The 139045-nt window shown below is 50.7% G+C and overlaps 8 protein-coding genes and 1 long non-coding RNA gene across 14 annotated transcripts; 1 reads left to right on the forward strand and 8 right to left on the reverse strand.

The window, feature by feature from the left end:
- Positions 1–314: 314 nt before the first annotated feature.
- On the reverse strand, positions 315–4180 carry LOC119938672 (twinkle protein, mitochondrial-like). Its single transcript, XM_038758588.1, has 5 exons — positions 4094–4180; positions 2808–2986; positions 2242–2349; positions 1967–2108; positions 315–1407 (listed from the first exon to the last, which is right to left on the reverse strand). Exons 2-5 carry the CDS (start codon positions 2927–2929, stop codon positions 1141–1143), a joined length of 639 nt encoding a protein of 212 aa, XP_038614516.1. The 5' UTR covers positions 2930–2986; positions 4094–4180; the 3' UTR covers positions 315–1140.
- Positions 4181–8936: 4756 nt separating this feature from the next.
- On the reverse strand, positions 8937–12290 carry LOC119938778 (twinkle protein, mitochondrial-like). 2 transcript variants are annotated; one of them, XM_038758682.1, is made up of 5 exons: positions 12208–12290; positions 10676–10854; positions 10154–10264; positions 9561–9702; positions 8937–9199 (listed from the first exon to the last, which is right to left on the reverse strand). In XM_038758682.1, the coding sequence occupies exons 2-5, from the start codon at positions 10795–10797 to the stop codon at positions 9026–9028; spliced, it is 549 nt and encodes a 182-aa protein (XP_038614610.1). In that variant the 5' UTR covers positions 10798–10854; positions 12208–12290; the 3' UTR covers positions 8937–9025. The 2 variants fall into 2 exon arrangements, with proteins under 2 accessions (XP_038614610.1, XP_038614609.1); XM_038758681.1 differs by lacking the exon at positions 12208–12290 and having other exon boundaries at positions 10676–11486.
- Positions 12291–16055: 3765 nt separating this feature from the next.
- Positions 16056–21847, reverse strand: LOC119938585 (twinkle protein, mitochondrial-like). Of its 3 annotated transcripts, XM_038758460.1 has the most exons (6): positions 20553–21847; positions 18338–18578; positions 17785–17892; positions 17289–17430; positions 16313–16442; positions 16056–16217 (listed from the first exon to the last, which is right to left on the reverse strand). In XM_038758460.1, coding segments are annotated over exons 1-6 (1839 nt in total). In that variant the 5' UTR covers positions 21769–21847; the 3' UTR covers positions 16056–16215. The 3 variants fall into 3 exon arrangements, with proteins under 3 accessions (XP_038614388.1, XP_038614387.1, XP_038614389.1); XM_038758459.1 differs by having other exon boundaries at positions 16056–16442; XM_038758461.1 differs by having other exon boundaries at positions 16056–16442; positions 18338–18462; positions 20553–20630.
- Positions 21848–25086: 3239 nt separating this feature from the next.
- LOC119938148 (twinkle protein, mitochondrial-like) lies at positions 25087–30387 on the reverse strand. Of its 2 annotated transcripts, XM_038757854.1 has the most exons (6): positions 29422–29511; positions 29182–29308; positions 28361–28601; positions 27827–27934; positions 27264–27405; positions 25087–26287 (listed from the first exon to the last, which is right to left on the reverse strand). In XM_038757854.1, exons 2-6 carry the CDS (start codon positions 29288–29290, stop codon positions 26033–26035), a joined length of 855 nt encoding a protein of 284 aa, XP_038613782.1. In that variant the 5' UTR covers positions 29291–29308; positions 29422–29511; the 3' UTR covers positions 25087–26032. The 2 variants fall into 2 exon arrangements, with proteins under 2 accessions (XP_038613782.1, XP_038613781.1); XM_038757853.1 differs by having other exon boundaries at positions 29182–30387.
- Positions 30388–30514: 127 nt separating this feature from the next.
- On the forward strand, positions 30515–33704 carry MRPL43 (mitochondrial ribosomal protein L43). The gene is made up of 3 exons (XM_038757751.1): positions 30515–30665; positions 32616–32722; positions 33344–33704. Exons 1-3 carry the CDS (start codon positions 30535–30537, stop codon positions 33574–33576), a joined length of 471 nt encoding a protein of 156 aa, XP_038613679.1. The 5' UTR covers positions 30515–30534; the 3' UTR covers positions 33577–33704.
- Positions 33705–34092: 388 nt separating this feature from the next.
- Positions 34093–36284, reverse strand: LOC119938721. The gene is made up of 3 exons (XM_038758626.1): positions 36095–36284; positions 34974–35435; positions 34093–34367 (listed from the first exon to the last, which is right to left on the reverse strand). Exons 1-3 carry the CDS (start codon positions 36282–36284, stop codon positions 34174–34176), a joined length of 846 nt encoding a protein of 281 aa, XP_038614554.1. The 3' UTR covers positions 34093–34173.
- Positions 36285–36439: 155 nt separating this feature from the next.
- LOC119938071 lies at positions 36440–38604 on the reverse strand. Its single transcript, XR_005454338.1, has 2 exons — positions 38275–38604; positions 36440–37551 (listed from the first exon to the last, which is right to left on the reverse strand). It is a non-coding gene; the product is annotated as an uncharacterized LOC119938071 (long non-coding RNA).
- Positions 38605–38700: 96 nt separating this feature from the next.
- On the reverse strand, positions 38701–64874 carry SEMA4G (semaphorin 4G). 2 transcript variants are annotated; one of them, XM_038757749.1, is made up of 15 exons: positions 64806–64874; positions 49292–49635; positions 48919–49067; positions 47634–47696; positions 47123–47221; positions 46399–46492; positions 45973–46086; positions 45270–45436; positions 44410–44579; positions 42770–42914; positions 42160–42382; positions 41850–41965; positions 41357–41511; positions 40398–40456; positions 38701–39595 (listed from the first exon to the last, which is right to left on the reverse strand). In XM_038757749.1, the coding sequence occupies exons 2-15, from the start codon at positions 49410–49412 to the stop codon at positions 38718–38720; spliced, it is 2553 nt and encodes an 850-aa protein (XP_038613677.1). In that variant the 5' UTR covers positions 49413–49635; positions 64806–64874; the 3' UTR covers positions 38701–38717. The 2 variants fall into 2 exon arrangements, with proteins under 2 accessions (XP_038613677.1, XP_038613678.1); XM_038757750.1 differs by lacking the exon at positions 64806–64874 and adding an exon at positions 58466–58515.
- Positions 64875–76335: 11461 nt separating this feature from the next.
- Positions 76336–124063, reverse strand: SLF2 (SMC5-SMC6 complex localization factor 2). The gene is made up of 20 exons (XM_038757752.1): positions 123829–124063; positions 116605–116648; positions 114324–115015; positions 112093–112150; positions 109032–110116; positions 107562–107632; positions 105459–105581; positions 104064–104231; positions 102391–102493; positions 99932–100007; positions 97630–97771; positions 96610–96712; positions 93835–94011; positions 93152–93249; positions 91043–91130; positions 90493–90624; positions 89656–89733; positions 88486–88572; positions 84658–84726; positions 76336–78304 (listed from the first exon to the last, which is right to left on the reverse strand). The coding sequence occupies exons 1-20, from the start codon at positions 123963–123965 to the stop codon at positions 78269–78271; spliced, it is 3567 nt and encodes a 1188-aa protein (XP_038613680.1). The 5' UTR covers positions 123966–124063; the 3' UTR covers positions 76336–78268.
- Between the last annotated feature and the right edge of the window lie 14982 nt (positions 124064–139045).

Below are 139045 nucleotides of genomic sequence, written 5' to 3' on the forward strand. Positions count from 1 at the left end.
CATCCCTGTAGGCCTCCGTAATTTCATTTTTTTTACTACCTCTAGACTGTAAACTCCTTGAGGCCTGAGAACACATGTACCAACTCTGTTATACTGCACTCTCCCAGGCACTTAGTTCAGTGCTCTGCACACAGTAAGCACTCAAATACGACTGACTGATTCATCTGCCACCACCTCACAACTAACAAAGTCTAACCCTAGGGGTCTTTGGGAGGGGTGGGCAAGCCCACTACCCTACCCTTGCGGGGGGGGGAGGGAAAAACCGCGTAGGATGGCGACCCCTGGTGGACAAAAAAAGAGAACAGACACATGGAGGCTAAAAAATCCAACTCTTTCAACAAAAAGATGACACCGCAAGGGGACAAATCTGGGCTCTTCTTTGGAAACTCCTCAAGACTCGGCACCATTTTCGGTCCTTTAGGAAGGGCTGGGTCGCCCAGCCTGACTTCACAGGAACAGAGGCCTGTCCCCTACCAGAGTGCTTGACCTCTCCCATTTCCACAAGGCATCCAAGAGACTGGATCTTTTTGTTCTGCTATAAAAAGCCTGAAAATTCCACCAAGTTTCTGCCAGCAGAAGGCGGAGGTCCCTGCCCTGTCCCCCTTCCCCTAAGTGGCTGCAACCCTGACAGCCCCCACTCCATGTGTGTGTACCTCAACCCAGGGCCCCCACGCCTCTCACTTCCACCACCTATCCTGCCTGTGGTCCTGGGTCTCCTGTCCCACCGCTTCCATACTCTAAGGAGCTGCAAATCTTCCCCCAGCTCCAGCCCTGAGCGCCCTTGTGATGGGGCCAAACTGACGGAGATCAGAGCCCCGAACCCCACAGCTGGGCCAACGTCATGCCTGAAGGTCCACTGACCGCTGTCCAAGAGGACAGATATGCTATGCCTGACCTCAAGGCCCAGGGTCATACTGGTGCTCCAGAACACCCAAGGCCAGAGGACCCAGAGACTGTCAGTGGGGTGAGGGTCAGGACTACCCCCGGGTAGCGAAGGGTGCCAAGGGTGTCGTTCTTCAGGGGGCAAGTAGACACAAGCACCCTCCCAGCACCCAAGGCCCACTGCTTCCCATCCCAGAGCTCCAGCTCTAAGCGAGAGGTGGTAGCAACGTGGCCGGTGGGATTCGGGAGCAGCTGACCTCATAGCTTGCCCGGGGTCTCCTCCTTACTATCCCCCTGGGCCTTGGGGGAAGCCAAATTTTTGCCATCTTTCATCTTCTTGAGCCGAGTCTTGCCCTTGGGCTTAGCCGGGGGCGAGAAGGTCAACGAGGTCTTACAGAACTCCAGTGGGAAGGTGCCCACAGCCCCATCAAAGCGGTTCTTGGTGACCTGCAGGTAGCGCTTGCCTGGTCCCATTACCAACTTCCTGTCCTGGAGGGTGAGGACGTTGTCTGCCTCCAGGCTGGCCTGAGGTTGTGGGGGACAAGAAGCCAGAGAGGGTTATGACGTAGGTGGTGGGCGTGTGTGCGTACACACGTGTAAGGGATAAAACATTTGGCTTGTGTCTCAGAGGAGATCAGGAGAAGGACATGTGAATGATGAGAAGCCCGGCTGGGGAAGCTAGGGTCGATACTCAGTGCTTGAGGGTAGAGGAGACCCCCTGCAGCAGCCTGCAGACCCTCCCTTGGTGGCCAGTACTGAGGTCTAGGCCCCTCCCACAGAATCGTTGGGCCTCACAGTTAGAAAAAGCTCAAACGTCAGGATCTCACCCCACAGAATAATTGTACTCAGGCCACTGGAAAGTGACTTTTATCACTTTCCTAGTGTGGGCCAATCTGAAGGAGTCCGTCCTGAGCTGGTGTTGGTCCTCAGCCCAGGCTATCCAAGTGCCTTCCCATCGGTGTAGATGGAGACAGACCGAGGAAAAGCCAGGCCTGGAAGCCCCAAGTCCCTCATTCTGGGGCTCCCTGCCCAGACTGGGTGGAGCGGGGCAGGGAGGGAGGGGGATTTCAACCCGGCTCCTCACCTTGGACGATCCGGAGAGGGACGCTGCCTGCAGCTCTTTGTTGTCATCCTCTTCGCGGGGGTGGATGACCAGGGTCACATGGCAGCCGCTGTCGGTGGCGAACCTTCGGAATGCCCCGAGGATGGTGTCCTGGGCCGTGAGCCTAGCAGGGCGACCCAGTCGGGAGAGGGGGAGAAGGATGGGTGACATGGCCATGACACCTGCCATGGCGAGGAGGGTGGGGTCCAGGCTCTCCAGCCCCGGGGGACCCAGGGGGAACAACGTAAGGGGATTACCCGTCTGCCGACCGCCGCCCTTGGCCCTTCACCAACTGCAGGTTGTCGATGACAACGTGGCGGATGTCGTACATATAGACGGCATGGCGCATGGTGTCCAGCGTGGTCCTGAGGGTGGGAAGGGGGGCAAGAGGGAGCTGGATAAACTCTTGCCTCTTCCTCCCAACCGGCACCAACCCAGCCAAAAGTGCCTGAGGAACACAGGGGATGGTGGGTGGGGTCATTACTTAGTACCCTAACCAGTCCCCCCAACCAGAATGCTTCCCACAGTTTCAACTCGTCCGTCAGGAGTTTCGTTGAAGTAAAAGCAGTAATAATAACATTCATTCTTAACTACATACTATTTACTTACTGCTTACACAGCACTAGGAGCGACTATACCATTGGCTATTCAACACAGTCTAAGAATGCCCTGCTGTCCCAAAAAGGTTTGGGGGGAAGGGAACGTCTAGAGATAGGGAATCCTGTGCCTCCAAGAGTGGAGTTCCCCTTGACTGACTGGGCAGACGGAGGGTGTTCTGTGGGTCTCAGGTGGGAGGCCTGGGGGAGGTGACGAGCACACGTACTTGATGTTCTGCTGCCCGTGGAAGGTCATGAAGTAGAGCGGCAGGTCCTCGAACCGGTCAACCCACGCGTCATATTGGTCCGGCTCCTCTTCCAGCCGCCCCCAGGAGAACTGGGTGAACATGATTTTGGCCAGTCGTGCAATGCTGATCTCGAAGCTGCCCCACAGCGTGTTCACGCCCTGCGTGCACAGGTCCAGGGAGTACTCGCCAGCGAACGTTGTCTTACCGCTGCCCATACTCCCTGACCGGGGAGAGGGAGGGCGCATCACTTGGGTGAGGGGTGGACCGGGAGCGGGGCCTCTTGCCCAGTCCCACAAATCCGACTCACAACCAAGAACACAAGGTTATGGGCCCCACCTAGCAGGAAGGTAGGCTGTGGGTCTTCCCTAATTCCAACTTCCTGTTTTTGGCTCCTTCAGCCCACCGGGGATGAGCTGGCTACTTCTGGGATGATCCTGGCCAGTTGCGGCTTCCACTCTAAAGGCGTGGGGAGGCTGTTCTGTCCAGGACCCTCCTGGCTGGGGCAATGGTGACCCAAAATGCTTAGCAGGAGAGGGATGGGGAAAGGAAAAAAAGCTCGAAACTAAGCTCAACCTAACCCTGAGTTCCCAGGCCGGCAGGGCACACAGCATGCATTTCTGCTGAATCTCCTCTGAGCTTTGTACCGAGTAATACCTTTAGGAGCAGCTCAGTAAAAACCACTACTTGCCGTCCACCACTGGAAGTCAGGGTGGGCCCGGGCCAAGGCTAAGCCCCTGAGAATGGAGAAGACCAGCACCAAGCTAGACCCCACCATGTCAGGTTGGGAGAACGTGTGAGGCAGGATGGCTGAGGTCCAAACGTGCCCCTGCAGACATTCCAGCTCTGACCAGTTGCCCCTGTGCGGCTGAAACTTTAATCGCCAGGACCCCCAGGGGCTGGCCAGTGGGAGGGATCTCTGGCTGTCAGCCAAAACCACTTTTCCATCTGCCACGGTCTCACCTCTGGGACTGAGTCTGTGGATGGGCAGGATGAAATCAGGACTGGAGGCAGACTGGTTAGATAGGGTTGGGCTTCAGACTTCCAGCCCAGCCTGGGCGCTACCCACTGCCCATCCTGCAATTCTCACTCTTTGTTACAGTCTGTCAGCCCAGGCTTTTTCTGGCCCCAAAACCCATTAAATTTTTGAGGGCGAATATTACCGAGCCCCCAGCAAGGCTCAATAGGGCCCAGGGAAGGGGACCTCAGTAGACTGAAGCCTTAAGTGTTGACAATAGAAAGCCAGTTCCCACTCGGCACCACCTTACCTACGAGGGCTGTGATCTCTCCCTTGCGATGCCCCTTCAGGAGGCGGTTCAGGTCCGGGAAGCGGCTCCACCGGACGCCGGCCACCTGCTCGGCATTGACCGGGTTCCCCAGCAGCTGATTATGAATCTGGTGTAAGGAGTCGATGCCCTTGGGGCTGCCGGCCGGCTGGGCCGTGCCCAGGATGTGGGGCAGGCTCAGGCCCCGGGACAGGGCGTCCAGGGGGCGAGGCCGCTGCTCGCCGGGCACCACCAGCCAGCAGCGCTTTGGGTTCAGCTTGCGGGCGAAGAGCTTGGCGGCCTCCCAGGAGCGCAGATCGTCCCCGAGCCACAGCACGATGCGCTTGAAGGGCTCCAGGTAAGGAAGCAGGGCGGGGGCCAGGCAGGCCGTGCCGCGGGGCAGGGCCAGCGTGGGCTTCCCCGTGGCCTGGTGCAGGGCGAGACAGTCCAGCTCCCGCCCGGTGAGCACCACCTCGGTGTCCGTCCGGCCGAGGAGCGGCAGGCCGAACAGGTTGAGGTAGGCGGCCGGCCGCGGCAGGGTGGTCTCCCCGCGGCCGTCGCCGTCCGGGCCCAGCAGCTTGAGGCCGCGCAGCCCGCTCCCGCCGCGCGGGCAGAACCAGGGGAACACGAGGCTCCGGGCCCCGCGCAGGTAGCGCACGGAGAAGCGGCTCAGCGTGGAGCCCGACAGCGGGGACAGGCCGAAGGCGGCCCGGGCGGCCTCCCGCTCCTCGGCCGCCAGCTCCCAAAGCTGCACGGCCCGGGCCCACAGCCGCCGCGCCGCCTCGGCGTCGGGCGAGCCCGGGGCCGGCTCCCCCGGACGCTCCGGGGGCCCTCCCCCCGACACCTCCACGCGGGCCTGGAAGTCCCTCCAGCTGCCCTCCGCCTGGGTGGCCCTGCACCAGAAGCGGCCCGTCGTCTTGTCGATGTAGAGGCTGCCGTCCTCCCCCTCCCCGTCCCTTTCCCCGTGTCCGGCGAAGGGGCTGGGGAGGTGGAGGCAGCAGTGGCCGTCGCGGAAGGGGATGCCTCGGGCCCGCAGGTAGCGGCGGAGCTCGGTGACGGGGAGGGCGGCGGGGAGCGGCACCTCGCTCAGCTTCGGGGGCGGGGGCGGGGGCTCCCTCCGGAAGGCGCGGGTCTGGGGGCCCCGGGCCGCCCCCCGCGGGACCAGCAGCGCCCGCACCGCGCCCCGCATGGCGAAGGCCCCAACGGCCCCACCACAGCCGGAGAAATCGGGCCGCACTTCACCCCTCACCCGGAAGTGACGCCTTCTGCTGGGCCCCCCCTCCCGCGCGCGCCCGGCACCGGAAGTCCCGCCCCCTCCCCCCCGTTCCCGCCTTTCGGCCTGAGGCGATGGCTTCCCGCCATGGCGCGCGACGGACCGTTGGGCGGCCCCTCAGCGGGGACGCCAATACCCCGCCCCCGCCCCCGCCCCCCATAATAATAATGACTACATTTGTTAAGCGCTCACCATGTGTCAAGTCCTGCTTTGAACACTGGGGTAGATGCGAGGTTATCGGGTGGTCCCACGTGGGGGCTCAGTCTCCACCCCCATTTTACAGAGGAGGAAACTGAGGGCTAGAGAAGTGACACACAGCTGATTAGCCCCTTAATATGGCATTTACTAAGCGCTTACTACGTGCAAAGCACTGTTCTAAGCGCTGGAGGGAATACAAGGTGATGAGGTTGTCCTGCATGGGGCTCACAGTCTTCACCCCCATTTTACAGATGAGGACACTGAGATCTAGAGAAGTGACTTGCCCTAAGTCACACAGCCGATAAGCCCCTTAATAATAATGGCATTTATTAAGCGCTTACTACGCGCAAAGCACTGTTCTAAGCGCTGGGGGGAATACAAGGTGATGAGGTTGTCCTACATGGGGCTCAGTCTCCATCCCCATTTTACAGAGGAGGAAACTGAGGTCTAGAGAAGTGACTTGCCCGAAGCCACACAGTTGATTAGCCCCTTAATAATAATAGCATTTATTAAGCGCTTACTATGCACAAAGCACTGTTCTAAGCGCTGGGGGGAATACAAGGTGATGAGGTTGTCCTGCATGGGGCTCACAGTCTCCATCGCCATTTTACAGAGGAGGAAACGGAGGTCTGGAGAAGTGACTTGCCCAAAGCCACACAGCTGATTAGCCCCTTGATAATAATGGCATTTATTAAGCGCTTACTACATGCAAAGCACTGTTCTAAGTGCTGGGGGGAATACAAGGTGATGAGGTTGTCCTGCATGGGGCTCACAGTCTTCACCCCCATTTTACAGATGAGGTAACAGGCACGGAGAAGTGAAGCGACTTGCCCAAAGTCACACAGCTGACAAGTGGTGGAGCAGGGATTCAAACCCATGGCCTCCGACTCCAAAGCCCGGGCTCTTTCCATTGAGCCACGCTGCTTCCTTCCTCTCCCCCGGTCCCCCTCTCCATCCCCCCATCTTACCTCCTTCCCTTCCCCACAGCACCTGTATATATGTATGTACATAAAAATAATAATAATGGCATTTATTAAGCACTTACTATGTGCGCAGCACTATTCTAAGTGCTGGCAGGGGGGGGAGAAATACAAGATGATCAGGTTGTCCCACGTGGGCTCAGTCTTCATCCCCATTTTACAGATGAGGGAACTGAGGCCCAGAGAAGTGAAGTGACCTGCCCAAAGTCACACAGCGGACAAGTGGCAGAGCTGGAATTCAAACCCATGACCTCTGACTCCAAAGCCCGGACTCTTTCCACTGAGCCACGCTGCTTCTCTGCTTCTACATATTTATTACTCTATCTCGTACACATCTATTCTACTTATTTTGTTAGTATGTTTGGTTTTGTTCTCTGTCACCCTCTTCTAGACTGTGAGCCCACTGTTGGGTAGGGACAGTCTCTGTGTTGCCAACTTGTACTTCCCAAGCACTTAGTACAGTGCTCTGCACACAGTAAGCACTCAAATACGATTGATTGATTGGTGGAGTCGGGATTAGAACCCATGACCTCTGACTCCCAAGCCTATGCTCTTGCCACTGAAGGCATGCGTTTGCCCCTTCCCCCTCACCCGGGGTATGCAACTAATAGCAGTAGAGCCCATGGCATTTATGAAGCAATGACTGAGCGGCGCACTGCACTAAGCGTTGAGCAGGAATACACAGGTGGGAATTGTCCCTCGTGGGGCTCACCATCTGAGATGGAAGAAAAATCCCCCAGCAGTGCGAGCCTCTGACAGTCAATGCAAATCACTGGGAAAAATTTAGTGGGCATGTGGAAGAAATTCAGGGGAGAAGAGTCCTTGAGATCCTCTTCTCTGTCATGTTCAAAAACAGCTATGGAGAGAGAAGGCAGCTTCTGCTGGTAAATTTAGGTGGGTCGAGGAGGGGAGAGAAGGAATTGGATCCCATAGAGCTGGAATGTGGGCCGGCCCTTGGGTCGCTTTCCTTTCCCCTCAGTGATCTTCCATCCCTCATCTGTGATTGTTTAGAAAATATTCTACTTGTCGTTTGCTTGATTTTCTGTTCAGTCGCTTCTCTAATTTAAGTCTCCTGGACTTATATTATTATTGCAATTGAATAAATAAGGATAGAGGATAGAGAATAGAGGAAACAAGAGTTCTTTTTATCTGATTTTTTTTTTAATGGTATTTAAAGTGCTTACTGTGTGCCAGGTACTAAGTGCTGGCATATAGTGATTGCTGAACGAACAACAACAAAAAAGCTAATCAGGTCGGACACAGCCAAGATCCCACTTGGGGCTCAGTCTTAACCCCCCATTTTACAAATGAGGTAACAGACACAAGGTCACACAGCAGGCAAGTGGCAGAGCCGAGATTAGAACCCAAGTCCTCTGACTCAGAGGCCCATGCTTTATCCACTAGGCCCCACTCTTAAGTTTCTTAAATTTAAGAAATTAAGCTTTTAATCAGGTGAGGCAATAAATGACACCTGGGGGACAAAACCGAGACCAGATGAATGCAGGCTGAAAACCCAACTATTCCGACACAAAAATACCAAGGAGTACAGTGCTCTGCACACAGTAGGCGCTCAATACGATTGATTGATCAATGTGGCCGCCTCTCTGGAAGCCCCCTGAGCCTCGGCGCTGTTCAGCCCCATGGGGAGGACTGAAGGGGCAGGGCCAGTTGGCCCAGGCTAACTTCACGGGAACAAGGTCCTGCCCCATACCCACAGGGCCCTGACCTTTCCCGTTACGACTGAGCATACAAGAGACCGGGTCTCCTCTATTCATTTTTCTAAAAACGGCCTGAAAAGCCTTGTGCATTTGTGCCAGCGGGAGTGAATGGAGGCCCCTGGGCTGACTTGGTGGGGTTGGGGGGGCTTCCGGCTCAGCCCCGGGGCTGCTGGCCACCAGTCACACCCTCCTCCGCCTCACCCGCTTACAGCCCTGCCAGACCCCCGTTCCAGCTTAAAGGGGGATGGGGAACCACAGGGCCTCAGCCCAGAGTGCCCTCCACACACCCGCCCATCACTTCCACCTGCTGTCCTCGTCGCCGGCTCTCCTGTTCCTTGCTTCCTTGCTCTAAGGAGCTGCAAACCTTCCCCCGGCTCCAGCGCTCGGCGTCCCTGTGGTGGGGCCAGCCGGGTGGATATCACGGCCCCGAGCCCCCACAGTTGGGCCAACCTCATGGCCGAAGGTTCACTGACTGCTGTCCAACCAGTCAGATTCCCTGTGCCTGCCAAGGCCCAGGGTCCCACCTACACCCAAGGCCTGAGGACCCAGAGTGTCAGTAGAGGGCAAGGGTCAGACCTGCCCCCAAAGAGAACTGGGTAGACAAAATAAACCCCTCCCACCCAAGGCCTGCTGCCCCCTCCCCAGGACTCCAGCTCTGAGCAAGGAGGCTGGTGGAATACAGGAACAGTTGACCTCATGGCTTTTCAAGGTCTCCTCCTTACTGTTCGCCGGGGACCTTGGGGAGGCCAGATGGTCGCTGTCCTTCTTATGCCAAAGCCTCATTCTGGGTTGAGGGCGAGAAGGTCAGCGTGGTCTTACTGAACTCCAACGGGAAGGTGCCCACATCCCCATCAAAGCGATTCTTGGCCACTTGCAGGAAGCGTTTGCTCGGTCCAGTCACCAGCTTCCTGTCCTGGAGGATGAGGACGTTATCTGCCACCTAGGGTGACAAGGGACAAGAAGGTGTGGTGGTAGTGAAAGGCATGGGGGAAGGGGGGTGGTTACAGATTCTCTGGGCCCCACAGCTTGAAAAGCACAAACTGAGGATTCTCATCCCACAGAATAACTCCACTCGAGTAATAGGAAAGTGACTTTGGGAACGCTCCCAGTGTTGGCCAATCTGGAGAAGCCTGTCCTGAGCCAGGGGTGTGGCTCAGCCTGGGATGGCCAAGCTCCTCCCACCGGGCTAGGTGTAGACACAACGGGAAAAAGGAGGGCCCAGAAGCCCCCAGTCTCCTGTGCTGGGCTCTCTATCCAGGCTGAGCAGAGACGGCCAACCCTGGGCCCAGGCTGGCGCTCACCTGGGCCGCCCCAAAGATGGACGCTGTCTGCAGCTCTCTGTCGTCGTCCTCATCATCAGGGGGGATGACCACAGTCACATGGCAGCCGCTGTCGGTGGCGAATCTTCGGAATGCCCAAATGATGGCGTCCTGAGCTGTGAGCCTATGAGGCCGGCCAGGCCGGGAAGGGAGTTTGGAAGAGGAGGCGGTGAGGTGAGGCCATGCTGGAGGACAGGGGTGTCGGAGAGAAGGCCGGTGGGTAGAGGAGCAGGGAATCAGGGTTCTCTTGGGGTGGCCGACTAGACGCCACATCTTTCTGTCATGGCCTAACTCATCCAGGCCTAGCAGTGGCTCCTGCCTGTCTCCCTCCCTGGCTCTGAGGCTTGGGGATAAGCAGGGAGGTCCCTCCTCTCTGGAAGGTCTCTAAGCACCATGGATAAGAGAGGTAGGGGTGGCCAGCTCATCTGCCCTAGGGAGGAAGGGTCTGGGCTTTCCATCCCTGAGGGGTAGCAAGGGAGAGGGACAGCTGGCTCCTCACTCCGGCAGTGGCAGTATCGGGGTGGGGAAGCCTCCTGCCAAGGTCTCTCTATCCCAGGGGACGTGGGAACCATTACCTGTCTGTTGACCGCTGCCCTTGTCCCATCACCATCTCCCTTGTCCCATCAATGACGACGTGGCAGATGTCATACGTGTAGACGGCGTAGAGCATTGTGTCTATTACAGTCCTAGGGGTGGGATGAGAGGAAGCAGGAAGAACTCTCGCTAACATATACACACATACACACCACATGTGTATGTGTGTATATATATGTATCTCGTGCCTGAGGACTCCCCTTCTTCCCCACCTGTATCACCTTGGCCTATTTTCCTGAGAAATACCGGAGACAAGGCTCCCATTCCAATTCTTTGGGGCCCTAGCCACCCCCCCAAAAAGTTTTTCAAGGTTTCAGGTCACCAGCCTGAAGTGCTTTAAGATGCCATCAATATCCCAAGGAGGGTCGGGAAACCAGCAGAATCCTAGGACTGGAGATTCCACAGCCCCTAAGAATGGGGATGCCTCAGTGCCTGAACCGACTGTGGAGATGGTGCTCAGCGAGGCAGCCGGTGGGGTGGGGTGGGGTGACGAGCACACGTACTTGATGTTCTGCTGTCCGTGTAAGGTCGTGAAGTAGAGAGGCAGGTCCTCAAACCGGTCAGCCCACGCGATGTCCCGCTCCGGCTCCTCCTCCAGCCGCCCGTGGGAGAACTGGGTGAGCATGACCTGGGCCAGCCGCTCGCTGCCGATCTCGAAGCTGCCCCACAGTGTGCTCACGCCCTGCATGCACAGGTCCAAGGAGTACTCGCTGATGAACGTCGTCTTCCCGCTGCCCGTCCGCCCTGGGCGGGGAGAGGGAGGGCGAATCGTGCGGGGAAGGGGTGGACTGGGGGCGGGACCTCTTGCCCGGTCACCAAACCCCATCTCCCAGCCAAGGGCACAAGAGTCTCTGTCCCACTTGGGCCCAGTTGGCAGGAAGGTGGGCTGGGCCAAGGTGGGATACCTCCCTTAACTCCAACCCTCCCGTTCCCAGCCTATTCAGCCTCCCAGGGACAAGTTCGCTTGTCTGGGACAATCCTGGTCGGTCATGGCTTCTGCTGGTCGGCAGAGAATTTGGAGGAGGAGGATCTGGGGAGGCCGTTCCCTGCAGGACCCTCGCGGCCAAGGCAACAGTGACCCAACACGCTGGCCGGGGGAGGATCCAAGAAGGGAGGTGGAGACACGGGGGCCTGAAATTAACCTTCCTTCCCAGGGTTCTCAGGCCAGCATGGCACCTGTCCCATCCTTCTACTACCCCCTTTTTTTTTCTGATGGGGTCTGTTAAGCGCTTCCTATGTGCCAAGCAGTGCAATAGGTTCAGGATAGATAGAAACCAATCAGATTGGACACAGTCCATGTCTCACATGAGGCTCAGGCAATCTCCATTTTACAGGTGAGGAAAAAAGTACTGATGAGCAAAGTGACTTTTAGACTGTAAGCTCTTTGTGAGCAATGAACATGATTACCAACTCTGATAATTCGTAATCTCCCAAATGCTTAGGACAGTCACAGTAACTGCTCAATAAATGCAGCTGATTGAATGACTGTTCAAGACCATACAGGATACAAGTGGAGGATCCAGGACCGGGCTTCTGATTCCCAGGCCTGTGCGCTAACCACTTGGCCACGATGCTTCTGTACTTCCCCAACGCTCAGTACAGGCCATCACCCTCAAGATAGACCCAACAGGGCCTGAAGCTGGAACAGACCGGCACCAAGCCAAAACGCACGGGGCAGGATGGCTGAGGCTCAAACGTGCCCCTGTGGACACTGCAGCCCCGAACAGTCACCTCTGGGCTGCTGAGACTTGAACTACTGGGCCCTCTTAATGGAGAGTCTCTGGCAAACAACCAAAACCAACCGTCCTCCCGCCACGGTCTCATTTTAGGTCTGGCCTGACCCGGGCTGTGGCTTCTCAGTCCAGCCTGGGCCCTGCCCCCAGCCCACCCTGCGGACCCCTGCTCTTGGGTGCAGGGTCTGGCGGGAAGCTTTGGGAAAGGCTGGTTCCAGCCCAGGCCTCTTCTGGGACACAAACCCAGAAAACACATAGCCCGACTGGGCTATTTAGCTCGGGGAGGAGCTGGACACACTGACCTGTGACGATGGTGAGCTCCCCCTTCCGATGCCCCTTCAGGAGGCGGTTCAGGTCCGGGAAGCGGCTCCACCGCACACCGGCCACCTGCTCGGAGCTGGCCAACTGCATCAACACCTCCGCCCGCACCTGGCGGAAGGAGATGATGCCCTTGGGGCGGCGGGCCGGCTGGGCCGTGCCCAGGATGTGGGGCAGGCTCAGGCCCCGGGACAGGGCGTCCAGGGGGCGAGGCCGCTGCTCGCCGGGCACCACCAGCCAGCAGCGCTTTAGGTTCAGCTTGCGGGAGAAGAGCTTGGCGGCCTCCCAGGAGCGCAGATCGTCCCCGAGCCACAGCACGATGCGCTTGAAGGGCTCCAGGTAAGGAAGCAGGGCGGGGGCCAGGCCAGCCGTGCCGCGGGGCAGGGCCAGCGCGGGCTTCCCCGTGGCCTGGTGCAGGGCCAGGCTGTCCAGCTCCCGCCCGGTGAGCACCACCTCGGTGTCCGTCCGGCCGACGAGCGGCAGGCCGAACAGGTTGAGGTAGGCGGCCGGCCGCGGCAGGGTGGTCTCCCCGCGGCCGTCGCCCCCCGGCCCCAGCAGCTTGAGGCCGCGCAGCCCGCTCCCGCCGCGCGGGCAGAACCAGGGGAACACGAGGCTCCGGGCCCCGCGCAGGTAGCGCACGGAGAAGCGGCTCAGCGTGGAGCCCGACAGCGGGGACAGGCCGAAGGCGGCCCGGGCGGCCTCCCGCTCCTCGGCCGCCAGCTCCCAAAGCGGCACGGCCCGGGCCCACAGCCGCCGCGCCGCCTCGGCGTCGGGCGAGTCCGAGGCCGGCTCCCCCGGACCCTCCGGGGGCCCTCCCCTCGACACCTCCACACGGGCCTGGAAGTCCCTCCAGCTGCCCTCCGCCTGGGTGGCCCTGCACCAGAAGCGGCCCGTCGTCTTGTCGATGTAGAGGCTGTGGCGGGCGCTCCCCTCCCCTTCCTCTCCGTGTCCGGCGAAGGGGCTGGGGAGGAGGAGGCAGCAGTGGCCGTCGCGGAAGGGGATGCCTCGGGCCCGCAGGTAGCGGCGGAGCTCGGTGACGGGGAGGGCGGCGGTGAGCGGCACCTCGCTCAGCTTCGGCGGCGGGGCCTCCCTCCGGAAGGCGCGGGTCTGGGGGTCCCGGGACCCCCCCCCGCGGGACCAGCAGCGCCCGCACCGAGCCCCACATGGCGAAGGCCCCAACGCCCCCACGACGGCCAGAGAAATAAGGCCGCACTTCACCCCTCACCCGGAAGTGAAACCTCCTCCCTGGCCCCCCCTTGCGCGCCCGGCACCGGAAGTCCCGCCCCCTCTCCCCAGTTCCCGCCTTTCGGCCTGAGGCGATGGTTTCCCGCCATGGCGCGCGGCCCCGCCCAACGGCTGCCTCTCCCTCAGCGGGGACGCGCAGACCCGCTTCTTAAATAGCAATTTTAAAGCGCTTATTATGTGCCAGTCACTGTATTTAGCTCCGGGGAGGATATAAGCAAATCGGGTTGGACCCAGTCCCTGTCCTTTTCTTCCTCCTTAACCACCTTCCCTTCCCCACAGCACCTGTATATATGTTTGTACATATTTATCACTCTATTTATTTTACTTGTACATACCTACATGTCTGCTGGGTGACCTTGGGCGAGTCACTTCACTTCTCTGGGCCTCAGTTCCCTCATCTGTAAAATGGGGATTAAGACTGTGAGCCCCACACGGGACAACCTCATCTCCTTGTATTCCCCCCAGCGCTTAGAACATAGTAAGCGCTTAACAAATACCAACATCATCATCATTTAGCGCCGAGGAGGATATAAACAAATAGGGTGGGACCCAGTCCCTGTCCCTTTCTTCCTCTCCCCCTCATCTTACCTCCTTCCCTTCCCCACAGCACCTGTATATATGTATATATGTTTGTGCATATTTATTACTCTATTTTACTTGTACATATCTACATGTCTGCTGGGTGACCCTGGGCGAGTCACTTCACTTCTCTGGGCCTCAGTTCCCTCATCTGTAAAATGGGGATTAAGGCTGTGAGCCCCACATGGGACAACCTCATCTCCTTGTATTCCCCCCCAGCGCTTAGAACAGTGCTTTGCACATAGTAAGCGCTTAACAAATACCAACATCATCGTCATTTATGTGTGACCCTGGGCGAGTCACTTCACTTCTCTGGGCCTCAGTTCCCTCATCTGTAAAATGGGGATTAAGACTGTGAGCCCCACATGGGACAACCTCATCTCCTTGTGTTCCCCCCCAGCGCTTAGAACAGTGCTTTGCACATAGTAAGTGCTTAACAAATACCAACATCATCATCACCTATTTATTTTATTTTGTTAGTGTGTTTGGTTTCGTTCTCTGTCTCCCCCTTTTAGACTGTGAGCCCACTGTTGGGTAGGGACTGTCTCTATATGTTGCCAGCTTGTACTTCCCAAGCGCTTAGTACAGTGCTCTGCACACAGTAAGCGCTCAATAAATACAATTGATTGATTGCTTGAAGTAGGGGTCACAGTCTCCATCTCCATTTTACAGGTGAGGTAACAGGCACAGCAAGTGACTGGCCCAAGTCACAGCAAACGAGTGGCGGAGTGGACGTCCCTTCTCCTTCCACAGTCAGGCCCAATGCTCTCCTGCCTCTCAGTGAATGACCTATGCCTCTTTCACTCATTCAGTCGTATTTATTGAGCGCTTACTGTACTGTACTAAGCACTTGGGAAGTACAAATCGGCAGTCCCAACCCAGTGCAGGCAGGGCACCAGAGCAGAGGCGCTGTGTCGTTTTGGGGTTCAGGCTTCTGCTGCAGGGTCATCTGCAGGCCAGGGTCACCTGATTCCTTGTAGCCCATGGCGTCTGGTCCAAGCAGGGGCTCTTGGATTAAGGTCAGTGCTTTCTAGTAGCAGTAGTTGCAGGAGTACGACTAATATTTACCAAACACTTCAAATGCGCAGAACACACAGTAAGCGCTCAATAAATACAATCGATTGGTGAATGCAATTTTGAGAACTGGACAGTCACTTGGCCCCAAGGGGCTCGTACTCTTAACAGGCCTTAGCCCAGTGTCCAGCCCCACAGTGAGCATTAAGTAACGAAAACAGCCCTTTCCAGATAGGTTTAGGTGGCCCCTGTAAGCCCACCCCTCCCTGTTTAAGTCTAAGGGACTGGCACACCCATGTGCCAGGCTCTGCACCTCAGCTCTGGACGGACAGGATGGGTGACCCGTGCGGGGCTCAACAGAAAACAGGGCCGAGATCACTCCTGGGAGTGACTTCATGGGTGGCAGGAGCTCCTGGCAGACTGTCTCCACCCAGACACTGCTTGTGGGTGACTCGAGCCAGCAATTTTGGAGGGCTGGGGCACAGTGACCCCCACCCCCCAGCCTCTGGCCTTTCCAAAGGGTCAGCTCCCTAGACTCCACTGAGAAGGCTGGGCTCAGAGTGTTTGCCCGGTGAGAGAAGGACCCGGGGGACACAGTGGAGTGAGAGCCTGTGCGGTGAGGTGCTGCTCCAGCTGCAGGGCCTCCCACAGGGGCCCAGAAGTGGAGGACAGTTGGGATGTGACAAAATAAAGCTATTCTCATAATAAACACATTCAGCCTCGGGGCCAGAGAGAGTAAACCACTCCGAGAGAGGAGGAGCTGGGGACCAGAGCCAGCCAACTGTTCCGCCTCACTGGGGAAACGCGGATGAGGAAAGTGCAAGTAAAATGTTCAGTTCCCCTATCCTCTCTGCAAAAAGGAAGAATCTCAGTCCTGGGCCCCAAGGGGAAGCCCCTCCGAGGGAGGAGACAAGCTCGTGATCTGACTGTCCATCACCTGTTGGCATCACAGCCAAGACCAGGAGGGAGAGAGAATGAGGAGGAGCCTGATCAGGACCGTCTAGCACAACTTTATTCATGACACAAGATGCCGTCCCCACCTTCACTTGTCCCTCAGCTCTCTGCGGAATTCCCCTTAGGGGATGTCGGCTCCAGGATCCAGGAACAGCTGACCTCACAGCTGGCCCAGGGCCTCCTCCTGACCGTCCTCTTGGTCCTTGGGAGAGACCAGATTATTGTTGTCCTTCACTTTCTTGAGCCGAGCCTTGCCCCTGGCCTTAGCCGGAGTCGAGAAAGTCAACGAGGTCTTACAGAACTCCAGCGGGAAGGTGCCCACAGCCCCGTCAAAGCGGTTCTTGGCCACCTGCAGGTAGCGCTTGCCCCGTCCCGTTACCAGCTTCCTGTCCTGGAGGATGAGGACGTTGTCTGCCTCCTGGCTGGCCTGGGGTGGCGGGAGACATGAAGGTAGAGAGGTGGTTACCATGCCGGAGGCCCGCTCAGACACACATGTGAGGGGAAACCGGGCGCTGGGCAGCAGCAGAGGTTATCACTTCGTGAAGTGCCTCGCCCATCGCCACCCAGATGGAAGAGGCAGGAGCCAGGCACAAGAGACTCAGAACAGCTGGGAAGTCCACGACCCTGATGCCACTCTTTGGAGGACTGCCGACATGACCGAAAGGGCTCAATGTGGAGAAGGGAGAGATGCTCGAGTCTTCACAGCCTGGCGGACCAGAAGAGGAAAAGATGGAAGAGGGAGGAGCAAAAGGGAGAGACAGGAGGAGGAGAAAGGAAGATGGAAGAAGAGGGGAGAAGGAAAAGAGAAACAGGAGAGAGGCTGGGAATACTGCAGTGGGGGAGTCAGGAGAGGCACATATGAGTGATCAGAAAGAAGACTGGCTGCGGAGCTAGGGATGAAACCTGGTGCTTGAGGGTGGGGAGAGTCCACCTGCAGATCTGGGGGACCCTGTGTGGCCCTCAGCCCCGAGGCTAAGCCCCACCCCTGCCCGCCCCAAATTCTCTGGGCCCCACATCATGAAAAGCTCACATGCCTCAAATAAAATCTACTCAAGTAATTGGAAATCGACTTTCTCTACTATTCCTGGTGTCGGCCAATCGGGAGGAGTCTGCCTTTGCCAGTGGTTTTGTTCAGTCCAGGATATCTAGAAGCCTCCCGCAACACGGGTGAAGAAGGATGGGGGAAAACCCCGAATTCCCTGCTCTGGGCTGGGATGAGCAGGGCGGCCCCAGGCCCTTATCAATGCCGGAGGGCCTGGCCCCGGCCCCTCACCTTGGACGATCCGGAGATGGACGCTATCTGCAGCTCTCTGTCATCGTCCTCTTTGCGGGGGTGGACGACCAAGGTCACGTGGCAGCCGCTGTCAGTGGCGAACCTTCGGAACGCCCCGATGATGTTGTCCTGGGCCGTGAGCCTGTTAGGGCGACCCGATCGGGAGAGGGAGAGAGGACGGGTGACACAGGGCCACGGGTAGGGGGTTGGTCGAAGTTATCACTAATGGGGAGGGGAGAGGGACCCCAGGTGACCAGACTCCAGGTTCCTGCCTCAACCAAGTGACCTGGACATCACTACCCCCTCAGGGCCCCTCTTGGCCAGGTACGGCAGCAGCCCCCGTCTCCCTCTCTCCCTCCCTCTCCGGTTCGGGTGATAAAAAGCAAGCAGGTCCCCGGCTGAGAAACATTAACGCTGAGGTGCCTCTGATGGGGGAGGTTCCCGTTTCTGCAGAGATCAGATCCCCACCATAATGTGGGGATGAGAGAGGGATCACCTGTCTGCCGACCGCTGCCCCTGGCCCATCATGAACTGCAAGTTGTCGACGACGACGTGGGAGACGCCACGCATGCAGACGGCGTGGTGCATGGTGTCCACTACGGTCCTGGGAGAAGGTGGGATAAATACCTCCGGTCACACACGCAGTTCTGGTGCCCAGACATTTCTCTTCTTCACCACCTCCATCGCCCCGGCCTAGGGTTTCCGAAGAACCCAGGAGACCAGGGCTCCTCTCAAGGCTTTTGGGGCCCTAGCCAGGCCCAGGGACCTCTGCCCCCAACCAGAAATGGTTTCAACTAGATCTAAGGTGCTGGCCTGAAGGGTTCTCAGTAGTAACAATAGAATTTATTAAGCGCTTAGTGAGCGCAGATCATGGTACCGAGCGGTAGGGGAGAATACTTATGTGGTGATCGGACATAGTCTAAGACTGGTCAAAGACGGGCTGGTGAAAAGGAAGCATCCCAGGGATGGAGAATTCAGTGCCCCCAAGAGCGGGGTACCCCCCGACTGCCTCGGGTGAAGTTCCAGGGATGGGGATGGGACTCACATACTTGATGTTCTGTTGCCCGTGGAAAGTCATGAAGTGGAGCGGCAAGTCCTTGAATCGGTCAGTCCACGCCTCGTACATGTCCGGATCCTCCTCCAGCCGCCCCCAGGAGAACTGGGTGAGCATGACCTGGAACAGCCGATCGACGCTGATCTCGAAGCTGCCCCACAGCGTGCACACGCCCTGCATACACAGGTCCAGCGAGTACTCGCCGATGAACGTCGTCTTCCCGCTGCCCGTCCGCCCTGGCCGGGGAGAGGGAGGGCGCGACGCGAGGGTGAGGGGCGCAAAATCCAGCTCACGACTATACGGGCAGGGAACGTGTCTGCTGACTCCGTCGTGTTGTACTCTCCTGAGCGCTTAGAGGCCGTTCCGTGCAGGACCCTCCTGGCCGGGGCAATCGTGAGCCAAATGGCTTGGCGGGGGATGATGGGTGACAGGAAGCGGCGATGCAGGAGCCTGAAACTCACCCCAAATAAGTGGGTCCTAATCCCAGGTCTGCCACTTTTCTGCTCCGTGACCTTAGGCAAGTCAGTTCTACGTGCCTCAGTTTCCTCATATGTAAAATGAGGATTAAATCCTCCACCCTCCGATTTAGACTGTGTCCAACCTAACTTACATCTACCCCAGCATTCAGTACAGTGCCTGGCACGTAGTAAGCACTTAACGGGTACCACAAAAAGGCAAAACAACACTGTGAAAAAAGCAAGCAAAAAAGACACTATCTCCAGGGGTCTCGTGGCAGCGGGGTGGCCGTCTTGTGCTTCCCCTGGCCCTCCCTTGTGCTTAGTACAAGGTATCACATCGAGGAGCAGCTCGGTAGAAACGACCACTTGCTGGGACCGTCCGCCTCGGAGTCGGGAATGGGCCCAGGTGACACGCTAAGCCTCTGAGGATGGGACAGTCTTGCACTGGGCTGGCTGAGGCCTGACCGGGCACCTGTGGACGTTTCAGTGCCAGCTAGTTGCTCCTGGGCTGCTGACACTTTGCCAGGACCCCCAGGGGGCCGTTCCAATGGGCAAGGGCCCAGGTTGGCCAATGTGGTCTCCCCTATCTGGCCCAGCCCGGCCCTCTGGGACAGCTCTAGCAGTCGGGCATGGGGGCCGGCTGGAACTGAGGCAGGGTGGGTAGGTAAGATTGGGTTTTGGATGTCCAGTGCAGCCCGGGTTCTTCACATGGCTCATCCTGAAATCCTCGGCCTTTTGTTCAACCTGCTGGCCTCTGTATTTTTCCAGCCCTCAAGCCCAGGAAGTATAGAATGGCTGAATAGTATCGAGCTCTAGGGACTGGAAGCCCACTGTGGGTAGGGAAGGTGTCTACCAATTCTGTTGTACTGTTTCCTCCCAAGCGCTTCGGGCAATGCCTTCTTTGCACACGGTAATAACAATAATGATGGCATTTATTAAGCGCTTACTATGTGCAGGGCACTGTTCTAAGCGTTGGGGAGGTTACAAGGCCATCAGGTTGTCCCACAGGGGGCTCACAGTCTTAATCCGCATTTTACAGATGAGGAAACTGAGGTCCAGAGAAGTTAAGTGACTTGCCCAAAGTCACACAGCAGCAGCGTGGCTCAGTGGAAAGAGCCCGGGCTTTGGAGTCAGAGGTCATGGGTTCGAACCCCGGCTCTGCCACATGTCTGCTGTGTGACCTTGGGCAAGTCACTTAACTTCTCTGAGCCTCAGTTACCTCGTCTGTAAAATAGGGATTAAGACTGTGAGCCCCACGTGGGACAACTTGATCACCTTGTACCCCCCCCAGCGCTTAGAACAGTGCTCTGAACACAGTAAGCGCTTAACAAATGCCATCGTTATTATTATTATTAGGTTACCTCGTCTGTAAAACGGGGATTAAGACTGTGAGCCCCACGTGGGACAACTTGATCACCTTGTATCCCCCCAGTGCTTAGAACAGTGCTCTGAACATAGTAAGCGCTTAACAGATGCCATCATTATTACTAATTGGTGGAGGTGGGATTTGAGCCCGTGACCTCTGCCTCCAAAGCCTGTGCTCTTTCCACTGGGCCACGCTGCTTCTCTAAGCGCCCAATACGTGCAGAACACTGTACTGAACATTTGGGGGGGTACAAGAGAATTAACAGACACATTCCCTGCTCATATAAATATCGTCGAGTGATTGAGTTCCCAGCAAGACCCAGGGGAGAGGACTCGACCTGACGGAAATCCGGGGCAGCAGAAATAAGGCCCCCAGCACCAACTCACCCGTGAAGACGGTGAGTTCCCCCTTGCGATGCCCCTTCAGGAGGCGGTTCAGGTCGGGGAAACGGCTCCACTGGACACCGACCAACTGGTCGGCGTTGGCCAGGTTCTCCAGCACCCGTTTGTGTACCTGGGCTAATGAGACGATGGCCTTGTGCCCGACCGGCTGGGCCCTGCCCAGGATGTGGGGCAGGTTCAGGCCCCGGGACAGGGCGTCCAGGGGGCGAGGCCGCTGCTCGCCGGGCACCACCAGCCAGCAGCGCTCCGGGTTCAGTTTGTCGGCGAAGAGCTTGGCGGCCTCCCAGGAGCCCGGCTCATCCCCGAGCCACAGCACGATGCGCTCGAAGGGCTCCAGGAAAGGAAGCAGGGCGGGGGCCAAGCAAGCCGTGCCGCGGGGCAGGGCCAGCGTGGGCTTCCCCGTGGCCTGGTGCAGGGCCAGGCTGTCCAGCTCCCGCCCGGTGAGCACCACCTCGGTGTCCGTCCGGTCGAGGAGCGGCAGGCCGAACAGGTTGAGGTAGGCGGCCGGCCGCGGCAGGGTGGTCTCCCCGCGGCCGTCGCCCCCCGGCCCCAGCAGCTTGAGGCCGCGCAGCCCGCTCCCGCCGCGCGGGCAGAACCAGGGGAACACGAGGCTCCGGGCCCCGCGCAGGTAGCGCACGGAGAAGCGGCTCAGCGTGGAGCCCGACAGCGGGGACAGGCCGAAGGCGGCCCGGGCGGCCTCCCGCTCCTCGGCCGGCAGCTCCCAAAGCGGCACGGCCCGGGCCCACAGCCGCCGCGCCGCTTCGGCGTCGGGCGAGTCCGAGGCCGGCTCCCCCGGACCCTCCGGGGGCCCTCCCCCCGACAGCTCCACGCGGGCCTGGAAGTCCCTCCAGCTGCCCTCCGCCTGGGTGGCCCTGCACCAGAACCGCCCCGTCGTCTTCTCGATGTACAGGCTGCGCCCCTTCCTGCCTCCTTTCCCGGCCTTGGTCCCGGGCGCCCCTTCCTCCCCGTCCTGCCCGTGTCCGGCGAAGGGGCTGGGGATGTGGAAGCAGCAGTGCCCGTCGTGGAAGGGGATGCCTCGGGCCCGCAGGTAGCGGCGGATCTCGGTGACGGGGAGGGGCAGCTCGGCGGGGTCGTGGTCCGGCGGGGCGGGCTGGGGCTCCCTCTGGAAGGCCCGGGCCCCGCGGAGGGCGAAGGCAGCCCGAACGGGGGCCCAGGAGGACTCCCACGAGCGACACCACATCGTCGAGGCGCGGCCTAAACCACCTCCTTCTCCCCGCCCTCGGCGGCCAACCACGCCATGGCCCCTCACCCTGGAAACAGGCCTTTCTCCTTGCCAAAGTGCGGCCCCCCGGCGCCGCCGGAAGTCCCGCCCCCCGCCACTTCCGGTGATGGCCGCAAGCTGACAATTGGGCGGCCATGTTGGCCCCTCAGGGGGGACGCCCACACCCTCCCCCCCTTTCTACCCCCTTTTGCCCCCCACGGTATTTACTCACTCATTTAATCGCCTTCATTGACTGCTCACCACTGTAATACTAATAATGATGGCATTGATTGGGATCAAGGTCCTAGTTAGCTGTGTGACTTTGGGCAAGTCACTTCTTCTCTGGGCCTCAGTTCCCTCGTCTGTAAAATGGGAATGAAGACTGTGAGCCCCCCGCACCGTGGGACAACCTGATCATCTTGTAACCTCTCCAGCGCTTAGAACAGTGCTCTGCACATAGTAATTTGTACTTCCCAAGCGCTTAGTACAGTGCTCTGCACATAGTAAGCGCTCAATACGATTGATGATAGTAAGCGCTTAATAAATGCCATTATTATTATTATTACTGAGAGCTCATCTCCTCCAGGAGGCCTTCCCAGACTGAGCCCCTTCGTTCATTCATTCAATAGCATTTATTGAGCGCGTACTGTGTGCAGAGTACTGTACTAAGCGCTTGGGAAGTACAAGTTGACAACATACAGAGACGGTCCCTACCCAACCCTCATCCCCCCATCTTACCTCCTTCCCTTCCCCACAGCACCTATGTATGTTTGTACATATTTATTACTCCATTTATTTATTTTACTTGTACCTATCTATTCTATTTATTTTATTTTGTTAGTATGTTTGGTTTTGTTCTCTGTCTCCCCCTTCTAGACTGTGAGCCCGCTGTTGAGTAGGGACTGTCTCTATGTGTTGCCGACTTGTACTTCCCAAGCGCTTAGTACAGTGCTCTGCACACAGTAAGCACTCAATAAATGATTGATTGATTGTCTCCCCCTTCTAGATTGTGAGCCCACTGTTGGGTAGGGACTGTCTCTATGTTGCCAGCTTGTACTTCCCAAGCGCTTAGTACAGTGCTCTGCACACAGTAAGTGCTCAATATATACAATTGATTGATTGATTGTCTCCCCCTTCTAGACTGTGAGCCCACTGTTGGGTAGGGACTGTCTCTATATGTTGCCAGCTTGTACTTCCCAAGCGCTTAGTACAGTGCTCTGCACACAGTAAGCACTCAATAAATACGATTGATTGATTGATTAAGCCCTTACTATGTGCAAAGCACTGTTCTAAGCGCAGGGGAGGTTACAAGGTGATCAGGTTGTCCCTCGGGGGGCTCACAGTCTTCATCCCCATTTGACAGATGAGGTAACTGAGGCCCAGAGAAGTGAAGTGACTTGCCCTAAGTCACACAGCTAACTGGCAGAGCTGGGATTTGAACCCATGACCTCTGACTCCAAAACCCGGGCTCTTTTCCACTGAGCCACGCTGCTTCTCTGTTGAGTGCTCACTGGGTGCAAACCACTGTAATAATAATAATAATAATAATCATGGCATTTATTAAGCGCTTACTATGTGCAAAGCACTGTTCTAAGCACTGGGGAGGTTACAAGGTGATCAGGTTGTCCCACGGGGGGGCTCACAGTCTTCATCCCCATTTTACAGATGAGGGAACTGAGGCACAGAGAAGTGACTTGCCCAAAGTCACACAGCTGACAATTGGCGGAGCCAGAATTTGAACCCATGACCTCTGACTCCAAAGCCGGGGCTCTTTCCAAAGCTTGGGAGAGTTAGCTATAAACAAATTCCTGCCCACAACCAGATCACGGTCTAAAGGGGTAGACATTAACATAAATAAATGAATTACAGATATATACATATGTGCTGTGGAATACATATTAAACAGTTAATAATGATGGTATTTGTTAAGCACTTACTATGTGCAAAACACTGTTCTAAGCGCTGGAGAGGATACAAGGTGATCAGGTTGTCCCCCATGGGGCTCACAGTCAATCCCCATTTTACAGATGAGGTAACAGGCACAGAGAAGTTAAGTGACTTGCCCAAAGCCACACAGCTGCCAAGCGACAGAGTCAGTATCTGAACCCATGACCTCTGCCCTGGCTCTTTCCACTGATGTGTGCTGTGGAATATATGAAACAGTTAATATGTGTGGAGCACTAGACTAAGCACCAGGAGGGAATATACAGGTGGGAATTAGACACGGTCCCTGACTCTCATGGGGCTCACAATCTATTTAATACTGATAATAACAATAATGGCATTAGTTGAGTGCTTACTATGTGCAAAGCACTGTTCTAAGCCCTGCGGAGTATACAAAGGGATCAGGCTGTCCCACGTAGGGCTCACAGTCTTAATCCCTATTTTACAGGCAAGGTAACTAAGGCACAGAGAAGTTAAGTGACTTGCCCAAAGTCACACAGCAGACAAGTGGAGGAGCCGGATTTAGAACCCATGACCTCTGACTCCCAAGCCCAGGTTCTTTCCACTGAGCCATGCTGCTTCTCATTATTAATATTAATGAGTAATAATAATGATATTGATAATGGTATCTCAAGCACTTACTGTGTGTCAAGCACTTTTCTGAGCACTGGGGAAGGTACAAGGTAATCAGGTTGGATGCAATTCTTGTCCCTAATGGGGCTCACAATACTGAACCCCATTTTGTAGATGAAGAAACTGAGGCACAGAGAAGTTAAATGACTTGCCTAAGGTCACAAAGCTGACTCGTGGCAGAGCAGGGATTAGAATCCATGACCCCTGACTCCCAGGACCATGCTCCTTCCACTCGACCACGATGCTTCTCCGGAAGAAAAATTCCCCAGCAGCACGTGGCTTGGACACTGAGTTCAATTCACCAGAAAACGTTAAGGGGGTGGCCGGAGGAAGTATGGGAAAGAAGAGTTATTTCTAATGTTTGAAAACGGCCACGGACAATTCCCCTTCTGCTTGTAATTTAGGTGGGGCAGGGGGAGAGAAAAATTTGGATCCCACTAAATGCTGGCATATAAGCGCTTAGTACAGTGCTCTGCACACAGTAAGCGCTCAATAAATACAATTGATGATGATATAGTGAATGCTTAACAAATAACCAAAAAAAAAGGCTAATCAGGTTGGACACAGTCCATGTCCCATTTAGGGTTCAGTCTTAATCCCCATTTTACAGATGAAGTAATGAGGCACAAGGTCACACAGCAGACAAGTGGCAGAGCTGGGACTAGAACCCAAGTCCTCTGCCACCCAGGCCCATGCCTTATCCACTGGACCTGACTCAAGTTTAAAGTTTTAAGCTTTTAATCAATTCAGGCAATAAATGACTCCTGGGGACCAAACCCGAGCACAGATAAATGGAAGCTAAAAACCCAACTCTTTCAACACAAAAAATGCCAAAGAGATCAATGTGGGCTCCTCCCTGGAAGCCCCTTAGGCCTCGGAGTCGTATTCGGCCCTGCGGAGAGGACTGGAGGGACAGTGGCAGGGAAGGACCGGTAGCCCAGGCTGAATTCATGGGCACAAGGTCCTGCCCCATACCCCCAGTGCCCTGACCTTCTCCGTTTCCACTGGTCATTCAAGAGCCCAGGTCTCTATTCATTTTTCAAAAACGGCGTTTTTGTGCGTTTGTGCCAGCAGGAGCGGATGGATGCCCCTGGCCTGACTTGCTGGGGGGTGGGGTGGCTTCTGGCTCAGCCCTAAGGCTGCCGCCCACCAGTCACACTCTCCTCCTCCCCCTCACCGGCTGTACCCCTGCCAGCCTCCATTCCAGCTTACCTGGTTATGGGGGACCACAGACCCTTAGCCCACAGTGCCCCCCACCCCGCCGGTCCCTTCCACCTGCTGTCCTCCCCGCCTGCTCTCTTCCTCTAAGGAGCTGCAAACCTTCCCCGTCATGGGGCCAGCCTGGTGGAGATCATGGCCCCGAGCCCCCACAGCTGGGTCAACCTCATGGCCTGCTGTCCAGACAGACAGACAGATATGCTATGTCTGCCCTCAAGGCCCAGGGTCATACTGGCGCCCCAGGACACCCAAGGCCAGAGGACCCAGGGACGGTCAATAGGACGAGGGTGACACCTGGCCCTCTGGTAGCGAAGGGTGCCATGGAGCTGCTCTTTGCGGGGGCAGGTAGACACCAACCCCTCCATCCCACAGCCTGCTGCTCCCTGTCCTCACGCCCCAGCTCTGAGCTGGGGTGGTAGTGGGGTGGCCGATCTGGGAACAGCTGACCTCACAGCTCCCCTGGGGCCTCCTCCTCCTTACTGGCCCCCGGGGCCTTGGGGGAGGCCAGATGGTTGCCTTCCTTTCCCTTCTTGGGCCGAGCTTTGCCCTTGACTGGGGGGGAGAAGGTCAACGAGGTCTTGCAGAACTCCAGCGGAAAGGTGCCCAAATCCCCGTCAAAGCGGTTCTTGGCCACCTGCAGGTAGCGCTTGGCCGGAGCTGTTACCAGCTTCCTGTCCTGGAGGATGAGGACGTTGTCTGCCACCTGGAGTGACGGGACAAAAAAGTGTGTGTTCATTAATTAAATCATATTTACTAAGCTCTTACTGTGTGCAAAGCACTATACTAAGCACTTGGGAGAGGACAACATAACAACAGACATGTTCCCTGCCCACAACGGGCTCACGGTCTGGAGGTGGAGACAGACGTTAATATACATAAATAAATAAAAAATATGTGGGTGTTGGCGGGGCTGGGGGTTACTATGAAAGTGGGCTGCTCAGATAAATGTGTGTGAACCTATACATGAAAGGGATTTAATAGCCAGCACTTGTCTCATGAAGCGGGTAAGAGCACGGTTTTTCCCTTATTACTGAAGAGTCTCTAGGGGAGGAGCCAGGAAGAGGAGGTCTGGAATGGCTGGGAGGTCATGACGTTCATGTCTTCGGCAGGAGACTGACAGAAAGGATACAGTGTTGAGAAGAGAGATGCTCGAGTCTTGAGACCAGCAGATGAGGAAAGAAAGGAAGACAGAAGAAAAGGAGAGGAGGAAGCGGGCTGGGGCTACTGTAGGGGGACTTGTTCATGGCGAGGAAGGCCAGAGAACCACATGGGAGTAATAAGAAAGAAGGCCAGCTGGGGAGGTAGGGGTGAGACCCGGCACCTGCCTGCCTGCCACCCTGGGGGCTCCTACAGCCCCGGGGACCCTCCCTTGGAGGAGAGCACTGAGGCTGAGCCCCCTCTCTCAGATTCCCTGGGAACAAGAGCTTGAAAAGCAAAAACCCAGGGTTCTCACCTCACAGAATAACTCCACTCAAGTAATTGAAAAGTGACTTTGTGCACGCTCCAACTGTTGGTCAATCTGGATGAGGCCACCCTGAGCCGGCGGCGCTGCCTAGCCCAGGGAACAGCCGGGCCCAGAACCCTTGAGTCCCCCACGCTGGGCTCCCTGTCCAGCCTCTGCTGAGCGGGGCAGCCCTGGACCTGGGCTCACGCTTGCAGGGCCCACCTGGCTCACTCACCTCAGCCGATCGAGAAATGGACTCTGTCTGCAGCTCTCTTTTGTCATCCTCTTTATGGGGGTGGACGACCAGGGTCACGTGGCAGCCGCTGTCGGTGGCGAACTTCCTCAATGCCCCAATGACGTTGTCCTGGGCCGTGAGCCTGTCAGGCCGAGCCGGCCGCGGAGGGAGATTGGGAGAGGAGGTGGTGATGTGGGGCTACGGAGAAGGCGGGAGGGGAGAGGGGGATTCCAGTTCTATCGGGGCGGCTGACCAGACTACAAATTCTCTCCTCAACTAAGGGTCCCGGAAGCCGCTCCCCGCCCTCATGGCCCCACTTGTCCAGACCACGTCACCTATCTCCCTTTCTCCCTCCATCCCTCCCTTCCTGTCTCTGAGGCTTGGGAGAGAAGCAGGCAGGCGGGACCCTCCTTTGTGGGAGGTCTCTAAGCCCCTATGGGGAAAGGAGGTAGGGGTGGGTGTCCAGGCCATAGCGAGGAAGGAACCAGGCTCTCCAGCCAAGGGAGAGGACAACTGGCAACCTACTTTGCAGGCGGCAGGGCTGGGGTGGGAGGGAAGAGTACCTGTCTGCCGACCGCTGCCCTTGTCCCATCACCAACTGCAGGTTGTCGATGATGACGTGGCAGACGTCATGCACGTGGACTGCAAGGTGCATGGTGTCCAACACGGTACTGGGGGAAGAGACAGCAGGATGAGTTTTCGCTTGTGCGCGCACACGTGCACACACAGACACGGATCAAATGCCTAGAGACTCCTCTTCCTCTCCAACTGCATCACCCCAGCCTAAACTTTGAGGAACACAGGAGACGAGTGCCCTGCTTAAATCCTTTGGGGTCCTAGCCAGTCCCCTATGCCCCTACCCAAAATGTTTTCAGAGGGTTCCAAGTCACCCGCCTGAATAGTTTTTAGTAGTAGTAGAAGCAGTATTTACTAAGCGCTTAGTGTGTACAGAACAGTACTTAGTGCTAGGCGAGAATACACGTGTGGTTACTGCACATAGTCTAAGCCCCCACACTGACCGAAGGGCTGGCCCCCAACTCTCCCCAAATGACTGTGATCTGTGGGTCTCGCTGGTGAGGGGTGACGGGTTCACGCACTTGATGTTCTGCTGCCCATGCAAGGTCATGAAGTAGAGCGGCAGGTCCTCAAATCTGTCGGCCCACGCGTCATCCTGGTTCGGCTCCTCCTCCAGCCGCCCCCGGGAGAACTGGGTGAGCATGACCTGGACCAGCCGCTCGTTGCCGATCTCAAAGCTGCCCCACAGCGTGCTCACCCCCTGTGTCCACAGGTCTAGCGAGTACTCGCTGATGAACGTTGTCTTCCCGCTGCCCGTCCGCCCTGGCCGGGGAGAGGGAGGGCGCATCACGTGGGTGAGGGACGGGACGGGGGCGGGACCCCTTGCCCGGTCCCCAAACCCCATCTCCCAGACAAGGGCCTCGGTCCCTCCTGGATCCAGTTGGCAGGAAGATGGGCAAGGCAAGGGTGGGAGTGCCTCCCCTAAATCCAACCTGCCTATTACAGGCCTCTTCAGCCCCCCAGGGCCAAGCTCGCTTGTTGTGGGACAATCCTGGCTGGTTTTAGCTTCTACGGTGGGGGGAAATATTCTGTGTGGGATCCTCATGGTCAGGGCAATAGTGACCCAACGTGCTTGAAGGTGCGGGATCCAAGAAGGGAGACGGAGACATGGGGGCCTGAAACAAACCCTTCTCCCCAGGATTCCCAGGCCAGCATGACTTGAAACCTGTCCTGTCCTTCTGCGGTACTTCTCCTACGCTTAGTGTGTTGCATTCAGGAACCTTGAGTGCAGGATCCGGCAGGAAGCGGTGGGAAAGGCTGGTTCCAGCCCAGGCCTTTTCGGAGACCCAAACCCGGGAAGCGCAAAGCAGGGCACCAGGGGAGAGGAACTGGACACACTGACCTGTGACGATGGTGAGCTCCCCCTTACGATGCCCCTTCAGGAGACGGTTCAGGTCCGGGAAGCGGCTCCACCGGACACCGGCCACCTGCTCGGCGTTGGCCAGTTCCATCAGCACTTCGTCACAGACCTGGCGGAAGGAGACGATGCCCTTGGGGTGGTGGGCCGGCTGGGCCGTGCCCAGGATGTGGGGCAAGCTCAGGCCCCGGGACAGGGCGTCCAGGGGGCGAGGCCGCTGCTCACTGGGCACCACCAGCCAGCAGCGCTCCGGGTTCAGTTTGCGGGAGAAGAGCTTGGCGGCCTCCCAGGAGCGCAGATCGTCCCCGAGCCACAGCACGATGCGCTCGAAGGGCTCCAGGTAAGGAAGCAGGGCGGGGGCCAGGCAGGCCGTGCTGCGGGGCAGGGCCAGCGTGGGCTTCCCCGTGGCCTGGTGCAGGGCGAGACAGTCCAGCTCCCGCCCGGTGAGCACCACCTCGGTGTCCATCCTGCCGACGAGCGGCAGGCCGAACAGGTTGAGGTAGGCGGCCGGCCGCGGCAGGGTGGTCTCCACGTGGCCGTCGCCCTCCGCCCCCAGCAGCTTGAGGCCGCGCAGCCCGCTCCCACCGCGTGGGCAGAACCAGGGGAACACGAGGCTCCGGGCCCCGCGCAAGTAGCGCACGGAGAAGCGGCTCAGTGTGGAGGCCGACAGCGGGGACAGGCCGAAGGCGGCCCGGGCGGCCTCCCGCTCCTCGGCTGGCAGCTCCCAAAGCGGCACAGCTCGGGCCCACAGCCGCCGTGCCGCCTCGGCGTCGGACGAGCCCAGGACCGGCTCCCCCGGACGCTCCGGGGGCCCTCCCCCCGACACCTCCACGCGGGCCTGAAAGTCCTGCCAGCTGCCCTCCGCCTGGGTGGCCCTGCACAGGAACCGGCCCGTCGTCTTGTCGATGTAGAGGCCGCCGTCCTCCCCGTCCCTTTCCCCGTGTCCGGCGAAGGGGCTGGGGAGGTGGAGGCAGCAGTGCCCGTCGCGGAAGGGGATGCCTCGGGCCCGCAGGTACTGGCAGATTTCGGTCAGAGTCACGGGCACCTCCCTCAACTTGAGGAGGGGCAGGGGCTTCTTCCTCAGCGAACGACGGGCGGGCAGGGGGTCCAGGGAGAGGCCCCGGGGGTGACGGAAGGCGAGCAGGGGCCGGGCGCAAGGGCGGATCCACATCGCAAGGAAAGGGGTTAAAACAGGCCAACCTTCCCTTCCCTTCCCAGACGCCTCCGCGCCCAGGAGGTCACCGTTTGGCCCCCCCCCCCGCCCCGCCCCGCCCCGCCCCTGACCCTGGAAGTACTACCTTCTCCCGGGGCCCGGGAAGTCCCCCCTCCCCGCCGGCCATGACGGGGCGCGGCACCGCCAGCCGGTTCCTCGGCAGCGTTTTGCACAACGGGCTGGGCCGCTACGTGCAGCAGCTGCAGCGGCTCAGCCTCACCTTCAGCAGGGACGCGCAGACCTCCCGCGGCGTCAGGTGCGGCCGACCCCCACCGGGCTTGGGGGGCAGAGGGCAGAGGTCAGGGGTTCCAACCCCGGCCCTGCCCATTGCCACCTGTGCGGGACCTCGGGCAAGTCACTGCGCTTCTCTGGGCCTCCCCTTTCCCACAGCACCTGTATATATGTATATATGTTTGTACGGATTTATTACTCTATTTTACTTGTACGTATCTACTCTATTTTATTTTAATATGTTTTGTTCTCTGTCTCCCTCGTCCTCCCCCTCTCCATCCCCCCGCCTTACCTCCTTCCTTTCCCCACATCACCTGTATATATGTCTATATGTTTGTACGGATTTATTACTCTATTTATTTTTTGTACATATCTACTCTATTTTGTTAATATGTTTTGTTCTCTGTCTCCCTCGTCCTCCCCCCTCCATCCCCCCCGCCTTACCTCCTTCCTTTCCCCACATCACCTGTATATATGTTTGTACGGATTTATTACTCTATTTTACTTGTACATATCTACTTTGTATATTTTATTTTGTTAATATGTTTTGTTCTCTGCCTCCCTCGTCCTCCTCCTCTCCATCCCCCCCGCCTTACCTCCTTCCCTTCCCCACAGCACCTGTGTATATGTTTGTACATATTTATTACTCTGTTTATTTTACTTGTACATATCTATTCTATTTATTTTATTTTGTTAATATGTTTTGTTCTCTGTCTCCCTCGTCCTCCCCCTCTCCATCCCCCCCGCCGTACCTCCTTCCTTTCCCCACAGCACCTGTATATATGGATATATGTTTGTACGGGTTTATTACTCTATTTATTTTACTTGTACATATCTACTCTATTTTATTAATATGTCTTGTTCTCTGTCCCCCTCGTCCTCCCCCTCTCCATCCCCCCCGCCTTACCTCCTTCCCTTCCCCACAGCACCTGTATATATGTTTGTACGTATTTATTACTCTATTTATTTATTTTACTTGTACATATCTATCCTATTTATTTTATTTTGTTCATACGTTTTATTTTGTTCTCTGTCTCCCTCCCCCTCCCCCTCTCCATCCCCCCCCGCCTTACCTCCTTCCCTTCCCCACAGCACCTATATATGTTTGTACGTATTTATTACTCTATTTATTTTACTTGTACATATCTATTCTATGTATTTTATTTTGTTAATGTTTTGTTTTGTTCTCTGTCTCCCTCGTCCTCCCCCTCTCCATCCCCCCCGCCTTACCTCCTTCCCTTCCCCACAGCACCTGTATATATGTTTGTACGGATTTATTACTCTATTTATTTTACTTGTACATATCTACTCTATTTTATTTTGTTAATATGTTTTGTTCTCTGTCTCCCTCATCCTCCCCCTCTCCATCCCCCCCGCCTTACCTCCTTCCCTTCCCCACAGCACCTATATATATGTATATATGTTTGTACGGATTTATTACTGTATTTATTTTACTTGTACATATCTATTCTATTTACTTTATTTTGTTAATATGTTTTGTTTTGTTCTGTCTCCCTCGTCTTCCCCCCTCCATCCCCCCGCCTTACCTCCTTCCCTTCCCCACAGCACCTGTACGTATGTATATGTTTGTACGTATTTATTACTCTATTTTACTTGTATATACGTATTCTATTTATTTTATTTTGTTAATATGTTTTGTTGTCTGTCTCCCCCTTCTAGACTGTGAGCCCGCTGTTGGGTAGGGACCGTCTCTATATGTTGCCAACTTGGACTTCCCAAGCGCTTAGTACAGTGCTCTGCACACAGTAAGCGCTCAATAAATCCGATTGATTGATTGATGGGGACTAAGACTGTGAGCCCCCCTTGGGACAACCTGATCACCTTGTAACCTCCCCAGCGCTTAGAACAGTGCTTTGCACAAAGTAAGTGCTTAGCAAATACCATTATTATTACCCCAGCGAGGGTGGGAGGGGGAGGAGGGTCCATGCCCCAGGTGACTGGACTTCCCCCGCAGGGACTACATAGAGACGCGGATCCTGGACTTTGCCAAGAAGAACCCCGGGGTCGTGGTGTACCTGAACCCCAAGCCCTGCCGCGTGCCCAAGCTGGTGACCGAGTACCGTGAGTCGGGGCCGGGGGTTCGGATGGGGCTTCTGGGGTGGCTGGGGATGAGAACCGTCCTCCTCGTAGGGATTTTCTTTCTAAAAGTAGCCTGCGCAGCCGGGCCCACATTCCCCTCCAAATCCCTCAACAGCCAACTCCTGTCTCTTGGGTTTTGGGACCGACGGGCAAAGGTGGAGCTGCCGACTTCCCCCTCCACTTCTCCCTCCATCCCAAATGCCCTTTAAGATCGTTGTGGGCAGGAAAAGTGTCTGTTTATGGATGAATTGTACTTTCCCAAGCACCTAGAACAGCACTCTGCATGCAGTAAGCGCTCAGTAAATACGATCGACTGAAATTCCAGTAGCTGTACACTGGTAAAGGAGAACAGCCCATTCTGCAGAGGAAAAAGTGACCTGCCTTTCCTGCTGTCCTTCTTTCTCCCCGCCCCTCCCCAGTCCCAAATACACAGGACTGGCAGGGGGTGCTTGGGGTCTAAAATTAAACCTTGTGGTCCCCTAGACTAGGACCAGGGCCAGCAAGGGCAAAGATTTGGGACTAGTTGGCCAGCTGATCAGCTCTGGGTAGTCGGTGTGGCTTATTCGCTCCCTAACACTGATGCCCTCTCGACAATCTCCACAGTGAACGGTGCAGTGAGAGAGGAGCCCGTCACCAATAAGAACGTGGATCAGATTGCCGAACTGATCCAGACCCGGGCTAACCAATCCGGGCTGGAGATCATCCGTATCCGGAAGCCTTACCACACAGACACGCCGAGCATTCAGGGTCAGTGGCATCCATTCACCAACAAGCCTCCGACGCTGACAGTAAAGGACCTCCAGAGAAACAACACGGCAAGGGCGCTGCAGGAATGAGAGGACCGAGGGGAAAGTGATTGAGTGATGCGCTCGAACCTTTGCTCTCTTTCCCTAGCCTTTTTATTGGTATTACTCTGTGAATAAAGCTACTGGCAGTGGGGAGTCTCTCCAGTGCAATCAAGTCACTCCAGCTTCGTGATCTCCATCTTGTGACTTTTCTTTCCCCTTTTTAACGAAGAGAAAAAGTTCCCTAATCCTTAGCGTCCCTCAGGGACTCACACACAATCCAGAAAGATCTCCTGGGGTGTAGAAGCTAGCCACGGATGTGTTTGTGGGTCAGTAACAATAATAATGGTACTTACTATGTGCCAAGCACTGGAGTAGATAAAAGTTAATCAGGTTGGGCACAGTTCCTGTCCCACATAGGGTTCATATTCTTAATCCCCATTTTACCAGTGAGGTAACTGAGACTTAGAGAAGTTACTTGCCTAAGGTCACACAGCAGACATGGTGGGGCCGGGATTAGGACCTGGGTTCTAACACAGTAAGTGCTCAATAAATACGATTGATTGATTGATTGCCAGGCCCCAGGCTCTATCCAGTAAGCCAAGCTGCTGCTTCAGTATTTCCCCTGGAGCTCTGGGCTGAGTCCTGTCAGGGTGGGATTTCCAAGTTTGACTCCTCTGCATCTGGGTCCAGGTCTGGTCCAGCAGTCCCCTGGGGTGGGTGCGGTGGGAGCGTGGATGGGGGCATGGCCCTCCTCTCACCACCTGTTGTGCTAGGAGATGGGACTGACCGGAGAGCAGCCTCTGGGTGCCCAGCCTCAGTCAGCGCTGCCCCGTCCGCTTCTGTGCGGCAAAGAGATAACGCTGGTTGGGGGATTGGGAGCCCATGCAGGATCCGCTGCCACAGCCGAGCTCAATGCAATGGCACCCTGGGGAATGGCAGACCATATGACTGGTGCTTGCTGGGACTTGTAGACCCAACAGGCCTCTGTGAACAGGTGTGAAATATTGTACCTTGGGGTGGGGGACCTCAGAACCCAACTGCTTCCTGAGATAACGGCATGAATGCCAGGGAGGGGAGGGGGTTGCTGGCCCAAGCCCAGCCCCTCAAGCCTCTGCTGGAATCTTGCCAGGTATAAATGGTCTCTTGCCTCCCAAAAGGCAGAGGCCTGAAGGTGTTATGTGGATGAGGGTCGTGCCTGATTGGATTATCTTTATATCCTGCTCTGGTGCTTAGCACGTAGCAAGTGATTAATAAATACTATTATAGTCATCAAGCCCCCCCTCTGCCTCTTCTGGACCCCCAGAGCTGCCCATGACCTGTTGCTTTAGTTCAGCCCCCACAAAAGATGGAGAAGTTCCACCTTGGGTTCCCATATCACCCTGGAGCAGGGTAGCCTTAGGAAAAGTAGCAATCCAACCTGAAAGACCAGCTTCACTGGGACCAACCTGCAGCGTGTAGGGCTGAGCAGTGATGCCGGTACCGCTCGCTGCCTCTCAAGGAGGAACCTTGAATGGGGGAGCGCAAACAAGTGGAGGGGAAAGAGCGGCTTGCGGCATTTCGGAACCTCCCTGGGGCTTCCCAGGATGCTGGGGGAGGCAAATGATGGTGGGAGAAATGGGGGAAGGTGGTGAGAATCTGCTCAGCAGCAGGGCCCCTGCAGGGCTTCCGGCTACTGATGCGTGACTGCCGGAACAACTGGGCTTGTGGGGGCAGGCCCAAGGCAAGGAGCACAGTGTGGGACCCACTGGAGAGCCCAGCTCTCACCTCCCAGAAAAGGGCGAGGGTTTGCCCTGGGTTTGTGCAGCCCGTTCTGAGCTCAGCAGCAGTAATAGTATTTACCAAGTGCCCACAGGGTGCTAAGCACTGGGGGGAAAATACAAGTTTGAGAGTTAGACACCATCCCTGGTCTCCAGGGGATGCACACTCTACAAGGACTTAGCAAAGTGGCTGGTCCAGAAGCACTCAATAAATGTAACAATCCCCTCACCTCTCTAGATGCTTAGTGGGGGCAGAGAACTGCAATAAGTGCTTGCGGTACTACAATACAGAGTTGGTAGACTTCTTCCCCACCCACAAGGAGCTTAGAGTCTCCAGCCAGACTGCGGTGCCTTGGGTACCCCCAGCCCAACCCTCTCTGTTTAAGCCAGTAAGGGACTGGCAGCCCTATCTGCCAGGCCTGGCTCAAGGCCTGTACGGAGCTCAGTGGGCTACAGGGCTCACTAATGGGAGTAACTGTACAGGTAAAGAAGGGTAGATGCAGTTCCCAGCAAGTTGTCTCCCCTAGAACTCCCTGCAGGAATAATTGTAGTATTTAAGTGCTATGTGCCACCCACTGTTCCAACACCAGGGAGGATACAAGATAATCAGGTCCCACATAGGGCTCACAGTCTAAATAGGAGGGAGAATGGGTATTATCCCCACTTTGCAGAGAAGAGAGCTGAGGCACAGACAAGTGACTTGCCCGAGCCCAGCCTCTGGTCACTAGGTGGTCAGAGCTGGTTTGAGTGGGGCTAGAGCTCAGCCACCCATTCCTCTCCAACTGCTCAGAGCCACCCTGACCCCCGACCTTTCCAAGGGTAGGTGGGGACCAACTCCACAGACCACACGGGGATGCCTGGGTTTTGGGCGTTTACTGACGGCTGGTGGGGGGAGGAGGGCGCAGGGGACAGAATGGACTCACAGAGCCTGTGCGGTGCTGCTTCGGCCCCTGTGCCTCGTGGGAGGGGGACAGATGGGAGGTAATAAAATAAAGCCATTCTCATAATAAATACATTCAACCTGGGGGCCAGAGGAAAGACCCAACCCCCAACTTGGAGGGGCAGGGGGGCTAGAGACAGGCTCAGGAGAGACTGTTCCCCCTCCCTCACTGTGGGGGGGTGGCAGATGAGTAAAATGTCAGTACAATGTTCAGTTTTCACATCCTCTTTACAAAATGGACAAAGACTGTCTGTTCTCCCACCCCAGGCCGGGGTCCAGTGCCCTAGGAGGCTGGGGACCTGAAGGGCCGACCATCTGAGGGAGGAGACAAGTCCACCATGTGATTGTCCATCGCCTCGCTGGAACCACAGTCTAGCCCAGGAGCCGGAGAATGAGGAAGTGTTGACCCCCAGCCTGGCACGACTGTTTGCTCCAGAATTTGCCCACCTCAGCCCTTCCCCTGCTCTTGGCATTGTTCTAAGCAGAGGGTGCCTGCTCTTTCCCAAACTACCTTATGGAGCATTACCCCTCCCCCATCTGTCAGCTCCCCACCCCACCGGGAAGGGCAGGGGAGACTCGGGCCAGGAGCATGGAATATGGGTACCTTCCCTCAGCCCCTAGTCGTGACTGGGGGTGGGCTGTGGGGAGGAAGACAGTGGTTGTCTAGTGCTGGAGGGTGGAACTGGGGAAAGGGTTGGGAGTGTGGGAAAGGCAAAAGGTGTGGTAAAGATGGAGCTTGGAGGCCAGAGCTGGTAGAGACCCAGCTCAAGGGACTGACCTCCCTGTCCCCTCCTCCCTCATCTTCAGGGTTGGCCAGGGGAGGGTCTCTGAGGATGCAGCTGAGGTGAAGAGCCCTAATTTGGGGGTGGAGAGATTAGGGTGCACGGCTGCTAGGACCACCCCACCTCCTCAACACACACACACACACACCAATCCTCATCCTTTGTCCCACAGTGGATTCCTGGACAGAGGCAAACTCAGCCTCGGAGTCCCCTCCCAGGGCAGGATGGCGGGGTGAAAAATTGAACAGGACAGCAGAAAGGGGAGAACACTGCTCCCACATGCACGGACCCACTCCTGTCCACCCCGGGGGTTGGGGGGCGGTGGACAAGGAGACGGAGCAGGCTCTGGACCCTGCTCCCATCCTTCCCAAGAACTGGCAGAGGAGGCTGCGAGGGTCACAGAGTTCCTGCTGGCAGCATCCAGGACCCGATGAAAATCGTCACAGCCTCAGTGAGAGTCCTTGCGAGTGGCAGCCCTGCTCCGGTCCTGGGTTTCCGTGGCAAATAGGTCCCTGGCCTCGGTGCCCAACGGGGCCGTCAGGTCCTGGGGGAAAAGAGAGGGCAAGGAGTTACCAGCGGGGGCCGGGGGAGGACTGCGGAGGAGTTGGGGGGGGGGGGGGGTAGGAGGGAAGCCAAGTTCAGCCTTTAAATCTCTCCCTGCTCCTCCAATGGGCACAGTGCCAGCCCAGGGCTCTCCTGGAGACCCACCCCCTCCCTGTCTCTCCAGGTAATCTGAGTCCGAGCTGCTGGGGCCTCTGGTGCCCTGCTCACCCCACTGACCCGATATCAACTCTCGGGGGAAGAGAACCCCCGGGGCCCAGTTCCCAGTGGGGAGGTGGCGATGCCAGTTTCTCTGTTCCACCCAGCATGCGGGCCACTGGTAACCATGTGCCTTCCCTGGCGAGAGGGGCTCTGTGGAGCAGCTGGCACCCAGGGCAGCATGGGCACCCCCATCCCCGCCCTCCCAAACCAATGTGGTACTAGAGGTCCCACTCCCTGGGGCCCCTGGGGTCAACCTGAAACTAGCAGGGGTGTGGTGGGAGCAGGCCATCAGGGCTACCACCAGCTTCCCCGGATGTACGTGGGCGGTCACCGTGCTGCCCTGCCCGCCTCCCTGACGGATGGGATGGGAGCAGAACCCAGATGCACGGATGCCGTGCGAAATCTGGGCTCTAGCCCAGGGCATTCCCCCCTCCCTTGCTCCTGGGGGAATGGGGGTGGGAGGAGGGCAGGATGGGGGTGACCCTAGATTCTTCACTGCACTTACCTCTTGGGATTTCAGCAAAGGAGGCGGGTCCTGTGAGCAGCGAGAGGAGAGGACAGGAGGGCAGATGGGGCCCTGGGGTCAGCAGCAGCAGCAGCAATCCCCACCACTGGCTCCCACCCCATGGTCTGAGGGGCCAAACTCCCCAGTGGTGTTCAGGGTAAGATTCCTCTCATGTTTATAAATAACGTTCAACATAGAATCATGAGAACCGGCGCGGCCTGACGGTGGCACGGGGCTGGAGAGGAGGCCGGGGTGGAGGGGGCTGGTTGTGGCCCCGGGGGACTTGGGGGAGGACCCCTCGGGCAGTGAGGCCACTGGGAGGTGTGGCCCCAGCCCCCCCCCCGCCCCACCCCAACCTGCAGAGGGAGGGAAGACCTCGGGTGAGGGGAGGTGGGAGGCGGCCGAGGGAGGGACGGGGGTGGGGTGGGGGAGGAGGGGGGGTCTCAGACGGAGCTTTCGTCCAGTTTGTCCACCAGCTGCGTGTGCTTGCGCTTCTCCAGGAACCTGTTGAGCTCCTCGGTTAAGGAGCTGAAGTGGGGCGGGGGCCCGTCCTCGCTCTGCCGCAGCAGCACGTAGCTGTTGCCGTTCATCTTGCGCAGCATGCTGGGCAGCGCCCCCAGCCCATTGGGCAACTCCGAGGGCGGCGGGGGCGGCGGCGGTGGGGGCGGGGACGGCTGGCGGGCTGGGGAGGGGGCCGGGGCCTCGCCGGGGATGATCTGCAGGCGGGCGGCGGGGTGGTCCGGGCCCAGCTCCCCCCCCGCCCCGGCCCCATCGCCGTCCGGCCCTGGGCTCTGGCCCGAGACCGTGTGCAGCTCCACGGGCAGGTGGCCCCCGGCCCAGGCCCGAGCTTGCCCCAGAACGGGCCTGAACTTGCCCCGGCGGCGGCGGCTCCGGCAGGCCACGTGCAACAGCACGGTGCCCAGCACCAGACACAGGGCCCCCAACGCCGCGATCGCCAGGATGTACGCCAACTTCACGTCGGCCGTCACACGGCCCGGGGAGACCGGGGCCGGGGCCGGCTCCTTGGGCAGGGGCCGGCGGCCGGGGGGTTCGGGGCGGACGGTCAGGGCGTAGGCCGCCAGCGGGGTGCGCAGCCCGTTCTCCTGGGCGTAGCAGCGGTACAGGCCGCTCTGCTCCGGCCGGCTGTCGGTCACCAGGAGCCCGTCCACCCCGACGCGGTAGCCCTCCTGCCCATCTGCCAGCGTCCGGCTCCCGTTGAGCTGCCACAGGGCCCAGGCCAGGTTGGACGGCTGGTCGCAGGCCAGCAGGACATCGTCGCCCCGGACCACGGTCCGGTTTTTCGGGGGCGGCCAGAGCGGGGCTGTGGGAGGAACGGTTGGTCCATCATGGACGTTCTCACGGTTGGGGCAGGGGAGGACCGAGGGGGAGGAGCTGTCAATCCCTCGTGGCCACGTGGTCCTGGGCAGGGGCTGGTGGACTCTAGGGTTGGGGCGGGGGGGTTCAGGGGGAGGCGGGGTGGGACATCCTGTCACTAGGCAGACTCCCTCGGCCTCTTCCCCGTCCGAGTGGAGAAGGGAACCCAGGATGATTTCGTGGTGACCCACCCATTCAATGTCAGACCACCTCACGCTGGTGTTGGAAGATGAGCGTGGTCTAAGTGGAAAGAGCCCATGGCTGGGAGCCGGAAGACTCATGTTCTAGTCCTGGCTCTGCCGGGTTTTTTTAATGGTATTCGTTAAGCACTTACTATGTGCTAGGCACTGTTCAAAGCACTGGGGTACACACAAGGTAATCAGGTGGGACACAGTCCGTGTCCCAAATGGGGCTCGCCATCTCAAAACCCCTTTTACAGATGAGGTAACAGGCACAGTGAAGTGAAGTGACTTGCCCAAGGTCACACAGCAGACAAGTGACAGGGCCGGGATAAGAAGCCAGGTCCTTCTTGATTCTCCGGCTCTTGCTCTATCCACTTGCCTGCTGGGTGACCTTGGGCAATTGCCTGAACTTCTCTGTGCCTCGGTTTCCTCATCCGTTCTCCCACCTAAACTGCGAGCCCCAAGTGGGAGTAGGCAGACACTGATACAGCGGGCCCCGCTTCCCATGGGGTGGGATGGGTTCCCCGCACACCCCTCCAGGGCAAGGCAGAAAGAGAGGAGCATTACCCATCTTGGCGCTCACACAGCCACGATTCCCGCGCTCCACATCTTGGGTCAGCCCCGCCCTGTGACGTTCAAACAGAGACGAGGTTGTGAGCAGATGGGGGCAAAAAAGGTGAACTGAGACCCGAACACAGGTGAACTGAGGCTTAAACACAGCCCCTGGGGTCCTTCTCCCCAGCCTGCAGTTGGGAACACTGAGCCCCGGAGCACAGGCTTGGCCTTTTCCCATGGAGTTGGATTTGAGAGGGCTGCCTTTGACTGATCTCCCCTCTCCCATCCCCACTGCCTACTCCAGACCCTCCTCGAGAGAGAGAGGAGAGAGAGACTCTCTCTCCTCTCTAATGCCCCAGAGCCCGCTCTGATATACACACACGCACGCATGCACACACTCCCCGGAACAGGGCTGACATACTGACTGAGGTTTCCTTCTCCACCTCCTCCCTCACCCCGATTTAGCATGAGGGAATCCCTGGCAATCGCTGGTGAGGCAGATGGACACTTTCAGTTGTGTAGGAAAGAGGAACAGTGGCCAACACTGACGACATACAGATCCAGTACACCTTTCCATCCCGTGTACAGGGTGTGTATGCACGCCTTGACTTGCCAGCTCCACCCTGAGCCCAGAGACCTCCCTGCGGACCCTCGTGGATGTGGGCCCCGCTCCCCAGCCCCCGACCCGTTATTGCTCTGGTTGACTTTGACCCTCGTGGTGTGGTGGGGAGGGAAGCAGACGGGCCGGGAGCTTGGTGGGCTGGAGAGGCTAAGCCACGCTGGCCTTCAAACCCCGAAGTCCTGAGGGTGGGCAGGAGCTGGGCAGGTTAACCAAACTCCAAAGAGGATAAGGCAGCACAGTAGTGGCGGAAACGGGAGATGTGAGCAGATATAGGTGTCCGGGTCGTCCAGACCCCTCACCCGCTTCAAGCCCCTGATGCCGACTGGCCATGCCCCATCTCTGCCGTTACCTGTCGGTCACGTTGGCCACATGGCGACACCGCTGCCCGTCCCAGGCGCAGTAGGGGTCACGGGCAAGGACGCAAGCGTAGCAGGAGTCGTAGCGGAAGCAGCTGGACAGGGGCAGCTGGAGGACCCCACTGGGCGCTCCCACGTACAGGCTGTGCTGTGGAGCCAGAGGGCCAGGGGGGCTGCTGGTCAGCCTGGGGGATGCCCACCTTCCACCCCGACAGCCCCCCAGCCTCCTCTCCTGCCCTGAACAACAAGCCAAATCCGACGTGTGAGGCCGGGCTCACCCGTGGGGTGGGAACTACTTCCCAGGAGCGCGATGGCTGCTGAACTGCTTTGTTGGGCAGACCACGGGGTAAGGTTCCACCAACAAGGGAGGGGCCCAGGAATGGGCTGGGGCGGGTGGGGGGGGGGTGCAGCGCCAAGAGGAAGAGAAGAGAGCACCAGGGCCCCTCCTGACTGACCACAGTCCCCGGGGCCCAAGCAGAGACTGACCTGGGCCAGGGAGATGACCAGGCCCTCCACAGGCTGGGGCTCCGGGAACGCCTGGATCTCCTCGATGATGTGCACCCCGGAACCCAGCACCACGGCCTTGTGGATCCAGCCGTCCCCTGGTCAAGGAAGGAGCGGGGGGGGTCAAGGTACCCCCCAGTCCCCAGGCTACCTCTCTGACCCCTCAGCTCCCACCCTTTAACCCCTGCAAGACGGCAGCCAGTGAAGGAGGCAGGGCCAAAGGGGGGTGGAGGGGAGGCTGGGGAGGGATGAAGGGAAGGAGAGAGGGGGGCGGGGAGGAGGTCGTGCCCACCTGTCCCCATAAAGAGCAGGTCGTAAGGCCAGCCATCCAACGCGTCCACCCGGGCCACGGCCAGCTGGGTGTAGAGCACGTTCCTCTTGAGAAGCAGCGGGCGCCCCCCGGCCGGCCCCACCTCTTGGGCCATCAGCGGGTGCAGCTTCACAAAGTCCAGCACGCTGTTGGGGAGGTCCTGCGACGAGTTGAAGCCACGACGCCGCAATCCATCTGTGATGCACTGTGGAGTTTGGCGGGGGTGTGGGAGGGAGAGAAATTTAACGCCACTGGGTTGGGTGGGTGGGGAGATTCCCGCCTTCCGCGAGCTCTCGGGTCTGTCCCACAGTCCCACCAGCCCAGGAGGTGGTTGCCACTGGGGCCCCAAGACACTCGGAGGAGCCAGGTGCGGGTCGCACTCCCAGAACTTGTCCCCTCTGTACCCCTATCACCCCTCTGGTCCTCCATTCTGGACTCCCATTCCCCTTGACCCTGAACCCCCTCCACCTCCTCGGGAATGAACCCTCCACCCCGTCGCCGGGGACCCCAAGCAGGTGCCCAGGGTAGACGGCCCCGCCCCACCCCTGCGGCCCAGGGCCCCAGCGCCTGGCTCCAGCAGCCCCGCACTCACAGATCCAGGCCGGGGCTCGGGCACCTTGCCATCGTAACGCCCCCATTTCCGGGAGGAGTCCTGGTACTCCATGTAGGGGCCAGCGAAGGCGGCCTGCACCTCCGTCAGGTTGTAGCGGCACACGGCTGAGGCCTCCACGCTTCTCCTGGGGAAATGGGACAGTGACTCACAGGGCGAGACAGGAAGGGCGGGTAGCAGGTGGGGCTCTAGTCACCTTAGGGTCACTCAGACCATGAACCCTTAATAATAATAATAATGGCATTTATTAAGCACTTACTATGTGCAATGCACTGTTCTAAGCGCTGGGGAGCTTACAAGGTGATCAGGTTGTCCCACCGGGGCCTCACGGTCTTAATCCCCATTTTACAGATGAGGTACCTGAGGCCCAGAGAAGTGAAGTGACTTGCCCAAAGTCACAAAGCTGACAAGTGGCAGGGTTGGAATTTGAACCCATGACTTCTGACTCCAAAGCCCGTGCTCTTTCCACTGAGCCACGCTGCTTCAGTCCCTCCTCCTCCCAGGACAGTTTGGGGATGGAGAGTTCCCTTTCTCTGGAAACTGTTTTTATTTGCTAATTCTGTTGAATTGTTCTCTCTCAAGTGATTAGTACAGTACTCTGCACTTAATAAGCACTCAATAAATACCACTGATTGACTGATATGGGAAAGGAGCAACTTCTCCTGGGTCCCCAAACTGGGTACCACCTCCTTTCTCATCCTGGCCAGCCAGCAGCTATTCCAGGGACCCTCACTGCCCTCCCCTTCTTTTATGGTATTTTTAAAGCACTTATTCTATGCCAGGCACTGTACTAAACGCCGGGGTAATAATAATAATGGCATTTATTAAGCGCTTACTATGTGCAAAGCACTGTTCTAAGCGCTGGGGGGGTTATAAGGTTATCTGGTTGTCCCAGGGGGCTCACAGTTTTAATCCCCATTTTACAGATGAGGGAACTGAGGCACAGAGAAGTGAAGTGCCTTGCCCAAAGTCACACAGCTGACAATTGGCGGAACCGGAATTTGAACCCACGACCTCTGACTCCAAAGCCCGGGCTCTTTCCACTGAGCCACGCTGCTTCTCAGCTAATCAGATAGGACATAGTCCATGTCCTATACGGGGCTCACCCCATTTTACAGATGAGGTATTTGAGCCACAAAGAAGTGAAAGTGCTGGGGGACACACCCTGGAGCCTCTCCAGACGAAGCTCCTGCTCGTTGTGGGGAGGGAATGCGTCTGTTTATTGTTATATTGTACTCTCCCAAGCGCTTAGTACAGTGCTTTGCTCATGATAAGTGCTCAATAAATACGATTGATTGAATGAAGTACAGGCCCTGCTGGGTCCCCAGATGGGAAGGTGTGGAGCCCACCGGGGAAAACTGAGCACAGGCCCCTCTCCCCTGGCCCAGCCTAGCACTCTTCCCCCTGAGATGTCCCCCACCCGCCTCTGCTGGGGGCTTCGCTGGGTCCCCTCCTCTCCACCTCTCCTCCCGCCTGACCGCCATCCCTCAAAGGCAATTGGGGTCCCTCCCTCACGCTGGGCTGGGTGATGAGTGGAGTCGACTGGGTCCCCCATAGTGCCCCAGCCTGGTCCATGCCCCATGGTCCCCGCCCCGTGGTTCCCACCCCGTGCCCTTCCTGACCACTGTGTGGAGAGGGTGAAGGTGGCGTAGAAGAGCGTGGAACGCCAGGCGCCGCCATCCAAACTGCAGACGGACTGCAGAGCCTCATAGAAGGGCACGTGGCACACCAGGCGGGCCTTCAGGAACGAGGTCCACTTCTTCTGCAGGATCTTCTTCCCGCCCAGGTCACCCTAGGTCCCAGTGGCAGAGGCGGGGGGCAGAGAGAGGGAGGAGAGATGCTAGGACGTGGGAGGAGGTGGTGGGTGAGAAAGCCCCACCCTGTCATCACCCTCATCTCTCGCCTGACGTTCTTCCTCCCAAGCCCCAACGGGCCACTCAGGGGAAGAAGCAGCTGACTCAGACTCACATAGTGGCTTCCAGAACCTCAGTTTCCCCTCCTGAGGGTCGGGAGAGGGTGGAGTAGTTGCACGGAGGGAGGAGGGCTCTGGGAGCAGAATGAGGGGCCAGAGGCAAAACTCAGAGAGGACAGAGAGGAGTTAGGTGGAACCCCGAGTTCCCAGAGGGAATTGTGACGAGGACTGAAGGAATTGTGGAAAAGCTGAGGGCTCCTACTCTCTCATTCTATGCCAAGCTGCCCTGGGAATTACCCAGCTGGCCTGCCTCGTCTCTTCCCTCAGACCTGCTGAAACCCCGCCACCCCAATCCCCACAGTCCCAAACTACCTGGCGGATTTGGTGTCTACAAGTGATCCACTCTGTCCCCAGCCTGGCCAGCAGCAAGAACCTCCAGTCCTCCCCTCGTGGGTTCTGCTCGTGGCTTCCTGGACCCTCACCCGCTTCCCTGGTCCAGATCCTCCTCCAGCCTGATCTTTGCCCACCCCGGGACCCCCTGACCCTCTATTCCACAGCACGCCTCCTCACCTTGCAGATGCGGGCCACACGGGCCACGCGGGCTGCCCGGCTCCGGTCAAAAATGCCCCCGCTCTCCTCCGCCGCCCGCTCCGTGAAGAAGTAGTAGAGCTTGTCATCATCCCCAACGGAGCTGCCCTGACTCTCCCGCACCAGGACGGAGGCCACAAACTCCGCATCTGGGGCCCGGGGGGAGGGAGAGACAGAGGGGGTAGGGTCGGGGTGGAGTGGGGGGCAGGGGAGGGAAGAGACGGCAAAGAGCCAAGGCTCAGGCAGGGCAGTTGACCCCGGCTGCCCCGTCAGGCTCTTGCCCCCTCGCCCCCTCCCACCAGTGCCACGGGCTGGCGACGGGCCTGTCCCTCCAGCTCTGAGCCCATCAATCCCCTCAGGGGGCTCCGGCTGCTCCCTCATGGCGAGGTGATGGGGGAGGGTTGGGCAGCCCACCCTACAGCTGAGAGAAAGAGGAAGTTTTTGCTATGGCCCTAGGCACAGCTCGGCTCCAGTCCAGCGCTGTGAGGACCCGAGGTTATTTCCCCAGGCCTCGGTATGTTCCAGCCCTGGGAAGTCCCTGACCGTGGGACTTTTGCACCCAGAGGACTCATTGCCATAACCACCTCTGGCCCCAAACTGGGCTTTCCTGCCCACTGCTCCCCCCCAACATCGGCCTGGCCACTGAGCCAGCGCCTGGGATCCCCTGTCCCCACTCCCGCCTTACCATTGAGCCAGTGCATGGGCGACTCCTCAGTCTTGAGGGCCCGGGGATGCAGGCTGCGCCGGATGTCAGGGAGGCTGCGGAATTCATACCGGGTGGCGGTGTACAGCCCCCCATCTGGTGGGTGGGAAGGCCAGTGTCAATGCCCGCTAGTCCCGGGGACTCTGCAGTTGGCTGGCCCCTGGAACCTGACACCACCCCCCCCTCCGCCCCCAGTGATCCTGGGGAGGGAAGGACCCCCCCACCCCCAAGCGTTGTCCCTGAGATCAGCGGCACTGGAGGCTACAGCTGGGGAGGGGGCAGGGTAGGGAGAGGTCAGGCTGGGCACAGAAAAGTCAGGCACAGAGGAGGAGAAATCGGGCTGGTGGGGAAGAGAAGTCAGGCTGAGAGGAGGAAATGGGGTGGAGGGAGGCCTCTTCAGCCACCCACCTACAATAAGCCCCGTGTAGCCTCGAGCAGGGTCATAGGGACACTTCTCCTTCCCCTCTTCAAAGCTGGAAGGTAAAGTAAACTTGTCAGCATCCTAGAGAGAGCAGAGAAGAGCACACTCACCCACGGCCAGGGGACGGAGAACACCCCCCACTCAGCTTTCCCGCCACACACGCATGCATGCACACACGCATAGACCTCCACCCCGCCGACCCCGGCAACCCCCTCACGCCCAAGCTCTGCCTCTTCCCATTCCAGCAAATTATTTGAGGTCCCCATGGAGTTGGGGGTGGTGGTGGGGGAGGAGATGGTGGTGAAGGAGTATGAGGAATGGCATTTCCTTAGTGCCCACTGTTGGGTGCAATGCACTGATTTAAGTGCTGGGAAAAGTACAGCAGAAGCCTGAGGCATATTCATTCCCAACCCACCAGGGGCTTAAACTTTCCAGGGGGCGACCCCCCCACCCCCCCTCGGGATACCCCCCTGTGCCCCCAGTGTGTCACGCAGGCAGAAACCCTTCTTTCTTAGACAACCAGAGATCCCGCAGGGCACAGGGGAGGGATGGGGCACTGGGGCTCTGCGGGTGGAGGGCTGCCCCGGGGTAGCTGAAGGAGGCTCTGGCCAGCTCCACTGCTGGCCACAGGTCCAGTGCAAGGTCTGGTGATCCGCCCTGGGCAGGGCTGGCCTCCTCAAGCTCTGAGGTCAGGGGTGGTGGGGCACTCACAATGACGGCACAGAGCGGGTGGAAGGCGTGGGTGCCGCACACATACAGGTGAGTCCCATTGAGCCGCTGCAGGAACCGGATGTGATTGAAACATTCTGTCTGGGGGTTTGGTGTGGGCGGAGGGGCGTCCAGTTGGGGTCGGGGGAGAAGAAAGAGGGGCGGGTGAGGCCGCCACCCAGGCTGGGGGCCTTCCCCATCAGCTCCCTGTCTCACCTCCACCCTCCACCCCATGCTTTAAGGTGCGCTGCTGATCTGACAGTCTGGGCCCTTTAAAAAAATTGGTGAGAGGGAGCACTGCCCGCCCAGGGCTCCTGCCTTCCGAAGGGGCCCCACACCCACTGAGAAGGGCTGCCCCACCTCCAACGTGTCCCTCACCCTCTCCTGCTGGTCCAGGCAGGGGCAGGGGCAGCCTGGAGTCAACAGGAAAGGGTGTCCTCTGGCTCACCCTCCACTGGCCCTGCCTCCAGGGGCTCCATGGGGAGGGGGGGAGACGGGGGTGTCTGGCACATACCTGGTTGTTTTTTCCCTTTTTGAGGCAGTCTTTCTGTGTCTCTGCCGACGCTTCCCAGCGGATCTGTGAGAAGAAGAGGATGGGCTGAGGCGGTTGGGAGCGGGAAAGGAGGGGGTGACTCCCTGGGGGTTCTGGCATCCCCTTCTCCTCCGCTGGGTTGGAGGTTCCCCCAGTTTCTCTCTGGGCTCTGGCCCCATGACAGAAAGAACTGGGACCCTTACAGCTCCCTTCGCCCCCATCAAGGAAACCTCAGCCGCTTCTGCGGTTACCAGACACGATTGCGGCCTCCCAGATCAGCGACGTCCCGGAAAGCAAGCAGGCCAAGCCACCCTCGCCCCCAGAATGGACTGAGGGGACCTGGGGATGTGTCTCACAATGGGAACCGTGCCCGCCCAGCCCAATCCTGCCACCTCCAGGCTCTGACCTTGGCCAGGGGCCCCTCCTGAGGTGGCAGGTGTGGTGCTTAGGGGCAAAGAGAAGAGGGGGCTTTAACAAATTACATGGCAGTTGGTGGGTTTCCTGAACCCATCTGAGAGTCATACTCTAGTACCAGGCTTACAGTCGGGAGGAGGGCATTCATTCTTCTGGAATCCTGCCTCCCACAGCCGGCACCCAGCCCTGACTGGTTCCCCCCTCCCTCTGGCCGAGCAGCCCAAGGTCAACTCTCTGCTTCTCCCACCCCTAATCCCTGGGATGCGGGCCCAGCAGGGAGCAAAGGGCTCCTCTTCTGGCCCAGGGCACCATCCCAGGTAGAAGGCGAAAGAGGAAAAGATGAGGAAAATGGAGTTGGAGAGGGCTGACGGAAGGACAGACAGTCTGCAACCCCAGCTAACCACTCCCCACTCAGGACACATCAGTTCCTTCTTTTCGGGTTGGGAGCAGTGGCCTGTAGGCGGGACAGACATTCGGCTGGGCTGTGGCTCTAGGCTGTTTTCAGGTGGAACGGGAGAGGAGAGCTGGTGTCAGGCAGGACTGGCCCACGGCCTGAGAGAGGACTGGAGGGAGCAGGGATGGGCCCAGCAGGGAGCAAAGTGGCAAGGGAGGTGGAGCACAGGGTGGGCAGGGCCACCTTGGGAAGGGCCTCAGACACCAGCCCTGGTCTTTTCTGAGCACCACCTGAATGAGACGCTGCCGGCACGGAGAATCTATTGAGTGCCCTTTTAGCAAACTGCATCTCCATCGACCTGGGGGATCCTGCGTGTCCGCTCCCAGAGGAGGAGGCAGGCTAGTGTTCGCCTAAAACCAGAGGGGGGCACAAAGGGGGCAGGGGGAACCCCTCACTGACCTCGCGGTGGGCGCCGTCGGCAATGTCACTGGAGTTAAGGGAGAAGAGGGCTCCGCGAGCCCCCACAAGCAGCAACCCGGCTGCCTCCTCCAGCAGGAGGGTTGAGTAGTTCAGGGTGCCGCCACCGAAGAGCCGGGTACCAGTCAGCTCTGCAGGGAAGGAGGAGGGGAGAAGACAGGTGGGGGTGGGGGGACGGAGGTGTGTGTATGTGTGCGTGTGTGTGTTTTGGGGGGTTGTGGACACTGTCCTGCCCTTTCCGCCCCTCCCTTCAAGCCACCCCTTTTGCCCAGTCCCAGTGCTTTGCCTTGAGGCCTGGTGGTGCCCCGGGGAGGGGCGGGTGCGAGGGGGCCCTCAGGGCCCAGGAAAATCTCACCTTCATGGGGGACGGTCATCCTCGGGGTGACGTCCAGGTCCACGGCCGACCTCCGGGGGGTCAGGCTCGCAGCAGTCGCTATCAGGAACCCCAGGAGCAGCGATCCCAAGCTCCCTGGCATCTTCCCGGGGCAGGGCCTCCTGGATCTTCAGAAGGAGCAAGGGACCCAGGGTCCCTCCTCCCCCCTTAAGGGGGAGGCTGTGCTGTTGCTGTTGCTTCCTGCTGCCTGAGGCCAGGACCGTCCAGGGGCCAGGGCAGCCTGGGCGGAGGGGGTAGCACCGAGCAACCGGGGTCACAGGGTCCCCCACGCCCGGTGGCGGTCCTGATGCCAGGCCATTGGAACTCTGGAAAACAAGCCAGGGAAAGAAGCACTGACCAAAAAACCCCACTTGCCAGCTGCCAATCTGGCTGATCTCAGCACTGGGCCAGGAGGGGGGAAACTGAGGCTGAAGGCAGCCCGGCCTCTGACCACACCAGTTCAACATGACCTTATGGATAGAATCGCCTGGGAGTCAGAAGGACCTGGGTTCTACTCCCTGATCCACGACTTGTCTGCTGGGAGACCTTGGGCAAGCCATTTCACTGTGCCTCAGTTCACATATCTGTCAAATGGGGATTCAGACTGTGAACCCCAGTGGACACGGGTTGTTTCCCATGTTTAGAGAAGCAGCGTGGCTCAGTGGAAAGGGCACGGGCTTTGGAGTCAGAGATCATGGGTTCAAATCCAGGCTCCGCCAATTGTCGGCTGTGTGACTTCGGGCAAGCCACTTAACTTCTCTGTGCCTCAGTTACCTCATCTGTAAAATGGGGATTAAAGACTGTGAGCCCCCCGTGGGACAACCTGATCACCCTGTAACCTCCCCAGCACTTAGAACAGTGCTTTGCACCTAGTAAGCACTTAATAAATGCCATCATTATTATTATTATTTCCAAATTGATTAGCTTGTATCTACCCCAGCGCTTAGAACGGTGCCTGGCACACTGTAAGCGCTTAACAAATACTATTATTATTACTATTATTCCCTGCCCTGTCTCAGTCCCTGGCCCTCCTGGGCTTCAGATAGCCGCTGGAACAGTCTGCATGGCTAAGCCGGGGCCAGCCTCAGTCTCCCTGCCCCACCTCCGGCCCCGCCCCCTCAGGGGACCAAGCTGAGCCCACTTTATCTGCCTGTTGGGCCGGACAGGCCAAGGATGAGCCTGTTGATGTTTGCTTCCTGAATAATTTTTACACAAACAGAACAGGATGGAAAGTTGAGCCGTTTGGCTCCAGGCACTTACTCCTTCTCACAGACTGTGGAGCCCACAGCCCCGCAAACTATCCAGCTGGTCCCATCAGGCCCAGAAACGTCCAACCTCCCGGACCCCATTTCTGAGCTGGGTCAGAGAGGTCATACTGTCCATCCCCCTGCCTTCCTTTCCCAGTGTCTCCTGTGTGTGCTCTGCGGGCGGAGGAAAACCTCCCACACCACCACTGCCACGCATCATATTTATTGAGCGCTTACTGTGCACAGTGTGCTTGGGAAAGTACAATATAATAACAATAAGCAAAAACATTACCTTCCCACAATGAGCTCTCAGTCTAGAGGGAGAGGCGGACATTCATATAAATAAATAAATGGCAGGTATGGGCATAATTGCTGTGGGGCTGGGAGGGGGGATGAATAATATTGATGGCATTTATTAAGCGCTTACTATGTGCAAACCACTGTTCTAAGCGCTAGGGTAGATACAAGGTAATCAAGTTGTCCCACGTGGGGCTCACAGACTTAATCCCCATTTTCCAGATGAGGTAACTGAGGCACAGAGAAGTTAAGTGACTTCAGACAGGCAGCTGACAAGTGGTGGAGCCGTAATTTGAACCCATGACCTCTGACTCCAATGCTTGGGCTCTTTCCGCTGAGCCACACTGCTTCTCTAATAATGAATAAGGGATGCAAGTCAGGGAGACACAGAAGGAGTGGGAGAAGGGGAAAGGGGGCTTATTCAGGGAAGGCCTCTTGGAAAAGATGTGCCATCGGTAAGGCTCTGAAGTGGGGGGAGCGTAACTATCGGATATGACGGGGAGGGCATTCTAGGCCAGAGGCAGGACATGGGCAAGGAACAGAGGAACAGTGAGGTTAGTAGTAGAGGAGCCAAGTGTGGGGACTGGGTTGTAGTAGGAGAGTAGGGAGGTGAGGTAGGAGGGGGTAGGAGTGGGATTGAGTGCTTTGAAGCCAATGGTGAGGAGTTTTTGTTTGATGTATCAGCTTTCCGCTTCCAGTTCTCCCACCTTTATAGGGCTTCAAACGCCTCCTCTGCCTGGGACTAGGTGGGTGATTCCCTAGAAGGCAGGAGACATGCGACTGAGCCACTGCTCCTGCTCAGGGTGGATTTGAAGATTGAGATGTCTGGCAGGAGGAGCTTGTATTTGACGGTGGTCTTTCCTAGATCTGTATGGGCTGGGTCGACCCCACCATGGCGCCAACTAGCCCAGTGCCCGGCTCCCAGGCCTCAGTTCCCCCACCTCCTATCACACCTGTGCGGCTGAGTCTCCAACCAGAGGTGAGAAGACGGCTCAAGTGCTAAATGCATCTGGGTCACGGAGTGAGAGAAGGGTAGGTAGGTGGGGATGTGTGTGTTCATTCAATTCAATCATACTTATTGACCGTGGAGCACTGTACTAAGGGCTTGGGGGGTGGGGGTGGGGTGATCTGAGAACTACTGCCTGGCCTCTCCCACAGCCCATGGAGGTGGGGAGGGGGATTTCAGTGAGGCCCAGGGAGAATTGATCACTTACTGGATGCAGGGCATTTGGTTAGGTGTCTGAGTGTCTTTTAGACTGTGAGCCCACTGTTGGGTAGGGACTGTCTCTATATGTTGCCAACTTGTACTTCCCAAGCGCTTAGTACAGTGCTCTGCACACAGTAAGCACTCAATAAATACGATTGATGATGATGATGATGATGAGAGTGTTATTACCAACTCTGTTGTACTGTACTGAACTCTCCCAAGCATGCAGTACAGTCCTCTGCACATAGTAAGTGTTCAATAAATACTATTGCTTGATACAATCGCAGTGAAAAATCAAGGCCCCAACCCCCAAGGACCTTCCAGGATACCCCCCACCCCACGGGCCTGGGAGTCTGAAGGTCATGGGTTTTAATTCCAGCTTGTCTGCTGTGGGACGTTGGGCAAGTCCCTTCACATCTCTGTGCCTCCGTTACCTCATCTGTAAAATGGGGATTGAGACTGTGAGCCCCACATGGGACAGGGACTACTCAATTTGCTGGTATCCACCCCAGTGCTTAGTATAGTGCCTGGCACATAGTAAGCGCTTAACAAATACCATTATTATTATTATGAAATCACCCCCCAGCCAGAGAAGACACCTTCAAAGTGCCCCCAGACCCATTTGCCTTAGTCTTTGTCTTAGACTGTGAGCTTGTTATGGGCAGGGAACATGCCTGCCAACTCCCAAGTGCTTAGTACAGTGCTCTGCACATAGTAAGCTCTCAATAAATACTGTTGATTGATTGACTGTCTCTGCCTGACTGGGGCCCTAAGCCCTCTGCCCACCCCCTACCCCCACTCCAGGTCCAGGACTGCTTCCCAGGAAAGAACAGAGAAGGGAGAGAGGTCATGGGAGATGCGGGGTGGGAGGTGGGGGGTCTCAAACCCCGGTGTCCTGCATCCCGGGCTGGTAGTCAGCTCTGAACCCCTGGAGTCAGGTGTATCCTCGTTCAGTCATGGTGCAGAGATCCCTGCCCATCCCACTCTCCGTCAGCAAACTCAGTGCCCAGATCAAGGAAGCTCGGATTTGGCTCACGTGATTTCTGGGAACAGGGACTGGGTCTCCCCCAAGGCGCTTCCGTCTGCTTCTCCCCCCTCTCTTCTCCATAATGAACAGCCTTGTTTAGCCATCAGCAGGAGAAGCACTATTTTACACACATACACAGCCCTGGGCCCTTCCTCTCCACCCACTCCCTGCTGCGTGGGCGGGCCAGGGCCAAGCTCACCTATTCTCCAACCCTGCCCCAAGGCAGGGGAATGCTGAGGTGGCCTCTGGAAAGGCCATAGACGCGGGCATTCCTTGACTCTCTCTCAACACAAACCCGCACTTTTCCCTCCATCTGCTCTGGGGCGGGTGGAAAAAGCAGAAAAGGGGAGTTTCCTGAAACTGATCTTCCCCAGAACCAGTGACCTGGAGGGACGGGAAGGGGAGGGCGAGAAAAGGGAGGGGAAAGAAGGCAGGAGGGGAGGGAGGGATACAGGAAGAGAGGGAAGGGTCAGTGGTTCCCATCCCCTCCCTGTCCACTCCACTATCCAAGCCTGCATCCCCAGCTGCTCCAGGGTCTGGAAAGAAAGCAGCTGCTCCCCCCACAGCTCTTTAATTAAGTTCTGAAAACATCCTCCCGACCCCCACTCTCCCAGAGTGGGCAGAGCAATGCCACCTCCTGCTGCCCACATTCCTCACACCCAGGCCACAAACGACCACAGGATCCCCCAGCCCCTCACCTGTCAGCCCCCCAACTCATCACTGCCCCTGAGGGTGCCCCCAAACAACCCGTCTCCCACAGAGCAGTCGGGGCTGACCTTGGGGCGGGGGTCTGGGGGCTCTCAAATCCCTTAGCCCAGAGAGCAACACTGGGAAGAAAGTGCAGGCACTTCCTCACCATAGGGGTAGCAGCCCTGAATCCCCCCACTCCCAACCTGGACCAGGGTCCCCAACCCCACCTTAAAGAGGGGTCAGTTCCCAGCCCTTGGCCCGGTCTCTTCCTGGGAAGCATTTCAACAGCGACATGGATTCCTGCTCCCTAAGGCCAATCACACAATTAGCTTTTTAAACCGGTTAATTTTCTACCCGGAGAGGAAGGGGAGGAGGGCGGGGGAGGTTATGCAAGCTTGGGCCCTGCGGGGGGGAGGAGGAGGAGGGAGGGTGAGGAAGGCGGGAGGACACAAGGTGATACAGAAACCCCCCCTTCTCCTGCCCTCTCTCCCCCCAGGGGGCTAAGGCGCCTTCCCCTCCCTGCCGAGTTGGAAGTGTTGGGTTGCGACAGTTTGGACTCTTCCCTCCCGACAGCGATGCCCTGCCTGCTGCTGCTCTTGTTCAATTGGTATTTTTGCTGAATTTGGACTGATATAATAAATAATAATGGCATTTATTAAGCGCTTACTATGTGCAAAGCACTGTTCTAAGCGCCGGGGAGGATACAGAGTGATTAGGCTGTCCCACGTGGGGCTCACAGACTTAATCCCCATTTTACAGATGAGAGAACTGAGGCACAGAGAAGTCAAGTCACTTGCCCAAAGTCACACAGCTGACAAGTGGTGGAACCGGGATTTGAACCCATGACCTCCGACTCCAAAGCCCGGGCTCTTTCCACTGAGCCACAGCTGCTTCTCTCCATGTGTCTCTCCCCCCCCCGCCCCAACCCTTCCACCTTTAGCCTCTGCACTCCGTGGGGGCCCGGACCTCTCCCCAGCTCCCAGAGCAGTTTTTTTCATATATGTTGCCAACTTTTACTTCCCAAGCGCTTAGTACAGTGCTCTGCACACAGTAACTGCTCAATAAATACGATTGATTGATTGCACGAATGACTAAGCAGCGTGACTTGATGGAAAGAGCACGGGCCTGGGTTCTAATCCCAGCTCCGCCACTTATCTGCTGTGTGACCTTGGGCAGGTCAATTCTCTGCCTCAGTCACCTCGTCTGCAAAATGAGGATTAATAATAATGGCATTTATTAAGCGCTTACTATGTGCAAAGCACTGTTCTAAGCACCGGGGTACATACAAGGTGATCAGTTTGTCCCACGGGGGGCTCACAGTCTTAATCCACATTTTACAGGTGAGGTAACTGAGGCACAGAGAAGTTAAGTGACTTGCCCAAAGTCACACAGCTGACAATTGGCAGAGCCGGGATTTGAACCTGTGACTTCCGACTCCAAAGCCCGTGCTCTTACCACTGAGCCACGCTTGAGCCATCAACAAAATGAGGTTTAAGCCGGAGCCACATCATCACTGCCATCATCATCGGTGCTATTTATTTAGTGCTTACTACGTGCACTGTACTACGCGTTTAGGAGAGTACAACACGGCAGGGCAGGAATTCCTCTCTACCTGGTTGGGGCCCTGGGCTATTCATCCGACAGTGGGGCGACCCCGCCCGCAAACGACCTTTGAATCCATTCCATTCCCTCCCTTCCTCCCGAGGGCTGGCTGCACTGCTCGGGTGCCCTGGGGCTGGGAGGGAGGAAGGGACAGAGACACAGTGAGAAAGGGAGGGTTGGGAGGGAGAGAGAGGCAGGAATAATAATAATAATAGTATTTGTTAAGTGCTTACTATGTGCCAAGCACTGTTCTAAGCGTTAGGGTGGATAGAAGGTAATCAGGTTGTCCCACAGTCTTAATCCCCGCCACTTGTCGGCTGTGTGACTCTGGGCAAGTCACTTAAACTTCTCCGTGCCTCAGTTCCCTCATCTGTAAAATGGGGATTAAGACCGTGAGTCCACATGGTTGCCGTGGATTTAACAAATACCACAAGGATCCACATCCACATCCAAATCCACAAGGATTACCTTGTATTCTCCCTTGGCACATAATAAGCACTTAAATACCATTATCATTAGTGGGCATTATTGCCCACTAATTATTATTGCCCCTAATTGCACCATTTGCACCAATTGGGCATTATTGCACCATTATTGCCCCTTATTATTATTATTATTAATAATACTAATAATAATGGTATTTAAGTGCTTACAATAATAATAATAAAGATGAGGTAACTGAGGCACAGAGAAGTTAAATGGCTTGCCCCAGGTCACACAGCAGACAAGTGGCAGAGCTGAGATGAATCACTTAACTTCTCTGTCCCTCAGTTACTGCACCTGTCAAATGGGGATTAAGACTGTGAGCCCCATGTGGGACAACCTGATAACCTTGTATCTATACCAGCGTTTAGAACAGTGTTTGGTGCAGAGTAAGCGCTTAGCAAATACCACCATTATTATTATTATTAGAACCCATGTCCTCTGACTCCCAACCCATGCTCTTTCCACTAAGCCACGCTGCTTCTCAGGGTAAGGAAAGGAGGGAGATGGGAAGAAGAGAGAGGCAGGCGGGGGATGAAGTGTCACTGGGGCAGTTTACCCCTCCTTTCTCTAGCAGAGTGCAACCGCAGAGTAAATAGGCCCAAGACCTTTGCCAAATCCCATTTCTGCTAAGGCTATAATCACGCCACCCTAACAGTCCAAGAGTGAGCAACCCCCACCCCATCACCCCCCATCACCAACCTCTCTCCCCTCAATCCCCGGGGGATTCACATACAAATTTGGGGAGGCAGAAGGGCAGAATCCATCAGGAGACCAAGATTCCCGTCAGGGTTCCACCACTTGCCTGCTGCGTGACGGACCGTGGGAAAGTCACTTTACTTCTCAGGGTCTTAAGTTTCCTCATTTGTAAGATGGGGATGAAACACTCGTTCTTCCATCCTTGAAGCCAGTGGACCCCATGTAGGACAGAGACTGCCTGATCTGATTCTCCTGCATTTACCCAGCTCTCAGCACAGTGCATGGCCCCTAATAATCCCCTCCATTATTACTATTATGATTATTATTATCATTCCTAGTCAGCTGCCTGGCCCTTCCTCATGGCTCTGCCCCCGGGGATGCTCATTGCTTAGATGCCTCTGGAGTTGGGAAAATGAGATGAGTTCATGGGAAATTCCAAGCTCTGGGGCAAGGACAGGCCGGGCCCGTGGGGCCCATGACGCAAGTGGGGCGGGAGGGAGAGGACAGTCGGGGCTGCCCGTGTCCGGGGGGTGTGGAGAGGGTGAAGCAAGAAAGGACAGGCCCCAGTGGAAGGTTATCCGATCTGTTCCCACTCCACTTCCTTTCCACAGAGGAGGCTCTTATTGCTCTGAAACTGGCCTCAGACCACCTGCCCAGACGGGCCGGGACGGACCCATCTGGACCCGGGCAGGTGACTTTGGGCCTGGGCCCCTCCAAGTGGCCTCTCTACCTCTTCAAGACATTTGTCCTTCCTACATCCCCCCTGGGAGAGATGGCTACCACTCCCCTGGCCACCACCATCCTGGATCCTTCCCACAAAAGGGGAGGAAGGGAAAGGGCTCCTTGAAAATGATCACTGCTGGAGGGGAGGACTAGTAATAATAATAATGATGATGGTACTTTTTAAAATGGTATTTGTTAAAGCCCTTACTACGGGTCAAACACTGTTCTAAGGACTGGGGCAGATACAAGTGAATTGGGTTTGGACAGAGTCCCTGTCCCACATGGGGCTCACAGTCTATGCAGGAGGGAGAACGGGAGAACTGAGGCAAGGAGAAGTTAAGTGACTTGCCCAAGGTCACACAACAAGCATTTGGCAGAGCCGGTATTAGAACCCAGGCCCGTCGGGCTCTTTCCACTGAGGCACACTGCTTCTCCGTGCAGTGCTGGGGAAGATACCAGAGAAGCAGCAGGGCCTAGTGAAAAGACCACAGTCCTGGGAGTCAGAGGACCTGGGTTTTAATCCTGTTCCTGCCATTTTCATGCTGGGTGACTTTGGGAAAGTCACTTAACTACTTTGTGCCTGTTTCCTCATCTGTAAAATGGGGATTAATTACCTGTTCTACCTCCCTTGTAAACCGTGAGCTCCATGTGGGACAGGAACCGTGTCTGGCTCGATTATCTTGTACCCATCCCAGTGCTTGGTAAAGACTAAGTGCTTAAGAACAGTGCTTTGCACATAGTAAGTGCTTAATAAATGCCATTAAAAAAAAAGAAATACAATTTTTATTAATCCTATTACCCAAGGTAATCAGATCGGCCCCATTCTCCACTGTCCCACTGGGGCTCACAGTCTGCCAACCCAGAATCATCATCATCATCATCAATCGTATTTATTGAGCACTTACTGTGTGCAGAGCACTGTACTAAGCGCTTGGGAAGTACAAGTTGGCAACATATAGAGACAGTCCCTACCCAGCAGTGGGCCAGAATGCCATTCTCTGTCTCATCACTGACTAAGCTGGGGCCTCCAGCCAGACTCCAGACCAAAACCCAGGAGGAACTGGACAGCTGTTTGGAGCCCAGGCCCCGGATGGGCAGTCCCTAGTCAGAGTTGGATGACTGGGAGGAAAGGCAGGGAGGGGGAAAAAATCACTCCACACACACTCACTGGGATCCCCCACCTCCAATCCACGGAAACTGCCCAGGCTCCAGCTTAGGGTCCCCTTGCTCCGGCTCCCCTGAAGATCCTCTGCCCAAGTCAGAAGAAGGTTCCCAAACCAACCGAGAGCCGCCCAACCCCCAGGGACCCAACATGAACCAGGCGAGATTCTGGTTCTGGAAGACCATCTCCCAGATGAGCATCTGTACTCAGGGCTGGCCTCAATGGGTCCTTCCAATCTCCAGACCTCAGTTTCCCTTCTGTGACACGATATGGTTCCCCGGGAAGCCGGCCACTGGTGGAAGATGTCCATCCTCTTCCTGCCAGGCAGTAGGCACTCAATCACTTTGCCCCCTCATACCTCGCCGCTCTCCTACAAGCCAGTCTGCACACTTTGTCCTCTAAAGCCAACCTACTCGCAGTACTTCAATTTCATCCAATCACCACGGCCCCTCGCCCACGTCCTGTCTCTGGCCTGGAACACCATCCCTCTTCTTATCGGACAATTACTCTCCCCACCTTCAAAGCCTTATTGAAAGCACATCTCCTATAGTAAGCGCTCAATAAATACGATTGATTGATTGATTGATTGATCTCCTCCAAGAAGCCTTCTGCCAGTAAGCCGTCATTTCCTCTTTCCACACTCCCTTCTGCATTCATTCATTCAATCAATCGTATTTATTGAGCGCTTACTGTGTGCAGAGCACTGTACTAAGCTCTTGGGAAGTACAAGTTGGCAGCACATAGAGACGGTCCCTACCCAACAGCGGGCTCACAGTCTATAATCTCCCTTGCACTTGGATTTGCAGTCTTAGAGGTCATGGGTTCTAATCCCGGCTCCACCAATTTTCAGCTGTGTGACTTTGGGCAAGTCACTTAACTTCTCTGTGCCTCAGTTACCTCATTTGTAAAATGGGGATTAAGACTGTGAGCCCCACGTGGGACAACTTGATTACCTTGTATCTACTCCGGTGCTTAGAATAGTGCTTGGCACATAGTAAGCGTTTAACAAATACCACCATTATTATTATTATTATTACCCCTCCCTCAGCCCTACAGCACTTAAGTCCACGTCCATAATTCATTTACTTATTTTAATGTCTGTCTCCCCCTCTAAACTGTAAGCTTGTTGTAGGCAGGGAACATGTCTACAAATCTGTTATATCATTGTATTGTACTCTCCCAAGGGCTTAGTACAGTGCTCTGCACACAGTAAGTGCTTAATAAACTTGATTGACTAAGTACAATTCCTAGATGGGTGGCAAACCTTGCTGCCTATCTCCACCCATTCTACCCTGGAATTCACCATAGCCATATCTCTGGTCTCCTTGGGTCCCTCCCTGGACCTTCCCCCTCCCCGAATCCCTCCTCAGACACCAGAGCCCCCTCTATTCAGGGATGCTACACTGAAGGGGAAGAAGTAGCGTCTGGCGTAGGTGAAGGGGGGGGTCCCCCATCCACAAAGCAAACTGGCACTGGGCTCAGCTCCCATGAGTGCCAGACTGCCAGGCAGCTTGGGCACAGATTCTATCTCCCACACACTGTTTGTTTACTTCACAAGGGGCCCAGCAAGCTGCTGTTTGCTTAAGATTGAAGAGTGTGGGGAGAGGCAGGAGCGGGAACAGGAGTATGGAGCCCCAAAGAGGAAGCTCGGTGACATCCACCCTAGCTGCCAGGCAGGGGAGAGGTCAGGGGGCAATAGGTAGCTGGGGGCTCGAGGATCAGATCGGGTGGGACTGACCTCAGGAGCCCACAAAGTTGAGGTATCCCCAGGACTGTCCCCCCAAGGTGCCTGGACACCCCGGACCTCCCATTCACACACAGGTAAACACACACCTAGGTGGTTCAAGCCTAGGGACCTACAGGGATCACCCCAAGACAGATGAGCCCCACACTCCCTGTATCCCAAAACATGGATTGGGGGACATGGGGGACCCGCTCCCTGCCAGGGGAGCAGCTGGGGAAAGCCTCTAGATCTCAGAAGGGCCAGGGCTGGTCCCACTGCACAGACACCTGGCTCCATCCCAGAACTTCCTCCGATCACTCTAAGCCTCAGTTTCCCACCAAACTATGCCCTCAGCTCCTACTCCCTGAGCCAGCTGGGTCTGGGCACCGGGGCAATGCAGCTTAGGACCCCAGACTTTGCTCAAGGGGTCCTGAACTTGAGGGATTCCTGTAGGCCAGGGTCAGCGGAGGGCAACGTGGCCAGCCCTGGGCAGAATGGCTTGGCAATGTCTGGGCACCAGCAAAGCAGACAGTGGGGGCCAGGCCCTGGACTTCGGGACGGGTTGGGGTTAGGCTAGGCCCTGGGCTTGCAGGGGACGTTAGGGTTAGGCTGGTTGAGGGGCAGGGGGTGGTTAGGTTAGGCCCTGGGTTTTATGGGAATAAGAGGACAACCTGGGGAAATCGTACCCCACCAGCTCAACTCTGACGGATGAATCAGGGAGGTTTATTAGCTCCAATCCTTCCTCCCTGTGACACCCACTCCCCCTTAACCCCCCCCCCCCCCCCCCCCCGACATCCTGACGAAAAACCTGAATCTGGGTCACCACCCAGATCTGGGATGAGAACACAGGAATGAGCCAACAGCACCTGGGCTCCATTTCTCCACGCTCCTCCCCTCCCTCCTCGCGCCCCGCTGCCAGTTTGCTCTGCGTCCCTCTCCTTGTCCCTCGTTTCTCGGGCAGAGGTGGCACAGTTGGAACCCGCAGGCCCTGGGGAGGAGCGACAGGGTGAGGAGGGCTGGGGGTGGGGAGGAGGAGTAAGAGGAGTGTTGTTGCTCCTCTCACAAGAATGGGAACAAAGGAAAGTGGAGAAATAGGCTAGGCAGGATGGCACAGTTAGCCAAGTCCAAAGGGGCTGGCGTTTGCTTTCTTCCTGCCTTTCAAAAACGGTAACGGCATGAGAAGAGGAAGGGAAGGAGGAGGAAGATGGGATGGCAAGGAGGGGCAGGCCTGGGGGCAGGAATGGGCTGAGGAGGGTAAAAGGGCAGATCCGCTATCCAGATCCTCAGCTGGAGTTCAGATTTGGGACCTCAAATTTCCATGATCAAAGGCGGCCTCCAGGCTCCTTCCCCATCCACCCAGCAGTGGACGAGCTACAGCCTCGGGAGAGTTGGGACTTTGGGAGTCTTTAAGCTCCTTCTGGGCAGGGAATGTGTCTGTTTTTTGTTCTATTGTACTCTCCCAAGCGTTTCGTACAGTGTTTGGCACACAGTGGGCGCTGAATAAAGACGACTGAATGAGTCGGGGGGGGGGGGGGGGGTGATGATGACAACGACAACGCCCGCACACACACTCCGGTGGGAGGAAAGAGGAAACCAAGTCTGAGGGGGTCAGGGGATGGGATCACAAAGAAAAAAGCTGATCTGAAAATACAACTGAAGCATCCATCGCCCAGCCTAGATCTCAGACCGGACCTCACTGCCCTTTGGAAAGGACAGGCAGGGGGAAGGGCAGCCACCCCTGCCTCTGTTCAGACCCATTCACTCCATGGTATTTACTGAGCGCTTACTGTGTGCACAGCACTGTACTAGCGCTTGGGAGGGTACAAAATAACAATAAACAGACACAAGACTGTGAGCCCACCTTCTAAACTGTGAGCCCACTCTTCTAGACTGTGAGCCCACTGTTGGGTAGGGACCGTCTCTATATGTTGCCAACTTGTACATCCCAAGCCCTACACAGTAAGAGCTCAATCATCATCATCATCATCATCAATCGTATTTATTGAGCACTTACTACGTGCAGAGCACTGTACTAAGCGCTTGGGAAGTACAAATTGGCAACATATAGAGACAGTCCCTACCCAACAGTGGGCTCACAGTCTAAAAGGGGGAGACAGAGAACAAAACCAAACATACTAACAAAATAAAATAAATAGAATAGATATGTACAAATAAAATGAATAAATAAATAGAGTAATAAATATGTACAAACATATATACATATATACAGGTGCTGTGGGGAAGGGAAGGAGGTAAGATGGGGGGATGGAGATACGATTGATTGATTGATCGATAACACAATCCCTCTCCTCCAAATCATCCTATTTCCCAATCAATCAGTGGTATTTACTGAGTACTTACTGGGTGCAGAATCCTGTACTAAACACTTGGGAGAGGACAATCGAGTTGGGTAGGCACGGTCCCTGACCCCTGGGGTTCATCCCTGCAAGGGGGGTGGGGGGGAACCTGGAAAAGGACCCTTGGGGGTTCATCCCATCCACACAGTCCTGGGATTACCCCCAGGAAGGAGATGGCCCAGACAACTCACTCCCCTATTTCCTGAGGATGGGAGGTGCAGGAGACAGATTCCTGGAGGGGGAAAAGGAGGCAGGCTGGCTGGCAGCTTGGCAGATGGCTGCCTTTTGTCTCTGCCATCCAACCCTGTGTCAGAAGCCTTAAGAATTCAGACTGACTCCGGGCTCGCAGGACCAAATTTCCACTGGTGCCCAGTCAGTGCCCACCCTGCCCCAGCTCGGCCCGCGCCCGCGATGGGATGACGGAAGCAAACCCCTGACCCTGCCCTCTGGACACAGGTTCCACCCAACTGGACTCTGATCGGGAACCCCATTTCACCGGCAACTTGCATCTTCCTCGATAAATTTAATTTCCCTCGCCAGCGGGTCGGCCGGGGGCTTCGGGAGAAGAAGCTAAAAGGGAGCAGAGCTGGAAAAGTTGGGTGGGGGAAGGAACCTGACCCAGGACCCCGCTAAAAGTGGGGTCATGAGGGTGGTCCATTCTTTCATTCATTCAATCGTATTTATTGAGCGCTTACTGTGTGCGGAGCACTGTACTAAGCGCTTGTACATATCTATTCTATTTATTTTATTCTGTTAGTATGTTTGGTTTTGTTCTCTGTCTCCCCCTTTTAGACTGTGAGCCCACTGTTGGGTAGGGACTGTCTCTATATGTTACCAACTTGTACTTCCCAAGCGCTTAGTACAGTGCTCTGCACACAGTAAGCGCTCAATAAATACGATTGATTGATTGATTGACAAGTCGGCAACATATAGAGACGGTCCCTACCCTACAACGGGCAAACAGTCTAGAAGGGGGAGACAGACAACAAAGCAAAACATGTAGGCAGGTGTCAAAATCGTCAGAACAAATTCATTCATTCAATAGCATTTATTGAGCACTTACTGTGTGCAGAGCACTGTACTAAGCGCTTGGGAAGTCCAAGTTGGCAACATACAGAGACGGTCCCTACCCAACAGCGGGCTCACAGTCGAGAGGGGGGAGACAGACAACAAAACATTCATTAATTCAATCGTACAAACAGAATTAAAGCTCTATGCACATCATTAACAAAATAAATATGATGGGTCCACCATCCCATTGCTCAGTCATTCTAGACTGTGAGCCCGTTGTGGGCAGGGACTGTCTCTACTGCTGAACTGTACTTTCCAAGCGCTCAGTACACAGTAAGCGCTCAATCATATTTGTTGAGCGCTGTGTGCAGAGCCCTGTACTGAGCGCTTGGGAGAGTCCAATACGACAATAACCATTCATTCATTCATTCGTATTTACTGAGCTGTGTGCAGAGCACTGTACTGAGCGCTTGGGAGAGTCCAATACGACAATAACCATTCATTCATTCATTCGTATTTACTGAGCTGTGTGCAGAGCACTGTACTGAGCGCTTGGGAGAGTCCAATACGACAATAACCATTCATTCATTCAATCGTATTTACTGAGCTGTGTGCAGAGCACTGTACTGAGCGCTTGGGAGAGTCCAATACGACAATAACCATTCATTCATTCAATCGTATTTACTGGGCTGTGTGCAGAGCACTGTACTGAGCGCTTGGGAGAGTCCAATACGACAATAATCATTCATTCATTCATTAATTCAATCGTATTTACTGAGGTGTGCAGAGCACTGTACTGAGCGCTTGGGAGAGTCCAATACGACAATAAGCATTCATTCAAACGTATTTACTGAGCTGTGTGCAGAGTACTGTACTGAGCGCTTGGGAGAGTCCAATACGACAATAACCATTCATTCATTCATTCGTATTTACTGAGCTGTGTGCAGAGCACCGTACTGAGCGCTTGGGAGAGTCCAATACGACAATAACCATTCATTCACTCATTCATTCAAACGTATCTACTGAGCTGTGTGCAGAGCACTGTACTGAGCGCTTGGGAGAGTCCAATACGACAATAAGCAGATATCTATATCTACCCTGTCCATAAGGAGCTAAGTAAGATTCCGAGGCGGCCAGAGGCCGGGTGAGGAACCCAGGCAGGCAGAACTGTCACCCGTCCCAAACAGAGCGCCCACCCGGGGCGTCTCCCCCAGCCCACCCGGAGAGCTCCCCGGAAACCGGCTGGAAAGTTCGTCCTCGTGTCTAACCTGAATCCCGCGGGCTCCCACACTTCTTTCCGGGCTGCGGGCGCGGGCCGGGCGGCCCCGTTAAGCGGTTAGAAAGCAGGCGGCGGGGCCTACAGGGGGTTCCGCGGCTGGCGGGGGGGGGGGGGGGGGAGGAGGCGGTAATAACGGGATGGCGGGGGGGGGGGGCGGGAGGGGCGGGAGAGAGGGGAGGGGGCGCGCTCCCGCTGCCCCCGGCCCGGCGACCTTACCGCTCCGGCTCCGCGCGCACGCGCGCCCGTGCACGCGCCCGCTCCCAGCCGCCGCCGCCGCCGCCGCCGCGGGGGGGGGCGGGGCCTCAGGCGCGGGCGCGAGGAAAGGGGCGGGGCCGGGGCGCAGGCGCGGGGGGAGGGGGCGGGGCCTCCGGAGCGGGAGCGAGGGAAGGGGCGGGGCCCGAGCGCGGGCAAGGGGCGGGGCCTGGAGGGAGGGGGCGGGGCCCGAGCGAGGGCGCGAGGCCGGGGGGGAGGCGCGAGGCAGGGGGCGGGGCCCTGCGGCGGGCGCGAGGCCGGGGCCGGGCGAGGGGCGCGAGGGAGGGGGCGGGGCCGGAGCGCGAGGGAGGGGGCGGGGCCCTGCGGCGGGCGCGAGGCCGGGGGGGAGGTGCGAGGGAGGGGGCGGGGCCTCAGGAGCGGGAGCGAGGAAAGGGGCGGGGCTGGGAGGGAGGGGCGGGGCCAGGGCGCGAGGCCGGGGGAGAGGCGCGAGGGAGGGGGCGGGGCCTCAGGAGCGGGAACGAGGAAAGGGGCGGGGCCGGGAGGAAAGGGGCGGGGCTCGGATGGAGGGGCGGGGCCGGGAGGGAGGGGGGCGGGGCCCGAGCGCGGGCCTCTTTGGATTCTAAGCCGAGGCGTCCTCTTGGTTTGGGATGATGCCTTCCCTGGCCCCTTATTATCAATAATGATAATGATGACGGCATTTGTTAGGTGCTTATTATGTGCCAAGCCCTTTCCTCTCCATCCCAACCGCTACCCTGCTCATTCAAGCTCTCATCCTATCCCGTCTGGACTACTGCATCAGCCTCCTCTCTGATCTCCCATCCTCGTGTCTCTCCCCACTTCAATCCATACTTCCTGCTGCTGCCCGGATTATCTTTGTCCAGAAACGCTCTGGGCATATCACTCCCCTCCTCCATAATCTCCAGTGGCTACCAATCAATCTGCGCATCAGGCAGAAACTCCTCACCCTGGGCTTCAAGGCTGTCCATCCATCCCCTGGCCCCCTCCTACCTCACCTCCCTTCTCTCCTTTTCCAGCCCAGCCCGCACCCTCCGCTCCTCCGCCGCTAATCTCCTCACCGTTAGGCCTCGTTCTCGCCTGTCCCGCCATCGACCCCCGGCCCACGTCACCCCCCGGGCCTGGAATGCCCCCAATCCCTCTGCCCATCTGCCAAACTAGCTCTCTTCCTCCCTTCAAGGCCCTACTGAGAGCTCACCTCCTCCAGGAGGCCTTCCCAGACTGAGCCCCTTCCTTCCTCACCCCCTCGTCCCCCTCTCCATCCCCCCCATCTTACCTCCTTCCCTTCCCCACACCACCTGTATATATGTATATATGTTTGTACATATGTATTACTCTATTTATCTTACTTGTACATATCTATTCTATTTATTTTATTCTGTTAGTATGTTTGGTTTTGTTCTCTGTCTCCCCCTTTTAGACTGTGAGCCCACTGTTGGGTAGGGATTGTCTCTATATGTTGCCAACTTGTACTTCCCAAGCGCTTAGTACAGTGCTCTGCACACAGTAAGCGCTCAATAAATACGATTGATGATGATGATGATGATGTTGCCAACTTGTACTTCCCAAGCGCTTAGTACAGTGCTCTGCACACAGTAAGCGCTCAATACGATTGAATGAATGAATGAATATTTATTACTCTATTTACTTGATGATGATGTTGCCAACTTGTACTTCCCAAGCGCTTAGTACAGTGCTCTGCACACAGTATGCGCTCAATGAATACGATTGAATGAATGAATGAATGAATGAATATTTATTCCTCTATTTACTTTACTTCTACATATTTATTCTATTTATTTTATTTTGTTAATATGTTTTGTTTTGTTGTCTGTCTCCCCCTTCTAGACTGTGAGCCCGTTGTTGGGTAGGGACCGTCTCTATATGTTGCCAACTTGGACTTCCCAAGCGCTTAGTCCAGTGCTCTGCACACAGTAAGCGCTCAATAAATACGATTGATGAATGAATTACTCTATTTTACTTGTACACATTTATTCTATTTATTTTATTTTGTTAATATGTTTTGTTTTGTTGTCTGTCTCCCCCTTTAGACTGTGAGCCCGCTGTTGGGTAGGGGTCGTCCCTATATATTGCCAACTTGGACTTCTCAAGCGCTTAGTCCAGTGCTCTGCACACAGTAAGCACTCAATAGATACGATTGAATGAATGAATGAATCAATTAATCTATTTTACTTGTACATATTTAATCTATTTATTTTATTTTGTTAATATGTTTTGTTTTGTTGTCTGTCTCCCCCTTCTAGACTGTGAGCCCGCTGTTGGGCAGGGACCGTCTCTAGATGTTGCCAACTTGGACTTCCCAAGCGCTTAGTACAGTGCTCTGCACACAGTAAGCGCTCAATAAGTACGATTGAATGAATTAATGAATTTGACGGGGCCTGGAGAACGGGCGCGCATGCACGTGCGCGTGCCCGGGACCAGGTCATCAGCTTTTCCCTGTCGTCTGTGCCCAGGCCTGAACTGGGCCGGGTTGCTCTCCCTCCTCCTCCTCCTCGGGCAGATGGTGGGGGGCGGAGAGGAGCTGGGGAGACAGAAAAGAGGGAGAAAGGAAAATGGGGTGAGGAGGAAAAAGGTAGGGAGCAAGCAGCGTGGCTCAGTGGAAAGAGCCGGGGCATTGGAGTCAGAGGTCATGGGTTCAAATCCCAGCTCCTCCACTTGTCAGCTGGGTGACTTTAGGCAAGTCACTTCATTACCTCATCTGTAAAATGGGGATTAAGACTGTGAGCCCCCTGTGGGACAACCTACTCACCTTGTAACCTCCCCAGTGCTTAGAACAGTGCTTGGCACATAGTAAGCGCTTAATAAATGCCATCATTATTGTTATTAAGGTGGGGAGAAGAAGCAGCATGGCTTAGTGGCATTTGTTAATAAATAATAATGATGGCATGTTAAGCGCTTAGTATGTGCAATACACTGTTCTAAGCACTGGGGGGGATACAGGGTGATCAGGTTGTCCCACGGGGGGCTCACAGTCTTAATCCCCATTTTACAGATGAGGTAACTGAGGCTCAGAGTAGTTAAGTGACTGGCCCAAAGTCACACAGCTGACAATTGGCAGAGCAGGGATTCGAACCCATGACCTCTGACTCCAAAGCCCGGGCTCTTTCTACTGAGCCACGCTGCTTCTCGGCAGACGGTCTTGGGTTCTAAGCCAAGGCGTCCTCTTGGTTTGGAATGATGCCTTCCCTGGCACCTTATTATCGATAATGATAATGATGAAGGCATTTGTTAGGTGCTTATTACGTGCCAAGCACTGAACTAAGCTCTGGGGTAGATACAAGCAAATCGGGGTGGATACAGTCCCTGTCCCACATGGGGCTCACAGTCTTAATCCCCATTTTACAGATGAGGTAACTGAGGCCCAGAGAAGCGACTTGCTCAAGGTCATACAGCAGACAAGTGGCAGAGCTGGGATTAGAACCCGTGACCCTGCGACTCCCGGGCCCATGCTCTATCCAGTGTGTCATACTGCTTCTAATCACTTCCTCAATTAATGGTATTTATTGAGCACTTCCTTCCTATGTGCAGAGCACCAACCCACTCATAACTAGCTGCTTCCTTCTTGTGGTCGGTCTCAGGACAAAGGTTCATCTGTTTTCAACATGAGACCCCATCCATCCACGTGTAAAACAAATCCTCCCTGTGCTGATCTTAGTGGTGAAGAGCCAAAGGACAGAAGAATATGAACAATATAATTCCTGTTGTACTTCTATTTTTATTTTAGTGTCCATCGCCCCTGCTAGATGGGAATAATTAATAAAAATAATAGTGGTATTTAAGGTGTTATGTGTTAAGTACCATGGTAGATAGTTTGTCTCACACGAAGCTTTGGATTGTAAGGGGGAGGGAAGACAGTTTACAGTTATGTAAACAGGCACAGAGAAATCAAGCAACTTACCCAATAATAATAATAATAATGGCATTTATTAAGCGCTTACTATGTGCCAAGCACTGTTCTAAGTGCTGGGGAGGTTACAAGGTGATCAGGTTGTCCCACGTAGGGCTCACAGTCTTAATCCCCATTTTACAGATGAGGTAACTGAGGCACAGAGAAGTGAAGTGACTTGCCCAAAGTCACACAGCTGACAAGTGGAGGAGCAGGATTTGAACCCATGACCTCTGACGCCGGGTTCTTTCCACTGAGCCACGCTCCTTCTCTGTGTGAGCCAAGGTCACACAGCAAATAGCATAGCCGGGGTCTGAAGGGAGGGATCAGTTCTTGCACTCTCCCAAGAACTTAGTCCAGGGTTCTGCACAATAGGTACTAAATAAATTTCATTGATCATTTTGGTTCGGGCTAATGGTGTTTGGTCTTCCAAAGCAGCAACCAAACATGGTTGAATGATTCAATCAATACTTCAATTTTATTGAGTGCTTACTGTGTGCAGAGCACTGTACTAAGCATTTGGGAGAGTTCAACACAATAGACAGACACATTCCCTGCCCACAACAAGCTTACATCAGCTTGATGATTGGTTTCCTTGTCATTATTCCTCATGGTAAGGGGAGGACCATGTAGAAATCCTAACTTCCCCACAATAATGCATGATGGACTGCTTAAGCCACGCATTTTATTCTCTGCTGGATAAAGCGTTTCTTTCCCTTTGCCTTGAACTTACCATCCTCACGAGCCCTTGGGTGCTTTGTGAGATTTGCCGAACCATTTCATCCATACTCCCTCTGCACACTCCCTTCACGAGTGTGTAAACTTTGACTGTGTCTCTTTTGGCTTTTGCTTTTGCAGAAGGAAGTCCTGATCTGTTCCATCCATCCTTATTTGAGGCTGCCCACGCCCCCCCCCCGCCCCCAGACCATTTTAATTATTCATTGCCGTCCTCTGAACCTCTCCTAATCATTTTGACCTATTGACAGTGAATGGCACAATGTGTTCCTCCTCCCAGCCAACCCTGGTTTAAGACAGCGGCAGAACTATGGTGTCTATGTTGTTTCCATCCTTCCCATATGCCACGACCCCCTTCTGCCCCCACCCCCAGTGGGTATAATCTTCTGATCCTTCTGCTTTCTGGTGAGAATGGTCCTCATTCCTGTGCCCTCCCCTCTTAGGGCCATCTTGCAGCCCTTCAGGTTTCCCCCCTTTCCTGCTGGACCTGATCCAGTCCTCCCTTATCCCTCTGAAGTTGCTCCAGGGACTCAAGGAGGCCAGGAAGTTTTCACTCTGGCCTCAGGGCAGGACCCAGAGGGGGCTGACCGACCAACTGTAACTGGAAATGTTGCTTTTTTGCATAAATAAACCCTTATCGCTGGCCTTCATATGACGCCACTGACAGTAATTCTCCATTTGCGTGCGCAAGTGTGCTTGCAAGACCAATAAATAAATACCTCCAGCTGAGGGACAGTGGGAGATGGAAGAGCCCGGGAGAAGCGGCTATTGGCTGGGCTCGTGGCCTCCTGAGTGGAAACTTGGGTGGGGACATTTAGGTCTGGTCAATGTGATGCTGATCCGGATTCGGGCTTGAACGGGACCAGTAATGGACCAGTCAGGACAAGTCAGATGGCATCTGTGTGGTTGTCCCGATAACATGCTGGGAATTTTAGTATAAGCAGCACTTAACTGAGTGTCTCCTGCCTGCAATGCACTGCACTATGGACTCGGGAAAAAAACCAAAATGTGACATGTTCCTCGCCCACGAGGAGCCTATTCTACAAATTAAAAAGATCGACAAATAGACTACTCTAAATACAAAATTGACTGTTTAAACGTATTTAGTGGCCTAGTGGAAAGAGCACGGGCCTGGGATTCAGGGGGACCTGAGTTCTAATCTCGGTTCCACCCTTGCCTGCTGGGTGATTGTGGGCAATTCACTTCACTCTCTCTGTCACAGTTACCTCAACTGTAAAATGGGGATTAAGACTGTGTCACCATGAGAAATCCGAACTGTGTCCAACTTGAATAGCTTATATTTATCCCAGCGCTTAGTACAGTGCCTGGCATATAGTAAGCACTTAATACTATATTCTCTCACTCACACATACACACATGTACACATACATATATATCTAACTGCTGAGGAAGGGTCAAAGTACATATCCCATGGGTACCCCATTCCAAAACAAGCCCTCTGGCAGTACTCTGGTGGTCTGGATTTGTACCAGCTTTTTTTTGTTAAGAGCTTACTACGTGCCAGGCTCTGTACTAAGCGCTGGGGTAGGAAAAAAGCTCATCATGTCAGACACAGTACATGTGCCACATGGGACTCAGTCCTAATCCCCATTTTACAGATGATGGAACTGGGGGCCTAGAGGAAGTGAAATGACTTGTCCACAGTCACACAACAGACAAGTAGCGGAACTGGAATTAGAACCCAAGTCCTTCTGACTCCCAGGTTTGTGCTTTACCCAATAGGCGACGCTGCTTCTCTGTGGCCATCACCAATTTTAGGTGGAGAGCACTGAAGTAGGGAGAGGAGGGTTTGCCATCATGCAGTGAAGGGTCAGGCCCCGGTCCTTCTATCTGGCCACAGCTCAAAAGCTGTAAGAACTTGGTCTGAGGAGGCAGGGTGAATTGGTGTCCCAGATTTAGCTACCTGCTACTGAAAGGACATCTACAGTAATATATCCTTTGGCTAGAGAAATCACAGGCACGTTAGAGGTTTGGCAAACACAGGGGAAGGAGAGGTCACCAGAAGGATGAGACACAGGATCTCCCACATTCAGGGGCACTTTCCCTTAGACATTGTCTACAGCCTCGTCCCCTTTCTATGCTGGCACTCTTGTATGAGAGCAGCTCGTCTAGTGAAGGAGGACCAGGCTGGTAGGGAGCACGTGTGAAGGGTGGTCATTTTAAGGGTGGAGGGGAAAGGACGGATGTGTGAAATAGAGGAAGAAATGGTAGGATTTAAAAAGGCAGAGGAGATGGAAGGTAAGCCAAAGAGAGGCGCAAAGAGGACACCAAAGACCCAAATGTGTGGGATAAAGAGGATGATGGTTTGGCTACCGTGAAGGGAAAAAATCAGGAAAGGGTTGAGAACGGAAGATAAGTTCAGTTTTGTCCATATTAAGTTTAGGGTGCTGGCGGGTCATCCAGGTAGAGGTATCCTGAAGGCAGAGAGGGAAAAAAGAAACGAGCCAAGGAGGGAAGGTCAGGGCTGGAGAGAGAGATTTGAACCACCTGCACTGAGATGGTGGCTGGGGTGCAGACTACATTCACTGTCTCAAGGAGTTTAAGTGAGAGGAGTTAGAAGGCTGGGAGCCTCACCTTCCGTGAAACTCACAGTTAAAGAATGGGGAGAGGAGGATTAAAAAAGGCCACTGATGAGAAGGTGAAGGGTGAGAAAGAGAAACAGGAGGGTCCTGGGCCGGTAAAGCCAAGGCCAGAGAGAATGTGCGGAAAAACCAAGGCAGCAGAGAGTTCCTGGGAGGGAAGAATGGTCGACTGTGTCGAAGGTGGCAGAAAGGTCACAGAAAACTAGGACAGAGCAAAGACCGTTCAATTTTTGCCAGAAGGTCCCCGGAAATCTCGGTGAGCCTGGTCACAGGGGAGCAGAGGGGGCGAAATCCAGATTGTGGGTCGAGGAGGGGGTTGGCAGAGACAGAGTGGAGGCAGGGAGTGTGGTCAGCCTGGCAGGGAGTGTCGACAGGGAAGGGGGATCAGGTGGTAGATGTACGCACTGCTTCTAGAAACCTCTCCAAGAGGGGAGTCTTAGCCCGGCGACGGTCAGTTTCCTAATCCATCCATTAGGCTTGGTGCCAGACAGACCAGGACAAAGCATTTCCTGCATATGAAGGACTCTGCACTAGAACAGAAAAACCAGCCTGGAGAGGCCTTTTCGAAGGGAATTTCACCTGGAGCCCTTCGAGCCTCTCCCATCTGAATGGTGCCAAATTACTATTCTCTGGGTTTTGGGCACCTCCTTCCTGGTTGGCATACTGCAGCTGAAGGGGACACGGGGCCGCGAAACTGGATGAGTGCGTGAGTGAAAGAGAAGAAAACAATCATCATTAGGGAATAATATTTTAACTTAAAAAATGGCCTGAGAACAAACTTCATCAAGTACATGAAAACAGAGAAGCAGCGTGGCTCAGTGGAAGGAGCACGGGCTTTGGAGTCAGAGGTCATGGGTTCAAATCCTGGCTCCACCACATATCTGTTGTGTGACCTTGGGCAAGTCACTTAACTTCTCTGAGCCTCAGTTACCTCACCTGTAAAATGGGGATTAAGACTGTGAGCCCCACATGGGACAACTTAATCACCTTGTATCCCCCCCAGTGCTTAGAACAGTGCTTTGCACATAGTAAGTGCTTAACAAATGCCATCATCACATGTGAGTCCATTGTTGGGTAAGGATAGTCTCTATCAGTTGCTGAACTGTATTTTCCAGGCGCTTAGTACAGTGCTCTTCACACAGTAAGCACTCAAATACGACAATGAATGAACATAAACTGTGTGTCTGGCCCTCTAGTTTGGCACACAAGACACGACCCTTTCATAGCATAAAAACATTACTTGATATCAAGTGGCAGATACAGCAGTTTTAATACAAAGCAATACTTCAAAATAATAAACAGTATAAAATATGAATGATCAAAACCTACATTTTCCCCACAATTTGGGGGTCATTCTGGAAAGTGGTAATACAGAGAGCTTTCTCCCGATGGCAAACAGCGCAGGCTAAGGTAAGATGGGTCCACGATCCAAATGAAGTTTGTCAAACTTTTTTTTCCCCTCAAAAGCAGAAACAACCATGTCAGGCAGACAGTTGAATAATTTATATTTATCCCCTTTTCCCTTGAACTGCTCCCCCTAACTCCTTAGGTCCTCCTTCCAGTTACTGTGCAGGCCACTGGATTCTAAAAACCCAAAACACGTGCAACTTGTTCTCTACCACCTCCCTGAAGGCCTGGAATGTGTCTACCAACGCTTGTTACTTTCCCATGAGCATTGTACAATGCTTGGCACACGGAAAGCACTCAAACATTATGGATAGATTAGTTCTTAGCCACCTATGAAAAGGCCTTTTTAATGGATTTTGGTGTTTTTAATCTGATTGAGTCACCAGCACTTATTGCGTGCCTACTGTGGTTTCAGTACCTTACAACGTGCTTGGGTGAATTTGGTATCCACCCTACCCTCAGCCCCACAGCGCTTATGTACATACCTAGAAATTATTTATTTATATTAATGCCCATCTCCTCCTCTAGACCGCAAGCTTGTGGTGGGCAGGGACCGTATCTACCAACTCTGTTATATTGTACTTTCCCAAGCACTTGGTGCAGTGTTCTCCACACAGTACGTGCTCAATATATACGATTGATTGAAGGATAGTTCAAGAGGTATTCAAGAGAGTGGGAAATCACATACTGCTGCACTTCACTGTTATGTATGATTAGGAAGAGCCAACAAGAAAGTTGCAATTTCCAATTTGAGGACTTGGTTCCCACCTTACAAAACCCCTGTGACCCCAAAGAGGCAGCAAGTGTGACTAGGACAATATCTTGCTTTAGGGCATCACTATGTCTACACCTTCCTCATTTACTACAAATTAAGTTTTTATATCACTATATTAATTCCATTTCAAAAAAAAAAACCCCAAAACAAAAAACACTGTTACAATGATGACACAAAAGCAGAAACGTAATAATGGTAATCCATTACCTAGCTTTCCAAAATAGAAAAAAAAAAGTGTCGAGTCTTGGCATTGCTCACTGATCACAGCATCACCACTCAGTGCAAATTGCTTCTTCAGAGGCAGCAAAATAGTCTGACATTTAATGTGCAATTAACATCTCTGTCCGTCCGTCCGTATGCCTGTCCATCCATCCGTCTGTCTGTTTGTCCGTCGGGGAAGAGCAAAGGGATGCTGTGTGATCTTGGGCAGATCACTGCACTTCTCTGTGCCTCAGTTGCCTCATCTGTGGAGTGGGGATTGAGACTGTGAGCCCCACATGGGACAGGGACTTTGTCCAACTCGATTTGCTTGTATCTACCCTAGCGCTTAAGACAGTGCCTAGCACATAGTAAGTACTTAAACAACATCATTATCATTATTATAAAGTTACAGATATGTACACAGTAGTCATGAGTGATAATAGTCACAACAACATCAATAATAATCACAACACTTCAAGGGATAACCACTGCCACCTCACCTTGCCCTCTCCTACCTCACCTCCCTTCTCTCCTTCTCCAGCCCAGCCTGCACACTCCGCTCCTCTGCCGCCACTAACCTCCTCACTGGTCCTCACTCTTGCCTGTCCCGCCGTCAACCCCTGGCCTACATTCATTCAATCGTATTTATTGAGCGCTCACTGTGTGCAGAGCACTGTACTAAGCGCTTGGGAAGTACAAGTTGGCAACATATAGAGACGGTCCCTACCCAACAGCGGGCTCACAGCTTGCATCTACCGCTGGCCTAGAATGCCCTCCCTCCTCACATCCACCAAACTACCACAACTTCCCCCCTTCAAAGCCCTCCCGAAGGCTCACCTCTTTCAGGAGGCCTTCCCAGCTTGAGCCCCCCTTTTCCTCAGCTCCCCCTCCTTTCTCCATTGCCCCAACTCGCTCCCTTTGCTCTACCCCCCATCCCTGCCCCACAGCACTTGAGTATATATATGTACAAATCTATAACTCTATATTAATATTCACTTATTCTGACGAATATATACCTCAAATTCTATCTATTTATATTAATGCTACTGATGCCAGTTTACTTGTTTTGATGTCCGTCTCCCCCGTTCTAGACTGTGAGCCCATTGTGGGCAGGGATTGTCTCTGTTGCTGAATTGTACTTTCCAAGTGCTTAGTACAGTGCTCTGCATACAGTCAGTGCTCAATAAATACGACAGAATGAATGAATAAAGGAGGGGGAGAGAGACAGTGATACAAATAAATAAAACCGTTGTTGGGTAGGGATTGTCTGTCTGTTGCTGAATTGTACTTTCCAAGTGCTTAGCGCAGTGCTCTGCACACAGTAAGCGCTCAATAAATATGATTGAATGAATGAATCTACTTGGGAGGGCGTGTGGTAGGTATAGGGCTGGGGAAAGGATGGCCAGGTGATTGCCAGGTTCATTTTCAAGGTCGGGAAAGGGGACAATACATTTGGGCCCAGGATTAAAATGGAGTCAAAAAGATTAAAGAAAATACTGAGTTGGAGGGGAAGACTGAAAGGATGACTTGTTTAGGACCTCTAACTTTTCAAGAGGTGTCTCATCCTGTGGTCTGAACAGACCAGAATTAGGCCAGCTTCCCATATTACACAAATATAATGGTCCAAACTGAACTGTAGCATTTTCTATAGGCGAAAAAAAAGTGCACATATAAGATTCTTTTTTATTAGAGAGAACTTATAAAAAATCATTTTCTTCCCCACTGGTGTCATAAAAGACATACCAAAGTGGTTCTTTAATTAGAAACGTAGCCGTTTGTCCATATTAAAACTGCAGTACAAAAGGTCTATTTATAAAATAAACCCACCTCCTCAACAATCCCACCCCTTTAATGTACATAATTAGAAAATATTTACAGTCTAATTACAGTAAATAAAAGCAGTATATTCAACACCACTATAATTGGTTCACACAATCAGTTGAAAGGAGAATGCTGACACATAAAATGACACCAACGGCAATACTAATCCACAGAGTACTGAACCAAGAGTGAACAGAAGATCTAGGATGCCTCCACAACAGGACAGAGATCAGAGAAGGCAATCCTCTGCCAAACTAATCACTTCAATTCTTACCCAATCAGTGCTATTTTGTAGCCATACCCTTACCAGGTAGTTAGTGATTGATGTTGGAGGATCACTGCTGATAGGGGAAATACAGAAAATGGTTACATCCAAATATGAATATGCCTCCTGGCAGATCATGTATGTGCCTCTTCTGCCAGCATGCTGAATCCCAATCTTATCCTGATTAAATTGCTCAAAGCATGAAATGAGAAGTTGCCTAACTTCAATGGCAAGTTCCAGATGGAGTACATTTACCCATCATCCCTTTCTTTAAACTTTTTTTTTTCCAAACTTTAAGATTCCACCATTTCTCCCCATTCTCTCATTTTGCTTGCGTTTTAGTACTGAGAATGTTGCCCCATCACATGAGCCAATATTGAAAAGATAAGCTGGTGTAAAATTGAGCAATCAGAGGGAAAAACAATTTTTCTGCTCAGCTAGCAAAAGATCTTCAAAATCCCGTCACTTACAAAACCTGGAAATAACCCCTGAGTCGGCCAAGTCAAACACAAACTCAGCATGTAGATCTAAGGGGCGATAGGTCTCCAATTATTCCCGAAAGAGCTTTTTCTGGTGGGGAGGTTTTTCGCCGGCAGTGGCTTGTTTTCCAGTACACAAAGGGTCCATCAGCAGATTAAGAGCCCCCCTGCAGCTCTGTCAGTGGCAGTGAAATTTCTCTGATGAGCAGAGAGAGAGTGCTCTCTGGATTTCCTTTTGGAACAGGCTTGGAAAAGGCAGGCATCTAGAGACTCTCCCTAAAGGTTCTGGCCCACGCAGAATGGCACAAACTACTCGAGGACTGTACTGGCTGAAGTAGGCATGTCGGTGTTTCGATCCCCAAAAGGCGGTGTTTCGATCCCCAAAAGGAGTCCCTCAAGTTGCAGACCTTCCTCTTCTGTAATAAGATCCTATAATCCCCACCCAAATTCTATGCTTCTGCATTTTCTGTTCAAAAAACGATCGCGTTTCCCTTTCCAGTACACGCTTTTTCAAAGGGGACAAAAAAAAGGTCATGTCTAAAAGAAAACCCCTTCCGTTTTGTGGGACTCTCAGGACTTCATCCAATGGGACCACGGCCTTCCTTTCCCAAAGCTGGAGCCCCTGGGGATTCATCGGCAGCAATTGTTTTCTCTTTGGAGAGGAGGTGGCATATGGAATTTGGTTACACCCAGCTTTCTGACTAGCTACAAGTTAAGGAAAAACCACCCAGTCCTCACACACAATTGAATCATGGCAAGGCTAGTATGGCCCGATTTTGCTTCTTTAGCAGGACTGACCGTCTTCAAAATTAGATCCATCCGCATTTTAGATCGGCTCCAGAAAGAAGCGGTTCTTCATTACCGACCTCATCCAGAAACTGAGATTCAAGTGGAGCAGTTGGGTTTCTATTCCCCGCCAAGGCCTAGCCATTTGGCTTGTTAAACATTTTCATTCCTTTATTTCCTGGGTTTCCAGGGGAGGTGTTTGTTCCCTTCCTCACAGTTTACCATTTGAGTTGCTCCAGCTCCTGTTAAGAATCCGGCACCCAGAAGTCATACAGTTTTCCCTGGGTGGAAAAGAGGACAGCAAACAATCAGCTTCAGAAGTCTACCTCATGGGAGGTGGGGAGGGGGGTTTTGGAGATCTGATTGCAAGGAAGCAAAAACCCTAATGAGTTTGTGCACGCACACAGTCCAAAGTATGACCACAACATACTACTGATACTTTAAGCTTTTCAAGGAAAATAATTAACCCGGTGACTAACTTCATATATTATGCTTAAAAAACGAAAAGGCAAGCCTTGTTTGTCTTTTAAAATTCATTTTCTAACTAAATCTAACACAGTGAGACAGCTCGTGGTGGAAAGGGAAAGTCTCTGCCAACTCTGCTGTACTGCACTCTCCCAGGCGCTTACTACAGTGTTCTGCTTATAGGAAGTCCTCAATAAATACCATTGAGGATGATGATGACCTTCACTAGCATATCCAATTCAGATGGCCACTTTGAAAGGAAAAAAAGAAGTAAAATCTCAAGTTTAATTAACATGAAATTCTGGTAACGAATTCTTTCCTGTCATGCATATGCTTTTCCTGGCAATCCTGTCCTATAAGTCTTTGAAAATAAAGTTTTAAAAAATCATTCCAGCAGAAGTTAAATGGAGGGAAACAGCAGTTCCTAAGGCTTTGCCAAAAACAACCTGGGAGATTTGAAAATCAGTTATATCCTCCCAAAATTCTTTGAGAGGAAATGTGAACCAAAAATGTAAACTCATTTTCTCATCTCTCAAAACATCCTCCCGGGTGTCAAGTAGCCATTTCGGCAAACACTGATCTCTTTACTGGGGGAATGAGCTAGGGAAAGGGGTCCCTAATTTGATCAGAACCAAGCTGACCAGTTGTTTGATTGAAATTATTGAGTGCCTACTGTGTGCCGACTGTTGTACTGAGTGCAAGTGCAATACATATAAAGACCATGATCCCTGCCCTCAAGAAGCTTGCACTTTAAGGGGGGAGACAAGCAGACACAAATGATTTACATAGGGTGGGAGCTGGAAAATGAGCAGAGACAACTGGAGGACACCACATGGTCACAGGACCACAGCTGATAATTTTCAATAAAACCCATTCCTTGATACAAAGGAAAGAACCATCATATCACACAATGTCAGAATCCAGCTTCTCAGAGGGAATAGCATTACCGGGCATGTAAACTCGCCACACAAGAGAAGTTGAACACGGGCCTGGGAATCAGAGGATATGGGTTCTAATCATCATCATCATCATCAATCGTATTTATTGAGCGCTTACTATGTGCAGAGCACTGTACTAAGCGCTTGGGAAGTACAAACTGGCAACATATAGAGACAGTCCCTACCCAACAGTGGGCTCACAGTCTAAAAGGGGGAGACAGAGAACAAAACCAAACATACTAACAAAATAAAATAAATAGAATAGATATGTACAAGTAAAATAAATAAATAAATAGAGTAATAAATATGTACAAACATATAAACATATATACAGCTAATCCCAGCTCTGTCACTCATCTACTGTGTGACCTTGGGCAAATCACTTAACTTCTTTGAGCCTCAGTTACCTCATCTGTAAAATGCGGATTACGACCGTAATAATAATAATAATAATTGTGGTATTTGTTAAGTGCTTACTATGTTCCAGGCACTGTACTAAGCACTGAGGTGGATAGAAGCAAATTGGGTTGGACACAGGCCCTGTCCCATGTGGGGTTCACAGTCCCAATCCCCATTTTACAGATGAGGTAACTGAGGCCCAGAGAAGTGAAGTGGCTTGCCCAAGGTCACACAGCAGACAAATGGTAGAGCCGGGATTAGAACCCATGACCTCCTTACTCCCAGGCCTGTGCTCTATCCAAAAGCCCTATGTAGGACAGGCACTGTGTCCAACCCAATGATCTTTTATCTACCCCAGTGCTTAGTATAGTGTCTGGCACACAGTAAGTGCTCAACAAATACCATAAAAAAATAAACCCTACCCCCCCAAAAAAACCCCAAAGAAACAAAACAAGGAATAGATGCTGTGACACAGAGTAAAACTGGAGTTTCTGATGGACAGCGCAATGAGAGTGACACCGAGAACACCTTTTTCTGGAGAGAATGCCCCTGCTCGAGGTCATAACTTTCAAGCATTGACTTTATAGCCACACAATCACTTGTCTGAGGGCTCCCGATTTGGCCCAGAGGAATAAGTGGTTAATGATCCTATACCTGCTTCTAAAACCGAAGCACTCTAACCATCACCATTAGTGCACCTGCCCCCACAAAGATGAATATTGCTGAGAAAGGTTCTTGACAGAACCATCTCAATAGTAGCAACATCTGACAAGCTGATTGTCATGGAGGATTTCAATGGATGAAAAAAAGCTGCAACGTCGGGGAAAAGACAGGGAGGCAGCGCGGCCAAGACGGAAGAGCCCAGTGCCATGAGTCAGAGGACCTGGGTTCTAATCCTGGCTCCACCACCCGCCTTCTGTGTAACCCTGGGCACGTCACTTCACTTCTCTAGGCCTTAGTTACCTCACCTGTAAAATGGGGATTAAGTCTATGAGCCCCATGAGGGACATAGACTGTACCCAACCTGATTAGCTTGTACCTACCCAAACGCTTAGTACAATACCTGGCACACAGTAAGCATTTAACAAAGACCATTTATACACACACAAAAAAGACAGGGGACAACACAAAATGGGAAAGCTAATTAGCACTGCTCAGTGAGAGTGTCCAATATCAGCTCATTATTCCACCACCACCATCTTCTGCCTATTGAATAAAAGACATCTTGCAAGCAACCAAAGCCTAAACAATGATGACCTGTGGGCTGTAGAGTTGTACCCGTCATGGCAACTCTGTGTGGTCCCCAGTGCTGTACTGACCACTAAGAAGCCCCAGACACGCTCTGAGAGCACTTTACTCTGGGAGCATTTTAAAGCGTGGCCTTCCCAGTCACCTAGAGAGCTTAGGGTCAAACAGTGAAAGACAATCATCTACAAGGAGCCCTTTGAACAACTAGGAAGAAACTGCTCTTTCTGTTAAAAAGGGGTTTAAGTCTTATCAGCTAACCCTAGGGAGGCTATCGATGGAAAAAGTCTGGGAGGGTTAAGCAAGCGCAGCTAGTCTCTTGATCAGATGCTGCGTCCAGGCAGAAGTGCTTGGCCAAAGTCCGTGAAGCCACGGACCACGTCACTGCCTCAGATCCTCTGTCTGGTGGGATGTTACGTGGTTTGGTTGCCCTCGTGGCCACATCCTCTGATGGGATGGGCCATCAGAGAAGTGAGAAGTTTAGTTTCCCTTTCCAGTACACGCTTTTAACTAGGGGGTGCTGAACTGACTCTTAGAGAAAGTGAGAGACAGTCTGAGAGTCGGTTGAGTCTTGTGTACACTCAATCTCAATCCCAGTTAGGCAGGGAAGGATATGGTGGTGCTTACTGGCTAATCAAAAACCTGAAAACCTACTCTTGCCAGGCAAAGAAACAGAGCCCCCTTCTTTTTTTCCTTTTTTATGGTACTTAAGTGTTTACTCTGTGCAGACACTACTGATTGCTGGGGAAGATTTAAAATAATCAGGTTGGACACAGTCCCTGTCTCACATGGGGCTTTGAGTCACAGGGAGGAGGATTTAATCCTCATTTTATTGACTAGGCAACAGAGGCACAGGGAAGTTAAATGAGTTGCCCAAGGCCACACAAAAGACAAGTGGCAGAGCTAGGATTAGAATGCGAATCATCTGACGCTCAGGCCCATGCTCTTTCCCCTTCACAGACAAGCCACTGGGGCCGCAGATATTTAGTGAAGATATAAATCACAGAAGCTAACGTGATAGGGAAAGCTTTGATTTTAGTGAATCTGCCCCATCTAGAATCTGAGAAATTTTCAGTGATATTGTGGGGGAAGGTGTAGGTAAGAGTGTTTGAGATCTAAAGGCTTCTAGTTCTGCAGTGACACCATCTTAATTCCCCCCTCCCCAGTTGTTTTTTTTTTTAACCAGAGACGATGTTTGGGAGGTGTATGCATATATTCTGCCTTCTGTGACTTTTTGCTAAAGGTGCCCCTTTTAGAATTGTGTTGGTGTTTCTCTCAAGGTGCCCCTTTTAGAATTGCACTGAAGGTGCCAAGATGGCTCCTTCCTCTTTGCGAGTTGTATGCCAAGATGGCAGCACTAAGCTGGCGGCTACCCCTACTGCTGGAAGCCAGGGAGAGTTCTTCCACCACCCGTGCCAGGATAAGGTGGCACAGCTACAGAGGAGGTGTGGGTCTCATGGCCAGAGGGCTTTAGGGCATCGCCATGCCACCTTGGTATTTGAAAGGTGACAAACGATGTGGCGGGAAGGGCACTGTTACCTCTCATTGGCCATTGGAAGGGGTTTCCATATGGAGAGCCTGGAGACCTTCATACACTTCCTGAAGTAGGGGGGAGCATTCCAGCTGAAGTGGGAATGGGGTCCCTGCCTGGAGTCCCCTCCCAATGCTGCTACAATATTTTGTTGGGGAACTCTGGATTACAACCGGACTACTACCTAAAGCAGGACTGATTGGAGGGGCTGCCCATTGCAGCCCCCTTCCCCCAACTTGTCTACCTAGACAAGTCCTCTCTGTTCGGGAGGAAAGGGGAGGGAGGGAGCATGTCGCCCCTCCCTCCTCCGAGCCCAAGGTAGAAATGTATCTGAGCACAGGAAAGCTTCTCATCAGTAATAGGAGGTTTTAGGAAAGTGGCTACTCACGTGGACAAAAACATTGGAAAAATCCCAGAATCAATTGATAGAGACCTCCTTGGAAGGGCAGGGCCTGAATCCCAGATATTTAGCCATTTGTGGGTCTGTCCCCAGAGAGCATCCCACCTCCCACCCAGCAAATCATTTAGACTGTGAGATCCCTGCGAGCTAGAGTCATTGCTGAGATCTTATCCTTGCACTTTGCTCCTGCACTTAGTATAATGCTTTACACAGATGAAGCACTCAAGAAATGTTAATAATAATAATGATTACGTGGCCTAGTGGAAAGAACACAGGCCTGGGGGTCAGAGCACCAGGGTTCTGACCCCGGCTCCGCCATTATGTTATCTTGGACAAGTCACTTAACTTCTCTGTGCCTCAATTCCTTCATTTGCAAAATGCTACTGCTGCTGATGATGGTATTTGTTCAGCGCTTACCACGTGCCAAGCACTGTTGTAGGTGCTGGGGTAGATACAAGGTAATAAGGTTGTCCCACGTGGGGAGTCTTAATCCCCAAATGGGGTTTCAATAGCTGTTCTCCCTCCTACTTTAAACTGTGAACCCCTTGTACGACCTAATTATCTTGTATCTACTCCAGTGCTAGGTACAGTACTTGGCAAACGGTAAGCATTTAAATACCACAATTATTATTATTATTATTATCATCATAATAATCCCCTTGGGATTCATAGAAGTGATACCTATTTTGAAGAGCTGTAGTGAACTAGGTAGTATCTTGGAGAGATGAAATGTCGAACAGATCTGCAATATACTACCTCAAATCATCATCACCGACAAGTGCATTTATTGAGCACTAACTGTGTGCAGGGCACTTTGCAAGGCCTTTGGTAACGTCCGATGGGAATAATAAAATTGTGGGGCTTCTCTCCAAAGAGGATACACCCTAATGATGTAGCCCAGCAATTGGCTCTGGGGAGATACAGCGGTAATCAGGACAGCTGTGACTGAAAAGACACTTTCAGAAAGTTCTTGACACCAAGGCAGAATCTAAGACAGTGTCAGGGACAGAAAGCCCCACAGCACAGCAAAGGACAATCTCTACAAGGGCGCAGTGTGGAAGGCACCATGGTCTTGCATTGCTCTTTTTAACATACTCCCACAGCACATGGTTTTAAACTCTTCTAGGGTTCACTCCTCTAGGCTCTAAGCTCATCTTGGACAGGGAACATGTCTGCTAACTCCCAAATGCTTAGATCGGCGCTTGGCATATGGTATGTGCTCAATAAATACCATTGCTTGATTGCCTTTTTAAAAAAGAAAACTGCAAGTACCTCTCAGTTCTGAGTACAGCAGATCGGTTTGGCCATCTGAAGGAATGGGGAGGAAACCGTCTGGTTTTTAAATATGCTGCTGTGATGTTCTTTAGTAATAATTTTGAAAACAACTATTATGATGATGATGATATTCACTAAGTGGTATGTGATAAGCCCAGGGGTAAATACCAGGTTATCAGATCGGACACAGTCCCCACTCCACATGGGGCTCATAATCTTGGAAGTAGCTTTACAAGTTGTCGTTCCAAAGAAAACACTTTCCCAAACATGTGACTCACCATGCAATCGCACAATTATTGCACCCTGAAGCATCACTAACAAGCCACAAGATAAAAATACAGCAACGTTGAGAAAAACAAAACTGTTTTAAAGGAAGGGTACCTGAATAGGTTGAGAGTTCTGGATGAGATCTTGCCATTTTCCATGTATCCTAGCAACTAAATCTTTTACCTACGTAAAAAAGGGAAAAGAAAACATGAATACAACCTCAGTGGAGATAAAGCTACTCCTAATACTAGAATAAACTGCTTACTGTTTTTCAAATACTTTCATACCTTTGTGTGACTTCTGCGTGGGCAAAATGAGATCATCATTGTAAAGGCATAAACATTATTATCATTAAGAACTTGCATGACATTGTATTAGGCATTTGGCTATAGATGAGAGAACATGTTCCACCCCTCCCTTTTTCTTTTTCTATGGCATTTGTTAGGCGCTTATTATGTGCCAGACCCCGTTGTACGTGCGGGGGTAGATACAAAGTAATCAGGTTGGACACAGTCCATGTCCCACAGGGGGAGCACAGTCTTAATCCCCATTTTGCAGATGAGGTAACAGGCACAGAGAAGTGAAGTCACTTGCCTAAGGTCACACAGCAGACAAGTGGCCGAGAATGGATTAGAAACCAGATCCTTTTGACTCCCAGGACTGCACTCTAATCCACTAAGCCACGCTGCTTCCTTCTCCTCAAGAAGCCAGTCTTCTAAGACGAATGATCCACTGATAATTACAAATCTAAGAGCCGAGCACGGTCTTGAGGAACAATACATAAATGCAGTCTTTTTTTTTTTGGTTAAATGCTGAAGACAGCATCTAATCTTTTAAGCAACTTTGCCTTTCATTCTTAATTCCCTCTGCCCTGCCCTTATAGCTAAGCAATTGGTCAACAGCATTTACTGAGTGTTCAACTGGTTTCTACGCTTTGTGCAGATTCCTGTCCAGAGCTTCACAATCAATTAATTACTCAATCGATTGCATTCACTAAGCACTTACTGTGTGCGGAGCACTGTACTGAGTGCTTGGGAGAGTACAAAATGGGAAGTCCCAAAGGAAGTTATGACTGTCGGCCAGGCAAGGTGATGGGGAAGGAAGTTAAAGGGTTGAAGGAGAGGACAGGGAAAACATACTGTAAACGAGGTAGGAGGGAGGTAGAGATCCCATTGCTCTGCTCTCCAAAAGAGATGGCAGAATCGATCAGTGGTATTTACTGAGCACTTACTGGGTGCAGAGCACAGTACTAAGTGCTTAGGAGAGTACAATCAGTAGACCTACATGATCCCTGCCCTCAAGAAGCTTACAGTCCTAGTGGGAGAATAAAGAAAAAGTCTACTAAACAGAATTCTCCTTTCGAAGATCTAAATTAGGTCAGTACACACTTCCTTCACTTCAGCCCCACGACACTTAAATTCCTGCCTGGAGGAGCCCCCAGTCAATCAATCAATCAATCAATTGTATTTATTGAGCGCTTACTGTGTGCAGAGCACTGTACTAAGCGCTTGGGAAGTACAAGTTGGCAACACACAGAGACAGTCCCTACCCAACAGTGGGCTCACAGTCTAAAAGGGGGAGACAGAGAACAAAACCAAACATATTAACAAAATAAAATAAATAGAATAGATATGTACAAGTAAAATAAATAAATAGAGTAATAAATATGTACAAACATATATACATATATACAGGTGCTGTGGGGAAGGGAAGGAGGTAAGATGGGGGTAAGATGGGAGGTAAGTCAATCGTATTTATTGAGCACTTTCAGGGCAGACAGCATTGTACTAAGCACTTGGGAGAGTACAATATAACAATATAACGGACACATTCCCTGCCTGCAATGAGTTTCCAGTCCGGGGGCGGGGTGGGGGGGGTGGCGGTGGTGAGGTTCTCTGCAGCAAGTAGAAGGGTGAGAGATTAGATTGTGAGCACCCCCATTCATGGACAGGAACCATGCCTAAGTCCCACTTATGTATTCTCTCCCAGCACTTAGCACAGTGTTTTGTACACAGTAAGCCCTTAATAAATATGATTATTATTTCTACTAGAAGCGGAAAGCTGACGCTCTGCTCTGGTCGACAAACAGCATGCATCTTTGGGCACTCAGCCAAATGAGGAAGGATGGGAGGAAAGTGGAGCCCAAAAAGGGACATTTCCCCTGCCCCCCTCTCCTGACTAGCAAATGCCCGGAGGCTTTTGCAGGTCTTTGTCAGGGCACTCACCTCCACAGTGGCCAGAAACAACCTTCTCACCGAGTCTCGCTGATATCTTTGCCTGTCACTGCCATGGCTCTCTGCTGACTCAGCCCTCGCATTTTCCCCCTGCAGATTTCTCCTCAGAATTCCTCGGCTCCAAGGGTCATGGAGAACTGACTTTGGGCCTCTGTGGTAGCCACTGGCTCCAGCTCAGTTTTGAAAGGGGCCAGCCAGGGTATGCAACCATCCTCCCGGGACTTGAAAGAGTTAGGTTTACATCCTTATTTTGACAGAATTAGCCCCAAAAGAAATTTTTTTAGGGTTTGCTCTGGACATCACTAGCTGGGTCTTCAATGCTCCTCTCATCAAGTCTCCCCACTACGGTAACCTAGGGTTCCTCTCCAACAGCGCTTCATTTGTAAGGAAAGAGGTGCCAGAGCTCAGGCTAGTTATGTCTTTGACATTTGAATTGACTCTACTAATGAGGATGACAAAAACATAGCCTAGAGGAACCAGGGCTAATGAATGAATCAATCGTATTTATTGAGTGCTTACTGTGTGCAGAGCACTGTACTAAGCGCTTGGGAAGTACAGGTTGGCAACATATAGAGACGGTCCCTACCCAACAGTGGGCTCACAGTCTAGAAGAAGGAGACAGAGAACAAAACCAAACATATTAACAAAATAAAATAAATAGAATAGATATGTACAAGTAAAATAAATAAGAGGATGGAGTGTATGTGTTGGGGGCAGACAGACACCCCATGCCAAGCCCCAGTACAAATGAAGCGTGACTCTCTGTACCATCACATTTTTTGAGCTATTCAGGGTGACACTGCAGCATTTGCTCCCCAAACTCTGACCCCCGTTATTATCTGTCAGAGCTTGAGCTTTCTTCATTGGCTTAAAAATAAAAATAACAACAATGACAACAACAACAAACCCCCCCCTCTCAAACAAGCAGCTTCTTTCAGGCTGCTTTTTTGGTTGCTTCCTTTAGTTTACACATGAGCTGAAATGGGTTGTTCTGCATTTTTTTCCCCACTGTCTGGCGATCAGCAGATTAAGTTTCCCCAGAAAACTCTCTCAACAATAATAACCACTTTCTTAAGCGGTGAATTTAAGGGAACAGACCACTTAGCCACTTTAGCAAATTATCAGCCCCAGAAGCGGTTCTTCCAGATCAGGCATGTCACTCTTCACCCCAAGTCAAGTAAGAGGAGCTCTGGCACCAATCTCTACCCAGACCCTCGGTGTGGGAAACAAAAGGGCCGGGTGGTCCTCTTTCAGGATGTCTGTCAGCGTCTAATGCCACCCGGCTCTCCGGCCCAGTAACTCCAGTAAACGGTCAACAGAATTTTCTTCGGAAATCGGAGCTTTCTGCTCCGGGACCAAGTTCTAGCTCTGTTTTGTGCTTGAAAAGCCGCAACCTTTCAGCAGTGAGGGTCTGGACCCAAAAACAGGTTTAGCTTAAGCAAACGTAAACAGAGCGGCATTAAAAGTGGCCACTGTCTAGCCCAACTGCTGCAGTTACTATCTAAAGTTAAACAGGTAAGAGGTTTTAATCACAGCCTCACTAAAACCAAAAGGGAAAGCATGAAGGAGGAACTTACAAGCTCACAGGAACTAAAGAGCAGATTTAGAAATAAAGAAGCACTCTCAATGTACTAAGAAGTACAAGGCTTGCATAAGAAATGCCAAGGTGTTCACATTTGGTGGGAAGTGAAAACGTCCACAGACTTACCTTAGTTCTGTAGAAAAGCCTTGCATCTTCCCTAATATCACATTTAACATGCTTTTCCAGGGAACCACAGAGCTGCAGTAAGTATTTCTACATAAAAACAAATGCAAGAAACTGAAACCACTCAATATTAATGTACAAGTCCAAGCTAGACTACTGAGTCAGTCATTCCAACCTAACAATCATGCTCAAATCTATCATCCCTTCGGTATGCATTTTCCAACTTCAAATGCTCAAATCTGAAATTTCAGTGAACACCAGTGGCTGCCAAGACAATAGGACTATTATGGTTTGTTATTAGTTAACCTAGGAAAAAAGGCGAGGGAATGAAAGTAGTCCTCTTAGTAGCTTTTATCCAGGGGACAATTAAAAGAAAAAGTAAATCTAGAGCTCTGACTGGACATTTTTGTCTCGAAATAAGAGAAGTATCCTCATCCATTCTCAATGGACTACTCAAGCTACAAAAGATAACCCATTTTTCTTTTGAAACCGAACGGGTTTCTATTAATCCAAACAGACCCGCTCTGGGGAATTTCTTGAGAGATTAACCACTCAAGCCTCACTATACATTTTCAAGTTGGTTTGAATAAAGGGCTAGTATCGAGTATGGGAACCCCCACAAAAACCCCCGAATCTCAGACCCTTGAAGGACGGACAGGTCTATTTGTCTCTAACTACTATGGTCTTGGTTCCATTTCCAGCCCACTTCAGCAGACTGTCGTGTTCTCGTTTTCAAGTGCCAGGATATTTGTTGCTGTTAGACTGCATGGAAGCCCACAGGCTCGGAAGCCCGGATAAAACTGCACCATATACTTTAATTAAAATCAAACACAGGAGCCTGTCAGGCTCTGAATGTTGCTCTGTTTCCTTGGCATGGCAAAATGCTTACGCTAATCAGAGCTGTAGGTTCAGAAACCCAGAAGTCTGGAAAGACACTGGTTTGTTGTTTGTGAACAAAGGAAAACTCAGCCAACAGGACCCGGCTAGTAGTCACTCACGCTGTGCATATTTGCCCTTGCAGGTGCTACACCCAGGATCTGCAGGAGGGCTTTTCAGGTGCCTGATGGGTCTGTACTTTTATACTCCGACTATATGGGAAGCACGCTTAATTATGCCACTGCTCTCTTCCAAACCCCCACATTTAAAAATACCAAGCACACAAACAATACCTACCCTTTGTGGGGAAGAAAAAGCATGAGAACAAGTAACTTCGTTGACTAGATGGAGCAGTACATATGTCAGGTAATATGCCTAGAAAGGAAAAACACAGAAAAGGAAGAATTAACCAGTGGTCTGCCATTTCAAGAGCCACTGGTACAAGCTACTTGTTCAGGTCAAGTTGCTATCGTCTGGAGAACACTGTAAAAGACAATCCCCTGTTAGTAGGGGATCTACAATTCTGTTCAACTGATACAGAGTTTCGACAGAGTCTATGATTCTTGTGGAATCTGATTTAAAATCAGGAAGGCACTTCAGTTTGATAAGACATAAGTCAACATTTTGAGGATTTGAAACACTGATACAATAAAATCTAACCTTATCATATTCAAGGTAAAGAGAGTGCTCAAAGTAGATCGTCAAACACTATTTACTGAGTGCCTTCTGTGGGCAGAGCACTTCACTAGATGGAAGTAGAAAACTGATTATAACAGGAAATGGGTTTACCAAATCTGTTTTATTATACTCTCCCAAGTCCTTAGTACAGTAAGTGCTCAATAAATACCACTGATAAACAATGTCCATATCCTGGAGGACACTGCAAATTAAGAGGGAAGGGGAGATAGGGAGAGAGAGGGAGGGAGAGAGAAAGGATCAAGGACACTTAACTTCGAGGAGTGATGACTTGACTAAGGCACTGTACGGTGGTGGGGAGAAAAACGTCTAACCCATTCAAAGGAGACAAACATACCTCAGACCCTCAATCAACTGCACTTACTGAGCGCTTACCGTATACAGAACATTTCACCCCCATTCCTGGACATTCTAGCCTAATGTACAACAGGTATCTACCTGTTGTTCAAGTTTTACGTGTAGAGACTCTTCGATAAGGTCATCTTGCTGTTCCGCTCTTCTCTCTGCTATCATCTTCTTTAACAAGTTAGAAGGCTTCATCTTAACAAGGTACTGGCAGAGGAGAGACATCTGTACAGAAAAGACCCACGGGAGATGAAAAGGAAGCCAAAACACCAGGCACTGCTCCCTGTCAGACTTGTTCCAATTTCCTCTCTGCTCATTATTAACTTCTGTGTCTTGTTACCACTCCAACAGCCCCTCTTCCTTTGCCAATCCTGTCCTGTTTTCCAGGAAACAACAGTCTAGCAATGACTCCCTTTTTTCCCTCTGAAGCCTCAAGAGCCAAGAGAGCTTTTAGGTGATTAGGATAGCGTCACCGAGCAAACAGTAATACCTTGCCTTTGCAGATTTTAGATTTCCCCAGGGATCTCTACGGTCCCCAGTTTGGCAACACTGCCAAAGGCAAGATTTTAAGTTAGTCTTAAGCAGCTACTCTCACTAGGAAAGGGTATTCAGAATTAGGTTTACAATGAAAAAACCTCCATACCTGAAGGTCACTGGCATTTGGGATCTCTTCATGCTTCGTACCAAGAAACTCTGAGATGATCACTAGGCTAAGATGTTGTCTCACTTGCCTGCAATCAGAATCTGGACGTTAGTTGAAATTGCATTTATCAACCGCTTTCTTCAGTTGGGAACTAAAGAGGGAGCAAAATCGTTTCTCTAAGTTCTCAAAATACATTTGACACGAGCACCGTATGGGGAATACTACGGACTAATAACGAGGAGGGCTTTTAGTGGCACTTAACCAATCTTGCGCGTGAGTCCTGAACGAACACAAGGCCTATCCCCTGGTGCCAACCCGAGAACTGTGGGCCCCTTGATGCATGTTTCTGGGAGGAGGAAGGCTGCTGATAAAGAAGAACCACATCCCTGCACCAGGTGCAGAACAGCCCAATTCCAGGAATGTCATCCTTATCTCATGGAGCAAGGACAAACACAAAACTCTGGACTGTGGGGAAATTCTGGACTCAGTCGGGAAGATACTTCCCAGAGGATGCGGCTGTCCTGGGAGGATTTATGGAGAACCAGATGGCCCAATTAGGGGTACCAGAGTGGGCCCCTCTTCCACTTTACTGATGTCCAGCGACCCCCTTATCTGTGATTTACATATTTGTGCATATGCTCTCTCTCTTATTGCCTATTATTTCAGTCCTCTAACTACCCATTTGTCATGTTATGATGGATCGCTACTGTATCAACCCATATTTAAACAGACCACTCTTCCCTATTTGTTGAGATGCCATTATGACTTGATACTGACGCCAGTCTGCTGCGCACCCTGTGGTCCTCCCTGCACTGATCGGGGTGTGAGTATTGCTTTCCTATTAAATCTACTTATTAAACATAGCATTTGTGTGCCTTGCATCACTGGTACCTTTACAACTCGTATCGTGTGCACTTAGGTCTGGTATCAGTGCAAACCGTGTCTTGTGCATTCACAGCACTGTCCTTACTATTTTCTTGAGGGCAGATTAAACCGGCCTTCATTCTCTAACCTCGCAAACTTTCAGTTCCTAATGAGCTATCATGACAAATGCCACCAAAGGGAAGTTGTTTGGGATCGAAGGAAGCCGTGGAAGACTTCTCTCTCTCTATGCTTTTTTGGTTAACTGGCATGCTTTACACCAATGCAGATGGACCTAAACATATACCTCTTCCTTGGGGCACGAAACATTATTAAACTATTCTGATTTTTAAAAACTTCAGCCCCGGGTATAAAAAAAAAAAATCATGTCTATGAAAAGGAAATGAGCGTAAAAATCAAGAGCAAAGGGCACCGGAGTTGACAACTATATAGATCCACCACTATCACTTCTTCTACCAGCTCTGTCCATTCACTCTGGTCGACAACTTCTCACTGCCTTTGGAGTTCTGGAATTCAAACAAACTAGTGGCATTGCCCATACCTTGTTCAGGCTTAGGAAGGGAAACAGGAGCAAACACAAGGTGGGGAAAAAAGGCACATCTAAGGGACAAATACTCGACCAAGTCCTTGGCACAAGGAGGGAAGAGGACTGACACAGGGAGATAATGACAGAAAGAAAGACAAGAGGGAGAGAAGGGAAAAGAGAGGGAGGGAGAGGAGAGAAAAGAGAAAAAGATCCCTGGCATTTGGGACTTTTTCATGCTTGGTACAAGGAAACTTTGAGATAATCATTAGGCTAAGATGTTGTCTTAGTGGGGGGAAAAGTGGAGGAGGGGCAGGGGAAGAAATACTAAGAAAATGACTTCATCTTTCTAACCCAGCTGATGCTAGAGTACTTCTACTAGTTCCCTTTATCAAGTGAAAGAGCTCCAGTTTGAAGACCATCAATACTTTGATTAAACTTCAAAGATAAACCTGTTCAGATGAACCGGAAACACCCAAACATATATTTTGAGGAGGTGTGTTAGTATTAAAGGGGCTTGTCTGCTGAGGTAACCACCAGCCTGACTGCCCCTGGCCCACAGGTCTTATTTCCTCATCTGAAGGGATGCGGTCATAGTAGTGCTCTGCACACAGTAAGTGCTCAAAAAATACGATTGAATAATAGATGCTAATGCAGAACACTCCAACTTCTAGAAAATTAATAATATTCATCTGCCTCACTACCTTCCTCGTGCTGTCCAGCTGGGGATCAACTGCACCAACCACAGAAGATTATGGTGATGACTGGAAAGTTTGCTTACGGCCAGGCAAAGTTCAGGCATCTGAAAAATCAAGAATAATACGATTGTTTCTGACATACAGATCACAGAGAGAATATGACGGCCACAACCGATTTTTAGAACATAGTGGCAAAGTAGCACTCTCTAGAAAAATAACCGTTGCTAAAAGGTCCACTATTATTTATAACATTTTTATCTCAAAGCCACTACATGGAAGCTATTCTTATGCTAATATACACAACAATTCAGTCTCTGTACCATCTGCTTAGATTCATTCATGCCTGTGCATTTGCACTGCACTGTGCTCTTCTCCCCACTTAATGTGTTTGTTTATTTTTTCCTCTAAAAATTTAAAAAAGAAAAAAAAATCAAAAACAGTGCAAATCCCTCCCCTACACTCTCAGGCCCAGGTTCTCGCAAATTTCCTTGAGCAGGGCAAGTGGGTAAAGGGAAAAGAAAACATCCTCGGGAATTTCCATCCCTCCATTCCTGAACCAAGTCACATGACAAGCAAAGGCAGCTTTCCTCCTCCACCCGGTTTCTATGCCCCACAGATCAGGCCAGTGACGAAATGCGGGCTGTATTATCATTAACATAGCACACAATCCTCAACCAAGCTGGATATACCTTTGCCTTCCAATCTCTAATGTTTTTCAATAAGTTTAGCAGGAGGCTCTGGAAGTCCACTAACGGAATCTGCTTTAGCTGCTTTTCCAGACTCATTTTAAACAACAGGATGAGCAACAGGAGTATTTCTTGATCCTCGTAGCCTCCTGGATATATAGCCGTACACAAGCCTAAAAACTTAAAAAAAAAAAAAAGACAACTAAGTAGAATCAATTGTATTACTAAGGAGATAATTTCTTTAGTGTGCCCTTGGTTTTAAAAAACATGAGCCAGACTATCAGACACATTTTTATTTGAGTTATTACATTATATCTAAAGTCAGACTTTCAATGTTGTCACTGATTTAACAATGAAAACCGGGTCCCCGGCTAAAGCAGGCAGCCTTCGATTTAAGACGTTACGAGTCACGAAAGGGAATGGTTCTGGGAGTGCAGAGATCCAAGTCCTGATCCCTGGTCTGCCACTGATGTGCTGCTTGACCTGAGCAAGTCACAACCTCTCTGAGCCTCCGTTTCCTCACCTGTAAAATCTGTCTTGCGATTGTGAGACTTGTTGGGACAGTCCTGATCTGATTACCTGGATCTAGCCCTAGCAATTACCACTAAATCTTTGGCCCAAAGGATTTACACGGTTTTGGTTTAACAATAATTAATTATGGTACTTGTTAAGCATTTACTATGTGCCAGGCACTGTACTAAGCGCTGGGGTAGATACAAGTTAATCAGGTTGGACACAGTCCCCGTTCCCCTTAGGGCTCACATTCATAACCCCCATTTTACAGATGAGGCAACTGAGGCCCAGAGACGTTAAGTGACTTGCCCAAGGTCTCACAGCAGACATATATGGTGGAGCCAGGATTTACAACGCATCAGTTTTGACTTTGTCACACTAGCCTCCTTTATGGCACTATCTCTAGGGCTACAATTGGTTTGGGGGGGGTGCAGATGGGCACTGCAGGGAAATGAGGAAATAATATTACAAGCTGCAGGAGGAGGGGATGGAAGGAAGTTTAAAGAGAGCACTTGGAGGAGTTGGGGAGGGGGATGACATCTGACTGCCACGCAGTTATCAGGGAGGGGCTGATACAATAAAAGTTGGCTCTCCTACTGTGAAACCTACCCAACTCAACATAAATACATTAATATTGAGCAATCTATATTACTCATCAAGTACACCGTTCTGGGTCACTTTGATAAAAATAGCATCTCTGACTCTAGTTCAAGAAGCAATCCCTCATTTCTAGCACCCTTTCTATAAGAAAATGGGTTCTTACTTGACTTTGGGTGCAGTTTCCAGGAATGTAAGCCTGAATATTCCTGCTCAACCAAACCCCTCATAACCCTTTGACAGATTGCCACTTTCCTGGCACAACGTTCCCTTGCACTTTAAAGGTGGACAATCAAAACCTACTTCAGGAAAACCCAGGGAAGATGGTGCTGTCAGCTTCCACGAAGGAGCCGGGGCTGCTGCTCTTTCCAAGTCCAGGATAGAGCGCCAGAGATCCGGCCCCCTGATTTAAGGTCCCATGGGCCTTTGTCTGTCCCAGAGTCAGGGACAGACAGGAGAGCCTGAGAGTGGGGAGGGGAGAGGAGCCTGGCCTTTTTGGGGAAGATTTCCAGAGCAGCCATTCCAAGTCAGAAGCGGTTCCATGGATCACAACTGCTGACACATAAGCAGGAGTCAATGACAGCAGCATGGCTCAATGGAAAGAGCCTGAGCTTGGGAGTCAGAAGTCATGGATTCCAATCCCGGCTCCGCCAACTGTCAGCTGTGTGACTTCGGGCAAGTCGCTTCACTTCTCTGTGACTCAGTTACCTCATCTGTAAAATGGGGATGAAGACTGCGAGCCCCACGTGGGACAATCTGATCACCTTGTAGCCTCCCCAGCGCTTAAAACAGTGCTTTGCACATAGTAAGCGCTTAACAAATGCCATCATTATTATCATTATTATTATTATTATTATTATTAAAGAGGGTCAAGGCCCCATCTGAAAGGCTTGGCATACTCTACCCTCTGGTGGGAAGGCTGGAGATTAGCAACTTCTGGGTTCAAAGACAGTCTTCTATGCCAGAACACTTTCAGTCCAGATTTTGAAACTGAATTTTGTTGCCGGTGAACACGTTTCTGCAGGAGTGAGTACTCTGTTTTGAAAGGGTGATGAATCACCAAAATACATCTCAAATGGAATAACACCCCTGAAATAGCATGGAGACCAAGACCACTACATTCTGTACAAATGAAGAGCTGAGCGCTCACCAGCAGTTTTTAAATTCTTGACCCTCGTTATTTCAGGCGGCTCTCTGAGCACATCCACTGTCAATATCACTACCTTAATTAACAAAAATAATGACGGTATTTATCAAGTATATATGATATGCCAAAGTATGGTGCTGGGGAGGACGTAAGATAATCAGGTCTGCCACAGTTCCTTCTTCCACACAGGGCTTAGAGAAGCAGCATGGCCTAGTGGATGGAACACAGGCCTGAGAGTCAGAAGGTTGTGGGTTCTAATCCCGGCTATACCACTAGTTTGCTGTGTGACCTTGGGCGAACCCGGGTCTACTGACTCCCAGTCGTCTCATACCCGCTCCAGTAGGACAATGTCCCCTAAACAGAATTTCCATGGATTTTCTGCAATCTAAGTTCGCTAGAGAAATCTTTTCACCAGTCACTACAATCACAGGATTTACGAATTAAGAAAGAACCTAGCCTAAGGCATGGGCTGTATAAAGACACATACATAGTTTACTTTCTCAAAATGGCAAGTTCCTCACCTTAACCACGTTAACTATGTTGTTTTCGGGGAGACATGTAAAAATGGGCTCTGCACTGGAATCTCCACTGCTTTCTTTCTCTGAAGTCATTTGTATTTCAGAACTACGGAAGAGTGAATAAAGCAAAATGAAACACAGACACACAGCATTTTTAAAAAAAGGTTTTTTGATCTTAAGACTAAATAACTCGTTGCAAGAGCATCAAGAAGGTGATGATCAAATGGTTAAAATGATTGCTAAAAGTGAGGATATGAGCATCACTGAGGATCCCAAAGGCATAACCCCCTAACCTCTAGGTGCTTAACCTCTCAAGCATTTGGTCACCATCTTGGTGTAACTTTGAGGCAGTCATGCAAGGACTACCCAACTCCACAGTGCGACATGTCAACAAGGCTTTTGATAAGTACAGTGCTCTGCACACAGTAAGCACTTAATTGAATAATAATAATAATTATTACGGTATTTATTAAGCATTTACTATGTGCGAGGCACTGTACTAAGCACTGGGGAGGATACAAGCAAATTGGGTTGGACACAGTCCCTGTCCCACGTGGGACTCACAATTCCAATCCCCATTTTGCAGATGAGGTAACTGAGGCACAGAAGAAGTGAAGTGACTTGCCCAAGGTCACACAGCAGATAAGTGGTGGAGCCGGGATTTGAACCCACAACCTCTGGCTCCCAAGCCCATGTTCTTTCCACTGAGTCACGCTGCTTCTCATGAATGACTGATTCCCTTCTACGCTTGCTGGAAAGCCCTGACTGCCTAGTTCTATACCATAAAACCAAGAGAAGTTTCCAATTAACTCTTACCTCAGAATGATAAAACTTAAAGTTCCACCTGCTTTGATTTGGGATCCTCAGGTCCTATTTGTCATACCTACTCCTGCCCTTATACACTTAACTGTTTTTCTAAAGCAACTTCAGGAAACGAATTCCTACCACCACCCCCACCCACCCTCTAAACTCTAGACATTAAAGTTGGTGTATGGTGTTAGTGGCATTAGAAAGAAAACTTACAAAATGTCATCTTCACTAAAGTCAGGCTGAAGATTCTGCAGCGGAAATAAGGATTTAAAACCGACTCCCATGTTGACAAACACTGTAGCTATGTCCGACAGTGATGGGATCCAAGGCCAAAATGATGGACTACTGGTGGAGTCTAGTTCAGGAAGAAAAACAAGTCTTAGCTATTTTTCTTCATTCAAAACCTCGTTCTGAATTAAGTTCTTAACTCCCAATATTCTAAGTCGCCATACATATATAAAAGCAAAATGGTTACAGCAACAACTACAGTATATCTCTACCTCATGCATCCTCAACAGCTACTGACACAGCAAAGATGATCAAAGAGAAGGCAAGATTAGACTACAGATTTTTAAAAAAAGTTCTTGGCTCAAACAACAGAGTTTTTGAAAGGATTTAGGCCAAACTTCAGTTCTGTTTCCTGGACAGAGCCTTCCCATTTTCTTCCCTCAAAAGAGAAAATAAAAAAATATTCCAGTGTGTCAAGGGCCACTTCTCCGGGTGAGAAATCACCATGTGCCAAAATGGCACTGGACGACTATGAAAAATAAAAAAGGCGTCTATCTTTACTGCACTTATGACTTACAAAAGAGATCAGAATAGATGAAGCGGCTATTACATAGTTCAGAAATGCCCTCCAAAAGATGACCACAGCACAGCAGGACTACAGTTGTTACAATGCTCAAAAGAGAGATCACAAAATCTGCTACTCAAATACACAATGTATCCAGAATGCTTTTTTTTTTTGGTTCCTAATAATCATATCCCAGTGATCGGGGTAACTGGTGGAGTTTCTTCAGGACAGGCTGAAAGGGTTAGGATTCGTCAGTCTGGAGAAGGGCAGACTGGATCATCAGGGAGAATCGCACAATGCTAGGATGAGGGTTACTCACTGAAGTTAAAAGGTTGTCGGTTAAAAAAAAACCCAACATAAAACAAAAAGGAAAAAACACGATCACATATCAGGTGGCAAATGTAAGGAATTAGTTACCAGAGGAAGTAATGCAGGCAGGAAGTATATGTAGGTTCAAGAGAGATTTGAATACATTATGGCAAGAGTTGCAAAGATCCGTAATGTACTCTAATGCCGTAATGTATTCGTATTTATACTGTTTTTATTTTACTTGTACATATCTATTCTATTTATTTTATTAGTATGTTTGGTTTTGTTCTCTGTCTCCCCCTTTTAGACTGTGAGCTCACTGTTGGGTAGGGACTGTCTCTGTATGTTGCCAATTTGTACTTCCCAAGCGCTTAGTACAGTGCTCTGCACACAGTAAGCGCTCAATAAATACGATTGATGATGATGATGATGCCTTTTTTATTTTTCATAGTCGTCCGGTGCCATTTTGGCATATGGTGATTTCTCACCCGGAGAAGTGGCCCTTGACACACTGGAATATTTTTTATTTTCTCTTTTGAGGGAAGAAAATGGGAAGGCTCTGTCCAGGAAACACAACTGACGTTTGGCCTAAATCCTTTCAAAAACTCTGTTGTTTGAGCCAAGAACTTTTTTTTTTTTAATGTGTAGTCTAATCTTGCCTCTTGCCCCTTCTAAAATGTAAGCTCCTCATGGGCAGGGAAAGTGCCCAGCAACTCTGCTGTTGGTTAGAGAGTAAGCACTCAATAAACCCACTGAATGACTGACTGACTGAACATGTAGAGGAAAACATTAGAGATGTTATATGGAACATCCCTAAACATTTGGAAGGATGTCAGGGAGCGCAGTCATTAAATGGCTCCTTCCAGCATCCAGCTGCCACTGTCAGAGACAGAAAGCAATTTATCCTTCCCACTCTTAAGAGCCAGCCAAAAACTGTCAACCTCTTTTGTTAGCACTGCTGTTCACCAAATTTGGAAACTATTCCTCTACTTTACCTTGGGCAACTCACTTAACTTCTCTGTGCCTCAGTTACTTCATCTGTAAAATGGGGATTAAGACTGTGAGAGACCTATGTGGGACAGGAACTGAGTCCAACTTCATTAACTTGTATCTACCCTAGCACTTAGTACAGTGCCTGACACATAGTAAGTGCTTAACAAATACCATAAAAAAGCCAACCCTCAGTGAACCTTATCCCTTCCTGACCTACTGTACTCAGAATGTTTAAACAATGCAATTACTAAATCAACTCCAGCTAAACAAACAAATCCAAGCCATGGTTAACTCTTTTAGTAAGAGCTCATATGAAAGAAGTCTTTCAAAATTCACGCGTACAACTTACAGATTTCTTCCACTCATTACCGTTCTTTAGCACCTTAAATCAATATGACCATATCTTAATTAGATAGTTACCATTTCTAATTGTAATTTCCATCAATGTATTTAAAATCTGTATGGAAACAATGAAGTCTGTATGAACGGACATCATCTGTTATTAAAAAAAGAAAGAAAAGCCCCTTAGATAGTATACGCAACAATCCACGCCCAATACATTTTTGCAGCTTTTACTGACACTGACAGAGCAACTGAAACAGCTGAAGATCTTGACGTACAAATCAGATAATGGATCTGGAGACAGACCCCGGAATGTAATCTCATATAAACCAAAACTCTTTGTGGTTCCCTAATGAGCAAAATACAAGAGGAAAAACAAAAATATGATGCTGGACCAGATGTTGCAGCTTAGTTTTGGGGCCCAATCCAAGGAACTCACATTGAATCCCACATCTGGTAACTCCGACTTCTGGGTGGGGGAACGGCAGGACTGCACATGTGTGATGTTACACACACACACACACACACATTGTCCTCACACACTGTTGGGATATGAAGTTCCACCGGTGCCCATGGAGCTCTGCATTTACCTATGGAAGTAGGACCTGGATTCTAATCCCAGCTCTGCAACTTTCCCGCTATGTGACCTTGGACAGGTCATTCCATTTCTCTGGGCCTCAGTTACTTCTTCTGTAAAATGGGATTAAATCCTCCTTCCTCCGACTTGAGCCTCATGTGGGATAGGGACTGTGTCCAACCTGATTAACTGGTGTCAACACACCAGTAAGCAGTTAACACACAGAGTAAGCAGTTAACAAGCTGCAATATAATTATTATGTTGCTTGTTATGCACTTAATTATTATTATTATTAATCGTGCCCCTGAGCAGCAGAAGCTCTACTGCGCATTTCCCACAAACTCCAATTTCTTCCCATCAATCCTCACAACTTGGACAACCAGCAAATAGCTTAATATGTGAGCTTACTAGATTAGACTGTGAGCCCACTGTTGGGTAGGGACTGTCTCTATATGTTGCCAACTTGTACTTCCCAAGCGCTTAGTACAGTGCTCTGCACACAGTAAGCGCTCAATAAATACAATTGATTGATTAATATGGGCAAGGGAGGATACAGGCAAGACCACCCACGCCATGAACTGTGGCTAGGCCCAAGGAGGAGTTTAGATATCGTAGTTAGTGGACGGGCGGTGTGGCTAGAGGAAAGACACACGGGACTGGGAGTTGGGAGAAATGGATGTGCGACCCAGCACTACCACTGGTTTACTATGTGACCTTGGGCAAGTCACTTATCTTTCCTGGGACTGTCTGAAATGGGGTAAGACGGACGGACCGTGAGCACAGTGTGGAACGGGATTGGATGGTGTCCAATCTCACCGCCCTTGAATCTACCCTAGCACTTAATGTGCAGTTTTTTAAAATAAAAAAGCAGCACTTAATAAATGTTATTATTATTATTATTACTGCGAAGGAGAGCCATGGTGGAGGGGCTGAGATGATCTCTCAGATGGGAAAAAGAAAAGGATGAACCAAACTTTCAAAATTGCCTGCAGTTACTATAAAAAAAGACACTAGCATAGTTTTGTGGGAAGCTACTTATCAAATAACCCTGCTATAAATAGTATGTACTTATACTACAAAACCACACATCCTGTAGGAGGTCAGGAAATGTGATGATTATGAATCCAACACCTCTGACTACAGAGGTAAAGCTTCACATCTCTCTCCCTCTAACCTTTCTGGGGTCCTTCTGAAATCAGCCTCCAATGAAGAGGACGGCATGGCAGTGGCAGTAAGAGATTGTACATTCGTCCTCTAGACTGTAAGCTCACTGAGGGCAGGCAAAGTGTCTGCTAATTCCGTCTTGAACTCTTCCAAGCGCTTAGTACAGTGCTCTGCTCATAGTAAGCACTCAATAAATACCATTGATTCATTAATAGCAGCACCACTTTTCTTCTTGTGGCAGGAAGGACAAATGAGAGGCAGAGCAAGAAGGGGGGAGGGGACCCAAAAGTAGCAGTTGCAGGGTGAATGGAAGGAGCAGGAAGGCAGCCAAGGAGGAAGGGGAAAACTGCTGATGGCTCCCTTCTCTTTCCTACTCCTGTTCCAACAGCAATCCCTGCCTCTGACACCATCTCTGTCCCTGCTACATCCACGGCTAGATGTCTCCAGGGACACCGTGACTCTTCTCTCTCCGCGAAGACTCCAGAATCCGAGGTTTTCAGGCCCTGGATCTACTGCTTCCCTGGTTTCTTCCTCCTTTTCCCTTGCACCTCTTCTTTCTCCTTCTCTTTCTTTTCCCACCCCGGGGCCCAGCACCCTCTTCTTATTCTGGCTCCCACCCCTCCTTCTGCCCAGATTCCTTCTGCCTGGTGATATTTTGGCCTTGGCCACAAACTTGCATTGGTGGGCCTAACAAGTTCTCTCATTCGACATTCCAAGCACCTCTTTACTGACTTCAGAACAAAAGTCAGCAAACATCAGCAGGTGATGCAAAGCAACAGACCACTGATTGGCTTACCTGAAACAACCACTTTAAAATAGGTACCGGGCACTGCTTATAGTGACATGCACTGCTGAGAAAGCCTTGGGTTGTTAAGAAAATTTGCTGGGTTTTTCCAGAACTGTGAATAAAAAATAGAAAAATGAAAAAAAAAATGGAAGCCAGGGACCTACACTGGTAATGTAAACATTAGCAATTAAGGCAAGAAATAAGCAGCCCAAAAATTATCCCCCTGAAAACGGGGCAGGGGACTTTCCCCATTAAGCAGAGCTGCACTATAGTAATAATAATGATGGTATTTGTTAAGCGCTTACTATGTGCCCAGCACTGTTCTAAACGCTGAAAAAGTTCAACAAGCAGGAAACTCCAAACGTGGATCTGAATCAATCAATCACATTTACTGAATGCTGACCGGAGGCAGAGCACTGTTCTAAATGCTTCGGTGAGTACCATATAACAGAGTTGGTAGACATGTTCCCTGCTCACAAGGAGCTTACGGGATAGAGGGGGAAACAGAAATTACAGTAAATTACATATATGGACATAAGTGCTGTGGGGCTGAGTGGGGTGAATAGAGGGTAGAAATCCAAGTGCAAAGACAATGAAGGGAGTAGGGAAAATGAGGGTTTAGTCAGGAAAGGCCTCTTGGAAGAAATATGATTTTAATAATAACAATAATGTTGGTATTTGTTAAACGCTAACTATGTGCCTAGCACTGTTCTAAGCGCTGGGGAGGTGGGGAATACAAGGGTAATCAGGGTTTGTCCCACGTGGGGCTCACAATCTTAATCCCCATTTTACAGATGAGGGAACTGAGGCCCAGAGAAGTTAAGTGACTTGCCCAAAGTCACTGAGCTGAGAAGTGGCGGAGCCGGGATTAGAACCCATGACCTCTGCTCCCAAGTCCGGGCTCTTTCCACTGAGCCACGTTGCTTCTCTGGCTTTGAAGGTAGGAAAGTGATGGTCTCTTGGATACGAGGGGGAGGGAGTTCCAAGCCAGAGACAGGGGGTGGGTGTGAGACTGGCGGTGAGATAGATGAGATCAAGGTATAGTGAGTAGGTTGGCAGAGGAGTGAAGTGTGCGGGCTGGGCTGAAATAGGAAATCAGCAACTTGAGATAGGAGGGGGCAAAGTGATCGAGCAAAACGATCGTCTGGTCTCAAGCCTTTGGTAAGGGGTTCCTGTTTGATGAGGAGGTGGATGGACAGCCACTGGGGATTCTTGAGGAGTGGCAAGACGTGGACTGAAATATTTTTTAGAAAAATGATCCGGGCAGCACATGAAGTATGGGCTGGAGTGGGGAGAGGCAGGACGCAGGGAGGGGAGATAGGAGGTTAATGCATTAGGCAAGGCAGGATTGGAAAGTGCTTGGATCTACGTGGTGGCAGTTTGGATGAAGAGGAAAGGGTGGATTTGAAGGATCTGAAGTATCTTTTCTCTTAATTCTCCCGCTAGATTATCATCTCCTTGAGGGCAGGCAAAGTGCCTACCAACTCTTTTGGACTGTATTACCTCTCCCATGCACTTAGTACAGCGCTTTAAACACAGCACGTGCTCAATAAATTGATTGACTGATGAGTCATTGCCACAAGAGACTAAACCTTATCAGAGGTTCCCCCCCTCAAAAAGTTTTTTATGCTATCAAAATTGAAGAGTTTATTTCCTGATCAAAAGATCTCTTTCCTGCTTACCTAAAGATGAGATTTTCTACGGCATTCTGTGGGGTAAAACCTGAATTCCTTAAGTCCAGAGTATACTGACTGAAGAGTTTTCCAGAGTTCAGCAAGTGGAATATTTCTTCGCCAGGATGGTAATCAGGTATGACGTCAACAGTGATGGAAAACTTCTTTATGAACTCCCTGAAATCAGCAGCAACAAAATGCTATTACTAAGATAATCATGCAAAGTATCTCAGTGCAAAATTAATTCAGGACAGGAACGGCAGAAAGGCCTAGTGAAAAAGAGTATAGGACTGGGAATCAGAAGACCTGGGTTCGGGTCCCAGTTCAGTTGCTTGCCTGCTTTGTGACCTTGGTCAAGTCATCTTCTCAGTGCCTCAGTTTCCTCCTCTCTAAAAAGGGAATACAGCACTTGTTGTTCTATCCCCTTGGACTGTGAGACCCACGAAGGAAAGACAATCTGTCAAATTTGATTTATCGTGAATCAATCCCAGTGTCTTCCACCATGCTTTAGCACAGAGTAAGTGCTTTGTGAACCCCATCACTATTATTATCTACCAGCCAAAATAATCCCTCTCATAAGTACTGGGTGGCTCCAAGAAAAATGATCATCAGTGGGGCAGGGGAGTAAATATACAGAGGTGGCCCTCACTTAATTCAGGAAGGCTGACTCCAAGAGGAAGATCGGAGCCAATGTCCTCACAGGTTTCTGGACTTCCTGGAACAGCTGTAAGGCAGTCCAGGTTCTGGCTAGCTCCACTTCCCATTGTTGCCACAGACCCACATGGGTAACAGGGACCACCACTTGATAACCTTGACCAAAGGAAACACACACCAGGATCGAGACTCGATATGGGTCTTTTCATTAGAACACCAGAGGGTTCCGACCCAGCGTAATCTGGGAGCTGCCCACCTTTGCAGCGGTGGCTCATATCTTTACTAGCCAAAGACATCCCAAATGCCTCCCAAATTCCTCCCTTTACTTCAAAGAGTCCCGCACGATAGGGAGGACTTTCTTGTCTATCCTCTTTCTTGTGATGATGGCGAGTGTGTGTGTTTGGGGGTAGGGGCAAAAGGGGAAGGGACTCTTTTTCAGAAGAAATTCCTGTTTAAGTAAGCAGTATTGGCTCCTCCCTCCTTTTGTGACCTGTTCAGAGGAACTGTCTCTTGTTGGTGATGTGAAAAGGCAGCTTCTGGAGGCCCTGCTTCCAGAAGATGACCAAACCGTCTGTCCTGGACTGACAGTTCACCCTCAGGTCCCAAGTGATTTGGGAGGGGGTGAGGAGTGCACAAATATTTTGCAGTTCTCACCTATAAACTGCTGCCAATTAGTCACAGAGTTGATTACTTGCATCAGGAAAATTAGAAGGTTTTAAATTGAATATATTGTTAATAAACGTTTTCTACCTGTGCTCATCTGAGAGATCACCATCTTCGTCGGCACTTTCTTCCTCTTCAGTCTTAATTATGGATTTTACCTCACATTCTTGTCTAATATCTTCTTCAAGCTGCTTCTCCAGGTCATCTAACCTGAAAGAGTTATGGGAGCAGTACCACAGACTATTCCTTATCCAGCAAGAAAAAGGCCCTTTTATGATTATGGTCACACTCAAAAAGAGTCAGACTTACAGGACTCAATAAACCTGCTCAGGGACAAGCAGGGTGGGGAAAATCTGCAAACACAAATGCAATGGATAGATTCTGTCTTCAAATCTAATTTTCCCTGCATCCAACTGTGTTTTTCCAATAGGTTCTGTGTGGATGGCAGGGCTTTAAAATAAATTATTATACGGGAAAGGAGAGTCAAGCTTTTTTTCCCCTTCTTAGAATATTAAAAACCACCCAAGTTTTCTAAGAGTTCCAAATTCCTTTCAACCAAGTTCCTCCAGTACTTCCCATTTAAAGGTTCTAGTATTTCATCTGTTTTGGGTCCTCCAATTTCACTTTGAACCACGGAGGCACGCTGAGAGCTATTTTGAAACATTACCTTGAGAAGGGCACAGCTGTGGCTAAATCCATTTTCATAAGATAGATTGAAATGAATTTGTGATTTTTTCAGGTTGCCAAGGATTTTAGTAGATACAAAATTGCCTCATTACCACCCTAAAGAGTTGCTTACAAGGGGTCTGGAAAATTCACCCCATTGCTTTATTAACCTGTCAGATGAACGACTCTTGACCTTACCTCTCAGCCTTAAAAAAGATACAGTCCTAACTGCACTTTGTGTCTGCTTTCTACTAGAGCCCCGCAGGGCCGGAGACTTCACAGTTTGGCCTGAGTTTAAAGAGAGGAGGAGTGTGAGCCCGCACTGCCTCCACACTCCTTTTTCTTTAGTGAGGTCCTGCAGGGTCAAGCTTGACTTCTGGGAGAGGGGAAAAGTGGGGCCTTTCGGGTCTTGAGTGTATGCCAAAATGTGGAGAAATTCATGGCTCAAAATTCCCTAACGGGTTATTAAAGGGAATGTTACGGAAACTATCAATCGATGGTATTTATTGAGCGCTTACTGTGGGCAGAACACTAGAAAACACTTGTGAGACTACAATACAACAGAGTTGATAGACACTATCCCTGCCCTCAAGGAACTTACAGTCCAGTGGGATGGATGAGAAGTTGGAGAATCATCACATCCTGGAGACAGGCCATTGGTCTGACACAGTAATGGTGTCACTTACGTTACTTTTGCAACTTTCCTTATGCATCGGTCACCAATTCCCTCCACCCCACCCACTCTAATTTTGAGATTGTGAGCCTCTTGAGGATCAGGGACAGTGTCTGACTTGTGTATTTTCCCCTCAATGCTTAGTACAGTGCTTTGCACACTTGCGCGCTTGTAGGGGGTCTTGCCCTCCGCCATCACGGCTGAGACTCCGAGCTTATTTCATCTATTTGCTTTATGTTTTAATGTTTCATCACTCTTGTTAGGTCTTTCTCCAATCCCTCCAAGGGACAAGGACCATGTGAATTTTCTCACCTGTGTATTTTCTCCCAGTGCTTAAATACAGTGCTATACACACAGTAAGCGCTTAATAAAATCTTTGCTACTGATAAACACTATTACTATTTTAATTATTTATGATCCACAGGCAAAAACACACTCCAGCACCCGGAGAAGATTCTTTAATATACAAACTTAGAGCTAGAAGATGGAGTTTAGGAATGAGACAGTGGCCTAGAAAGGTCCTATTAATGACAACCTCACTGCAGCTGTTCTCATTTTCAGAGAAGAGACAAGGACTGTGTCCAACCTGATTAACTTGTATCTACCCCAGCGCTCAGAACAGCTGTTGGCACATGCAAGCATTTAACAAATAGAAATAATAATAATAACAATAATACCACACTCTTGGAGCCACAAAGACTCTCTGCTCAGATGACAGGTCAAAGGAAAAGGATAATGACAGGTCAGTGTGAGAAGCCTGTACTTGAAGTCTGCACCCGCCTTTAGCTCAGCCTCGTAACAGCCACGTTTTAACAGTATTATATCCAAACCAGAGAAAACATCATGCTAACCTTTGCAATTCTTCCTTCTCCTTCAGTAGCCGCTCTAAACTGTTCTCATAAGTCATGATAGGGAAGCTTGACTAGAACGAGAAGAGAATTTTGGAAAATCCTTGAAATACACTGAACACCCACGTTTCTTCTCTCACCCAATTTTTAGGAATTTGACATCGGTTCACTCCGCATGGTAGTTTAACCTTCTCTCCATCCCCCCGTCTTACCTCCTTCCCTTCCCCACAGCATCTGTATATATGTATATATGTTTGTACATATTTATTACTCTATTTATTTTACTTGTACATATCTATTCTATTTATTTTATTTTGTTAATATGTTTGGTTTTGTTCTCTGTCTCCCCCTTCTAGACTGTGAGCCCACTGTTGGGTGGGGACTGTCTCTATATGTTGCCAATTTGTACTTTCCAAGTGCTTAGTACAGTGCTCTGCACACAGTAAGCGCTCAATAAATACGATTGATTGACTGATATTACAAAAGAGGACTAGAGAGATATGGTGTCTGCAATTTTTTTGTAAATTCAAGAGACTGACTACCCCTATCCCCTCCCCCAATACAGTCTATTTTTCAAGACTTTCCACTGATCCTTTGAAACAGAACTGATAGGATGCAGCTGGTGGGGGCACTTCCCAGAATACGAGGGCTTGCTCCACTAATCATCACCACGCAGAGGCAAGGGGGAGCAACCTGGCCAATAAACCAGTTCAGTCCATTGTTTCCCCCAACTCAGCTTGGGGGAACAACTTGTTTCACCACTTCTTTCCCCCAACTTGTTTCACCACTTCAGCACAAGACCTACCACCCAGGGGCTGCGGACTTGTGCCATTTTCAGCTCCCAATGCCTTAGGGTAGAATTTTATGAGAAGGAATTTGGCAGCTACCTCTGCCCCAGCCCAGGGGCTGACCCCAGTATGGGCAGGGTGAGGGGTGGGACCCAAGGCAACAAGCCTCCTAGTGTCCTCCCCTTCCCTTTACAACCGGTTGGGCAGCAACGGGACTCAAAAAGACACCCTATTGCCTCCTCCCCTCTCTAGCCTGGCCTGGGCCCCACAATCTAGTGGGGGTCCCGCTGGTGGGACCAAGAGGACCCAGGAGTGCTGCCCCCACCCAGGCAATTCAAAAGCATGGAGGGGATGAAAGTGTGGAGGATCTGGGCTCAAGCGTGCTACTCCCTCCTTCTTCTCCTTGTCACCGCCCACTGAGGCAGCTGTCCAGTCCTGCTTGCTGGAGATGCAGATACCCCCAACCTCAGAGCACGGTTCAGGGCAAACTGCTCCAATTAGTCCTACCTCTATACTCTACTGTATATTAGCGTTAAAGTCGATGAATCAAAACACACAGGTAACTTCCACGATCAAACCACTGGCTTATCTTTGCTCTTTGAGACCTCAACAAAGCCAACCATTAAACAGTCTGGTTTTTTTTAACCTTTAAAACAATAAAAGTCATTTTTAGTGAACGACTTACTGTCAGTGATGGAGTTTTGACCTCTTGGGAAAGGACAGGAGCTTCTTCTCGGTCTGCAGGAGGTGGATTGGCTTTCAAAGACAAGATTTCATTTGCGGGTTCCAAAACTTCTTCTTCCTCATTGCTGTCCAGGTTGCAAATAACATTTTCATCCTCACTATCAAAACTGCTCTTTAGTTTTCTACTCAGTGCATCTCTGTTTCCACTAGATTTTTCCAAATTCCCTACCTTTGAAGGCCCTGAAATGCTTGGGCTACTGCACGACGAATTTTCCACACAAGGCACTGATGATCTCTTTGCCTGCCTACTACTGTGTGAAGATAAAGATTCTCGAGACGTGTCCTCAGAAGAGGGATCAGTGCCAGCACTGCAAGGCCTTTGTTTGTATTCCTCTGGACTCCATTTTGCTGTTTGGGAAAAATCTGGAAAATACAAATCACTCCTTCCTTTGGATAACGCACACTCTCTATCTTTCTTAGAGGGTGAGGCAACATAACTTTGACTGTCTGATACCGGAGAGCACGTAGAGTTCGAGTCACAGGGAGAAGGAGGGCGTTTGATCTCTTTTAAATTCACAGAGCTTGGGCAAGTTGGAGCTTCCTCAAGGCCATCAGTTACTTCAGATCCAGAGTCTTGTCGAGCTTCAGTGGACTGCTGACAAGGGCAGAGCAAGTCGGATTCCAACTGATCTTTTTTGGAATTTCCAACGTGGATCTGATCATCATTTCTGGGAAGCGGTGATAAGTCTGCAGAGAAGTTATCTTCTCTATCCAAGTGGTCATCCTGAGAGTCTTTTCTGAAGGGGAGAACACCCTCCTCCAAGGCCATGGGACTCTCTGGGCCTTTGTGCTCTACAAGAGCCCACTTTCCATTCTGATGTCCAGTCTGTGGTCTAAGAGAGGGTTCACATGCTTTTTGTTTCACAGATTTACTTATGCTCTTTAGATCCCTGTCCACAGAGTTCCTTTTTCGTTTTCCAGGAAAGGCTTTCTGCTCAGAGCACTCTGCTGAAAGTTTCAAATTCGGGCAGGTTGCTGCAAGGAGCTGGTCTTCCTGACCAAATGCAGGTTTATCGGACGACCGTTCTGAGGACATAGGAGAAATATTTAATTTTGAAAGTGGCTTAGACTGAGATGACTCACCTACATAAAGATGTTTCGATTAAGAAGAAAAGATTAATATTTACACATTGCATAACCTTCAAATCCATAATTAACTCTTTTGCTGTCAAAACCCTCAGTTCTCCAACCATCCAGGGGGATGTGTACTTGCAGAGTGCTACCTTGTGACCCACATGAGGGACATGGTCCGGGTTTCATTCCCAGCTGTGGGTTTTCTCCCAATGCTTGGTACAGTGCTCTGCACTATTACTACTACTTGGTGAAAACTTGCACTGTGAGATTAGTCCTTCGATCCGAGACCAATGTCGTACATACGTAAGTTTGTACAGGACCACTTCTGCTGACCCAACTTCACAATGAACCGGGACAAGCTAAGACCTTTCACTCATTCTGCCTTCAAGTTCTAGCCGAAATACTTACTGAAAAGACACATTAGGGCAGAACTCAGGGCTCTTTCTTTCCCAGGAATTGGCTGGCCGGCATTCTTGCTATTTTAAATGCTTTTGAGGCATCATTATTGAATCAGCACAGAAGCATGGTGGGAAGGTGAACTAGGATGGTGAAAATTCTGTCACTTTTGTAATCAAGCAATCAATCAATGGTATTTATTGAGTGCTTACTATGTGCAAAGTCCTGAACTAAACACTTGGGTGAGTACAATGCAACGGGGTTTGTGGCTATATTCTCTGCCCAAAATCTTACCGTCTAGATGGGGAGATAGAAATTAAGCAAATTATGGATATGTATATAAATGCTGTGGGACTGAGGGTGGGGTGAATATCAAGTGCCAATGAAGAGTTACAAAGCCATGCAAAGCTTTCAACGTTTCTGTTGAACTAAAGCATGATGCCCCCGTGATAAATGTTAACACAAGAGAAACTGAGTCAATCATAGGTAATGCTGTATTTTTTTTTTTTTCAGTTCAGAGTCAGGGCTGCTTCTTTTAGTCAGAATAATAATGTGCTACTTCACACAGTTGGGCCCAGACATAAAATTGTTGAAGAAATCCTAGCGAAGGAATTACAAAAGTTAAAAGACAGAGCTTTTGTCCTGACACCAAGGGCTGAACTGGTTCTTCACCAGTAGCCCAAGATTTCATTTCAAGTTTGCACAATGCAAGTCAACACTCCTTTCCTACAGCATTTAGAATAAAATGCATCATCTATGAAATTGTTATTGCTTTGAATTTCGTCCATTCAGTGTTTGTTTCTTCCCAACGACTTCTCTTTTCTACTGCCCGCTTTCCTCTTTATTTCCATTTTCAATCCACTCCTTAAATCTTGCCTCACATTTTGTCTTTTTCCTTAACATCACCCTTCTTCCTCCCTGAAGTCAACCGGCCACATAGCCCAGACACTCAATTTTCTGGATTTTAAGGATTTTACAAGAGGATCCCAGTCGAGAAGCAGCATGGCGCAGTCGATAGGGCGTGGGCCTGGCAGTCAGGACGTCGTGGGTTCTAATCCCGACTCCGCCACTTGTCTGCTGCGTGACCTTGGACAAGTCACTTCACGTCTCTGGGCCTCAGTTCCCTCTTCTATAAAATGGGATTTGAGACAGTGATCCCCATGTGGGACAGGGACTGTGTCCAACCTGATTACTTTGTATCGTTCCCAGCCCTTAGAAAAGTGCTTGGCACCTAGCAGAAGCTTAAATACCATAATTATTATTAATGTAAGAAGGCATGACCCCAGATGGCCAATCCGCTACTATAATCAAGAATACACCCTGGTGGCTCCCACTAACCCCAATGACAAAGATATTGCATGTGTGTCATTATTACAAGTGTTCATTTTCAAGCATTTTCCAACTACAAAAAATGAAAAGAGTCTCAATTCTTCACTAACAGATGCCCAAAACAACAGACTCAAAACATTACCGTAAAGTTATTAAGAAGTACCCTTTCATTTGAATAACTCTCGTTAACATTTTGGTTTTACCTGAGCCGGCTTCCGGCGAAGCAGAGTGTGACCTTATCTTGGAGGGAGATCCATTTTCCTATTTAAAAATAAGATAGAATAAAAATCAAGGCACTCATTCATTCATTCAATCAATCGTATTTATTGAGCGCTTACTGTGTGCAGAGCACTGTACTAAGCACTTGGGAAGTACAAGTTGGCAACATATAGAGACGGTCCCTACCCAACAGTGGGCTCACAGTCTAGAAGGGGGAGACAGAACCAAAGAAAACATATTAACAAAACAAAATAAATAGAATAAATATTTACAAATAGAGTAATAAATATGTACAAACATATATACATATATACACACACACACATATATATACACATATATTTATTTATATATACACACATACACATATATACTCGAGGGAGAGTGACTCATTACAAGCATTTAATAAAGGTTTTCTGGGTTGGTTCAGGGCAATCTGACTTTCTGTTCCCACAAGCATAATACCGCCCTCCGCACAGACTAGGTGGCACAATAAATGTTGCTGATGATAATGATGATGACCGAAGAATGAATATTCTAGGTTTGGGAAATGTACCGATGTTTACTAGCATTTGTTTCTTGGGAATTGCTATTAAAAAAATTACTAGGACGTCTGCGCTTCAGTTAAACCAAAGGAGTGGAAGACATGGATTGGGAAGATGGAACCTTAGATTGGCACTTTAAAGCCTAACAAGTCCAGGCACGGGTTTCCACTTACAGCTTTCTAAAGAGTTTCATCTGACCCCCATCCCCGGCCCTCCACCCCATACTCACCCACTATTCCCCAACTCACCAGCTTTGTTCCTCCCAAGCCGGCCTTCTAGCTGTACCGCGCTCTCAACTCTCCCTCCCTCTGATCCCTTGCTCACGCCTTCCCCTTCACATCCGACAGACCGACAGCTCTCCCCACTTTCGAAGCCCATCTCTTCCAACAAGTCTTCCCCAAATAATTTCCCAGGACTCTGGGCTACATCATCCCTTCGGCCACCTTGCCCATTTCCGAACTGCTCGCTCCCTCCCTTAGCAGGCATGTTTACTCATCACTTTCATCTAATTGTATTTTTTATGCTTCTCTTCCCCCCTTTGAGTGTAAGCTTCATGTGGGCCGGGAACATGTCACTTCTTTATTCTGTACTGCCCCAGGGCCTAATACAGTGCAGCGCACCAGGTCGAGTACTCAAAATAAGTGGGGGCTACTCCTACTACTACCACCACCACCATTACTAAAATCAGTGCATGAAGTAAGAATCGCTACTGCAGACCCTTCCCAAGATAGGTCAGTAAACAGTCTCACAGGTACCCTGGAGGGAACAAATCCAGATGCAAAAATGCTCTAATTATTTACAAGTCTCCTTCAGCTTAGAGATGCGTGAAGTTGCCACACATTTATAACTTCTCCTGGGAAGGGAGGATCATTTTCCCCAATCTAAGTAATTTCTTTAATGAGAACATTTCCTAAAGCTAAATTTGGAACATCTTTATCTGGAGAGTTGGAGTTGATCTGGTTTGAATGCCCTCTACTATCAGCTGCTCTGCTCAAAACATTAGTTTATCCCACATTAGCAGCTCCAAAGGGAGACAGAAGGGAGAAGAGATTAACTGGCAGTTCTACTAACTAATAGTGACTGAAAAAGGGGACAGAAAAGTAGCATGGGCACAATACGCCAGAGAAACTGCCACAAACACTCATGGATTCAATCTCACTGCTCTCAACCTGCTGTGTAAAAGGCAGGTGCGAGGAGATGGTGAAATGAGCCCCTAAAATAAAATGGCTTCTCTAAGGCAGACATTTTGGGGTAGAACATCAACAAATAAAGCTCTTAGATCAACTTATTTACTATATTATAATAAGGCAGCACAGATACTGGTTACTTGTCAGAAACTCCAAATGTGTATCATGAGTTTCTGACCAGTTATCATCCATTTTGCCCTTCCCTGAAGCTGCAGAGGGGATGGAGAAGATTCAGAAAGGAGTGGCCAGAGAGAACCAAAGAACATGGCTTTCTCACTGCTGGGTTCTCCTCATCCCTGTTTCCATTTCTGTCATTTGAAGACACAGTTAGGACTATTTCAATGTCGATCTTAGTTGCTCTTGGTCCGGTCAATCAATCCATCAGATTTACTGAGTGGCTTCCTGTATGCAGAGTTCTGTACTAAGCGCTTGGGAGAGTAGGATATAGCAGAGTTGGTAGATATGTCCCCTGCCCACACATACCTGATTGGAAATGTTCCTTGTGTCTGAGAAGGTCTTTTCTGAGCTGGTTGTTTTGTTTTTAGTCTGCTTCTGTTTCTTTATTTTCCCTTTCTGGCTACTGTGTTTTTGGGACTGAAAACCTGTTTCCTCTTGGCTATGTTGCTCTCTCTTTGAACACTCTGCTGCTTGCTGGCACATGGGCAAGTTGCTCCCATTGGCAATTGTTTTGCAATTATGTTTTAAGATGTCACTCGGAGCTGAGATCCATTTTCTGGTGCCTGCATTAGTCTGGTCTTGATCGATACATTCGGACATCTTCTCCCTATTTTTTTCAAGACCATGTGATGGTCTCCCTTGAGTTGTGGCCTTTTCTTGCTTCTTAAGTTCCTCAATTTCTTTTCCTGTCAAACAATGGTATGACGATCCAGTGGAAATAAAGAGTTTTCGAACCACCACCTTCGGATATTTGGTGTTCAGTGCTGCACTGAGCCTATCAGCCTTAGATATATCGGCGCAATCTTCCTGCTCTTTAATGCCTTTCATAAAAGCCTCTATTATGGGACTCTTGGTTGGTGAGGAAATAGGTATCTTTCTCCATTTTTTTTTTTTGGCTGTGGAGGTTTTCTTTCCAAACTTTTCAGTGCTGGTGAGTGGTCTCTCAGCTTCCCCATATTTCACTTCAGTTCCCTGTGTAGAACCCAACACCAGTCTATCTATACAACCAATTGAAAAAGCCAAGAGATACAAAGTTAGTTACACAACTGATTTCAATTACAGGCTTACCTCGGTATAAGCCGCCTCTTAACCTTGTTTCTAAGAAACTAGGAGCTAGACTTTTCTATACATTCCCCCATTTTGCTGCTACATCTCACTTTGAAACATTAATGGCTCTGCCCCTGGCTGGGAGAATTCCTGCTGAGGCTTTTTCTCCCCAATGGGAGAGAGATTAGTGCCTACAAAAACAGGTTCCCTGCTGTTTCGTTTCTTCTGTAATGGTGGAGAACAATTAGTGTTCCGGGCAGCAAAACCTGTCAGTTTAAAAAAACTACTTGGAATGTGAGCAGTCAGCCAACTAGCCAAAACAGCCAGTTAGCCAAAACAGCCAGTTAAGGAGCTGACAATAGCTTTGAAAAGATTAAGAGCTTTATTCTCGGGTTATAATTGACACCTCCAAATAAAGTGGAAGAAATTCCTTTTGTTTTCCAACACCTTAGTGTGCACTGTGTGTGTGTGTGTGTGTGTGTGTGTGCACACGCATGTGTATAAGCACACACATGGACTGAGTGTCCACGCCTGATGGTCGTTCCATATAAAGCAGAGGCCAGGAGGAACCACTTAACTTTAGATCTTTGGGGACATTTTTTAAAGCAGCACACATCTGAAATAAAGCAGGGAATAGAACACATTTTGGGGTGAAGATGTTAGGGTGTTGCAAAAGCTTACCCAAATTCTTGCCTCAAGCTAAATAATGTGTCACCCGAGAGAATTTTGCCTATTTTATCTCTGCATGACTGGAAAGAGCGTGCACCTGGGAGTAAGGGGACCTGGCTTCTCATCCCGGCTCTGCCACTTGTCTGTTGTGTGACAAATACGTCACTGAACTTCTCTGTGCCTCAGTTTCCTCATCTTTAAAATAGGGATTAAATCCTATTCCCTCCTACTTAGACTGTGAGCCCCATGTGGGGCAGGGACTGTGTCCAAACTGATTATCTTATATTTACCCCAGTGCTTAGAACAGTGCTTGACACATAATAAGCACTTAGTGCTTGTATCTACCCCAGGGCTTAGTACAGTGCCTCGCACATAGTAAGCGCTTAACAAAAACCATTATGATTATTATTATCAAATACCATTATTTTTATTATGGACTCCCAAATCCTTCACCAGGTTGATTCTGCTTAGAATTTAGAAAGGAACGTCATGAAGATAGTACATAGGTAGAGTTGTAGCTATGTAGAACTGTGGCTAAATGATTAAAATCCCACAAGAAAGCACCTTCCCTTTGAAGCCACGACCAAAAACATGGAGATATGGAGAAGGAAGGGTTAACCACCTCCACATTCCTCCTCATTTCACAAAACCCCGGCATCTGACACCACAGAACTATTAAATCTGGGGCAGTCAGTGCACCCTTGTTTTCAGTGCTTTAGAACTTAATGCTGAACACATGCAGTTCACTGTCACTTGGCCTTTGAACACTGAAATCAATAATCGTAAAGCAACATCAGAGGTTCTTTCATAATTTGAAAGGACTCTTCTTGAATCATTTTTTCAGTAGGAATTACTTAGGCAAAAATCATACCTTGCTTTGGAACTGGTTTGAAGAAATCTGTAATGGACTGATTTCTGGAAAAGAAGCCACAGAGTCTTAATACATAAATGATAACCAGGTGGGAGAAGTTAGATAACTCTACCACAGAAATTCTTTCTCCAAGGAATTTATTCTTTGGCATACTGGCAATCCTAAATACATTTTATGGCAACTAGTTAACTGGATTATGAAAGAAAGAACACCACGCTAAAATGCAAAATATTAATATTGCTTTTGTTCAGACCTTTCTGGGATCTTGTTGGAACACAGCATGTATCTGTCATCAATAAATCCAAATGGGGGAAGATTTTTTTATGGTATTTGTTAAGCACTTATTATGTGTCAAGCACTATTCCACCACTGGGGTAGATACAACCTAATCAGGTTGGACACAGTCCCTGTCCCATATAGGCATCCACAGTCTTTATCTCCATTTTATAGATGAGATAACTGAGGCACAGAGAAGTGAAGGGACTTGCCCAAGGCCACAGAGCAAACAAGTGGTGGTGACGGGATTAGAACCCAAGTCCTCTGACTCCAAGACCCGTGCTCTTTCCACTAGGCTACAATGTTTCTCAAGTTTAAGTTGGCGCTGAAGTTAAATCATTACTATTTCTTCAAGTAGACAAAAGTAATACTACCTATCCATGGCGTGCAGAGTGCCCTAATGGAATCATCCCGGGGCCTGGACATTGAGAAATCCTGGTTTATTAGTTCAAGTCCCTTCTCTGCCACTGGTCTCCTATGCAACCTATGTAACACCTCTGGGCCTCAGTTTCCTCATTTGTAAAATGGGGATAAAATCCGTCAACCCCCAGCCCACGTCCTCTCCCTGGCCTGGAATGCCTTCCCTCCACACATCCGCCAAGCTAGCTCTCTTCCTCCCTTCAAAGCCCTACGGAGAGCTCACCTCCTCCAGGAGGCCTTCCCAGACTGAGCCCCCTCCTTCCTCTCCCCCTACTCCCCCTCCCCCACCTTACCTCCTTCCCCTCTCCACAGCACTTGTATATATATATTTGTACAGATCTATTACTCTATTTATTTTACTTGTACATATTTACTAGTCTATTTATTTTGTTAATGACGTGCATATAGCTTTAATTCTATTTGTTCTGACGATTTTGACTCCCGTCTACATGTTTTGTTTTGTTGTCTGTCTCCCCCTTCTAGACTGTGAGCCTGTTGTTGGGTAAGGACCGTCTCTATATGTTGCCGACTTGTACTTCCCAAGTGCTTAGTACAGTGCTCTGCACACAGTAAGCGCTCAATAAATACGACTGAGTGAACGATTGAATTGGGAGCTGCAGGCAAAGTATAGGGTTAGGTTCATTCTCATAACATTATATCTAAGTTAACATTTACCCCCTAATAAATACTTAATAAATCCATGTCATTCGTTGTGCTGTCATGCATACTTTGAGCCAATACCTCCATGCCGGTGGAGACTGACAAGTAGACAGGGTAAATGCTGAATGTGGCATTTGTTAAGCGCTTACCATGTGCCAGGCACCGTACTAAAGCCCTGGAGTAGATACAAGGTCATCAGGTTGGACACAGTCCATCAATCAATCAATCAATTGTATTTATAGAGCACTTACTGTGTGCAGAGCACTGTACTAAGCGCTTGGGAAGTACAAGTTGGCAACATATAGAGACAGTCCCTACCCAACAGTGGGCTCACAGTCTAAAAGAGTGGGCTCACAGTCTAAAAGTCCATGTCTCACATAGGGCTCAGTCTTCATCCCCATTTTACAGATGAAGTAACTGAGGCACAGAGGAGTTAAATGACTTGCCTAAGGTGACAAAGCAGACAAGTGGTGGAGTCAGGATTAGAACTCGGGTCCTTCTGACCTCACTTCAGCTGTTGCTGATTCTGGAGAGAGAGAGAAAGCTTGGCACAACTGTTGTGTGAGAGTGGGTGCTAGTAATCTAGAGTTATGTTTCCCCTCTTGATGCTCCCATCAAGTACGGAGGCACAGAAGAGTTAGTCTTACACCCAAATTTGCCTGGCTTTGAGGCAATCTTGTACTTTCCCTAGAAACGCTTGTGAACACAAAACAGGGGACCTGGAAGCTTGAAGTACACTTCTGGTGCTCCAAAAAGAATACAAACATCACCAGAAATCTCTGAGCCAATCATCCGGGCATTACTGTTTTCAGATGAATACGCTCTAGAAGGAACATGCTCTGGAAGTGATGATGATGGTGGCATTTGCTAGGCGCTTACTATGCGCCAAGCACTGTTCTAAGCACTGGAGTACACTGCCAAGTAGGAGGAGCACTTTGTGAGAGTCAGCACGGCACTACTGACAGACGTAAGGCCCGAGAGCCCGACTTCCAAACTAGCCTGTGACAGGGCGACAACAATGCGGTAGACCTGGAATGACAGAGAACGGTGAAGACCCCTTCTGCTCCAACAAAAGGAACCACAGCAGCGGCTGCAGACACAGCACAAATGCACAAAACTGGGAAGCACCAAGTCAGCGAGGTTACACAAGACTGAGGTGGAGCATGGGGGTGAGACGGTAGGGGAGTAAGGGCTGAATTTGAGAAGGCGAGCAGGAAAAGTCCCTTGGAAAAAGGGAGGGAAGGCAGCGGGGAGGGACGATAGTGTGATTTTTCACTTACCAATCAATCGTATTTATTGAGCGCTTACTGTGTGCAGAGCTTGGGAAGTACAAGTTGGCAACATATAGAGATGGTCCCTACCCAACAGTGGGCTCACAGTCTAGAAGGGGGAGACAGAGAACAAAACATAGTAACAAAATAAAGCTGGTTCTGGAACAGAACCTAACCCACTGCACCTAAGTTTACGGGATAATATTCCACATGCTCCGGCCATGTTTTCAAGAAATGGCCCGTGGCTGTATCATGAGGTATGCCTCTACTTACACATTTCCGTTCCCCTGCCTCGCTCCCTTCTAATGACCCTCGAGTTGGTGGTTCTCCGTTAAATTGCTGTCAAACCCTCTGAACCTAATCTCGTGAGATACCTAAGCTACAGTCTCCCTTGGCTTTCCCCTGCATCATCATCAATGGATAGGCAATCAATCAATCGTATCATCATCATCATCAATCGTATTTATTGAGCGCTTACTATGTGCAGAGCACTGTACTAAGCGCTTGGGAAGTACAAATTGGCAACATATAGAGACAGTCCCTACCCGACAGTGGGCTCACAGTCTAAAAGGGGGAGACAGAGAACAAAACCAAACATACTAACAAAATAAAATAAATAGAATAGATATGTACAAATAAAATAAATAAATAAATAGAGTAACAAATATGTACAAAGATATATACATATATACAGGTGCTGTGGGGAAGGGAAGGAGGTAAGATGTGGGGGATGGAGAGGGGGACAAGGGGGAGGTAAATAAATCATATTTACCGACCAGAGCACCGTACTAAGCGCTTGGGAGAGTACACTACAACTGAGCTGGTAGACACGTTACCTACCCACAACAAATGATTACTGCTTACTGGACCCTTACAAAGTGCTTGGGAGAGTACAGTACAATAGAGTTAGTAGATATATTCCCTGACTTGCCTTGACTTGCCCAAGGTCACACAGCAGGCAAGTCCTTTTGACACCCAGGCCCATTCTCGCTCCTCTAGACTGTAAACTCATTGAGGGCAGGGAATAATACGTCTGCTAATTCTGTTGTACTGTACTCTCCCAAATGCTTCGTACAGTGCTCTGCACATACTGAGCACTCAAATAAACAAATAGTTTGATAGGCCACGCTGATAGGCGACTTTGAAATCCTTATACCAAGTAAATTACAGAATCGAAAACACACCTGTCTTGTGTATTCCTAGCAGCATGGCCCGGTGGAAGGAGCATCATCATCATCAATCGTATTTATTGAGCGCTTACTATGTGCAGAGCACTGTACTAAGCGCCTGGGAAGTACAAATTGGCAACATACAGAGACAGTCCCTACCCAACAGTGGGCTCACAGTCTAAAAGGGGGAGACAGAGAACAAAACCAAACATACTAACAAAATAAAATAAATAGGATAGATATGTACAAGTAAAATAAATAAATAGAGTAATAAATATGTACAAACATATATCCATATATACAGATGCTGTGGGGAAGGGAAGGAGGTAAGATGGGGGTATGGAGAGGGGGATAGGAAGGAAGGGGCTCAGTCTGGGAAGGCCTCCTGGAGGAGGAGCACGGGTCTGGGAGCTGGAGAGAGGACCTGGGTTCTCACCCCGGCTCTGCCACTTGCCTATTGTGTGACCTTGGGCAAGACACTTAATTTTTCTGTGTCAGTTTCTTTATCTGTAAAATGGGAATTCAATACGCTGATTCTTGATGATAAAAAACGATACAATGAGAATGATAAAATATCATTATAAACTATCAAAATGATAGAGAAGCAGCGTGGCTCAGTGGAAAGAGCCCGGGCTTGGGAGTCGGAGGTCATGGGTTCTAATCCCAGCCCCGCCACTTGTCAGCTGGGTGACTTTGGGCCAGTCCCTTCACTTCCCTGGGCCTCAGTTCCCTCATCTGTCAAGTGGGGATGAAGACTGTAAGCCCCACGTGGGACAACTTGATCACCTTGTATCTACCCCAGCGTTTAGAACAGTGCTCGGCATATAGTAAGCGCTCATAAATAGAAGCAGCGTGGCTCAGTGGAAAGAGCATGTGCTTTGGAGTCAGAGGTCCTGGGTTTAATTCCCGGCTCCATCAATTGTCAGCTGTGTGACTTTGGGCAAGTCACTTAACTTCTCTGTGCCTCAGTTACCTCATCTGTAAAATGGGGATTAAGATTGTGAGCCCCCCGTGGGACAACCTGATCACCTTGTAACCACCCCAGTGCTTGAAATGGTGCTTCGCACATAGTAAGCGCTTAATAAATGCCATCATTATTATTATTATTTTCTGGGCCTCAGTTCCCTCATCTGTCAAATGGGGATGAAGACTGTGAGCCCCATGTAGGACAACTTGATCACCTTGTATCTACCCAAGTGCTTAGAACGGTGCTCGGCACACAGTAAGCGCTTCATAAATAGTAACATTATTCACATTAATAATTGGAGAAGCATTAATTCACATTAATAATTGGAGAAGCAGCATGACTCAGTGGAAAGAGCCAGGGCTTTGGAGTCGGAGGTCATGGGTTCAAATCCCGGCTCTGCCAACTGTCAGCTGTGTGACTTTGGGCAAGTCATTTCATTCAATCAATCGTATTTATCGAGCGCTTACTGTGTGCAGAGCACTGTACTAAGCGCTTGGGAAGTCCAAGTTGGCAACATATAGAGACGGTCCCTACCCAACAGTGGGCTCACAGTCTAGAAAGGGGAGACAGAGAACACTTCACTTCTCTGGGCCTCAGTTACCTCATCTGGAAAACGGGGATTAAAACTGTGAGCCCCCTGTGGGGCAACCTGATCACCTTGTAACCACCCCAGCGCTTAGAACAATCAATCAATCAATCATATTTATTGAGCGCTTACTGTGTGCAGAGCACTGTACTAAGCGCTTGGGAAGTACAAGTCGGCAACACATAGAGACAGTCCCTACCCAACAGCGGGCTCACAGTCTAGAAACGGTCTAGAATAGTGCTTCGCACATAGTTAGTGCTTAATAAATGCCATCATTATTATTATTATCTCTGGGCCTCAGTTCCCTCATCTGTCAAATGGGGATGAAGACTGTGAGCCCCACGTGGGACAACTTGATCACCTTGTATTCATTCATTCAATCGCATTTATTGAGCGCTTACTGTGTGCAGAGCACTGTACTAGGCGCTTGGGAAGTCCAAGCTGGCAACATATAGAGACGGCCCCTACCCAACGGCGGGCTCACAGTCTAGAAGGGGGAGACAGACAACAAAACAAAACATGTGGACAGGTGTCAAGTCATCAGAATAAACGGAAGTAAAGCTAGACGCAGCATCTGCTACCCCAGCGCTTAAGACAGTGCTCGGCACACAGTAAGCGCTTCATAAATACCGACATTATTCACATTAATGGTAAAGAAGCGTGGCTCAGTGGAAAGAGCATGGGCTTTGGAGTCAGAGGTCATGGGTCCAAATCCCGGCTCTGCCAATTGTCAGCTGTGTGACTTTGGGCAAGTCACTTCACTTCTCCGTGCCTCAGTTACCTCATCTGTAAAATGGGGATTAAGCCTGTGAGCCCCACGTGGGACAATCTGATCACCTTGTAAACTCCCCAGCGCTTAGAACAGGGCTTTGCACATAGTAAGCGCTTAATAAATACCATCACAGAGAAGCAGCGTGGCTCAGTGGAAAGAGCACGGGCTTTGGAGTCAGAGGTCATGGGTTCAAATCCCGGCTCTGCCAACTGTCAGCTGTGTGACTTTGGGCAAGTCACTTCATTTCTCCGTGCCTCAGTTACCTCATCTGCAAAATGGGGATTAAGCCTGTGAGCCCCACGTGGGACAATCTGATCACCTTGTAAACTCCCCAGCGGTTAGAACAGGGCTTTGCACATAGTAAGCGCTTCATAAATACCATCATATATATTATATCATATTAATATAATAATATATAATTATATTAATAATAATAATGATGGCATTTATAACAATACCGATGGTATTTATAATAATAATAATGGTATTTGTTAAGCGCTTACTATATGCCAAACACTGTTCTATGCGCTGGGGTAGATAATAATAATAATAATAATAATGATCGTATTTGTTAAGCGCTTACTATGTGCAAAGCACTGTTCTAAGCGCTGGGGAGCTTACAAGGTGACCAGGTTGTCCCACTGGGGGCTCACAGTTTATATATATATATATATATATATATATTTATATATAAATGGGAACTACGACTCCCAGAAGGCCCCGCTCTCCGTCGACGGCTCCCCGTGGACTACAACTCCCAAAAGGCCCCGCTCTCCGACGACGGCCCCCCGTAGGCGCCCCCGCGGACTACAACTCCCAGAAGGCCCCGCTCTCCGACGACGGCTCCCCGTGGACTACAACTCCCAGAAGGCCCCGCCCTCCGACGACGGCTCCCCGTAGGTTCCCCGTGGACTACAACTCCCAGAAGGCCCCGCTCTCCGACGACAGCTCCCCGTAGGCGCCCCGTGGCCGCAGAGGGTGCTGGGAAAAGGAGTCCGGTCCTTCCCCTCCCGCTTCGGCCGGGCGACGGGGCCCTCCCCGTGCCGGCCCCCCCGGACAACAAACACCCGCCCCACAAGTTCCGGGCCGGGGGGGGGCCCTACCTGTCCCCGGAGCGTTCCCGTCCTGTCACCCCGACGGCCGGGGCCGGAAACGGCAGCGGCGCCAGCCGAAAATGGTAGTGAGGCGGCGGCGGCCCCGAGGAGGAGCCGGGCCGCGCGGGCAAGCAGTGCCTCGTCATGGCTCCGGCGGCCGGGCTCGGACTAGCCGTCTTGCCGCTCGGACTCCGGCCGGCTGCCGAGGCAACGGCGGCGGCGGCCACGGCCGACGCCTCCCTCTTCCCTGGTCATGGCGTTCCCCCTCTTCGGAAGTGACTGAGGGGCGGGGCGCGGGGCCCGGATGGAGGACGCTGATTGGCCGTGACGTCACCGAGATTCCCTGGACGCGGGAAAACCCCCCGTGGCCGGGCGACCTGAGGCGCGCGCGCGCCCCACCCATCCGAGGCGGCGTTCGCGCCTTCCCGCCTCGAGATTAATAATAATAATAATAATAATAATAATAATATGGTATTTGTTAAGCGCTTACTACGTACAAAGCACTGTTCTAAGCGCTGGGGAGGTTACAAGGTGATCAGGTTTTAGACTGTGAGCCCACTGTTGGGTAGGGACTGTGTCTTATGTTGCCAATTTGTACTTCCCAAGCGCTTAGTCCAGTGCTCTGCACATAGTAAGCGCTCAATAAATACGATTGATGATGATCAGGTTGTCCCACGGGGGGCTCACAGTTTTAATCCCCCATTTTACAGATGAGGTAACTGAGGCACAGGGGAGTTAAGTGACTTGCCCAAAGTCACCCAGCTGACAGTTGGCTGACAGAAGAAGGAAGTTCAAGGGAATGATAATAATGACGGTATTGGTTGAGCGCTTGCTATATGTCAAACACTGTTCTAAGCACGCCGGTAAATACAGTTAGTAACGTTGGACACAGTCCCTGTCCCACATGGGGCTCACAGCCTAAGTAGGAGGGAGGACAGGTACTGAATGCCCGTGCGACTTTGGGCAAGTCGCTTGACTCCTCTGTGCCTCAGTTCCCTCACCTGTAAGATGGGGATCATCATCATCATCATCATCATCATCAATTGTATTTATTGAGCGCTTACTATGTGCAGAGCACTGTACTAAGCGCTTGGGAAGTACAAATTGGCAACATATAGAGACGGCACCTACCCAACAGTGGGCTCACAGTCTAGAAGGGGGAGACAGAGAACAAAACCAAACGTACTAACAAAATAAATAGAATAGATATGTACAAATAAATAAATAGAGTAATAAATATGTACAAACATATATACATATATACAGGTGCTGTGGGGAAGGGAAGGAGGTAAGATGGCGGGGATGGAGAGGGGGACGAGATGAAGACTGTGAGCCCCCCGTGGGACATCCTGATCACCTTGTAACCTCCCCAGCGCTTAGAACAGTGCTTTGCACATAGTAAGCACTTAATAAATGCTATTATTATTATTATTATTTTACTGATGAGGAAACTGAGGCCCAGAGAAGTGAAAGTGACTTGCCCAAGGTCACACAGCTGGCAAGCGGTAGGGCCGGGATCAGAACCCAGGCCCAAGCTCCTGCCACAAAGCCAAGCTGCTTCTCAGCATAACCTTTCTCTAAAAAGCCAGAAGAAACAAGGCAGTTGGAGGGCAGGGAAGGGGGAGAACCATTTCCTACCCACCAGATCCATGGAGGCCCCTCCACTCGACATCATGCGCGAGACACGCGTCTGCCGGCACGGGGTGACAGTGCGAGAGGCGCAAAGCCGTCCAGTCCCCCCCTTTCATTAATTAATTCATTCATTCATTCATCAATTGTATTTATTGAGCACTGTGTGAGGCGCAAAGCCGTCCAGACCCTCCCTTTCATTCATTCATTCATTCATTCATTCATTCATTCATTCATTCATTCATCAATCGTATTTGTTGAGCGCTTACTGTATGCATTCAATCAATCAATCAATCGTATTTATTGAGCGCTTACTGTGTGCAGAGCACTGGACTAAGCGCTTGGGTAGTACAAGTTGGCAACATGTAGAGACAGTCCCTACCCAACAGTGGGCTCACAGTCATTCAGTCATATTTATTGAGCACTTACTGTGTGCAGAGCACTGTACTAAGCACTTGGGAAGGACAAGTTGGCCACATATAGAGACGGTCCCCACCCACAGTGGGCTCACAGTCTAGAAGGGGGAGAAGAAAGAAAATGAAGTAGCAGGTTCACATTAGGCCCTGGTGAGATTCATTCATTCAATCATATTTATTGAGCGCTTGCTGTGTGCAGAGCACTGTACTAAGCGCTTGGGAAGGACAAGTTGGCCACATATAGAGACGGTCCCTACCCAACAGCGGACTCACAGTCTGGAAGGGGGAGAACAGTCTAGAAGGGGGAGAAGAAAGAAAATGAAGTAGCAGGTTCACATTAGGCCCCGGTGAGATTCATTCATTCAATCGTATTTATTGAGCACTTACTGTGTGCAGAGCACTATACTAAGCACTTGGGAAGGACAAGTTGGCCACATATAGAGACGGTCCCTACCCGACACTGGGCTCACAGTCTAGAAGGGGGAGAAGCGGGAGAAGAAAGAAAATGAAGTAGCAGGTTCACATTAGGCCCTGGTGAGATTCATTCATTCATTCAATCGTATTTATTGAGCGCTTACTGTGTGCAGAGCACTATACTAAGCGCTTGGGAAGTACAAGTTGGCAACATATAGAGATCGTCCCCACCCAACAGTGGGCTCACAGTCTAGAAGGGGAAGAAGGGGGAGAAGAAAGAAAATGAAGTAACAGGTTCACATTAGGCCCTGGTGAGATTCATTCATTCATTCATTCAATCGTATTTATTGAGCGCTTACTGTGTGCAGAGCACTGTACTAAGCGCTTGGGAAGGACAGGTTGGCACCACGTAGGGATGGTCCCTACCCAACAGTGGGCTCACATTCTAGAGGGGGGAGAAGAAAGAAAATGAAGTAGCAGGATCACATTAGGCTCTGGTGAGATTCGAACTCACGACCCCTGGTTTACAAGACGGGGTCCGGACGGCGGACACTGATTGGCCGTGATGTCACCGAGATTCCCTAGACGCGGGAAAACCCCCCGTGGCCGGGCAACCTGAGGCGCGCTTGACAGTGCGAGAGGCGCAAAGCCGTCCAGACCCCCCCTTCCTTTCATTCATTCATTCATTCATTCATTCATTCATTCATTCAATCGTATTTATGGAGCACTTAATAATAGTAATGACGGTATTTATAATAATAATAATGGTATTTGTTAAGCGCTTACTATATGCCAAGCACTGTTCTAAGCGCTGGGGTAGATAATAATAATAATAATAATGATAGTATTTGTTAAGCGCTTACTATGTGCAAAGCACTGTTCTAAGCACTGGGGAGCTTACAAGGTGACCAGGTAGCCCCACTGGGGGCTCACAGTTTTCATCCCCATTTTCCAGATGAGGTAACTGAGGCCCAGAGAAGTGACGTGACTTGCCCACAGTCACACAGCAGACAGTTGGCGGAGCCGGGATTTGAACCCCTGACCTCTGACTCTAAAGCCCGGGCTCATATTTATTGAGCACTTACTGTGTGCAGAGCACTGGACTAAGCGCGTGGAAAGTACAATTTGAAAACAGATAGAGACAGTCCCTACCCAACAACGGGCTCACAGTCTAGAAGGGGGGGGACAGACAACAACAAGCGGACAGGTGTCAATACCACCAAAATAGATAAATATAACTACAGCTATATACACATTATTAATAAAATAAACAGTAATAAATATGTACAAATATACACAAGTGCTGTGGGGAGGGGAAGGGGGTGATGGGGAGGGGATGAGGAGCAGAAGAAAAGGGGAGTCTCAGTCTGGGAAGGCCTCCTGGAGGAGGTGAGCTCTCAGTAGGGCTTTGAAGGGAGGAAGATCCTGTGTGGAGAGCACTGTTCAAAGCACTGGGGAAAGTACACCAAGCAATAAACAATGACATTCCCAGCCCACAACGAGCTCACAGTCTAGAGTGGGAGACACTTTCCATCATCTCCTTCTCTCTTCAGCAAGGAGGTCACCTCCCCTGAGGTGTTTTCCATCACCACTCCACCCCCGACCCCAGGGGTCCTGAGCCCCATTGCTGGAACTTCCAAATCCTTGTTTTCTCCCCACCGTGCAGGTGGAGACCATCCTCTCCACCTCTAACAATTCCGCTGCACCAACACCTTGAGCAAGTCACTTGACTTCTCTGTCCCTCAGTTATGTCATCTGTAAAATGGGTACTAAAACTGTGAGCCCCATGTGGGGCCTGGACCATGTCCAACCCGGTTTACTTCTATCTACCCCAGCGCTTAGAACAGGCCCTGGCACATAAGCGCTTAACAAATTCCATTAAAAAAACCCCCGCCCTATGAAGCGCCTCAGTAATAAGCGCTTTAAGCATACTCTGTGTCTATGGTAGTAATAGTGGAATCTTTTCTTTGTTGTTGTTTCTGTTTCAAGAACTGTTTTCAGCACTGGTATAGATCAGTCACTCAGTGGTACCGTCAATAAGTTCATTCATTCAATCTTACTCATTGAGCGCTTACTGTGTGCAGAGTATTGTACTAAGCACTTGGAAAAGTTCAACACAACAATAAACAGTGACATTCCCTGCCCACAATGAGCTTCCTTTCTAGAGGGAAGAGACAGACATCGATGCAAATGAATAAAATTAAAGATATGTACATACGTGTTGTGGGGCTGGGAGCGGGGAAGAGCAAAGGGAGCAAGTCAGGATGACACAGAAGGAAGTGGGAGATGAGGAAAGGGCGGGGGGGAGCTTAGTCTGGGAAGGCCTCTTGGAGGAAATATAACTGTTCAAAAACTTAATTTTAACCAGAAACTTCAACCTCCTCCATTGAAAAAGTAACTAAGACCTTCTAACAGTAATAACATAGGTTATGAGGTTCAACTAGTCTCCCTTGCTGAACTTGCTTTCTCTTAGAAAAATCTGTGAACAATTAAATAAACAACAGCCAGGCATTCACTCAAAAACCAGATCACCCAACAAGTTACCTCCATAAACGGTTCCCCAGATTATGAAATAAGTTAAGTGGAGCTAGAAATCGCCTGATCAATACAAAGAAGTTAGAATGAAACCATTTTAAAAATCTTTAATAAGCAAATAACCTATGCATTAAAGATTTTGATGACATTGTGAAACACTCAAAAACAAAGCCATGACCACCAAAGTCCTGATATTTCAATTTTAACCTACAGTATTTGTAATTACAAGAGGTGCAATCGTCTGAGGACTGTAGTTCGCTGAGCCGCGTTAGCCTCCCCGCTACAAGCAGACCTCATCTCTGAGGAGGAAAGGCCGACTTGCAGAGTTCAACAATAAGGAGATGAGGAAATTATGAGTCACCGAGAGCCAGAAGCCTGAGTCACCATTATCAACAGCATTTATTGAACACTGACCATAGGCGGAGCGGCGGATGAGGAATTGGAGAACATTCCATAGTAGTAAAAGACAGCTAACTTTGAAGGACTACAAGTTAGATGGCTTTTAGGTGTACCTAACTGCAATAATGCAGGCTATGTTTTATCAATCATTTAGTGGTATTTATTGAGCTCTTACTAGGGGCAGAGTACTGCACTAAGCATTTGGGAGAATACAACACAATTCCCACTTTACCTTGCCCCTCAAACCTAGAATGACCCACTACTTTGAAAGTCAGGCAGCTGAGAAAGTCCATTTGAGAGGCCAAATTGCCTTCTGCGAGGATGAACTCCTCCCTCATCTCCATCATCTCCCGTGCCTCAGGGATATAGACCCCTCTTCTAGACTACAAGCTCCTCCTCTAGACTGTGAGATCCTCCTTAGACAGTAAGTTCCTCTAGACGGTAAAATCCTCCCTAGACTATAAGATCCTCCTTTAGACTATAAAATCCTCCTTAGTAAACTCCTCCTCAGACTGTAAACTCCTCCTTTAGCTGGAAGATCCTGCTTAGTCTGTAAACTCCTCCTCTAGGCTGTAAACTCCTTCTCTAGACTGAAAACTCCTTGTGGGCAGGGAACGTGACTACTCACTCTATTATATTGTACTCTCCCAAGTACTTAGTAAGTGCTCTGTACACAATAAGCACTCAATAAATACCACTGATTAATTGATTGATTGATTAAATACAGTCTCCTTTACAAATATCACCCCATCAGTTAGGAAGATTCTGGTATTAGAAGTCCCCAGCTATTCTGAGAAATGTCCAGTGTGCCCCCTCTTTCTTCACCAAAGGTAGAAAGTAGAACTCTTGCTCTCCTGGAATCTGCTGTTAAGGCATAATAAAAGATTCAGGCCTCTGAATCTACCCATCATTAGCCCCTTAGATGAAATTATGCATTATTCTTTTGATTCTATTTCCTCACAGTGCCTTTCAGTGCAGAGATGCAACAGGCTTGGGCTAACTTGCTCAGTCTGGTTGTAAATAATCTGTGATTTCTCTGTCCTGGGTCAATAAGAAATGGGCTGTTTTGCACTTTACCCCCAGAGAGTCAGAACGCTCAATAAGCACCTGGAAAATAGATGTTGGTCCAAAGGGACCCAGCAATTATCTAGTCTTGGTAACAATTTGGACTGCCTAACAGTCTTTGGGAGGGCAAAAGGTATTGCTAGTCTAAAATAATTTTCCCCACAGAATTCCTTTGTTATTGTTACAGCTGCAGCTCTTGAGAACCTAGAGAGTGGAAGACAAAGTGAGTTCAGACCAAAACATACCCTTTGCCTAGCTCCCTCACTCTGGTTGTGACTGGGTCATCCTGTTTAATTCACCTGTGTGCCCTGTATGTTTTCTGAATAGATGTATCCCTGATCATTGTAAATGTTGGAAGGATGATGGCTTCTAATCACCTTGATCTCATCAGATTTAAAGTTGAATGCCTCTTGAGCAGAATGTGATTGAATTTATTGCTGGGCGGCCTGGTCAGATTGGGCAGCTTATCATTTTTCAAACATTCCTGTCCCTCAGTATCCAATCCCACAACAGGCAAGAGGTATTGAATCTCCATTTAACAGATGAGAAAACCAAGGCCCCAGAGAAGTTAAGCAACTGCTCCGAGGTCATACAGCAAGTAAGTGGCGGAGTCCAGGATTAGAACCGAGGTCCCCTGATTCTCAGGCCTGTGCTCTTTCCACAGGCTGCTTCCTGTTAACAAGGCCCTGGGGAGGAAGACTCTGGTCAGGAGTTTCCCCAGAGAAACACTTTGTCTTCAGGGTTTCGGACAAATTCTGTATGCTGTCTTCATATTATGCTGTGTGCATATACAGCATAATTTAGTGATGTTATACAGAATGGGAGGGCATGGCAAATTTTTCCCCACCTCAGGTTGAACAAATGTCTGAAACCTTTCCCTGAAAATGCAGTCTTTCCCTCCATGCATGTAGCAGTCGGACCTTCGTTGCCTTTTTGCCCCTCCAGTTTCCAACTCCACGTTTTAGGCCTTCCGTTATCAGACTTCAGTTTAAATCAGCCAAAGCCTCTTATTGTTCTGACTTACATCATTTCTGACTACCTTTTTCTTTCCCAGCCCATATCCCCAAAGAACCAGCCTTTGTTTCACGGTTTCAGAAAACACTAAAAGTCTAGCTACTCTGGAGTATGCCTCCATGGAGTATGGAGTATGGAGGCACTGCCCAGAAACCAGAAGGCTATCCCTTTGGACACCCACTCACCAGGAAGGGAGCTTTCGATTCTCGGTGAGCCGAAGTTGCCTTCGCCAACTAAAGAAATGTACCCATCTTTGGAAGGAACAGACAGATTTACTCGAGTCTTCAGTAAACCCTGTAATCCAGGCTTGGGGAAAATAGTTCCTCCTGAAAAAGGAAAAAAAAACAGGGGAAAAGGAGGAAAAGTAGAATGGCTTAGTGAGAAGCAGTGTGGCCTAGTGGATGGAGCACAAGCCTGGGAGTCAGAGGACCTGGTTTCTAATCCCAGCTTCTCCACTTGTCTGCTGTGTAACCTTGGGTACTTCACTTCTCTGTGCCTCAGGTACCTCATCTGTAAAATGGGGATTAAGATTGTGAGCCCCACATGGGATATGGACAGTGTCCAACCTGATTAGCTTGTATCTACCCCAAGTACAGTGCCCTGCACAAAGCGCTTAATAAATACCATTAAAAAAACCCAAAAGGTACAAAGGTTTGGTCTTCCCTCAAAGTGGCAGGGAAGTGCCCAAAAGCCAGACTCCATCCCCTGCCTGGCCCTGAGGGAGAGGAGAATGATGGGCACGTTCCTCATCCTGGGGAGATCTGGTTGTGTCTCTAGAGAAGGCAGGCCAAACCACTCTGTATTAGCTTGCTCTGAAGGGTGTAGCCTTTGGTGAGGATGGTAAGGTCTGCTCCCCAGATGGTGTTAGGCGTGGCAGGTTCTCGACCAGTTAAATTGAAAGCTTAATTCCCAGTTGGAACTTGATGGCTTGGGTTGCTGTTCCATGAACTGCCTCGAAATTTAATCACCTAAATTTATTTCCTGGAGCGTTTCTCAGCATCTTATCCTTAGGGCCATTAGTCATCATCCTGAGACCTGACAATGTGATTATTAAAGATCCTGTGGTTACTTTTCAGCAGATTTAGGGGTGGTGCTCACTCTCAGTGGGCAAACGAACTCAGGTCAGCGTTGGAGATGGAATAACCCCTTCCTGGGGCTTGTCCTCTCCCCACGGAGGATCCAGTGGCCCCGTTCTTGAAGCTCCACGTCTCCTGGTCTGGCATCAGATGATTAGTAAATTCACTGCCTCTCTCTGGTGTTTTCCTTTCCCTCTTTTCCATCTGGGACAAAGGCTTCCTTGTGCTAAACTGTGTGACCACAGAGATGAGATGGGTCTGATTGGAGAACATTCCCAGCTGCTGTATTCCGAGACTAACCACAGGCAAACTCGAGTTTGCAAAGCCTTCCAATAAAAGAACAACTCGCAGGGCCGGGATTTGGGGAGTTACTTTTCTTCTTTTCCATTTGGGTGGGTGGGTGGGCGGGGGGCTTGAGGGGAGGTTGGAGGGGGCAACAGTGCAGTGTACTGGACGCCTTCCCAGGGCGAGCCGGACTCTGCCGCCCCCTAGTGGCACAAAATCCCGAGTTAGGCCGTCGCACGACCCTTGGGGCCCCAGCAAGTCAAAAGATGAGCTGCCTGCACCTAATAGATAATTTGTATTGGTTTTGCAATAAACTTATGAGATAGAAACAATAGCAATAAACAAGCCGAACAAGAAATCGAAAGGCACAGACCCCGAATGCAGCGCCCTTAATGAGCCTGGAATTTATTGCCACGAGTTGTACGGCAAACTTTCCAGTCTCCAGGGTTGGAGAGACCCCTTCTGTTCTTCTCTTTGGGTCTTAGTAGGAGGGTGAGGCTCTCGAATCAAAACCTCTTTTCTGTTTCAATGCAACGTTGTGGGAGCTGATTTTTCATCTGGCGCTCTAGTTCGTAAGCCCCTGGAGGGCAGGGATCAGGTCTGCTTCTTGATTGTACAGTCCCAGGGCATGGCATAGTGGATAGAACCCAGGACTGGGAGTCAGAAGGTCATGGGTTCTAGTCCTGGCTCCACCACTTGTCTGCTGGGTAACCTTCGGCAAGTCACTAAACTTCTCTGTGCCTCAGTTACCTCATCTGTAAAATGGGGATTTAGGTTGTGAGCTCCATGTGGGGACAGGGACTGTGTCCAACTCAATTTGCTTGTAATCTTTCCAGTGCTTAGTTCAGTGCCAGACACATAGTAAGCACTTAACAAATATCATTATTATTAATACTATTATTAGAGGCATATAATGATACTTCGGTGCTATACCACCCTTTACTTTGGTATCCCTAAACTGAAATCTTATATAAGATTGTCCCCAGATCTTATATAGGACAATGCATTTTGATTCCTTTGGCCATTAAAAAGTCTTCTAATTGTTGCAAACCAGGGTTATAGAGTGAAGATCCCAGCATGCGCTGGGAGGAAAGCTCATCCTCTTCCTTCTTTCCTCCCTTCCTTTAATTCCGGAATATGATTCCTTCAATGGGCTTTGGGAAATGAGAGTTGTCTCTCAGAGTCTTAGAGTCTTCTTACTGCAGGTTCTACCAACATTTAAACTGCTAGAGCACCACTGATAGAGAATTGCATTCTAGGAACCCCTATCATATTAACTTCTGGAAGTTCAGTCTTAGGAAAGACGTGATAGAGTTAGAGGAAGGTGTAGTGTAGGACAACCAGGATAATCAGTGGGAATGGGGAAATTTCCATGCGGAGAGACTTAGGGTTCTTCAGCATGGAAAGATGCAGACTAAAAATGAAACATGTTGCAGTCTACAGGATCATGAAGGGCATGGAAATGGCAAATGTAGAATTGTTGTTTACTAAGTTCTACAAAACCAGCACTGAAGTTAGAGGGTGTGAGGCGCAGAGCAAAAGGAAACACCTCTTCAGCCAGTGGGGAATCAGTTCTGCCACAGCATGTTTTCACTGTGTCTTTCGGCTAGAACTCGACGGTAGAATTATAGGACATTCTTCCATCAGTGTGAACTTGTCTGGATATGTCTCGTTAGGATGCAAAATGGCAGTTTCCATGATACAGGAGAACTAGGAGTATCAGCAGAGATGAGTGGTTCATGATGGCTTATGAGAGAGAAAATGAGGGCTGTTGAATGTTCGTTATGGGCAGGGACCGTGTTTACTAGTTCTGTTGCATCATACTCTTCCAGGTGCTTAGTACAGTGCTCTGCACATAGTAAGCTCTCAATAAATACCATTGATTGATCACCAGCCGTTAGGAAGGGAATGTGTTTGTTGTTATAGTCTACTCTCCCAAGCACTTAGTACAGTGCTTTGCACGCAGTAAGTGCTCAATAAATATGATTGAATGAATGAATGAATTACGAAGGATGTCATGGAGGCAGTCTTCAGTTGGCTTCGCCAACCGTCCTGGTACCACTATTAGAAACAACCACTGGCTCACCCAGGAACAATAATAATAATAATTATGGTATTTGTTAAGTGCTTACCAGCGGTTATGGGTTCACCCTTGTCTGTCTGTCCTCCTTCCATGATCTATGTCTCTCTTGCCACAGGGCTCTGCTGCTCCCTGGCTCTCCTGTTGCCCCACATCCCCACTCTCTCCACCACGGGGTTTGCCCTTGTCCCATCCTTCTTCTGACTGGCACTGCCCCTAGTCAGTCAGTCAGTCATATTTATTAAGCACCGACTGTCATGGGTCATGGATTCTAATACTGGCTCCGCCACTTGTCTCCTGTGTGACTTCACTTCTCTGTGCCTTAGTTCCCTCATCTGTAAAATGGGGATTAAGACTGTGAGCCCTATGTGGGACAGGGACTGTGTCCAACCCCATTATCTTAGATCTACCCCAGCTCTCAGAACAGTGACTGGCACATAATAAGCGCTTAACAAATACCATAATACAAGAATAGATAACAGAGAAGCAGCGTGGCTCAAAGAGAAGCAGTGTGGTTCAGTGGAATGAGCACGGGCTTGGGAGTCAGAGGTCATGGGTTCTAATCCCGGCTCGGCCACTTGTCAACTGTGTGACTTTGGGCAAGTCACTTAACTTCTCTGTGCCTCAGTTACCTCATCTGTAAAATGGGGATTAAGACTGTGAGCCCCACGTGGGACAACCTGATTACCTTGTATCCCCCCAGTGCTTAGAACAGTGCTTGGCACATAGTAAGCGCTTAACAAATGCCATCATTATATATTATTATAGATAGACACATTCCCTGTCCACAGCGAGTTTACAGCCTCTCCTCCTGCCCTGGTTCTGGTTCTGGTCCTGTTTCTGGTTCTGGTTCTTCCTGGCCGCAGCCTCCCTCCCTACTCCTGTGGCCAGAAGAGGCTCTGACTGTCTCCTTGCCCACAGCCTCCGCCCGGACCCACCCCATCTGCAGGCTTGGTCAGCTGTTTGGGGCTTCAGGTCTCCCCATCACCTGGTTGTCTACTGCTGAATACAAGCTCGGCTTTCCCCGCGCCCACCCTCCCGGACAAGCTCCCTGGTACAACACCCAGTTTCAGATCTGACCACTTTTCTGACTCTACAATCCCTTCCCCTCCCCACTCAGCAACCTACAACTGGGGAGGTCCCACCTCACCCCCTTCCCTTTTCGTACAGAGGCAATTGAGGGGGGAAGCAGAATGGCCTAGTGGACAGAATATGGGCTTGGGAGTCAAATGGATCTGGGTTCTAATCCCTGCTCCACGATTTGCCTGCTGGGTGACCTTGGGCAAGTCACTTAACTTTTCCTTGCCTCCGTTACCTCATCTGAAAAATGGGGTTAATTTATTATTATTTATTCATTCATTCAATCGTATTTATTGAGTGCTTACTGTGTGCAGAGCACTGTACTAAGTGCTTGGGAAGTACAAGTTTGCAACATAATCATAATCATATTTATAGAGCATCTATGTGTGCAAAGCACTGTACTAAGTGTTTGGGAGAGTACAATATAACATTAATTAATTAATTAAATCATATTTATTGAGCACTTACTGTGTGCACAGCATTGTACTAAGTGCTTGGGAAGTACAAGTCCGCAACATATAGAGATGGTCCCTACCCAACAACGGGCTAGCAGTCTAGAAGGGGAACATCAAACACATTTCCTGCCCACAACTAGCTCAAAGTGTAGATGGGGAGGCAGACATTAATATAAATAAATATAAAAATAAATACCTAAATTACAGCTATATAAATATGTGCTATGGGGAAGGGAGGATGAATGAAGATGCAAGTATGAGCGGTGCAGAAGGGAGTGGGAGAAGAGGAGAGGAGGGTTCAGTCAGGGAAGACTTCCTGGAGGAGATGTACCTTCAATAAGGCTTTGAAGTGGGGGATTAAGACCGTGAGCCCCATGTGGGACGTGGACTATTTCTAACTTGATTAGCTTGTATCTATCCCAGTGCTTAGTACAGTGCCTGGCATTAAGTAAGGTCTTAACAAATACCATAAACCCCGCCCACCCACCGCCACCCCCAAAATAAAACAACAGAAGGCATCACTTTTACAAACGCTGATTTGCCTCCTGGTAGGGCAGAGATGTCTGACCCTGTTTCCCCTCTTTTTCCACCACCCCTTTTCCAGAGCATCCTTGATCACCCCGATGAAGCACAGGTTTCCTGAAGAACCCCCTTCCAGCCACACAGGGAAAACCAGCTAGGGAAAATTCTTAGCACAAAGCTCTAGTCCAGGTCCTTAGATAGATTCCATCTCTGCCAGGGTCTGATTTAGTTCCTCGACACAGAGGCTGCATCAGTGGGGGTGAGCACCCTCCTTTCCCCCACAAATGACTTCAAACTTTCACGCCTGTCGAGTGGTCATCTGGCCTGGGCTTGCAAGCCCAAGGGGCTTAGGACAAGCTTCTAGTCAACCAGCTGCCTGGAGGAGTCTGTATAGCCCAAGTGAAGTGGAGGGTTGTGCAATTATCCAGTTGATTTGTTCCTTGTAGAGAGTCTACCCTGGTCATTCAGGCCCCCCAAAATCCACTTTGGAGCCTGAATGATCTGGTGGGGGCCGTCTTCATGGAACAAATCAACTGGATAATTGCTCAATTCCCCATTTCCCTCGGACCGTGCATTCCCAGCCTTTCACTCCTCCGAAGCCGGGGCTTGCCGGGAGCGTGTCCATCCTTCTGCCCCGGGAATGTTATATGGAGCAATGTCCGGCTCTTCTTTTTCACGCTCCTGCGCACCCCTGAAATAGCTCTTGAGGTGGGGGTAGGGGGGCTCTCAAAGGGGGGAGAGTCCTCCAGCCTGCTGACTCTGCACCACTCCTCCCCCAGAAGCCTCGATCTTGAGGCTTTTCTGTTATGCTTCGGGGACACAGGACTGTGAACTGGAAATTGTCTCGCCTTTGTCACATTCTGGCAGGTCTTTAAAGCACGGCGTGGTGGGGAAGGGGGGGGGGAATAGTCGGGCTGTACAAATAGCGTTGTGTTAAAGCACCTCTTGGCTCCTGATGTGTTTTGTGAGTCATATCCGTTGCACCGGCAAAAAATAAGTTTTTGTTATTGCTGGGCTAGCGGAGCCACGGAAGAGCGGGCGAGGATCTACTGCCTCATGCATCACTGGCCAAATTGCCTGAGAAATCCCAGCTCCAGAACTTTTCATCGTCGACGTGGTTGGCGGTGATGTACTGAGCAGAACGGCAGCCCCGTTCCCCGGTGCCACTTAGCAGATTTGCTCAGCTTTGCAAGCGGGAACAAACACTGTCTTCCTCTGGACTTATTGCCCTCCCTCCCTCTGCTTCCCATCTTCTCTCCCTCTATAGAGGATAGATGGGAAGCCTCTCTCGATGCCATTTTCACCGCTCCCTTTTCAGGCCTCAGTTGCCAACTTGTACTTTCCAAGCGCTTCGTACAGTGCTCTGCACACAGTAAGCACTCAATAAATACGATTGAATGAATGAATGAAAGGCCTCGGCACCCTAATGTTATTTTAATGAGAAGCAGCGGGGCCTAGGGGCAAGAGCAGGGCCTTGGGAGCTAGAGGATATGGGTTCCCCCACTTGTCTGCTGTGTGACCTTGGGCAAGTCACTTAACTTCCCTGGGCCTCAGTTCCCTCATCTGTAAAATGGGGATTAAGACAGGACCCCCACGTGGGACAGCCTGATTACCTTGTATCTACCTCCAGAGTTTAGAACAGTGCTTGACACAGAGTAAGCTCTTAACAAATACTATAATTATGATTATTATTTTAATGTTGTGCTGTGTTAATTAATCAGCGTTGGGCACAAAAGCTCTGTCCCTTCTGCCCCTCCCCAGAAGGAGTCCCGCTGACCCTCACAGAGGGTTCTGGGCCCTTTACCTGGGCCCCACTGATAGGGCTATGAGAGATAACTGTATACGAACCAATAATCTACCCTGACAATCCAATTTACTGAACAATAGAGCACAATCCACCATGTCAACGGCTTTGGGGAGGTCCATAAATTAGTTCCTGGTAATTTATTCTGATCAATAGAACTGGCAAAGTCACTTGTCTCTTTAATCAAAGGCACTTGCAGGGAATGTCAGAGTGGGAGTCGGAGAGAATATATATGTATGTATATACAAAAATGATATGTATTTATAGAAAAGCCTGTTAACAAATCAGCACAAGGAGGACTGCGGCAACACGCGGACCGTCCGCCTGACATTCTGGTTACACTCTGTTCCCCGGGACCTTTGCCTGCCTTTGGAGTGGGCAGTGTTTTAGAGTGACTTTTTCACCAGCTCTCGAATGACTGCAGAGCCTTAAAGAGGGCAACCGCCAACTGT

This window comes from Tachyglossus aculeatus, chromosome 16 (assembly GCF_015852505.1).
Source record: "Tachyglossus aculeatus isolate mTacAcu1 chromosome 16, mTacAcu1.pri, whole genome shotgun sequence".
Classification (NCBI taxonomy): Eukaryota; Metazoa; Chordata; class Mammalia; order Monotremata; family Tachyglossidae; genus Tachyglossus; species Tachyglossus aculeatus.

Excerpts from the sequence above, each read along its gene's own strand:
- LOC119938672 (XM_038758588.1), bottom strand. The coding sequence starts at position 2,929 with ATGTTCACCCAGTTCTCCTGGGGGCGGCTGGAAGAGGAGCCGGACCAA. Across the intron at positions 2,350-2,807 it reads CACGGGCAGCAGAACATCAA|GACCACGCTGGACACCATGC; the intron begins GTACGTGTGCTC and ends TCCCACCCTCAG. Across the intron at positions 1,408-1,966 it reads CCCTCTCCGGATCGTCCAAG|GCCAGCCTGGAGGCAGACAA; the intron begins GTGAGGAGCCGG and ends CCACAACCTCAG.
- LOC119938778 (XM_038758681.1), bottom strand. The coding sequence starts at position 10,998 with ATGGGGTTTGGTGACCGGGCAAGAGGTCCCGCCCCCAGTCCACCCCTT. Across the intron at positions 10,265-10,675 it reads CACGGACAGCAGAACATCAA|GACTGTAATAGACACAATGC; the intron begins GTACGTGTGCTC and ends TCCCACCCCTAG. Across the intron at positions 9,200-9,560 it reads CCATCTTTGGGGCGGCCCAG|GTGGCAGATAACGTCCTCAT; the intron begins GTGAGCGCCAGC and ends TTGTCACCCTAG.
- LOC119938585 (XM_038758459.1), bottom strand. The coding sequence starts at position 21,768 with ATGTGGTGTCGCTCGTGGGAGTCCTCCTGGGCCCCCGTTCGGGCTGCC. Across the intron at positions 17,893-18,337 it reads CACGGGCAACAGAACATCAA|GACCGTAGTGGACACCATGC; the intron begins GTATGTGAGTCC and ends ACCTTCTCCCAG. Across the intron at positions 16,443-17,288 it reads CCATCTCCGGATCGTCCAAG|GCCAGCCAGGAGGCAGACAA; the intron begins GTGAGGGGCCGG and ends CCGCCACCCCAG.
- LOC119938148 (XM_038757853.1), bottom strand. The coding sequence starts at position 30,367 with ATGTGGATCCGCCCTTGCGCCCGGCCCCTGCTCGCCTTCCGTCACCCC. Across the intron at positions 27,935-28,360 it reads CATGGGCAGCAGAACATCAA|TACCGTGTTGGACACCATGC; the intron begins GTGCGTGAACCC and ends CTCTTCCCCCAG. Across the intron at positions 26,288-27,263 it reads CCATTTCTCGATCGGCTGAG|GTGGCAGACAACGTCCTCAT; the intron begins GTGAGTGAGCCA and ends CCGTCACTCCAG.
- MRPL43 (XM_038757751.1), top strand. The coding sequence starts at position 30,535 with ATGACGGGGCGCGGCACCGCCAGCCGGTTCCTCGGCAGCGTTTTGCAC. Across the intron at positions 30,666-32,615 it reads CAGACCTCCCGCGGCGTCAG|GGACTACATAGAGACGCGGA; the intron begins GTGCGGCCGACC and ends CTTCCCCCGCAG. Across the intron at positions 32,723-33,343 it reads CAAGCTGGTGACCGAGTACC|TGAACGGTGCAGTGAGAGAG; the intron begins GTGAGTCGGGGC and ends CAATCTCCACAG.
- LOC119938721 (XM_038758626.1), bottom strand. The coding sequence starts at position 36,284 with ATGGCTTTATTTTATTACCTCCCATCTGTCCCCCTCCCACGAGGCACA. Across the intron at positions 35,436-36,094 it reads CCCCACCTACCCTTGGAAAG|ACCAGGGATGGTGTCTAACT; the intron begins GTCGGGGGTCAG and ends CATCCCCTGGAG. Across the intron at positions 34,368-34,973 it reads CTCAGCCCTACACGCTGCAG|AAGCGGACGGGGCAGCGCTG; the intron begins GTTGGTCCCAGT and ends TTTGCCGCACAG.
- SEMA4G (XM_038757749.1), bottom strand. The coding sequence starts at position 49,412 with ATGCCAGGGAGCTTGGGATCGCTGCTCCTGGGGTTCCTGATAGCGACT. Across the intron at positions 41,512-41,849 it reads TGGTCATCTCCCTGGCCCAG|CACAGCCTGTACGTGGGAGC; the intron begins GTCAGTCTCTGC and ends CTGGCTCCACAG. Across the intron at positions 40,457-41,356 it reads GTGGCCAACGTGACCGACAG|GGCGGGGCTGACCCAAGATG; the intron begins GTAACGGCAGAG and ends TGAACGTCACAG.
- SLF2 (XM_038757752.1), bottom strand. The coding sequence starts at position 123,965 with ATGACGAGGCACTGCTTGCCCGCGCGGCCCGGCTCCTCCTCGGGGCCG. Across the intron at positions 104,232-105,458 it reads GATCTCTCAGATGAGCACAG|GGAGTTCATAAAGAAGTTTT; the intron begins GTAGAAAACGTT and ends TGCTGATTTCAG. Across the intron at positions 96,713-97,629 it reads TTTAGTGAAGATGACATTTT|TTCTGAAATACAAATGACTT; the intron begins GTAAGTTTTCTT and ends ACTCTTCCGTAG.